Consider the following 144,179-nt stretch of genomic DNA (forward strand, 5'->3'; position numbering starts at 1 on the left):
CTCCAGTTAAGTCGGCGATGGCCCGTTCTCGCCGACTTAACAGGTGTTTTGTCGGGAGAACGGGCATTCTCCGACTTAACTACCCACGGCGATGCTGATTCCCGACAGAATCAGCCTTGCGCCGGCTGCGCGGCAGCACTTTTGTCGGGTTTCTTCTCTCATCCCCCGGGGATGAGAGAAGAATTCCTGACAGTTGAGGGTCAGTCGTCGCTGTATTGAATAGCGCCGGAAGCAAACTCCCAGCGCTATTCAACTGTTGCCGAATTGAATCGACCCCAATGTCAATAGATGTTCAGGAACTATAGACGTAGCATACACAATTAAATACGTTTTCATATAGCCTGTACAGATGGATAGCATAGAGCTATATGAAACATGTACATTCTTTTGTGTCCTGAACAACTAAGTAAAGTATATATTTGAGGTTACATTAAATAGTAGTTTTATCATTTACCAATGTCAGAGAAAAAGTACAATATAATGACTGGGGGAAATACACTTGGGCAGCTTTTGTAGTTGTACTTTGTGATAGACTATGGAATATATTTTTACAGGTATACTTAAAACATCATTATTTTTTTTAAGGTAGTGCCATTGCATTTTTTTTTTCATTATGTTCCAATACAAATAGCCTAGTCAACCACATCCAGAATAAAGGTGTCTTCCCACATGGAAAATTGTCCTACCAAGTTAACTGATTTTAATCAAATTGTCCTTCACTGGCCAGCTACAATGGCCAAGAATTATTCAAAGTCATTCTAATACTAATTTAAAAAAAATCCTGGCTAAACATTTAATGACCATTCTGTGTGTGCTTCTATTTTAACTTACTAATGAAGCCCCACGGAGCTTAGGGTCATGCCAAATAAATGGATCCATAAAATTATTTTGTTAATGTGTATAGACAAATCGTACACAGATTTTGTCTTTTAACAATAAGATGGAACATCTTTTGGCCAGAATCAGCATGTATATTTGGCATAGTACTTCTGCACTGGAGATTCATTCACTCCTTACACTACCTTCATCAAACGTTAACCATCTTTCATCCAGCTGGATAACCTGATGTAAAAGGAACCATTGGTTACCATGTGTAATGCAGAAGAAGAAATAAAAGAGAAGTTTGGTAAGCATCTGTTTTTCTCATAGGTTTATTTCATTACAAGATTGATAACACGCATTCCTTTTGGGATGCAGGATTAGGTTCTTTGAGGAAGACTAGGCTTAGAGCTCGCTTTGCATCTCTTATAAAAGTGTTTTATGCAACACGCATGGTGCTGTGAGCATGCTGGCTTTAGTATACAGAGGATTACAAATGAACAGTTGAAAATATTGGTTTTCTATTTAAATAACATTATTAATGTCTAATACAATGACAACTGATATCACATTGAAATCTTAGGAATACAAATGTTTTATTAGGATTTTCATAAATGAAATATGAGAACACATAACCTTGTTTTTCGTAACCTTCCATAGTAACAAGTTGATTTTAGCTATAGTCTAGGCGTAATAAAAAGTGATCACAGACTTGATAAACATTTTTCAAGATTTTTGAAGGCGTAATATAACATTATAAAAAATGGACAGAATTAGATGGCACACTGTATATATGTTCTTTAATCTACAACAAATAATGGTAACTTGTGTGATTAGCATACTGACGTTTTAATAGATTTACGAGTTTTAAATATAATGTCCATTTGCAAGCGAGCAGTGCATTACAAAGTTGTGCACCTGCTTTTGTTCTGCAAATTCCCAACTTCATGCCCCACCAAGCTATAATGTTCCTTTGTGTTTTGTCATATAGCCCTGCACATTGTGTACTGCACATTCCCATGTGAACCGAGTTACAAAAAGCCAGGCCATTAATATACTTTGCTGACCTTTCCCGTCTTTAAACTCTTCCTAGTAGTTATTATTAATCTTTATTATATAGTGTCAACATATTACACATCGCTTTATAGAAATCTATTTCAAAACTGCTCATTTGGCCATTATACTGGTAATAACTATATTAAATGAATGCATTGGGCAATTCAGCACAAGCAGCCATTCACAGATTAACTTGCTGCTGGGCTGTGCCTCCCAGCTAAGGATAAAATAGCCCCTGAAATATATTGTGCTGCCAACAACAAATGTACAATTAGTAGAAGACATCAAAAACGGATTACTAATAATTTATCTGTAAGAATATATGACCGAAGACTGAGTTTTTCTCAGTAAATAGGTGTAGATCTTATAGATTGGGATCTTAATGGCAGGTACAGTGAATGAGAGAATTATGCACATTTACTTTTGCTGCTATAAATGTTTGTTTTCCCTGGTAGATACAAACGGAACTGGCATCAAATCATAAATGTTGATTAACAAAAGTGCAAAATATACTTTGTCACATACAAAATAATTTATGTATTTTACAGTGTGTGGTGTAGTAAACATATATTTTCTATACACATGTCCTGGCTGTTGTATCTGATATTTTACTGCTTGACTAATATATTATTACATTTTATATATTGGGGCTATTATTCCACACTTAAAAGTTGTACCACTAGCTCTTCCTACTATTTCGGGCTTGTTTTCACTTTGGGATTTATACATTGTATATTGTTGCTAAGCATAAAAATAGTTTGCAAAATGTAATAGGGATCCATCCCCCATGACCACCAAAATAAATGGTTCAGAGCATGTATGCATCAGAACCATTTAGAAAAGAGGCAATTAATATCACTGATCCCTGTGACCAGCCTAATTAAACACCATTGCTCTATTCTCCTTGAATATGGGTCAGCGTTATGACCAAATATAGACCAAAAATGCAGTATATTATGTTTAGTTGTGGGGATCCTTATAATCAGTGATCCCTATTGCTACTTGTATATTTGAAACTTTATTCATAAATTCATCGACATGAAACCATGGATAAATCTCAGTGTGTACAAGCCCTGAGTGGTAGAGGCACAATGGAGTATAAACATTGATAATGTACTACACTATCCACATGTTGTAGCCAATTTGATATTAGACAATGTACAACTAAAAATAGCAGTATTTTCTATTTTACCGACTATATTTTATCTCAACTGGCTTTGTGATGCTAAAACATATGTATGAGTAAAAGGCCAATATTCGTTGTCAATTCCTATTAAAGGGAATCTCCTGTGGGACTAGACTATTCTAAGCCATAAAGGAGCCTCAGATGACATCAATGAATGCAACAGAGAATTGTTACTGTCAATATATTTTGTCACATAAAAAGTATTATACTGTTAGTTAGATCTGCTGTAATAACAGATCTACAATTAAAAGATAGACAGTCAATAGGTCAACCAAAAACTGGTCAACATGCAAAGAGTCAACAGGGTCAAAATGTCAACAGGGTCAAAATATCAACAATGGAAAAGTTAGACAGTAGAAAAGGTTGACAGGTACAAAAGGTCAACATGAATGGGGTGACACAAAAATGGTCAACACAAGTATTTTTGTCATTTTACATGTTTCACCATATCTGAGCCAAATTAGTGGAAACGTGTACCCTCGCAGTTTTGTTTTGTTCGCCATGCTTCGGGCAGCTTACTATTCCCAATTGTAGATGGTAAATGATGAAAAAGTAAAAAATAAAATAAAACTTTTGTTGATCATATGTGTGTGTAGACCACTGTCACATCAACCTTTTAAATCTGTTGACCTTAAGCACTGTCTTCCTTTTACTTGTTGATCTTTTGACCCGTCAACCTGTTGTATGCCGACCATTTGGGGTTGACCTATTGACTATCTTTTTTCTGTAGATCATTCAACCGGATACCCTCTGTTTTAACATTTCATGATAATTAATGTGTTTTGGTTCGGCCCCCATCCCTCCTGTGTTTCTACTTTTTGTATCTTCCCTTTCCTTCCTACCACTATTTATGCTACCTTGAAAACCTTGAATAAAATATATTTTTAAAAAAGAATTTTTAATTTTTTTTATTTTCTTTGGTCCGACTCATTTTGCTAGACACTGCTTCATGTGGAAAGTCAAAACAATCAGCATGTGATTTATTATATTATGTTTGGCATGTTAGCAAATAAAATCAACAAATCTTAATAAATGTACATATCTGTGGTGGTCAGCTACCTGCACCAATTGAACCCATTTGGTCTGGTGCTTTGGCTTCATAGACAAGCCATACAGTAAATATAGGACAGAATAAACACTACTGAGTAAGGCAATATTGCCGAGCACACGGTACCTTGGAAAGAATTTTACCATTTATAATGGGATCATAGAAATAAAGTCTACATTGTTAGATCATTGGCTGGTATTCTAAAGGCAGTTCCACACTGGACAATATTTTAAGTTATTGATAATTTTCACCCTTCTGAGCGACATCGTTTACAATATTGCCCAGTGTGGCTGGTGCAAATAATGAACAATCAGCGCTCGTGCCGGCTGTCATGGAGGTAGTATGTCGTCTGTCCCTGCAGTTCAATTCTGGCTATATTACTGACGACATGGTGCATATCATTCAATCGTTCATGAAATCACTCAGTGTGGCCGCTCTATCTTGTTCATTATCATTCATCCGGGAGTCGGGGAAGTTCAAGGGAAAACAATGAACGATATCGTTATTCATGTCGCCTAGTGTGGCACTGCCTTAACTACTCAGTTGCCATGGCAGGTAGATTTTGGCCATCAGTATAAATTTAAATATTCCAAGTAACAGTATCACCCAGTTGTTTGAAAGTATAAATTAATAAAAGGAAAAAATGTACATCTAGCAAATACCATTCTTGACTTCCTATTAATGTTATTGGGAGTGTTTGTGCTTTAATGGTAGTTTGCACAAATGTGGCATAAAGAATGAATAATTTACAGTAAAAATTTATATTTTAAAACTTTCGCCGCTGAGGGTTTTCCAACCCTTGTGCTGAGGTTTTTTTTTCCACGTTTCGGCTCGTCACATTCCCACATCAATATCAATGATTTGTTAATTTTTTTAATGTGGTATCCATACAAATTATATATTGTTATTTCCAGAAGTCTTTTTAATTTTCAGAAAATATCATTAGACTTTTTACTCATTCTAACATGTCAAAACAAATTTAAATGGGCTAAAAAGTGGGGGGTTTTAATTGAAATTTCACGAAAGGGAACCAAAAGAAAATGTTTCCATCTTATAAAAACCAAAAAGAAGTACACTGTAGTTCTTGTTTTAAACAGGATACTATGGGATAAATTTACTAAGATGGGAATTCTATTTAAGATGGGATGTTGCCTATTGCAACCAATCAGATTCTAAATGTCATTTATCTTCCTTCTAGAAAATTATTCCTGGAATCTGATTGGTTGCTATGGGCAACATCCCATCTTAAATAGACTCCCATCTTAGAAAATTTACCTCTATGTGTAGGATTTGACAAAAAAAAATGTGCACTTGAAACGAAAACGCATTTTATTAAAATTTTTGTTGACAATTTTAACACTTGTACCCATGATGCAGTACATCCCGCCTCTTCTCATGTACATACTAATCGCATATGTACTTACAAATGCAATTTATATTGCAAAGGACAGCTCTCCCGATAAGATCTGTCGTTTGCGATCACTGGAATTCCGGGTTTGATGCGGCAGGCATTGCGGGTGTTGGGAGGGATCCGAATGGATTCCTCTCTGAGGGAATTGCAAAAAGAAGCTGCTACCCACCAGCTCCAAGCTCTCGAATGCATGGCATTCTGGAGCTCGGTACATTTGGAAATGCGGTAAAAACTAAGAAAACTGGGTTTTGAGGGGTTTTATCGCATTTAACGCTTAAATACATCACTCCCTTACTATGTGTAGAAAGAATATAGTAGCCCACACTAAATGAGGGACTTTTTTTTATTTCATTTGACACAAGATGGGGTATATATGCGCTTTAGATGCCCCCATCTGTGGAATTACTTTTTGTGTGTACTGTTTCAGTTATTGTCTGGTGATCAACAGACAATAACTACTAAGGGGGGCACATCATTTGAATGAGGGGTCTCCCCTAATTCAAGACAGGGTGCCCCATGTGTGTGTGAGCCAAAATGGAGGAGATACCCTTCTTCCATCTATGGAAAACTATTTATTTTTCATAGCGCTGGGCGATATTGTCGGGGGATCTGATGATCACCACATAATAGCAGCTAAGAGGGCCACATCATTTGGAAGAGGGGACTCCCCTCTTTCACATGTTAGTAACTCCACATTTACAGGTGTAATTATGAGTGTGATAAGGCATGTAGTGTCTCTGACCCATATATGGAATACATACGTTTTCTGTAGCACAGGGTAATATTGTCTGGTGATCAGCAGACACCAGACAATAGCTACTAGTGGCACAAATAATTTGAAGTGGTAACTCTTGGTGCAGCTGTAACTATGGGGCTGATCCTATTTATGGAAAACCTAAAGGTAATTTGCCTGGTGATCACAAGCGAACATGATACAGTAAATACTAATGGGCCCCAATGTTTGAAGGAGGGGATCACCTTCTTTCTAACTAGTTGTAGCCAGGTAGGGGAAGATGTCTGGTCTTGTGATCACCAGACATTAACCGTTATGTGGGCACACCATTTGAAATACGGGACTCCCCTATTTCATATGAAGGTACAATATATTTCCATGTTATATGGGGGTAGGTAGAAAGACTTAAAGTTCCTCCCACCATTATTTTCATTCTGTTTTCAAAGCAGGGCTGCCGGTGCACGCAGCACATCTGAATTGAACACTGGCCGCTGCAATGAGTTTCCAGTGGTCTCCTGGACTAATGGGGACAAGATAAGTGATTGGGGGTGGGGGGTAGCACTACTCCAGCAGCTACAGAGGGTGAGTGGGGCTCATCTTCGCAGTCTAGCTTATACCGGGAGGACGAGCCCCACTTGTCCTCTGCAGCTTAGGGGTTAATATTGTTTTGCATATTGTTCTGCTACTCAATACTCAATGAGGTCAATCAAATTACATGCAGTTCCCCTGGGTGCGAGTTAGTGCAGCAACAGCGTCAGCTAGACTCATACAAAACTGCTCGAAGCAGCATAAAATTGTGCTAATTAAGCAAAATTGTGTGAATTCAGCATCAAATTGGGCTGCGATTCGTGCTAGATGTGGTGCTGTTGCTGGCGTTTTAATGCACCCTTCGATCGATATTGGATTGACCCCTTAATGTGTTTTTACATATTTATACCATTAATGAAAGTTACTCTGGGTGTAGAGCTGTAAGTCAATTCTAAATAATACAGTTTTTGTTTTTCAGCATGTTATCTAAACAACCCAGACCATGTACACCTATATATTATTGCTTTGTACTGTCCACTTAGCATTTGTGTCTGCTCAAAATTGAAAAAAGTTATCTTTAAACCAAGTCATCAAAGTTTACATTGGTAAAACACAATAGCTTAGATTATGAAAAAAAGCCAGTTAAATGAGTAAAGATTTCATGCCCATCTAACTTTTCCGTTGTGTCTATGATCCACCACTTACTTTTTATTTCACTCCCCATATAACTTTGTACTGTATAAGAGACACTGTATATATTAGAAAATATAAATCAATTTCTATTATTTGTTACTGTATCCAGTATCTATGATATATTGCTGTTCGTTCCCAATTGTAGTAGTCATTATTCATTTATATTTCATGTAAAGTCATTACATTAATTCCTGACTATGGAGTAGATGTAAAAATCCTTCTAAAGAGGACACAGTGAGACGTTGCTCATAGTAACCAATCACCTTCTAGCTATCATTTATCAAGTTATTTGTATAAAAAGATAGGAATAAACTGACTGGTTGCTAAGGGAAACTCTATCTGTCCTATTCAAAGGATTAATGCATCTCCCCCTTTAACCTTGTAAGTACAGGAGAATTTGGTTTCTCTCTGCATTGATACATATGGTAGGCTCTATAAATAAGTGTGTTTGATATCTGTGTCTAAGATCATTTATGTTTGGCTCCTTTTTCTAGCAACATGTACTTGTCCTGTCTCTGTAGACACCTGTGCTTGATTTCTGTCTCTGTGGACATGTATCCTTGGTTCCTATCTCTATAGACACCTGTGCTTGAGACCTGTCTTCATGGACGCATATCTCTGGCTCTTGTCTCGGCAGACATGTATACTTTTTCCTTTACAGACAAATATCCTTAGGTACTCTACTTAAGGACACATATCCCTGGTTCTTTTCTCTGTAAACATGTATACTTAGTTCCTTATAGACACATATTGTTGGGTCCTGTCTATGGACATGTACAGTATACCTAATCCCTGTCCGTATAGACTTGTATACGTGGTTTTGTGTCCACAGAAACATGGGGGCTTATGCAGAGTTTGGAGAAATTATTTTAAAAAAAGGAGCAAAAAAAGTGTAATTTGCTTCTGGAACAATCCTAGCTACAATGTGAGGGGTTCCAATTTTGTTTTTGCATGCAGAGAAAATACTGTCTGCTTTTGCATGTAGTGTACAAATACTGCTCAGCATTGCTTTTATGCTGAAATTTAGAAAGTTGAAGATAGGACACACCCTTTCCTAACTAAATCTATCTGCATATTATAAATCTGCCCCACCTGCAATGCAACATGGATTTGCTCCAACTCTGTATAAGCCCCATTGTCTCAGTATCTCTGTGGACACAAAGCTGCTATTGCTTTGTCTATGTATTATTGGGACTTACCTACATTATATAGACGGGATGCAGTTAGGTTGCCAGCAGTCGGGATCCTGGAAGGTCAGGACACCGAACAGGGGCTATTCTACTCGTGAGTGTCCACGACACCCATAGAGTGGGAATAGAACCTGTGGCGAGCGCCGCGAGCCACGGAGCCCGCAGTGTGGTGAGCGCAGCGAGCCAACAAGGGGACACTATGCACTTGCCATGCTGCCGGCATATGGGCGGCCGTGATGCCGTTGTCGGTATACTGATGGCCGGTATCCCGGCCGCCGGTATATCATACTGATACCTATAAAGACATATATCCATGTTGCCTGATTTTATTTTCACACTTATCATTGGTGTACATCTTTATGGACATGTATCTATTGGAGACATGTTTTTTACTCTTGTATATAGACGTATATACAGTAAGTCATTGGTTATTTATATTCAATGTCAGCCATGTTGGCTTATTTTCTGTAATTTTTCTTTTGTGTTCTTAAGTTCTCTTTGCCGAAACAATCTAGTTTTGGATAGACTGTTCCCCAATGTAGTGCTTTCTACATGAGACAAAATGAGAAAAACAGCAGAACTGATTTTAAAGAACAAAATCACCCCATAAAACTAAACAGTCTACTATTTTGGTATTATAAATAATTTCTTGTGCTTTAACATTTGTGTTGTTTATTTGATAGAATCTTGTGCTCTTTTACCATTTTACTGTACTTTGCACTTCGTGTTTCAACACTGAATTGATTACTACTAATACTGGCAAAAACCTGTGGTTTCATTTATCAATGAGTAATAAAACTCATTGTGAATGATAAAACTGTTTGCATATGATAAATGGTGTTCCAGCCAATCAGCCCCTGTCAAATGTTTGAAAGATGACAGTTGGGAGCTGATTGGCTGAAGCACCATTTATCATAAAAAATTTTTTTATCATTCACAAATAAGTTTTATCACTCGTTGATAAATGAGCCCCCTAGTCTATTTGCTGCTTCTGAGTTATTAACTTATGAAGTGAATGTCTCCAGTGATTCCGGAACACATTCTTGCAAAGCTTTTAGACGTAGGTTCATAGACATACAGTACAGTCATAAAGGCTTGAAAGGCATGTTTCTGTAGAAGGAATTTTTTTTTTTTTACTTTTTCAACCATCCAAAAATTGTACCCTACTACTCATTTTGTGCTATATATTTGGACATGACTATGTACATTGTGCTTGTTAACACAATTATATGGGCCTGAGGTTTTGCTCTTTCGTGTGATTTAGGAAACAAAGCAAATAGAATTCTAGCCTTTTGTACCTTGTATACTGTGTTTTTTCCAAGCGAATATTATATATATATATATATACTATTAAATGCATATTACAAGACAACTACATTGTTATGACAGATAAAATGCTACAGGAAGTGTATGGCTCCATATACTTGATGATCAATTACTATACTGTAGGTTAATGTTTAGGCACCCCTGGTCAAACTGCATGTTCACTAAGGGCCTGATTCAGAGCTAAACGCAATTTGGCCACGCTTCTCCAAAATAATTGGCAATGTCCGCCTGTATTCAGAGTTGCCCACGACACACTTATCCTACCTGCATCCAATTACACTCACTGTGCTGTAAGCGGAGAAGCGTGTGAGATGTGTACAACTCATAGTTCCTCAAAGCTGCGTATGCAGGCTCCGCAAAGCAGATGCGTTTAGCTCTGAATCATGCGTTACATGTCTAAGAGGAAAGAAATGAACACAACCTCTGCAGGGTCATGTAAACATGACTTGTTTCTGTACATTACTCGTTTAGCTCTCAATTATGCTTAGATGCTCATGCATGCACTGCATGTTTGGGATCTCCACACAGATGTTCTGAAATAGCATGCCTAAGAACTTTAAAAGCCATTTCAAAGCTTGAATCTATTGCCTCAAATTATTTCATGGATAATTTTATATACTGTATATGAAATTATTATGGATTGCTGTCATCCTGAAATATCCAACATCTTTTCGCTTCTTCACTAACTCTTGAGAATTTAGGGCAGTTATTCAGACCTGATCGCTCGCTAGCGTTTTTTGCAGCGCTGCAATCAGGTCAGAACTGCGAATGCATATGCACTGCAATGCGCATGTGCGTCACACGCCAACAAAGCGGATCATTGCTGTGTGATGGGTTTTACGAAGAATCCATTCGCACAGCCTATCGCAAGGAGATTGACAGGAAGAGGGAATTTGTGGGTGACAACTGACAGTTTTCAGGGAGTGGTTGGAAAAGCACAGGCGTGTCCAAGCATTTGCAGGGCGGGTGTCTGACGTCAATTCCGGTCCCGGACAGACTGAAGTGATCGCAGCGGCTGAGTAAGTCCTGGGCTACTCAGAAACGGGATCCGGTCTGAAGATCGACAGTGTCTAGGTCGACAATGTTTAGGTCGACCACTATAGGTCGACAGTCACTAGGTCGACATGGATGGAAGGTCGTCAGGGTTTCTAGGTCGACATGTGCTAGGTCGACAGGTCTAAAGGTCGACATGAGTTTTTCAGATTTTTTTATTTTTTTTGGATTTTTTCATACTTAACGATCCACGTGGACTACGATTGGAACGGTAAAGTGTGCCGAGCGAAGCGGTAGCGGAGCGAAGGCACTATGCCCGAAGCATGGCGAGCAAAGCGAGCCATGCGAGGGGACGCGGTGCACTAATTTGGGATCCCGGTCACTCTACAAAGACAACGACACCAAAAAAAAAAAAAAATCCTCATGTCGACCTTTAGACCTGTCGACCTAGCACATGTCGACCTTCCATCCATGTCGACCTAGTGACTGTCGACCTATAGTGGTCGACCTAAACATTGTCGACCTAGATACTGTCGATAAAACGAACCACACCCCTCAGAAACTGCACAAGATCTTTTTGTACCGCTCGGCTGCACATGCGATCGCACGCTTGCACAGCTAAAATACACTCCCCGGTGGGCGGCAACTATCCTTCTGCAGGTCTTCGTAATGATTGGTCACTGGCCATTCATCACTGGGTATGAGCAGTTCTGTCATAGCTTTTCTTTTCATAACTTTCTTTCACTTAAATAGTCGTTCTTTACTCAGATTTCTTAATGTCTCTACTTGAGGAAATGCCAACATGTTTATACCTTCTCAAACACGTAAAAATACCCATGGTTGTTAGTAAGCAGAATGTTCGAAGATACTTTTTATTTAGGCCTTATTTTAATGTTAGGCCTTATTTTAATGTATGGCCTAAAAATCAATCAAGTTTTTAAGAATTAAAAACATATTAATGAATCAATTGGAAAGGCTCCCAAATAGTTTAATTTCTTTTTTTTTATTTCAGTCTGTATCCCAATTTGTAGTTGTGCATTATAACCTGCATAAACATCTTATGTTTATGCGTTGGACCCTGTAGAGGTTGTTATTTCTTCTCATTTACACATTCACATTATGTCAAATTTAGCAACAAACAATATCATATAATCTTGCCAGGAATTGTACAGCTTTAAACACAGGGTTTTCTTTCATTTGACTTACCATGACCTCTTGTTAGCTTACAGAATGCAAAGAATCGTATAAGAATGATATCCTGGGCTACAATACATGTATGTATGTATGTATGTATGTATGTATGTATGTATTTATGTATGTATGTATGTATGTATGTATGTTTCTTGGTGTCTCTATTGTAGGTCAGTGATGTCCATGTTTCTTACAGGAAATTATGCATATAAGTTATAGATATATGTTGTGGGTGGCATTTCACTAAAACAATTACATCACACAATACTGTGTTTAAGGGGTCTGAAGGTAGGTAGGTGCCATAGCAAGCCATAGAGGGCCATGTCTGGAAAACACACTGCTGCTTTTACCTTTCTGGATATTGAGATTGAAAATAAATTCCACACAACATAATGGATAATAGTAGCTGTCTACTGGTGTGTGTGTGTGTGTGTGTGTGTGTGTGTGTGTGTGTGTGTGTGTGTGTGTGTGTGTGTGTGTGTGTGTGTGTATATATATATATATCTATCCTGTATTATGGAGGATGTGTTATTCAGAGTGTAAGTGGCATTATATGTTTATATATTTATTATATAGTTATATCTCCTATTTATACAGTCAACCTCTGTGTAGAATTGAAAAATGATTATGTACTTCTAATCTGTAAATTCCTGGGCTATTAAAATCCATGCTACACCACATTATGCTCATCCAATGATTACCACAGCCCCACACACATCTTCTCTTGAACTGCACTTCTTTTAGTTTACGATGTGAACCGTATAATGCTTCAGAATCCGGGTGTGGAGCAGGTACATTCATTTTTCAAATCCTCTCTAAAGTTGTAGTTTTTTTTACTCCCTTGTTTTTGGGACACCTCTGCCAGAACTGTACTTCTTTGCTGTGGAAGCTGTTGCTGTACTCTGTTGTGTTTGTGCTGCTTGCCACATCTCATTTTTGACCAGGGCACAATCACCAGCCATTTTCTCCCGATACATGACCCTTTCATAGGAACTGAGGGAATTCTACATTTACATTTTTCATCATACAGCTAATAGTCAGCCGTGATCTGGTAGGCGGATCATTTCTGTTATATCAGCATGATGAAGCAGAACAGATGTTTTCACAGTACCAATGTCTTTTTTTTAACTAAAATAAAATTGGAGAAAAACTGTATTCTTCTGTCAGATTTTACCTCCATTAAAAATAAAACGCATGACATTTGGACATACTGTAAAGCAAAACCTGCAGTTGCTGCCCAATGAATGTGCAAGGCGGTGTCTGTATGCCTGTGCAGTCACAGTGTTAGAATGCAGCAAGTGACATGAATCATCTCTTTAAAAGCAAAGAAACTCTGGCATAACTGTGCATATGAATGTATGAAATGGATGCACCAGTATTCTGATTGCTTACATGAGACTGCATTTCCCTTTTATTTTGTCTGCTCTCTTCTGCTTGCTGGACCTTTTGCCATCAATATTAAGACTCATGTTCCTCCTTTTCTCCAAATTTAGTAGCTCTTGGAAAAGTTCCTTCACATTGTAATTCATCTTGGCTGAAGTCTCCATGAAGGCACATTTCCATTCTTTGGCTAATGCCTCCACTTCTTTTGAATCCACTTCACGTTGTGTTTCGTCACACTTGTTTCCCACTAACATAACCGGAATACTCTCTATGTTCCCTTTGATTTGCAGAATCTGCTGATAGATTGGCTTCAGCTCCTCAATAGACTGTTTGCTGGTGACGGAGAACACCAGAATGAAGGCATGGCCCTTGGAAATGGAGAGTCGCTGCATGGCTGGAAACTGGTGGCTTCCGGTTGTGTCCGTAATCTGCAGGGTGCAGACACTTTTGTCACAGCTGATTACCTGTCGATATGTATCCTCAATGGTGGGAATATATGTGTCTCGAAATGTCCCCTTTACAAAACGTAGGACCAAAGAGCTCTTTCCAACACCTCCTGCGCCAAACACAACCACTCGATAATCGTTACTTTGTTCTGGCATTTTAATAGCTTGTTGAGTCCTAGAAAAAGAGGTAAAAAACACAATCACATATACTGCAATAGTAAAAGATAAGGAGATTTACGGTAGACTTACCATGGTTAAATCTTTCTGTGAGGTACACTGGATTCCACAGGGAATACATCGGGGGTGTACAGTTGGATCTTGATCCGATGCACCAACAGGCTAAAGCTTTGACTGTTCCCAGGATGCATTGCACCGCCTCCTCTATAACCCCGCCTCCAGGCACTGTGAGCTCAGTTTCGTTAACCAGTCCAATGCAGTAGCAGGTAAAAGAGACGGTAGATGCTAGTCACATAGAACCACATTTTCACAACAAGGAGAAGGGACTAGCGGCTAATGCCACACCAACCCAAAGAAGCTAAGTGCGTCAGGGTGGGCGCACTGTGGAATCCAGCGTACCTCGCAGAAAGAGATTTAACCATGGTAAATCTACCATAAATCTCCTTTTCTGCAGCGGCGTACACTGGGATTAACAGGGAATACATTGGGGATGTCCTAAAGCAGTCCCTCATGGGAGGGGATGCACCGTAGTGGGCACTAGAACCCGGTGTCCAAAGGAAGCATCCTGGGAGGCGGAAGCATCAAAGGCATAGAACCTGATGAACATGTTCACTGAGGACCATGTAGCCACCTTGCACAATTGTTCAGTGGACATGCCTCGGCGGGCCGCTCAAGTAGGTTCAACAGACCGAGTAGAATGGGCTTTAATAGCAGCAGGAGCTGGAAGACCAGCCTGTGCATAGGCTTGTGCAATCACCATTCTAATCCATCTGGCCAAGGTTTGCTTATTAGCAGGCAAGCCATGTTTGTGAAAACCAAAAAGTACAAAAAGGGTATCTGTACTCCTGAGGTAGGCAATCCTCTCTACGTAAATATGGAGAGCCCGTGCCACATCCAAAGACCGCTCTTTGGAGGACAAACCAGAAGAGATAAAGGTGGGAACCACAATCTCTTGGTTAAGATGAAAAGATGATACCACTTTAGGTAGATAACCAGGGCGAGTTCGAAGAACTGCCCGGTCCTGGTGAAAAATCAGAAAGGGTGGACAACAGGACAAAGCGCCTAGCAGAGACAATAGCCAGTAAAAACACGACCTTAAGCGTAAGGCATTTAAGGTCTACAGACTCAAGAGGTTCAAATGGAGACTCTTGTAGGGCATTTAAGACAACAGACAGATCCCATTGAGCCACAGGAGGGACATAGGTAGGCTGAATCCGTAAAAAGCCCTGAGTGAAAATATGAACGTCAAGAATAGATGCAATTTTCCTTTGAAACCACACTTACAAGGCAGATATATGAACCTTGAGGGAGGCCAGACGAAGGCCCAAATCTAGGCCTTGTTGCAGAAAAGCCAAAAGCCTAGAAGTTCTGAATGAATAGGCATCATAATTCTTATCAGCACACCATGTGAAGTAAGAGTACCAGACCCTATAATAAATCCGTGCAGAAGCCAGTTTGCGGGCCTTCAACATAGTTTGAATAACCGCCTCAGAGAATCCCTTGGCCCTCAGGAGTGAAGCTTCAAGAGCTACACCGTCAAAGCCAGCCTGGCTGGGTATGGATAGACACAAGGGCCCTGAATGAGGAGATCTGGGTGTTGAGGAAGTAGAAGAGGATGCTCTATTGATAGACCCTGCAGGTGAGAACCAATGCCGTCTGGGACATGCTGGAGCGACTAGAAGTAGTATTCCTCTTTCTTGCTTGAACTTCCGTAGTACCCTGGGCAGGAGTGACACTGGAAGGAACATGTATGGCAGCCGAAAGTTCCATGGAAATGCCAGTGCGTCCACGAACGCTGCTTGAGGATCCCTTGTCCTTGATCCGAGGATCGGAACCTTGTGATTGTGTTGAGACGCCATAAGGTCTACATCTGGTAGGCCCCTCTTGTCCACTAGGAGTTGAAAGACTTCTGGATGAAGACTCCACTCTCCGGTGTGAACGTCCTGATGATTGAGGAAATCTGCTTCCCAGTTGCGGACTCCGGGGATGAACATTGCCAATATTGCTGGCAGATGGCGTTCCGCCCAACGGAGGATTTTTGATATGGCTTTGAGTGCCAATGATTTATGTACGCCACCATGGTGGCGTTGTCTGATTGTACTTGAACAGGCCTATTCTATACTAGGGGCAGGGCCAGTGTCAACGCATTGAACACTGCCCGCAATTCCAGAATGTTTATCGGGAGGAGAGACTTCTCCCTGGTCCACCGACCCTAGAGAGAGTGGTGCTCCAACACCGCGCCCCAACCCCGCAGACTGGCATCCGTTGTCAGGAGGACCCAGTTGGAGATCCAGAAGGGACAGCCCCTGCTCAACTGTTGGTCCTGTAGCCACCAGCTTAGTGACAGACGAACCTCCGGAGTCAAGATCAATTTGAGACTTGATCTGATGAGGCAGGCCGTCCCACTTGGAAAGGATTAACCTCTGCAGAGGGTGGAAATGAAATTGAGCATACTCTACCATGTTGAAAGCCGACACCATGAGGACTAGTACGTGCATCACCGAGTGTATCGACACTCTTCGGAGAGAGAGGAAATATCTGATCCTGTCCTGAAGTTTTGGGATTTTCTCTGGAGGCAGAAACAATCATTGGTTGTGTGTGTCCAGTAGTGCCCCCAGGTGCACCATGCGCCGAGCAGTGACTAGCGAGGACTTTTTTCAATTGATGAGCCACCCGTGGGCTTGTAGGAATTGGACCGTCAGTTCCAATGACTGGGGAGAACCTCTTGGGAGTTTGCCAGGATCAGCAAGTCGTCCAGATACGGCAGGATCCTGATTCCCTGACGGCGGAGAAGAGCCGTCATCACGGCCATGACCTTCGTGAAGATCCGAGGGGCCGTGGCCAATGCAAAAGGCAGTGCCTGGAATTGATAATGTAGGTTGCCAATAGCAAACCGCAGATATTGCTGATGCGACATGGCAATAGGTATGTGCAGGTAAGCATCCTGTATGTCCAGGGATACCATATAGTCTTCGGGTTTCATGGTCAGCAATATAGAGCGCAGAGTTTCCATATGGAATTTGGATACTCTCACAAACTTGTTCAAGGGTTTGAGGTTCAGTATTGGCTGGAAAGACCCATTTGGCTTCGGAACTAGAAACAGGGTCGAATAGTATCCCCTGCCTCTCTGAGACAGAGGTACCGGCACTACCACTCCTGTATCCAGGAGGGATTGTACAACCAAGTGTAGAGCTTGCAGGTGTCCATTTTTCAAGGCTGATCAAAGTCCCTTTTTCAAGGCTGATACAGCCTTGAAAAAGGGACTTTAGTGTCCCGAAACGCGTCGGCACCTGCTTTCCAGTACTTTCCTGTGCTTCTGGACATCCTTGACTGTGAAAGGGACCACTGGGGAACACGCCTGACGGAGCCACATGATGGGTATTGTTCCCAGGAAATACCTTGCATTCATAACACCTGCAGCTTCAATTATCATCTTGGTAGGACTCTGTTTCCCATGTTGGGTTCTGTTTTTGTCTCACTTTTAATCATTGTGTAGTATTAAAATTCATATTTTATTCACATCAAGCCGGTACATTACATTTTATTGAGAAAATAGAAGTTTCCGCAAAAAGTGTAGCATTGGATTAGCACTAAGTGGGTGGAGTCACTTTACCAACTTTTGTGCATTTTTACCGTTTGGAGTTTGTAGGGACCTCCCAGTCTACCCCCAGGCCTGCATAAATCATTACAGCGCAACCATCCACCTCTATTCTTCCTTTTTTGTTCAGTTACAATCTTGTTCAGATCCTCCCCAAATAGGTTGTGTCCCTTAAAAGGGAGCACCTCCAAGGTCTTTTTGGAGTCCAGGTCCACCTTCAAGGACCTCAACCACATAATTCGACAAGCCAGGATAGAAGTAGTAGATGCCTTGGCCGCCATTACACCTGCATAAGAGGCCGTCTCCTGAATATAGTGGGAGGCTGTGGTAATATAAGACAGATATTGTCTGGCAGTGTCAGAAAAATCCTGAGGCAGCTCATCCTCAATTGCCTGAACCCATGCTTCAATTCCTTTCGCTGCCCAATAGGCTGCCATAGTGGGTCTATGTACCGCACCAGTAAGAGAGTAAAAAGGCTTCAGGCATCCCTCCACACGCTTATCCGTCGGTTCCTTCAGTGAAGTGACAGTGGTGACAGGCAGAGTAGATGACACCACAAGACGGGCGACATGAGAGTCCACCGGTGGTGGAGTTTCCCACTTGTTACTCAACTCCGCAGGGATAGGATAACTAGCTAGCATTTTTTAGACAAGGAAAATTTCTTTCCTGGCAATGACCAGGATTCCTGACGTATGTCAATTAAGTGGTCAGAATGTGGTAAGACTACCTTAGCAACCTTCTGACGTTTGAACTTATCATGCTTCTTAAACGCAGTAGTAGACTCAATGTCATCATCTATTTGAAGAATTAACTTAACAGCCTCCACTAGGTCAGGAACATCAACCTGGGTTGTAGATTCCTCATCAGAAGCAACTGTATCAGTGTCTGACGGATCAGTATATTCCCTATCCTCATCGGAAGAATTATATGAAATATTAGTGGATTGTGAGGAAGAAATGGCCCATTTAGACTTTTGTCTAACCAAGGATTGATTCAATTGGTGTAAATGGGTAGACAGAGTATCCACCCAGGGCGGATTAACTACAGGGACAATATGTGGCTGCAATGGCACTGGAGGTCCCACAGGGGGCATAAGACGTGTCACAAGTGTACTCGGCATACTTGAGAACGCTGCCCAAGGTGGGTCCTGATTGGCCACAGGTGCTGCAGGTTGACTAGGTGTATGGCACTCAGCGCCTGAACCAGCAGCTAAAACTTCCCCCTCAGGTAAATCCGTGGTGTCAGTACTGCAGGATGCAGAAGCGTCCGCCGATTTCCCGCCCTGTGTGGCAGACATTATAAGGAATGTAGCCTTAGGGGTTAATAGTACAATATAGCCAGACAAACTCAATACCTGCAAAAAACCCCTATGTTATGTGACAGTAAACACAGAACACAAAACAGAGGATTTAAGTGGTATGCGGTGACTGAAACACACAGTAAAAATACCAAATTGTATATTCTGTGTCACACTATCTATCTATATTCACCGGAAGTGTGGCGGAAGTGCCGCAATTCAACACATCTTTACAGTTTTGGACATTCCTAGCATCATTTGAGCCTTACAAACCACTCGGTTTTTATGTGTACATCCCTATGGTGTCCTCCCTTGCCTTAGGCCATGTTTCAACCAAGTGTCCTTGATTTCTTTTATGCTATATTTTTTCATTAGATCACATGATCAATTATGACATCACCAACCCTGAGCCAGTATACCAGGCATGTTATCTTTATTCTGTCCTACCCTTTGAAGACGTCTGTTGTGACGAAACGCGTTGGGATCCCTGTAGTGACTCCCTTGCCTATTTTTAAAGATAAGTCAGAACTCCTTACCTTTTACAAAGACCTTTTATGTTTATATATTTTTATCATTATTTTGAAGTACGTTTTATGTTGTGATCCACTTTTATGTGATATTAAAGCTCGTTTGTATTATTATATATTTTTTGGCTTTTAAAGCTAGAAATTTTAGCAATTGCATTTTAAACAACACAAGTCGCCGGTACCCTTATCCCCCCATTCTATACTTTTCCTAGCAGTACTGTACCAGTATTGCACCCTTAAGGGTTGGCAGACACCTTTTAACAAGGCTTCGTGTGTTTTTTTAGCAATTTTATTTTTCATGTTTTACTGAGAACCCACCTTACAAGTGGTGCTGTATCATTTCTTTATATATATATATATATATATATATATATATATATATATGGGACCCTGACGCACCTAGCCCCTAAGGGAACAGAATATAGTGATAGCAATGTGATACAGGAGAATGGAATCCCACACGACAGCTACAGGCACACTCAGTCACATGTACAATGCAGAAGTTATTACATATAAACAAAAAACTGCACTGGACTAGTAATTTACATAGAAATATGTATGAGTATAGATATAACAATGCACAGTAGATACTGGCTGTATATCACAGAATATTTGTACCAAATATTCAGATAGCAGTACACTTGTTCTTAACTCTGTCTAAAATGACATGTAGAATACTTAAGTGCTTGTAAATGCACAGCGCTGATGAGACAGGAGGCTTTACAGAGGAGACAGAGCTATGCAGTCCCGGAGATCAGCCCAGCTAGTAGTGAAGATGGCGCCAAAATCTCAGTCAGGGAGTGAGGGAGAGTGAAATGCAGCTCCAGGGCGGGAACACCAGCAGTAGATGGCGCCTGGAGCGGTGGGAGGGGCTACAGGTTAGCGCCTTATCTCCTATGCTGGTCCTCACCAACGGGTACTGTGGAGCCTATATCAAACGGATTTTTAGTAAATCCGACTTGTGCTCCCTTGCCCTGGTGGATATAGTGGGGTCCCTGTGCAGTACAGTGTCCACACCAGTGGCGCGGTCCATCTCCCTGATGAACAGCCACGCGATCTTGGAGAGCGTCAGCAGTGGTGTGCCTGATGACCGGTACGCCTCCGCTGCAAGTACCTGGGAACCCGGCCGCGGGAGTATGCAGCGCTGCTGGGGAGGTGATGGAGCCACAGCACAGAATGTCAGACTGACATAAATAGTGCTGCGGCCCTTGAAATCTTCTTAAAAAGCTCTTTTCAGGGCTGCCTAGCGCAGCCCCACCTGATAGTGACCTGTACTGCAGGCACCAACTTACACACTGAGCTCCAGTGCCTGGAGGCGGAGTTATAGAGGAGGCGGTGCAATGCATCCTGGGAACAGTCAAAGCTTTAGCCTGTTGGTGCCTCGAATCAAGATCCAACTCTACACCCCCGATGTATTCCCTGTGGAATCCCAGTGTACCCCGCTGCAGAAAATACTTTTTACTAATTTCAAAACATAATCATATAATAAACAGGCCTTCAAATTTCCACCACCTAAAGCCAAGATTTAAACACCAACTTCTTTTTAGACGTAATTCCCAAGGGGGGAGACAATTAACTCTAGTGTCAGCCTATTAAGCAGGATCTTGGAGTGGACTAGGGACTCAGGGAGTAAGCAATGGGTGAAAATAGACATTTATTCTACTGGCTTACACCTTAATTTTCTTCCTTGGTGCTCGACCGTGGAACAATCAGATCATACGTTAACCTTGTGGAGAAAATTCACGATAAAATGGGGTTGGACCTCCTTGATTTCCCTCTTGACTCTCATTGTTCATAACCACCGGTTCTTGGCTTCTTGGCAGGTATGTCAGGTAGAGCTACAGTATTACTTCTTGGAAATTGGCAGGTTTTACTAGATTACGTAATTTGACGTCTGAGGGCTCTTATAAATCTTCTGAGAGGTTATCAGAGGATTCAGACTTAACAAATGTAGATTATTGGTTTTATGTACAGATGTATCACTTTGTTTTATCCCTGGGTAGGCCCAATGTGTGGGATAGGGATAGCCATGTTCAAACAATTATGTACTCAACCTCAAACTCCCACGCGTATTATATCCAACATATATCAAAGGTTGTTAACGGCTCTCCTGCCCTCCACCCTATCATTTCAAGAACAATGGGAAAAAGAGTTTAACCATAAAGGGATTCAGGTAAATTGGGATAAGATCTACCAGCCAACTAATGCTTACTCGAATAGTATGGAATTGGTGGAGACTCAATATAAACTGATATTGAGTTGGTACCGATGCCCCACTATCATACATAAATACTGTCCTGGCATATCCCCTCTCTGCTGGAGGTGTAGCAAAGAACAAGACTCATTGTTGCACATTTGATGGGAGTACTCCTTAATCGCGCAATACTGGGATATTATAAAACTGTTGACAGGGATACTTGGTTTTCCTGTGCCCATGGCTATTTTCCCATTCAGATATACCTATCTCTAAATATAAAACGTCTCTACTCGGACACATGAACAGTGCAGCTACAGCGGTTTCACCTGTACGTTGGTGATCGACTTAATCTCTTACTATCTGGGATTGGTGTCAATTTATGTATTTCTATACAAAGATGGATGAAATATATTATTCTACTCCTAACAGACATGGGAAATACTCTGCTATTTGGCTCAGATTGTTGGAGTTTAAAGCTTCCGCTACATATAAGGCCCTGATTCCTACAGACCCTATTTGAATTGGATATGGCAAATATTGCTGACGATTCTCTTACCCTCGACATTTTTTTATTAAGTTATTTTTGGTCAAACCATTTTTTTTGTACGGTCTAATACTTTTTTACTTGTAGCTCCCTGCCAGGTGGATACACCTTCTCCTTTTCTTTTCCTCTTTTCTCTTTCCTCCTTCCTCGTTCAAGATTATGTTTTTGAAAAACTTCCTACTTCCTAATGTCATATGTTATAATACTTATGCAAATAATTCTTTATCGTGTCGCTTATTGGTGAACATTCACTACTACTATAATATTTGTATGCTTTTGTAAAATTCCGTATTCCATTGTCTACAAATGATATGTATACAGATTGTTGATTTTGAAAATGGTTTCTGAAAATAAAGAATTTATTAAAGAAAAAAAAATTCCACCACCGAATTACAGTTTGGCTGCTGCAGGAAGTCATCATAACCAGAAGACAACTCCTGACACTGATTTGTAGAGAGCGCCGGCCATTCACCAGTCACTGTAAGGAGTTTCAAAGAAGTATGCAGTTTGGCTAATTGTTATACATTGCCTGACTATCTTAGAACATTCACATATTAAGAGGGGTATACAATTAGCCCCAATGCATTTTTGGCCAATAAAAATGGACTTGCAATTTATGACCAATGACCATTATCTCGGTATCCAATTAGAGGCCATTTTTAATGTCCGAAAATGGAAAAGCGATCGCATGAAAACACATTGGATCCAGGATAAATTCCCGATCCTATGTGTTACATACCTCCCAACTTTGTGGCAAAAGAAAGCGGGTCAAGGGGGCGTGGCCTCTGTGAGCTGCTGGCCATGCCGCCAGAGCAGAGCAGCAAGTGACAGGAGCCTCCCAACTGCGGAACACTGTGGCCCGCGGGTGGGACAGTGGGACTGTCCCACGAAAATCGGGACAGATGGGAGGTAAGGTGTTATTGCAGTCCAGCAGCTGCTTATCAGGGATTATGTTTAACGTGTCTGAGGCACACAAAGCATAATACCTGATAAGTGCCGGCATCAGGGGATAAGGACGCTGAAAGTCTCTGCAGTCTTGCAGACTGGGGCCTGAGTATCCAGCCCAAGTGGGATTGTGAAAGCCAGTTAGGGCTCATTGTGCTAGGAAGCCATTTAGAGCCAGGAGGCTTGTGTCTATCCCTGGAGGAGCCAGAGGAGACCACCAACCTCAGGGGCTGAGCTAAATGTCACTAGGAAGAAGCCAGACCAGTGAGCCTGACTGTGAGTAGGCCAGAACCTGTGCACCTGCAAAGAAGCAGGCCAACTGTGACAATGTATATGTGAGCAGCTGTGCCAGCCAAAGCCTAGCCAGGCTGAAGCCTGTGATATACATGTGAGAGGCAGTACTAGAACGACTTTTGAGTCTTTATTTGCAGACTAGCTGCCCAAGGATAGACAGCGGGGAAGAAGTGAGTCAGTGCCCTGAATGATGGCTAGGTGTTATTTTGTTTGATTTATGCTGCCAGTAATGCACCATTTAATTTATTTATCTGAACAGTTGTCTTTGGATCCTGATTAAGCACTTAGACACTGCACCAACAAACCCGTCTACCGAGCTAATTACCCCATATCATCACAATACATTAAAATTAAGAATCAAATCTTCCTGCCTGCAGTTGTCCATGTGGAAATATTAATAAAGTAATGTAAACAGACAGCCACCACTTCATATTTAAGTTAACTACCACACCGCTGCCCATCCCCATTCTGACTCTCCAGACATAGGAAATGCAAGTAGACAATATGCCAAAATGTACATATGTATGGTATGCATATTGCCTTATGGAAAGGCATTCTTACGCATACTAACCCTGTCGAAGTCGGAAAATATTGCAATACACACACCACATGCAAACACCACACAGATGGCATCCATATATGTACTTAGTCTGGCGTGCGTGCAGCATACTCGCAAATTGCGTACAATCGCCTCCCACGGGAGTGCGCGTACGGGCGTGGTATAAGCAATTACAGAAAGATTCTTACTATTAATGCAGAGACATGCCACAGTACCCAGCCTGTGTTGAGTCACTGTTCACACACACACTAATCTAACTAAACATGCACATCCTTCCAACACAATGTCTTGGTATTCCAATGTTTGAACAGACCCCCTGGTCTGTGAAGAAAGATACACACAAACCAAACTGTCATTGTTTAATGGAAACCAGGACAATAGGAGACAAATATACTGTACAAAGAGCACAGGCCCTTGCTGATACAGATCACTAGCAGCTGACAACTTACATGGATCAGAGGTGTAACATTTATAGTCAAAACTCTTGGAATTATATATATATATATATATATATATATATTTGTGTGTATCTTGAGAATGGTTGGTCATTTCATGTGTAGGATCATGTTGCTTTGAGAGATCGCATGACAGGGTAACCTAATGAACATGGAAATATCTGTCACACATTGCATGTTTCCCAAACTTGGTGTACACATTGCACATAGACTCCCCTTTCCCCTCATGCAACTTTTACTTATTTGCAAGGCACAACAAGGGAATTATACACCTTTACAGTATGCGATGGGACAGTAACTGATCAGAGCATCATGCATGGTATCTACGTGTTCAGATAATTATGAGTAATAATCCGGTGTTGGTTTGGAGAAGATCGCATGTCGTTGCGAATAGTTATTCGCAAAGGCAGATTAAAGGTATATTTGTGTTTATTATGTACTTGGTATGCGGCTGGAATCCAGAGCTACACACCCCTGGATCAAGGCATCACCCATCTCTTCAAACCGACCAATGACCTCTCCTGTACTGTAAACGACCATCCCTCCAACCAATCAGTGGAGAGCATACAACCCCATTGTATTGTATTTTGGGCAAGGGTATATAAACCTTGCACCTGGGCCGGTCACTCGCTCTCTGCTTTTTAAAAGACTCATAGGTCGTCTTGCCAGACCGGATCCGGGTGGCGCAAGCGACAAAGCGTACGTATCATTGGGTGTGACTCTCTCTCTGTGATTGAATTGTATTGTGTTGTACCTGTTACAATCCTGAGCACTCATGTTTTGTTTTTGTTATAAATTACCTTTGCTTCAGTTTGTGGAACTACAGGTCACAGCTAGCTCCTGCATAGTTGTCTCCCAGTGCCTTTGCTTCTGCACTCAGCAACTGACTTCACAGGTGTCTGGATTCTGTAATTACAGCTCGTTACCTGGAAACTACTATTCAGCTTGTCAGCCTGCTCAGTCTGCACTGCAGCTGCATGTTATATCAATTACTGGGGGCCTATCTGGTGCTCACAACTGATTGGTCCAGCCTGTTCTTTTAAGCCTCTCAATCCCAAGAGGCTTTGCCAGTTATAACTACTCCATGTGGTTCCTGGTTCCTCTCTGGTCTCAGTTCATCTGTCCAGTGGGTATTGCCTTTTTCCAGTATTGAATTCCAGCTTCAACATCTTGCTGACGACTTCTTGCTGACATCTTGCTGACCCCTGGAGTGCCTGCTGCTGTTCCATCTCCACGGCCCCAGCGTACCATCTGGCCGTGTGCACCCTGCCACCTTCTCCAGTTCCTGTTTGTTCCTGTGTATCCCTGCGGTTGGTCATATACAAAACCTCTACCATAACTCCAGTCCAGTTCAGGTATCAAGTGACCCAGACAGGGGGCCGCGACCTGCACGTCGGAAGCCGCGAAGCCCATATCCCCTTGCGGGGTTCCCTGGTGAAAACCTTCCGGCGTGTTAGACTCCGCGCCTCTGTTCTGGGTAACGTCAACCACTTGGTACCTGATCCCGAATTCCGGATTCTGCACCAGTTCCTGACATTATAACTGGCCCACCACTTCCTGGGCATGGACCCGTCACAGCAAAATCCGGCTCAAATCTTGGCTGGTCAAAAACAAAATTTGACGCAGCAACTGCAAGATCTAAAGCTCCGAGTTTCCACCCAGGAAGAAACTAGCAGGTCATTGGTTGTAACCAGAGCTCCTGGGCCTGAACCAAAGCTGCATCTTCCAGATCGGTTTACAGGTGACCGGAAACAGTTCCAGAATTTCCGTGATAGCTGCAAGCTATATTTCAGACTGCGGCCATTATCGTCTGGTTCTGAGGCTCAGTGAGTAGGTATCATCATCTCCCTCCTGCAGGGGGAACCCCAGTCCTGGGCGTTCGGATTAAAAACGGAGAATCCCGCCTTGCACACAGTGGATGCCTTTTTTAGCGCCCTAGGAATTCTTTATGATGACCTGGACCGAGCAGCTTCTGCAGAGGCTCACTTACGAGCCCTGAGACAAGGGAAAAACACGGCCGAGGTATACTGCACTGAGTTTCGCAGATGGGCAGGTGATAGTGGTTGGAATGACCCAGCCCTCCGAAGTCAGTTCCGCTTAGGCCTCACTGAGCAAATTAAAGATTACCTTGTCCAGTATCCTACTCCTGAAACCCTGGACAAGCTCATGCAGTTAGCAATTCGAGTAGATCGTCGGATCAGGGAACGGAGGATGGAGAAAGGTGGAGGGTCACCATCTCCCTCAGCAGTAGCCTTGGAAGAAGCCGAAGATTCCAGTGAACCCATGCAGATTGGGGCCTTTCGTCTTTCTGCTCAGGAAAAATCTCGTAGACGATCGATGGGCCTATGCTTATATTGTGGAGCAAAGGGTCATTTTGCTAATGTTTGCACCCTGAAGTCGGGAAAAGACAAGACCCAGGGGTAAAAGGGGAGTTACTCCTGGGTCTGGCTGGAATCTCTCCAAAAAATTCAGTCTTGCTTCCAGTTCAAATTAGTCTACCTACTCAGCAAGTTGCAGTCAAGGCTTTTGTTGATTGTGGTGCAGCTGCCAACTTTATGGATATCTCTTTCGCCCGGTCCTGGAACATTCCTATACTAAAGACGAAGCCTTCTGTGACTATTTGTGGCCTTGACGGTAACCCCCTCCTCAGTGGGCAAGTGTCTCAGCAAACTCCTCCTGTTCATTTAACTACTGGTCTTCTGCATTCGGAGAAGATTATTTTCCTCCTTGTCAATTGCCCCATGGCCTCCATAGTCCTAGGGCTTCCATGGTTGAAATCCCATAATCCATCCATCTGCTGGAAGACAGGAGAACTCTTACAGTGGGGAACAAAATGTACAGGAAGATGTCTGTCCGTGCCAGTGTGATGCTCTCAAGTTATACCAGAGGGGCTACCGACTGCATATCATTCATTTGCGGATGTCTTCTCCAAGAAAGAGGCGGATACTCTTCCCCCCCATCGACCTTACGACTGTGCCATCAGTCTGGTATCCGAAGATAAATTACCTAAGGGTAGATTATATGCTCTTTCTTTGCCAGAAACTAAAGCCATGGAAGACTATATTCAGGAGAACCTAAGCAAAGGGTTTATTCGTCCCTCAAAATCACCAGTAGGAGCAGGATTCTTCTTTGTGGCAAAAAAGGACGGCTCCTTACGTCCATGCATTGATTATAGAGGACTCAACAAAATCACGGTTAAGAATTCTTATCCTTTGCCTTTGATTTCCGTGTTGTTTGATCAACTCCGGATGGCGGAAATCTTCTCTAAAATTGATCTTCGGGGGGCATATAACCTCATACGAATTAAGGCCGGTGACGAGTGGAAGACGGCCTTCAACACTCAGTCTGGGCATTATGAATACCTTGTTATGCCATTTGGATTGTCAAATGCTCCTGCCGTCTTCCAAGATTTTATCAATGATGTGCTCCGAGAATTCCTGGGAAAATTTGTTGTGGTCTACTTGGACGACATCCTGATATATTCACGGTCACTTGAGCAGCATCGAGTCCATGTCCAGATGGTGTTGCAAAAGCTCCGGGAGCACCATCTATATGCCAAGTTAGAAAAATGTGAATTCGAAGTGAAGGAAGTCGCTTTCTTAGGATACGTCATCTCTCCCAAGGGCTTCTCCATGGATCCCAGTAAGCTTCAAGCAATTCAAGATTGGGCACAACCTACTAACCTTAAAGCTATACAACGCTTTCTTGGGTTCGCTAATTATTACAGGAGATTTATTCGTTCATTTTCAGACATTGTTGCACCTATTGTTGCTTTGACCAAGAAAGGTGCGTATCCTTCACATTGGTCACCTTCAGCTCTACAAGCTTTTCTCAAGTTAAAAAAAGCCTTTATATCTGCACCTGTTCTTAGTCATCCAAATCCTGACCTGCCTTTTGTTATGGAAGTGGATGCTTCTGAAGTGGGAGTGGGAGCAGTCCTATCACAGAAAGATCCAGTGGATTCTAAACTTCACCCGTGCTCTTTTCTGTCCAGAAAGTTCTCTCCTGCCGAAGCCAACTATGATGTTGGAAATCGTGAACTGCTTGCTATCAAGTGGGCTCTAGAAGAATGGAGGCATTGGTTGGAAGGGGCGAGACACGTGATTACAATCCTCACTGACCATAAAAACTTATCCTATATTGAGTCAGCCAAGAGACTGAATCCAAGACAGGCACGGTGGGCATTATTCTTCACTAGATTCAACTATGTGATCTCCTATCGGCCAGGATCGAAGAATCTTAAAGCAGATGCCTTGTCACGAAGCTTCCTTCCAATTCAAAATTCATCCTGCTCTTCTGAACCAATTATTCCTGTTTCCAATATCCATGCTGGTCTTGCTCAAGATTTAGTCTCCCAGATTCAAGCCAAACAGTCTCTTGCACCCATGGGGACTCCTTCAAGACTCCTCTTTGTCCCTAAAGAGTACAGGAAAGCAGTTTTATCTGAATTTCATGTAAAAAGAGTCTCTGGGCATCCAGGGATTTTTAAGACTCTGGATTTATTGTCTCGCTCAGTTTGGTGGCCTTCTATGTATCAAGATGTTAGAGAGTTCATTCTTGCTTATGAGATCTGTGCTCAACATAAAACTCCTCGTAAAGCTCCCATGGGACATCTTACGCCTCTTACGGTTCCCTCAAGACCTTGGTCCCATATTTCTATGGACTTTGTGGTTGATCTTCCCAAGTCATCGGGGTACAATACCATTTGGGTTGTGGTAGACCGGTTCAGTAAGATGGCTCACTTTGTTCCTCTTCACAAGCTCCCCAGTGCCAGGGAATTGGCAACCTTGTTTATCCAACATATCTTTAAATTACATGGATTACCACAGGACATCGTCTCCGACAGTGGAACTCAGTTTATTGCTCAATTCTGGTGAGCTTTCTGTTCAGCCTTGGATATTAATCTTAGTCTGTCCTCTGGTTATCATCCGCAATCCAATGGACAGACTGAGTGAGTGAACCAGTCTCTTGAACAGTATCTCCGTTGTTATGTTTCCAAGTACCATAACGATTGGGTGGACCATCTGGCATTTGCTGAATTTGCATATGATAATTCCAGTCACTCTTCTTCATCCATGTCACCCTTCTTTTGTCTCTCTGGGTTCCATCCTAGGTCTAACGCTTTTGACATCCTGCAGCAACAGACTTCTTCCCTTGATCCTGTAGCTCGTCTGAGGAAAATTTGGAGGAGAGTACGTCTGGCACTCAACCAAGTCTCTGTTCGTTCCAAACAATTTGCTGACAGACGACGAAGACCTTGTACTCTTAAAGTGGGTGACATGGTGTGGCTGTCCACTTGAAATATAAAGTTACGCCAGCCCTCTCAAAAATTTGGGCCTAGGTTCATTGGTCCATTCCGGATTATTAGACAGATTAATCCAGTAGCCTTTCGACTCCTTTTACCAAAATCACTTAAGATCAATAACACTTTCCACTGTTCCTTGTTGAAACCAGCATTTGTGTCCCAGAGATTTAGAAGATCTCCTTCCAGAAGGCCTGCCGCTGTGTAAGTTCAAGGTCACAAGGAGTTTGTTGTGGAAAAGATTCTGGATTCCAAGTTCAGGAGGGGTCAAGTTCATTTCCTCGTGCATTGGAAGGGTTACGGTCCGGAAGAGAGAACCTGGGTACCAGAGCGGTTTCTTCATGCACCCAGACTTAAGAGGTCTTTCTTCTGTGAATTTCCGGATAAGCCTGGTTCTAGGGGTTCTTAACCCCTCTTCAAGGGGGGGGGGGGGGGGTACTGTTACAATCCTGAGCACTCATGTTTTGTTTTTGTTATAAATTACCTTTGCTTCAGTTTGTGGAACTACAGGTCACAGCTAGCTCCTGCATAGTTGTCTCCCAGTGCCTTTGCTCCTGCACTCAGCAACTGACTTCACAGGTGTCTGGATTCTGTAATTACAGCTCGTTACCTGGAAACTACTATTCAGCTTGTCAGCCTGCTCAGTCTGCACTGCAGCTGCATGTTATATCAATTACTGGGGGCCTGTCTGGTGCTCACAACTGCCTGTTCTTTTAAGCCTCTCAATCCCAAGAGGCTTTGCCAGTTATAACTACTCCATGTGGTGTTCTGCTTCCTCTCTGGTCTCAGTTCATCTGTCCAGTGGGTATTGCCTTTTTCCAGTATTGAATTTCAGCTTCAACATCTTGCTGACGACTTTAGTCTGCCGACTGCCGCTACCTCCTGTGTCACCCCTGGAGTGCCTGCTGCTGTTCCATCTCCACGGCCCCAGCGTACCATCTGGCCGTGTGCACCCTGCCACCTTCTCCAGTTCCTGTTTGTTCCTGTGTATCCTTGCAGTTGGTCATATACAACACCTCTACCATAACTCCAGTCCAGTTCAGGTATCAAGTGACCCAGACAGGGGGCCGCGACCTGCACGTCGGAAGCCGCAAAGCCCATATCCACTTGCGGGGTTCCCTGGTGAAAACCTTCCGCCTTGTTAGACTCCGCGCCTCTGTTCTGAGTAACGTCAACCACTTGGTACCTGATCCCGAATTCCGGATTCTGCACCAGTTCCTGACAGTACCATTATATTTTAACTTATCGTAACCCCCTTTTACAAATATATTATTACTTGTTGCTGCTTTGGACCACAACATACAATCAAATACTGGTGTCGCATTCAGTTTCTGTTGAGCGTTTGTATAGTATAATTGCCACACCTAGAGCTGCCTTGTGCTCTCAGCGTGTCGGTCTGTGTGTATGCACTGAGTGTAAGCTGCACGGCTATTCCGGCGTGTGTACGCTAACTGGGGACAGAGTATTTATTACAGCAGCCGCAGCGGCTTCAGTTACAGTGTGCAATAGGGGTTAGTGGCTGTTTTCCAAGAAGTCTATCGAACTTCTCAATTGGGGACATCGTCCGGCTCGTCTCATACCCGGCTTTTGCACAACAGTACAGGCACTTGCCAGCAGCAAGGGTGGATTAGCATTATTATATTGTGTTGAGCTATCTTGTGCTGCTGAACCGCGCCTGTACTGCATTGGTTAGGGATGCTGGCGTGAACCGCAAGGACAAAGAAAAAAAAAAAAGCCATTTAAAAGTTTGTTGTTTTTTCTTTTGCACATGTAACTTTGCGTAAAGGCGCACACAGTGTACCCATACTTTGCATCCATCCCACATATTGTTGCCATAGGTTATAACGGTCATTTATAGGTTTGTGTGAAACCGGATACATCTGTGTTGCTATATACATTTTGAAGTAACTGTGTTAATGATATAGTTGTAAGAACACAAAACGCAGCTCTGACCTAGTCGTTTAGGTTAAAACAGAGCAATTGTGGGGTGTGTTCGTGAGCGACAATAGTTTATATCGCTCACATTAATACTGTGTGATTTGTTTTAGTGCAGGCGCACTTTTGTACACGTGGCCCAGACAAAGTACGTGAGCACGCACAAGCGTGAAAAGGCACAAGCGGTTGCGTAATTACGCAAGTTGCGTAAGATCGCTAACGCCAAGGACAAACCACACAATAGTTCTATTTAAAGCGGAGTAGTAGATGTTTATCTACAAATAGCACATAACTATCCGGTTTCAAACGCAGATTAGAATAACATTGATAAAGTGTGTTACCTTTGGGGAAAGCTATCAGTTAACAGGAAAGGATATTTTTCTGATCAGAAAACTATAGAGTGTTAGTGTGGGCTGAAAAAGGTGTGAATGTATTGAACTCAGCTTGGTGAACTTGGTGAACTCGGTGAACTTGGTGAGCACGGTCTAGGTGAACACGTGCAACGGAGTGTGATAAAGCTTTGTGAAGTTGTTGTTTTAAAGGTTTTTTTTCTTGGTATTACACTCCGGCTGTTTTGGAGCACAGTGTGAAGACTCCAGTGATCCTACAACTTATAGATAGCAAGTGTCTATAAGCTGTACGATTGGACCGCACGGTTGTGTGAGCGATACGTGGCGCAACGTGATACGAAGTTTTGCATATTTGTGCGTAAATCTCGTCATCATACGCGTTGTGTAAAGCACATGCAAGCGTGATTTGTGTAAAAATTGTCTTTTAGGCAGATATTCACTGGGTACGGTAAGTTACTCCTAAAGGCCCAGGGGATATAGGCCGAAGTAGGGCCTGCACTGGCTACGCGTGTCTGCTAAATAGGGCGGATCCGTGGTACTCGGAGCAGAAGAAGTTAGTGGAAGAACTTTGAGGACTTCCACCGTTAGACTACTGTGTTTGGAGCATTTTAGGAAGTTTTCCCGTGTTAAAAGGGTCCACAATAGGAGCCAAGTGCACAACACAGGGACGTTCCTAAGTCAGGGTTCAGACAGCAGAATTGAGACCCAGGGGGTCAGCTCGGTTGGTAATGTGGGGGAAGTATGGTCCCCACACTGAGACCTTTTGTGATGAATGGACACGAATGACTGTGGGGGATAAAGCATCATTTCCTAGGATAGGTAGTTTTGATCCAGAGGTACTACACAATGTAAGGATTAGAATATGTCTGCTCAAATCCAGAAAGCAAAGGGTAAGGCATACAGATTGTTTAAACTTGTGGCAACAAGAGGGGGATGTGCAAAGGGAGCTTGCTCGCACAGCAAGTTCCAAACCAGGCAGAAGCGTGAATGCGACAGCACCACCACCACCATATGTTGATGGAGAGAAGAGTGTTACCACCAATGATACAAAGGTAGAGGTCAGGGAAATGCGCAGCAAATGTATTAAAACTAACGCTTGTACCTTGTTTTACCTTCTCCCCAAGATTACAGCAATGTAGAGAATGAGCCTAGCATGATTTCAGCCCTTGCCCTGGCTGCCACCATACACGACACAAGGGTGGGCATTGCCCAACCACCAAGGGCAGTGGCCACATCAGCCAGTGAGGGGGCAGATGAGATCGTGGCGACTGGTAAGTACGGTACCGTCCATTATGCAGAAACAGTGACTCCCAGTATTATAGAGACAAACAAGAAAGATGTGGTTGAGTTGCATCCAGTTAGGGTGATTGCAGTCCCTAACGGGAGAACTGACACTCAGGGGGTGAACCCAGTCAGGAACATTGCAATGTACTGTCCCTGGTCCCGTATGGAGCTGAGGTCAATTATGGCAGAATTTCCTGACCCCAGAAAGGATTTAGCCGGATGCCAGAAATATATAAAAGATTTAGGACTTTCCCAAGAATCCACAAACAAAGATTGGCGGACAGTGTTGCGAGCGAGTCTCCCCTCTAACATTGACATCCCAAAATGTATTACAGACTGCAACCTAGATGCAGAAGTGCCACTCACTGATGCTTACAATCAGGAGAATGTCAGGCAAATCAATATACAACTAGGTTTGTATTTCCCAGCCGTAGTTAGATGGAATAAGATTTTTTCCATAAGACAGAAAGAGAATGAACTGGCATCTGAATATTTCCACAGAGCTTTGATGGAAATGATTAAATTCACTGGGGTTGAGGATATTAGAGACAATGTCAACCACAGGGAAGTAGCTGTCTCTGTATTAATGGAGGGATTGAAGGAGGCACTGAAAACCAGGGTGCAAACTTCTATGCCAAACTGGAGGGGTATTACGGTGACTGCACTTAGGGAATCAGCACTGGAGCACGACCGTAATATCCAGAAAACCAGGGAGGCACAAGGGGAGCGGTTGATGGTGATGAGCATCCAAGCACTGGAAGGAGCACCAACTCGACCAAAACCCCAGGCCCCTGACACATGGAAAAAGTCAAGAGTTTGTTATCTGTGTAAAAGGGAAGGGCATTATGCCAGCAATTGTAACAGCAGACAAAAATTCAGACCCCCTAGACAAGAACACGAGCAAAGTAATTATACACATAGAGGAGATCAGGGATCATACAGGAGAGAGTACGAGCCGCATAGAGGGGAAACAAGGAGGTACCCACCACAGGAGGACTGGCAAACCTCCGAAGACTTACCGTTATCCCCCTCACATATCATAGCCGCCAACGCTCAAAGGGTGGGTCCACGGCCCCAATAGAGGTTAGGCCACACCTGTAGTCTGCAGCCTGTGAAGCTGATCGCTGGCCCTGGGAATGAACCTGAGGTCTTGGTCAAAGTAGCAGGAACAATACAACCATTTCTTGCAGATACAGGGGTGGCCAGATCTGTACTCAAAGCTCCAAACAATTTACTGACCACGGGCAAAACCATTTTGGCTATGGGAGTAACAGGAACGGTGCAACACTACCCTTTGAGTAGACCGGCAGAGATTACGATAGGGCCCCTGCAGACCAAACACTCTTTTCTGCTGGCTGCATCGGCTCTGACTAATCTGCTCGGCAGAGATTTATTGTGTAAAATGCGGTGTGTCATATATTGTACTCCTGAGGGTGTCTTCTTGGATATACCCGAGAATCACGTTCAAGAAGTGCAAGATATATTAGACACCCCTCAAAGGCTAATGTCGCACTCTGCTGTTATAGACAAGTGTCCATCAAAGGTAGAGGAAATGATCTCACAAATACCGGGTTCCCTTTGGACCAAAGATGGACAAGACACTGGATTGATGGCAAATGTAGCCCCAGTAGTAGTACAAGTAAAAGATGGTAGGATAGCTCCAAATATCCCTCAGTATCCTCTGAAGCCAGAGGTAGAATTAGGAGTGTACCCCGTCATAGAGCGGTTGCTACAACAGGGCATCCTAGTCAGGACGTCCAGCACAGCCAATAGTCCCATCTTCCCTGTGAAAAAGAGTGGGGGGAGGGGTTACCGGCTAGTGCAGGATTTAAGAGGGGTGAACAAAATAGTTGAGAGTCAATTCCCCGTAGTGCCCAATCCAGCTGTCATCTTGATGCAGATCCTCGCAACCTCTTCATACTTCACTGTCATTGATCTCTGTTCTGCCTTCTTTTCTGTCCCTCTCCACCCTGACAGTCAGTACCTTTTCGCCTTCTCTTACAGGGGAGTACAGTACACCTGGACTCGTCTCCCCCAAGGCTTCATTGACAGCCCAAGTATCTTCTCCCAAGCACTGCATGACTGTTTGCAATCCTTTCAACCTGAAAATGGCTCAGTGCTAATACAGTATGTTGATGACTTATTGTTGTGCTCTGACTCATTTGAAACGTCCTTGGCAGATACGAAGCAGCTGCTGCTTCACCTCTCCCAGACAGGACACAAGGTTTCAAAGGATAAATTACAGTTGTGCAGTAAAAGGGTGAGGTATTTGGGGCATTGCTTGACACAAGGACAACAACACCTCACTGCTGATAGGATAGAAGCGATTCGTAACATGACTCTGCCACAAACCCAGCAACAGATCCGCACTTTCCTAGGAATGTGTGGGTACTGCCAAAACTGGATCCCAGGGTTCTCCATACTGGCTTTACCTTTGCAAGAGATGGTCTCTTCAAACAAACCAGATCGGATTTCGCACACAGATGAGTCCAAACTGGCATTTGAGAGACTTAAACAGTGCCTATCACAGGCATCTGCATTAGGTATGCCAGATTATGGGAAACCCTTTGAATTGTATGGTACAGAGAGTGCTGGGTGTGCGGCAGGTGTTTTAGCACAGAAACATGGTGATGCCAGCAGATCAGTAGCATACTACAGTGCACAGTTGGACACTGTAGCACGGTCTCTCCCCACATGCTTGCGAAGTGTTGCAGCGATAGCTTTGCTAGTGAGTAAGAGCGAAGACGTAGTGTTAGGACACAACCTGACCGTCCATACACCTCATGCAGTATCAGCCTTACTGAACTCTGCCCAAACCAGACATGTCTCATCTGCGCGGTTTACAAAGTGGGAATTAGCACTAATGGCCCCTGTAAACATCACCATTAAGAGATGCAGCACACTAAATCCTGCAACTTATCTGCCAAGTGTGCCTGGACAGGCACAAAGGGTGGAGGATGAGAATGATGGTGAAGGAGGATTTAGTGCAGACACTGATACGCATGATTGTATGGAATATCTGAACCAGACTTTCACTGCGAGACCTGACATTAGTGACAACCCACTGGAAAACGTAGATTTTACCTTCTACACTGACGGTATTTGCCACAGACAGACGGACTCGGGAGACCTGTGCACTGGGTACGCAGTTGTAGACGACAGAAGTATCATAGAAGCTGAGCCCCTGGGCCCACCGCACTCAGCACAAGTTGCTGAGCTGGTCGCCCTAACCAGAGCGTGTGAATTGGCCAAGGGTAAGTCAGCTAATATATACACAGATTCTAGGTATGCCTTTGGAGTGGTACATGCTTTCGGGGCCCTATGGCGCCTCAGAAATTTCATGACAGCAGCTGGCACACCCGTGGTGCATGCGACCCACATCAAAAGATTGCTATCAGCAATACAAGACCCCGACAGAGTGGCTGTTATCAAGTGCAAAGCCCACACTTACAGTCAAGACCCAGTGTCACTTGGTAACAGCCGGACAGACGAAGCTGCCAAGGCAGCAGCAAGTTCAGCCACACTAACCAACATCACACCACTGATGACATTTAACACAATAAGCACACAACAACTCATTGAAATGCAAGATTTGTGTTCCCTGCAGAAGAAGTCCGTCTGGAAGGCGAAGGGATATGGAAGAGAGTCTTCGGGCCTCTGGACAGATGGGCACGGTAAGCCAGTGGCCCCCAAGGCATATCTTCCAGCCCTAGCGGAAGCAGCTCATGGCCTGACCCACTTGGGCAAGGAGGGTATGTGCAAACTGGTCAGGGCATACTGGAGTGCACCAGGGTTCTCATCTCATGCAGGTAGGAGGGCAATGGCTTGTATTACCTGCATGAGAAAGAATGTTGGGAAGACAATACCGACGGAACCATCCCATATCCCTTCTACGGACGGACCCTTCCAGGTAATACAAATAGACTTCATACAGTTACCACCCTGTAGGAATTTAAAATATGTATTAGTCTGTATTGATGTGTTTTCCAATTGGGTAGAAGCGTTCCCTTCTGCCACAAATACTGCTACGTTCACTGCAAAGAAAATTGTGCAGGAATTTATGTGTAGATATGGTATCCCTAGAATAATTGAAAGTGATAGGGGTACCCATTTTACAGGTGAAGTCTTTCAGGTCATGTGCAAACTGATGGGTATTAATAGCAAGCTACATACTCCGTACCGGCCACAGGCGAGCGCAAAGGTGGAGAGAATGAATAGCACTATTTAGAACAAGCTTAGCAAAGTGATGGTTGAAACTGGATTGTTGTGGCCAGAGGCATTGCCACTAGTGTTGTACAGCATCAGAACCACTCCCAGGTCACCACTTAACCTATCACCCTTTGAAGTTCTTTTTGGGCGACAACTTCACGTAATGATTGACCCCCAGGATGATTTGAAATGTAATAACGAAGTGACTGTGCAATATTTGGTTAGGATGAGCCAGCAGCTCAGAAATCAACAAAGAAATCTAAAGCTGGTGATTCCTGACCTACCAAATAGTAATTGTCATGACATTGAACCTGGGGATTATGTGATGATTTGAAATTTCTTACGCTCAGGTTGCCTCATAGACAGGTGGGAAGGACCATACCAAGTTTTGTTAACCAGCACAACAGCATTGAAGGTTGCCGAGAGAGACTTGGGTCCATTCGTCCCATTGCAAGAAGGTCGCTGACCCGGAGAAGACTCGTGACAAAGAGCAGGCGGAAGAGAACCTCGTATCACTAGAGTGCTTGTTCCGGGAAAGTTGAGAGGCAGGACTGTTGAAAGGCATCTGAGCACGGAGAGTAACGAGAGTTAGAACGGTTGTCGTACCATTTTCTTTTTTCACCTCCCCCTGCATTTTTCCTTTCTTTTCTCCTTCTTATTTTTCCTCCTTTCCCCTAACGAAATGGATCGGTTATAAGAGACTGCGTTTCGGGTTCTGTTAGTGACTTTGGTTTTAATAAGGACAACTTGTTTTTGTGAGGGTCCCAGAGAGGTGGAGCAAGGATTTGGAGTGAGTTCTGATGGAGAGTACGGGTTGGTAGGACCCCAGGATCAGCGTATCACTTTCACCAAGGCTAGCATCAGAAAAAGGAAATCCACAAACCGGAACCCATCTCATCAATCACCAAAAATGTCATTTTATTGTTGTATGTACCGTTACATGTCTTCTGTTCATCTCTGTAGGGCTAGGTTAGTGAAACACACATAGTCATTAGATAACAGGGACACATAATTGCTCACACATATGGATCCCCACGATGTATCATCAGATAAATGTGCTCCCCATTTATCATATAGCTCGGTGGAGTTTGTTGGACCATGTACAGACCCTTAATACGGGATGAGAAAGAATATAATGAATACTTCGCAAAGCCTAGAAGCTAGTGTTGCACGATGATACATCCCCCGCAGGCAGTTACTCATACATACACGTTTTTCCTATTACACTAGGCCATCCATTTCTCACCTATGACCTTTTCTCCCTCTTCCAAGGTACATACTCGCCCATTGTAATGTATAGCATGTAAATATTTTTTTTCTGTTATTAATATTAGTGGCAGTTATTGTTGACTGCCAAAGGGTGGACTGTCGAAGTCGGAAAATATTGCAATGCAAACACCACACAGATGGCATCCATATATGTACTTAGTCTGGTGTGCGTGCAGCATACTCGCAAATTGCGTACAATCGACACCCACGGGAGTGCACGTACGGGCGTGGTATGAGCAATTACAGAAAGATTCTTACTATTAATGCAGAGACATGCCACAGTGCCCAGCCTGTGTTGAGTCACTGTTCACACACACACTAATCTAACCAAACATGCACATCCTTCCAACACAACGTCTTGGTATTCCAATGTTTGAACAGACCCCCTGGTCTGTGAAGAAAGATACACACAAACCAAACTGTCATTGTTTAATGGAAACCAGGACAATAGGAGACAAATATACTATACAAAGAGCACAGGCCTTGCTGATACAGATCACTAGCAGCTGACAACTTACATGGATCAGAGGTGTAAACCTTGCACCTGGGCCGGTCACTCGCTCTCTGCTTTTTAAAAGACTCATAGGTCGTCTTGCCAGACGGCTGGGGACCGGATCCGGGTGGCGCAAGCGACAAAGCGTACGTATCATTGGGTGTGACTCTCTCTCTGTGATTGAATTATATTGTGTTGTACCATTATATTTTAACTTATTGTAACCCCCTTTTACAAATATATTATTACTTGTTGCTGCTTTGGACCACAACATACAATCAAATACTGGTGTCGCATTCAGTTTCTGTTGAGCGTTTGTATAGTATAATTGCCACACCTAGAGCTGCCTCGTGCTCTCAGCGTGTCGGTCTGTGTGTATGCACTGAGTGTAAGCTGCACGGCTATTCCGGCGTGTGTACGCTAACTGGGGGCAGAGTATTTATTACAGCAGCCGCAGCGGCTTCAGTTACAGTGTGCAATAGGGGTTAGTGGCTGTTTTCCAAGAAGTCTATCGAACTTCTCAACCCCTATAAATCAGCCCTGAAATCTCTAAATTCCTTGGAATGTACGTTACAAATATTGGGCCTAATATAGGGGGTCATTCCGAGTTGATCGCTTGCTAGCTACTTATAGCAGCCATGCAAACGCATTGTCGCCGCCCACCGGGGAGTGTATGTTCGCTTTGCAGAAGTGCGAACGCTTGTGCAGCAGAGCGCCTGCAAAATCATTTTGTGCAAAACAAGACCAGCCCTGTAGTTACTCTTCGTCTGCGTTGATTCTAACGACGGAGGGACGGCTTTTGACGTCACACACCCACCCAGCGTTCGCCCAGCCACGCCTGCCTTTTTCCCGACACACCTGCGTTTTTCTAAGCACTCCCTGAAAACAGTCGGTTGACACCCAGAAACGCCCACTTCATGTCAATCTTCCTGCGTTCGGCCGTGCGACTGAAAGCTCCGCTAGAACCTGTGCAAAACCACGATGCTCTTTGTACCCGTAAGTCACGCGTGCTCATTGCGGTGCATACACATGCACAGATTAGCCGTTTTTTTCACTGATCGATGCGCTGCGAACAACGGCAGCTAGCGATCAACTCGGAATGACCCCCATAGTGTTAACAAAATTACAACTTTGTTGTACACGCAAAAATATGTCCATACACTTAGACTTCTGTGACTGTATGTTGAGTAAATTTAGCATATAGATACTGTATATGTGCTGCAAAGGTCAATGGAAATGCAATAATATGCCCCCTTGAAGGTATACATTACACATAAGTCAAAATTGATGCATCTATAAGGGGAGAGGTTGGCATGTCCCCCTGCCCCTATTGCACTGATCTTAGGGGGTAATTCCAAGTTGATCGCAGCAGGAAATTTTTTAGCAGTTGGGCAAAACCATGTGCACTGCAGGGGGGGGCAGATATAACATTTGCAGAGAGAGTTAGATTTGGGTGGGTTATTTTGTTTTTGTGCAGGGTAAATACTGGCTGCTTTATTTTTACACTGCAATTTAGATTGCAGATTGAACTTACCACACCCAAATCTATCTCTCTCTGCACATGTTATATCTGCCTCCCCTGCAGTGCACATGGTTTTGCCCAACTGCTAACAAAGTTCCTGCTGCGATCAACTCAGAATTACCCCTTTACATGTGAGAGGCATAGGTTCTGCACAATTGCAGTGCAACTGATTTTACACAAGTTGCAATTTTACATGGCACAAATAGACTTACTGTGCATCCAAATCTAAAAAAGACCCATTGTATCATTCTTTTTTTACTACCTGACCATTACCCCCTCTCAAAAATGTTCTCTGTATTGTATGGAAGTCCCAAAAATCTCTCAGCTATCATAATTACTGTATGGATGTGTTGCTTTACACTATTTCTATAATGTGAGTGGGTTTGAGGGTGTTAATGTAATGTGAGGGGTAATTCTAGGCGTTATTTTAATGCAAATAATGTATTTATATGCTGATATTTGAATTTTGAAACACATGGACTGCTTATTTTTACACCTTCATTCCTCCTCATGTTAAAAGCTTTTCAGGTCTCCAAAAGGGAGGCTACAAAAGTGCAGGGAGATGGGAGTTGTGTTGTTATTGCAATATACTGTATATAATGTTTGAAGGTACTCAGTGGCGTAAGTTCGTCCCAGTTGCCCGGAGGCAAGATAAATATTGGTGCCCCCCCTAAATTTAGATTTTTATTTATATATATATATATATATATATATATATATACACACACACACACACACACACACACACACACACACACACACACACACGTACTTGAACACTTGCACACTTCCATAATGTTTCCAAGTAGGTGCTCCCTTAATTCTGTTCCTAATTAGTCCAGAGCAAAGAGAGTTCATTGAAAAAAGGGCACTCAGTGATTTCTTTCATAACAAACACATCTTATTTATTTTCACCAAAGCAGGGCTTCTCCAACAAGTCTCAAACCGGTGGCTCAGCTTAAAACATCCATAAAGTCACTTTTAGAAAAATATCACAGTACTCATTGGGCCTAAAATTCAGCGTAATGTTGATGTAATAAGGCAGAGTTATAACTTATCTATATATTGTATACAGGTTGTTCTGAAATAAAAATGTATATACTGTGGCCCTCATTCCGAGTTGTTCGCTCGCAAGGCGAATGTAGCAGAGTTACACACGCTAAGCCGCCGCCTACTGGGAGTGAATCTTAGCTTCTTAAAATTGCGACCGACGTACGCGCAATATTGCGATTACAAACGAGTTAGCAGTTTCAGAGTAGCTCCAGACTTACTCTGCCTGTGCGATCATTTCAGTGCTTGTCGTTCCTGGTTGACGTCACAAACACACCCAGCGTTCGCCCAGGCACTCCCACCGTTTCCCCGGCCACTCCTGCGTTTTTTCCGGAAACGGTAGCGTTTTCAGCCACACGCCCCTGAAACGCCGTGTATCCGCCCAGTAACACCCATTTCCTGTCAATCACATTACGATCGCCGGAGCGAAGAAAAAGCCGTGAGTAAAAATACTTTCTTCATAGTAAAGTTACTTGGCGCAGTCGCAGTGCGAACATTGCGCATGCGTACTAAGCGGATTTTCACTGCGATGCGATGAAAAATACCGAGCGAACAACTCGGAATGAGGGCCTGTATACATACATTTCATTGCTTTTCATTTTAAATCACACATCTCTTAGCAGTCATACCCAGGATTAGAAGCCATGACCTGTTACACTGACAGCAGACACTTTACTGATGGAGCTATTTGCTCCTGTATAGGAAACAGGAGCATTCTAACTACAGTATGTGAAGTTACTAATAATTGTCAGAGAAGTAACTTCATATAGTTAGAATTCTCATGCTTCCTATACAGGAGCAAATAGCTCCATCAGTAAGGTACCTGCTTCCAGTGTAAAAGGGCGTGGGTTCTAATCCTGGGTATGACAGTTGTAAAATGTGTATCTATAATAGAAAGGGTGTGACATGTAAGGTGCAGGGACCAGTGAGGAAGTCGGCCACTGAAGAGATAGCGGTGGCTATCAATTAACTTAATTTAATGGTGTCACAGAATGGGTGGAGAGGTGCCCCCCTTCAGAGCAGGAGCCCGGTGGCAGATGACTCCGTTGCCTCCCAGAGTTCTGCCTCTGAAGGTACTGCCTTACTTTATATTTAAGCATGGGTATTCATTTGTGATCTCTGAACCAAAGGGGTTGCTGGAAAGTGAGTATAGGCATCATGTGAGCAGTGTTGTAGTCTAACGGCCCGATAAAGAAGCACTGCGGTTACTACTCATGGGGCCTATGCCCTCATTCCGAGTTGATCGCTAACTGCCGTTGGTCGCTGCATAGCGATCAGTGAAAAAAACGGCTAATCTGCGCATGCGTATGCACTGCAATGCGCACGCACGTCGTACGGGTACAAAGTCCTTTGTGGTTTTGCACTGGTTCTAGCGACGATTCCAATCGCACAGCTGATCGCAAGGGGATTGACAGGAAGTGGGAGTTTCTGGGTGGCAACGGACCGTTTTCTGGGAGTGTCTGGAAAAACGCAGGCGTGGCCGGGCGTTTGCTGGGCAGGTATCTGACGTCATTACCGTGTCACTCGTCGCAGCAAACAACGCACAGAATAAGTAGCTACAGGGCTGGTCTTGTTCTGCACAAAATGTGTTTGCTGCCGCGCGGCTGCACAGGCGTTCGCACTTCTGCAAAGCGAAAATACACTCCCCCGTGGGCGGCGACTATGCGTTTGCACGGTTGCTAAAGTAGCTAGCGAGCGATCAACTCGGTATGAGGGCCCTAATTCAGGCCTGATCGTAGTAGCAAATTTGTTAGCAGATGGGCAAAACCATGGGGGTCATTCCGAGTTGTTCGCTCGTTGCCGATTTTAGCTATGCTGCGATTTTTTGCAAACTTAGCAGATTTGCTGTGGATTCTGCTGCGCTTTTCAGTCGCACTGCTGATCGGTAAATGATTGACTGGAAAGGGGCGTTTCTGGGTGGTAACTCAGCGTTTTCCCGGCATTTGCAAAAAAACGCAGGCGTGTCAGGGAAAAACGCGGGAGTGTCTGGAGAAACGGGGAAGTGGCTGGCCAGAGGGAGGCGGCCTAGCGTGTGCAATGCTGCTAAAAGCAGCTAGCGAGCGAACAACTCGGAATGAGGGCCCATATGCACTGCAAGGGGGGCAGATATAACGTGCAGAGAGAGTTAGATTTGGGTGGGGTGTATTCAAACTTAAATCTAAATTGCAGTGTAATACTAAAGCAGACAGTATTTACCCTGCACATGTACAATATAACCCACCCAAATCTCTCTCTGCACATGTTATATCTGCCACACCTGCAGTGCACATGGTTTTGCCCAACTGCTAACATATTTGCTGCAACGATCAGGTCTGAATTAGGCCCCATGTGCACTACAGGGGGGTAGATATAACATGTGCAGAGAGAGTTAGATTTGGGTGGGGTGTGTTCAAACCGAAATCTAAATCGCAGTGTAAAAATAAAGCAGCCAGTATTTACCCTGCACAGAAACAAAATAACCCACCCAAATCTAACGTTCTCTGCACATGTTATATCTGCCATACCTGCAGTGCACATGGTTTTGCCCAATTGCTATCAAACTTGCTGCTGCGATCAACTCAGAATTACCCCATGGTTTTGCCCAACTGCTAACAAATTTGCTGCTACGATCAGGTATGAATTAGGCCCCATGTCCACTGCAGGGGGGGGGGGGGGAGCATATATAACATGTGCAGAGAGAGTTAGATTTGGGTGGGGTGTGTCCAAACTGAAATCTAAATTGCAGTGTAAAAATAAAGCAGCCAGTATTTACCCTGCACAGAAACAATATAACCCACCCAAATCTAACTTTCTCTGCACATGTTATATCTGCCCCAGCATAGGGTTACTCAGAGGTTTGATGTGCGACCGATGTTCCAGCTTTTGTACATACGTGGCATATATGTGAGCAGCTGACAGTAGGCATCTGTAGAATTTCGCTATGGGAATGTAGCTGAAGTGATAAAAGTTGTGGAAGATCAGAAATGATCCAGGTGACAATCCAAATTCTGATGAAGTGGATAGAGCCAAGAGAACCATTGTCTAGCTGTGGAACAGCATGTTTATTCCTTAATTCACAGGAAAGTGTCAACATATGAAATATGGATATCCCTGCAGTCAGTGAGTGAAGATAAAGGTCTGATAAGGAGGATAAACCTGATGCGCACACTGTAAGGTTCCAAACTGACGGGGTAATTCAGAGTTGATCGCAGTAGCAAATTTGTTAGCAGTTGGGCAAAACCATGTGCACTGCAGGGGTGGCAGATATAACATGTGCAGAGAGAGTTAGATTTGGGTGGGTTATTTTGTTTCTGTGCAGGGTAAATACTGGCTGCTTTATTTTTACACTGCAATTTAGATTTCAGTTTGAACACACCCCACCCAAACGGTCTCCCCGTCGGCCGGTCCCGTGTACCCTCTGCCGGGCCGGCTTCGGAGCCTGGTGCATGTGATGGTTTTATTATTATTTTTCTAAAAAGGGGCGTGGTCACTTCTCCGTTATTAGGTCACACCTCTGTCTTTGCCAGGTCCGCGCCGGTCTGTCTGCTGCTCTGCCTGTCTCAGTCACTGGCTCCTGCAGTCTGAGCTGGAGGTAACTACTGTGGTAGTGTGTGTGTGTCTCAGTATGAGTGACAGTGTGTGTGTCTCAGTATGAGTGTGTGTGTGCCTCAGTGTGAGTGTCAGTGTGTGCCTCAGTGTGAGTGACAGTGTGTGTGTCTCAGTATGAGCGTGTGTGTGCCCCAGTGTGAGTGTCAGTGTGTGTGTGTCTCAGTATGAGTGTGTGTGTATGCCTCAGTGTGAGTGACAGTGTGTGTGTTTCAGTATGACTGTGTGCCTCAGTGTCAGTGTGTGTGCCTCAGTGTAAGTGACAGTGCGTGTGTGTTTCAGTATAAGTGTGTGCGCCTCAGTGTGAGTTTCATTGCGTGTGTCTCAGTATGAGTGTGTGTGCCTCAGTGTGAGTGTCAATGTGTGTGTGTGTGTGTCTCAGTATGAGTGTGTGGGCGGCCTGTACTACCAATGATTGCGGGTCATTGCCGGTCATCACAATTATTATTTTACCGCATTAAGTGTCAGTGTGTGTGTGTGTGTTTCGATATGAGTGTGTGCCTCAGTATCAGTGTGTGTGCCTCAGTGTGACAGTGTGTGTATGTTTCAGTATAAGTGTGTGTGCCTCAGTGTGTGTCAGTGTGTGTGTGTCTCATTATGAGTGTGTGTCTCAGTATGAGTGTGTGTGTGCCTCAGTACAGTGTGTGTGCTTGTCAGTGTGAGTGGTTGTGTGCCAGAGGGCTCATTGGGAAACAACCAGTACCTGTATTGCTATACTCTATACTCTGTTAGTTACAGACTATACTCACACTCTGTTAGTTACAGAAGTTCCCTGAATACATACTATATCACTAGAGGCCTGCAGTTTGTGAGAGCATAGGCAGATTCAGTAGCAACACCGAACACCACCACCCCTTTCCCCCTGCCGTTTAGGAGGAAAATTATATTTTTTGTTATTTTTAATACAGGAACAGGTGGCCTGGACTGGGGAGCAGGGTGTCCTATACCCCCCAGGCTGGGTGTCCTATACCCCCCAGGCTGCTTCGTCTCTTACACTCCGGCACCAGGGGGAGGGTTACGGTTAGATTCCTTTCCCAACCCCTGCAGGGTGCAGGGGGGGGGGGATATGAAGTTTTGCCTAGGGTGACGACAAACCTTGCACCGGCCCTGAACGAGGTGAAGATTGTGAGTGCTAAGCTGCTGCAGTTTCAAGAACACATAATGGTTGAGACAAATGCTGAGAGCTCTGTTTTACTCACAAAGGACGCTAAGCCCAAAAGGCCTGAGTACAAGTGCTTCATATGTCACAGGGTGGGACATATGGCCTTTGAGAGATTCAAGTGGTATTTAAAAGAAGTGTGGGGGGGGGGGGGGGGGGAAATAAGTCAGCTTGCAGGAAGAATTCTGGTATATGGTCTTGGAAGCCAGAAGGCATTTCAGTTGCAATCAAGAATGGTTTACATCTTCAAGCACGTAACCCTATGTCAGTCAGAGGGATGGGAGACAAAGTCCATACAGCCACGAAAGTTGGGACAATTATATCCCTTTCACACCACACAAATAACCCGGTATCGACCCGGCATAAAGCAGTGTTATTCCCGGGTTGAATACCGGGTCAGTGACAGCGTGAACGGGCTCCCGGGTCTATGCGACCCAGGACCCGTTCACTACATAGGGGAGAGGCGGCGCCTCCGCATATTGCTAGGTCGGGAAGCCGCCTGTCAGGGTCCAATGCCGGATCCCACCCGGGAAGGACCCGTTTCCAATTCCCGGGTGGGATCCGGCATTGGCAATGTGAAAGGGATTTTACTGTGCCCCTGAGACTCAAAGGTGAAACCATAGTCACAGACATTCATAGTGTTTTATTCATACCAGATTTGGAACCCATCCTTATTGCCATAAGTGTCCTAGAAAGAAAGGGATTCAAAGTCAAGTTTGCAGGGGTCAAGTATGTTGTATAGAACTAAAAGAGTAATAGCAAAAGCAACCCGATGCCAGAAACTATGTTGTAGCATAGGCGACTAGACCACCTGGGATATGACAATGTCCAGAAACTCCTTGATGGTATGGTGACACGAATAGCTGTAAACAATCCAGACAGCCAGCATAAGAGCAATATAAATGGTAAGCAAACCCATTGTCACCTTCCGTAGTCAGCAACGCTGGAAATGGTGCATACAGACGTTTGGTCCGATGGAGGTAGAATCGATAAATGGAACTGATTTTACACGAATGACACGTTTACTTCATTAAAGCTAAAAGTGAGGTAATAATGTAATATGCAAACTACAAGAGTTTGGTGGAGACTTAAACAGGTCAGAAACTGAAGATATATGAGATCTGACAATAGCAGGGAATATGAGAGTAAAAGTGTAGCCATCTTCTTGAAGAAATATGGCATAAAGCACCAGCTAACCATTGCATACATGCCGTAACAGAATGGTGTCAGCGAGCGGGCAAACCGCACAATTGTGGAGAGAGTGTGATCTATGTTGAGTGATGCAGGGCCTAGAATAGAGTTTTTAAGCAGAAGCAGTGATTACTTCAGTATATCTGAAAAGTTGTGCGCCCACAGTAGCTGTGAAAGGCAACATACCACTAGAGGAGTGGTCCGGAAGAAAGCCAAGCATCAGTTGTCTCCAAGTATTTGAGAGGAGAGCATATGCACACACCCCAAATAGAGAAGAGACGTAAACTGGATCCCAAGTCGTAGAGTATGGGACAGCACAAACAAAAAGCTTATAAAATCCGGGACACGGCGTTCCATGAAACAGCACCACCTAATGTGAATCTGGAACAAAAACTGCAACACAAGTTGCTGGATATGCCGACAGCTGGAAGAACGCCTGAAATAGAGACTGACAGTTTTGATATCCAATCACAGAGCAGTCATTCTGTGAGAAGAAATAAAGGAAAACCACCTAGGAGATATTAAGAGGAGTTTGCAAATATTGCAGACCCTCCAACATGACCCGCCCCACTAGGTACAAAATGCTCTGTTTCTGGACTTCCCTCTTAATTTATGATTTCCATCACCTGTGTTGAACTAGTTAAATGATAAGAAAGCTGTTTCTTCACAGGTGATGGCAATAATAAATTAAGAGGGAAGTCCAGAAACAGAGCATTTTGTACCTAGTGGGGCGGGTCATGTTGGAGGGTTTGATATTGCTTGCTGTGAACCGCAAAATATCGAAGAGGCAAAGTCAAACAATGACTGGGAGTTATAAAGAACTGGCATCGTTGGATAACAACGATCAATAAACTGTTGTTAACAAGCCGAGACACCACAAGACAGTCAAGAACAAGTGGGTCTTTTGTAAAAAGATAAATACAAACTGAACTATTGCCCATTATATAGCCCGCATTGTCACTGAAGGATTTCAAAAATCCAGGCTTGACTACAGGGGAAATCTTCTCAACTGTTGCAAAGTACCGTAGTCATTGCCATCTCTGTCATGCATGATTTACTGCTGTACCAAACAGACTCCGACTCAGCTTTCTTAAATTAAGCATTATTTGAAGAGCTATAAATGGCACCTTCTGAGCATTATAATGAGGACAAGTTCCATGAAGGAAAAGTGTGTCTGTTGAAAAAAAAAACTTTATGGTCTAAATCAGTGGTGGCCAACGCATGGCTCTTGAGCCACATGCGGCTCTTTCTTCATTCAAATGTGGCTCCCAACACTCAAAGTCACGTGACCAAAAGAGATCTGTAAACAGCTGCACTCCAACCAGACATGCAGCAGCACTACGTAGACTGAGAACTGAGGGAGCCAAATACACACGGTGGAGCTGGCTGGAGTGACACATGGGGGAACTGAAGTGTATTATGTGAATCTGGCTTTTCAATATATTTTATGCGGATCTGGCTTTTCAATATATTTTATGCGGATCTGGCTTTTTCAATTATTTGATGTAGAAGTGGCTCTTTCATTGTATTTTTTGTTGGATCTGGCTTTTTCAATGTATTTTATACCAGGGGCGTGGCCTAGCAGGCACAAGGTCACACCCCATTTTTGCAAGTGCGCCTTCGGCTCAAAGTCGGCTCTTTGATGTACCGAACAAGATTTCTTGGCTCTTTGTCTCTGACTGGTTGGCCACCCCTGGTCTAAATCATTGTGGTTATTGGTATATTTAGCTAGATGCTGTACTATTGGAGATGAACTTTGTGAGCTCAGAGACTTATCACTGTCTATACCACAAGACAAGAGAGCAAAAAAAATGTCATTACTGTTTTATGCATGGATGATTTGTTGCTAGCAGGTCAAGAGAAGCACATAGCAAGCGTCAAGCATCTGTTTGAACAAAAATTCTCATTAACAGACCTAGGACCTGCATATCACCTGTTAGGCTTGAGGATCTTACAAAACTTGATTAAAGGAACTGTGTATATACTAGTAATGTTAAAAATCAGCCCTCCTATTAGAAAGCTGCTGCAGCCTACACAATATTCAAACTCTGAAGACAAACGTGAAAATATAGCGCCGGAGCTCGCTGCAGTAGCCGGGAGACGCGCCGCTGTCACTGACTCCATGATCCCCAGCATTAGACTGCTAAGTAACAGCATTGTACAAGTACAGGCAGACTACGCTCTCCGTGCCTAAGAAGCCAGTCACTCTGCTAATAAGAGTGCTGGCTAATACTCACGATCTACTGCCATGCTGACCGAGTTCGGCACATGGCTAAGGGGAATCAATTGCAGCCTTCTGTAGCAGCATTGCACACCCAAAGGACTGATGTCCTTATAGCCAGGGATCCTGGCCCCAGCTTTTCCAGCTGTGACAGGATCCCTCCCAGTAGCTCCCACAGTGCAGACATGCAGGGGCAGTTAGCTGCATGTCTTTCCACTTGAATCTTTAAAAGATCCCTTGAAATCTGGAGCAGCCCAGAGAGACATCCGGCTCCCTCGGGCACACGTCTTAAACTGGTCTAGAGGGGGGGGGGACGACTAGAGATTGAGGAGCCAGTCACATATTTACATTTCTTAAAGACTACCATTATCTATACCCCCCACAATTTTAAGCCTTTTTAGTGTCCCCTAGTGCATGAAGGAGAAATAGAATATACAGACACTGCTACAAAATGTTTACACATATAAGAATCCATGCAGAAACTCCTATATGTGAAAAAAAAATACAACAAATGCCAAAATACATATAACGTATATAAAGACTGGATGTATATCACAGGGTACTTGTACTAAATAGCCCTGTAGTAATGCACTGTTTTTTAACTAACACTGTCAAAAGACATATAGAACACTTAAGTGTCCTGTAAAATGCACAGCGCTGATTATGCAGGCGCCTTTACAGAGGAGACTTTGCCCATGCAGTCCAGAATCAGCTCAGCATGTAGTGATGGCGCCCAAATGCTGACAGGGAGTGAGGGAGAGAGCGAGATGCAGCTCCAGGGCGGGAACATTTACTGTAAATGGCGCCCTGGGGTTGGGGGAGGGGCTACAGGTCAGAGCCTTATCCCCTTGCTGGACTTCACCACCGGGTACTGCGGGCCTCAATAAAACGGATTATAGGAGAATCCGACCTGTGCCCCTCCCTGGTGGTCTAGTGGGGTCCCTGTACCAACACAGTGTCGACGCCAGCGCACGCGGCCCATCTCCTAATAGCCGTGCCGGATCGCGATTTGCAGCGGGTCCCACCTGGGGGACCCTCTTACCTCCTCCCTTGATGCGGCCACGCGATCCCGGAGAGCTGCAGTGAGTGTGTGTGCCTGATGAGAAAAACTGGAGCCCTCCACTGTAAGTACCCGGCAACCAGGGCGCGGGAGTATACAGCGCCACCGGGGGAGGTGATGGAGCTGCAGCATGAGATGTAAAAATGACATCTAGCACTAAGAGTGCCTATGCTGCAGCCCTTGAAGTCTTCTATCTTCTTTTAACAGCTCTTTTCAGGGCTGCCTGTTAAGTGTCCTGCCTGCAGGGCACCAACTTACAAACTGAGCTCCTTTGCACAGAGGCGGGGTTATAGATGAGGCAGCGCTGAGCATCTTGGGAACAGTCAAAGCTTTTAGCCTGTTGGTGCCTCGGATCAAGATCCAACTCTACACCCCGATGTCATCCCTGTGGAACCCAGTGTACCCCGCTGCAGAAATACTAGTAATGTTATTAAGGCAAACATCTCTGGCAGCAAATAGGATACAGGTTGAGTATCCCTTATCCAGAATTCAAAATCCCACATTTTTGGGTCCCCTACTGAGATAATGACATATATATATATATATATTATATATAATGTGTTTATATAGATATATTATATAGATATATAACATATATATGTGTCATTATCTCAGTAGGGGAACAAAAAATGTGTGATTTGGAAATTTGGATAAGGGATACTCAACATTTTATCTTGTAAATTGCAAAATATAATGTTACTATTACTGTCAAGTGACTTTTACTGGTATATCCCTCGCAGTGACACTGTATTCCAATACTGACCAACTTGATAACTATTAACTGACATTGATACTTAACTGCAGCAATGCATTTGAACATGCTAGAAGGGTATGGGAAACAAAACCATTTAACATGAAAAACACACATCTGTATCACTAATATGAGGTACATTAACAAATTAAAAATGCAAAAAAAAAAAACATGAAAAAACACACAGAAAAGTAGGCTAATGGGTACAGATGACTTGTTTGATAACATGCAGAAAGTAGGAAGGAAGATATACCATTGGTAACCAGGATGTAGACTGAGCGCCATATACTGATGATAAAGGAGGTGCCCCAAATTTTATTATTATTATTATTATTATTATTACTACTACTACTACTACTAAACGGTTGATAATTACAATACAATTACAATTCATGTCATTCTACTTATTCGAACATCTAACACTATCAGCATATATACGCTGCTCAAAAAAATAAAGGGAACACTTAAACAACACAATGTAACTCCAAGTCAATCACACTTCTGTGAAATCAAACTGTCCACTTAGGAAGCAACACTGATTGACAATCAATTTCACATGCTGTTGTGCAAATGGAATAGACAACAGGTGGGAATTATAGGCAATTAGCAAGACACCCCCAATAAAGGAGTTGTTCTGCAGGTGGTGACCACTGACCACTTCTCAGCTCCTATGCTTTCTGGCTGATGTTTTCGTCACTTTTGGAAGCTGGTGGTGCTTTCACTCTAGTGGTAGCATGAGACGGAGTCTACAACCCACACAAGTGCCTCAGGTAGTGCAGCTCATCCAGGATGGCACATCAATGCGAGCTGTGACAAGAAGGTTTGCTGTGTCTGTCAGCGTAGTGTCCAGAGCATGGAGGCGCTACCAGGAGACAGGCCAGTACATCAGGAGACGTGGAGGAGGCCGTAGGAGGGCAACAACCCAGCAGCAGGACCGCTACCTCCGCCTTTGTGCAAGGAGCAACAGGAGGAGCACTGCCAGAGCCCTGCAAAATGACCTCCAGCAAGCCACAAATGTGCATGCATCTACTCCAACGATCAGAAACAGACTCCATGAGGGTGGTATGAGGGCCCGACGTCCACAGGTGGGGGTTGTGCTTACAGCCCAACACCATGCAGGACGTTTGGCATTTGCCAGAGAACATCAAGATTGGCAAATTCGCCACTGGTGCCCTGTGCTCTTCACAGATGAAAGCAGGTTCACACTGAGCACATGTGACAGACGTGACAGAGTCTGGAGATGCCAAGGAGAACGTTCTGCTGCCTGCAACATCCTCCAGCATGACCGGTTTGGCAGTGGGTCAGTAATGGTGTGGGGTGGCATTTCTTTGGGGGGCCGCACAGCCCTCCATGTGCTCGCCAGAAGTAGCCTGACTGCCATTAGGTACCGAGATGAGATCCTCAGACCCCTTGTGAGACCATATGCTGGGGCGGTTGGCCCTGGGTTCCTCCTAATGCAAGACAATGCTAGACCTCATGTGGCTGGAGTGTGTCAGCAGTTCCTGCAAGACGAAGGCATTGATGCTATGGACTGGCCCGCCCGTTCCCCAGACCTGAATCCATTTGAGCACATCTGGGACATCATCCACCAACGCCACGTTGCTCCACAGACTGTCCAGGAGTTGGTGGATGCTTTAGTCCAGGTCTGGGAGGAGATCCCTCAGGAGACCATCCGCCACCTCATCAAGAGTATGCCCAGGCGTTGTAGGGAGGTCATACAGGCACGTGGAGGCCACACAGACTACTGAGCCTCATTTTGACTTGTTTTAAGGACATTACATCAAAGTTGGATCAGCCTGTAGTGTGTTTTTCCACTTTCATTTTGAGTGTGACTCCAAATCCAGACCTCCATGGGTTAATAAATGTGATTTCCATTGATAATTTTTGTGTGATTTTGTTGTCAGCACATTCAACTATGTAAAGAACAAAGTATTTAATAAGAATATTTCATTCATTCAGATCTAGGATGTTATTTTAGTGTTCCCTTTATTTTTTTGAGCAGTGTATATAGACCTGCAGCTCTCAAACTGTAGGTTACAATCCTAAAGTAGGTTACAAGCACCAAGTGACTTGGGGGTCTATTTACTAAGTCTTGGATGGAGATAAAGTGGACGGAGATAAAGTACCAGCAAATCAGCTCCTTACTGTCATTTTTTTCAAACACAGCCTGTGGCATGGCAGTTAGGAGCTGGTTGGCTGGTACTTTATCTCCATCCAAGGCTTAGTAAATAGACCTCTCAGTCACAAAAGCAACTCAAAGAGATAATCAGTTCTGCACAAGTGCAGACTGTATTCCCTTTTTCCTGAACCTCTAACATAGACTAATATTATGTGCATGTACTTCACACCCACTTATTATGGATAGCGAACTGCAGGGTTTTACTTGGGGGATGAAACTGGGTAATATAGAGAAAAAAAAAGCAATAAGCGCTTTCAGTTGTGAATACAGAAGACACAACTGATGTGGGGATATCATTATAAAATCAATTGGGAAATAAAAATGTAAAGATGGGTAAAGGTACCATTTAATCAGGGCACTGTTGATTGGAGTGGAGATAACCGAAGTTCCGCCATAATGTGCCTGGTGCATTGCAGCACAGATTTATTATTACTGTTTGGAAAATCTACCCAAATTTTTAGTAAAATAATAATAAGAATTAACTTACCGATAATTCTATTTCTCGTAGTCCGTAGTGGATGCTGGGAACTCCGTAAGGACCATGGGGAATAGCGGCTCCGCAGGAGACTGGGCACAAAAGTAAAAGCTTTAGGACTACCTGGTGTGCACTGGCTCCTCCCCCTATGACCCTCCTCCAAGCCTCAGTTAGGAAACTGTGGGGGTAATTCCAAGTTGATCGCAGCAGGAATTAAGTTAGCAATTGGGCAAAACCATGTGCACTGCAGGGGAGACAGATATAACACTTTGTTGTACACGCAAAAATATGTCCATACACTTAGACTTCTGTGACTGTATGTTGAGTAAATTTAGCATATAGATACTGTATATGTGCTGCAAAGGTCAATGGAAATGCAATAATATGCCCCCTTGAAGGTATACATTACACATAAGTCAAAATTGATGCATCTATAAGGGGAGAGGTTGGCATGTCCCCCTGCCCCTATTGCACTGATCTTAGGGGGTAATTCCAAGTTGATCGCAGCAGGAAATTTTTTAGCAGTTGGGCAAAACCATGTGCACTGCAGGGGGGGGCAGATATAACATTTGCAGAGAGAGTTAGATTTGGGTGGGTTATTTTGTTTTTGTGCAGGGTAAATACTGGCTGCTTTATTTTTACACTGCAATTTAGATTGCAGATTGAACTTACCACACCCAAATCTATCTCTCTCTGCACATGTTATATCTGCCTCCCCTGCAGTGCACATGGTTTTGCCCAACTGCTAACAAAGTTCCTGCTGCGATCAACTCAGAATTACCCCTTTACATGTGAGAGGCATAGGTTCTGCACAATTGCAGTGCAACTGATTTTACACAAGTTGCAATTTTACATGGCACAAATAGACTTACTGTGCATCCAAATCTAAAAAAGACCCATTGTATCATTCTTTTTTTACTACCTGACCATTACCCCCTCTCAAAAATGTTCTCTGTATTGTATGGAAGTCCCAAAAATCTCTCAGCTATCATAATTACTGTATGGATGTGTTGCTTTACACTATTTCTATAATGTGAGTGGGTTTGAGGGTGTTAATGTAATGTGAGGGGTAATTCTAGGCGTTATTTTAATGCAAATAATGTATTTATATGCTGATATTTGAATTTTGAAACACATGGACTGCTTATTTTTACACCTTCATTCCTCCTCATGTTAAAAGCTTTTCAGGTCTCCAAAAGGGAGGCTACAAAAGTGCAGGGAGATGGGAGTTGTGTTGTTATTGCAATATACTGTATATAATGTTTGAAGGTACTCAGTGGCGTAAGTTCGTCCCAGTTGCCCGGAGGCAAGATAAATATTGGTGCCCCCCCTAAATTTAGATTTTTATTTATATATATATATATATATATATATATACACACACACACACACACACACACACACACACACACACACACACACACACGTACTTGAACACTTGCACACTTCCATAATGTTTCCAAGTAGGTGCTCCCTTAATTCTGTTCCTAATTAGTCCAGAGCAAAGAGAGTTCATTGAAAAAAGGGCACTCAGTGATTTCTTTCATAACAAACACATCTTATTTATTTTCACCAAAGCAGGGCTTCTCCAACAAGTCTCAAACCGGTGGCTCAGCTTAAAACATCCATAAAGTCACTTTTAGAAAAATATCACAGTACTCATTGGGCCTAAAATTCAGCGTAATGTTGATGTAATAAGGCAGAGTTATAACTTATCTATATATTGTATACAGGTTGTTCTGAAATAAAAATGTATATACTGTGGCCCTCATTCCGAGTTGTTCGCTCGCAAGGCGAATGTAGCAGAGTTACACACGCTAAGCCGCCGCCTACTGGGAGTGAATCTTAGCTTCTTAAAATTGCGACCGACGTACGCGCAATATTGCGATTACAAACGAGTTAGCAGTTTCAGAGTAGCTCCAGACTTACTCTGCCTGTGCGATCATTTCAGTGCTTGTCGTTCCTGGTTGACGTCACAAACACACCCAGCGTTCGCCCAGGCACTCCCACCGTTTCCCCGGCCACTCCTGCGTTTTTTCCGGAAACGGTAGCGTTTTCAGCCACACGCCCCTGAAACGCCGTGTATCCGCCCAGTAACACCCATTTCCTGTCAATCACATTACGATCGCCGGAGCGAAGAAAAAGCCGTGAGTAAAAATACTTTCTTCATAGTAAAGTTACTTGGCGCAGTCGCAGTGCGAACATTGCGCATGCGTACTAAGCGGATTTTCACTGCGATGCGATGAAAAATACCGAGCGAACAACTCGGAATGAGGGCCTGTATACATACATTTCATTGCTTTTCATTTTAAATCACACATCTCTTAGCAGTCATACCCAGGATTAGAAGCCATGACCTGTTACACTGACAGCAGACACTTTACTGATGGAGCTATTTGCTCCTGTATAGGAAACAGGAGCATTCTAACTACAGTATGTGAAGTTACTAATAATTGTCAGAGAAGTAACTTCATATAGTTAGAATTCTCATGCTTCCTATACAGGAGCAAATAGCTCCATCAGTAAGGTACCTGCTTCCAGTGTAAAAGGGCGTGGGTTCTAATCCTGGGTATGACAGTTGTAAAATGTGTATCTATAATAGAAAGGGTGTGACATGTAAGGTGCAGGGACCAGTGAGGAAGTCGGCCACTGAAGAGATAGCGGTGGCTATCAATTAACTTAATTTAATGGTGTCACAGAATGGGTGGAGAGGTGCCCCCCTTCAGAGCAGGAGCCCGGTGGCAGATGACTCCGTTGCCTCCCAGAGTTCTGCCTCTGAAGGTACTGCCTTACTTTATATTTAAGCATGGGTATTCATTTGTGATCTCTGAACCAAAGGGGTTGCTGGAAAGTGAGTATAGGCATGTGAGCAGTGTTGTAGTCTAACGGCCCGATAAAGAAGCACTGCGGTTACTACTCATGGGGCCTATGCCCTCATTCCGAGTTGATCGCTAACTGCCGTTGGTCGCTGCATAGCGATCAGTGAAAAAAACGGCTAATCTGCGCATGCGTATGCACTGCAATGCGCACGCACGTCGTACGGGTACAAAGTCCTTTGTGGTTTTGCACTGGTTCTAGCGACGATTCCAATCGCACAGCTGATCGCAAGGGGATTGACAGGAAGTGGGAGTTTCTGGGTGGCAACGGACCGTTTTCTGGGAGTGTCTGGAAAAACGCAGGCGTGGCCGGGCGTTTGCTGGGCAGGTATCTGACGTCATTACCGTGTCACTCGTCGCAGCAAACAACGCACAGAATAAGTAGCTACAGGGCTGGTCTTGTTCTGCACAAAATGTGTTTGCTGCCGCGCGGCTGCACAGGCGTTCGCACTTCTGCAAAGCGAAAATACACTCCCCCGTGGGCGGCGACTATGCGTTTGCACGGTTGCTAAAGTAGCTAGCGAGCGATCAACTCGGTATGAGGGCCCTAATTCAGGCCTGATCGTAGTAGCAAATTTGTTAGCAGATGGGCAAAACCATGGGGGTCATTCCGAGTTGTTCGCTCGTTGCCGATTTTAGCTATGCTGCGATTTTTTGCAAACTTAGCAGATTTGCTGTGGATTCTGCTGCGCTTTTCAGTCGCACTGCTGATCGGTAAATGATTGACTGGAAAGGGGCGTTTCTGGGTGGTAACTCAGCGTTTTCCCGGCATTTGCAAAAAAACGCAGGCGTGTCAGGGAAAAACGCGGGAGTGTCTGGAGAAACGGGGAAGTGGCTGGCCAGAGGGAGGCGGCCTAGCGTGTGCAATGCTGCTAAAAGCAGCTAGCGAGCGAACAACTCGGAATGAGGGCCCATATGCACTGCAAGGGGGGCAGATATAACGTGCAGAGAGAGTTAGATTTGGGTGGGGTGTATTCAAACTTAAATCTAAATTGCAGTGTAATACTAAAGCAGACAGTATTTACCCTGCACATGTACAATATAACCCACCCAAATCTCTCTCTGCACATGTTATATCTGCCACACCTGCAGTGCACATGGTTTTGCCCAACTGCTAACATATTTGCTGCAACGATCAGGTCTGAATTAGGCCCCATGTGCACTACAGGGGGGTAGATATAACATGTGCAGAGAGAGTTAGATTTGGGTGGGGTGTGTTCAAACCGAAATCTAAATCGCAGTGTAAAAATAAAGCAGCCAGTATTTACCCTGCACAGAAACAAAATAACCCACCCAAATCTAACGTTCTCTGCACATGTTATATCTGCCATACCTGCAGTGCACATGGTTTTGCCCAATTGCTATCAAACTTGCTGCTGCGATCAACTCAGAATTACCCCATGGTTTTGCCCAACTGCTAACAAATTTGCTGCTACGATCAGGTATGAATTAGGCCCCATGTCCACTGCAGGGGGGGGGGGGGGGAGCATATATAACATGTGCAGAGAGAGTTAGATTTGGGTGGGGTGTGTCCAAACTGAAATCTAAATTGCAGTGTAAAAATAAAGCAGCCAGTATTTACCCTGCACAGAAACAATATAACCCACCCAAATCTAACTTTCTCTGCACATGTTATATCTGCCCCAGCATAGGGTTACTCAGAGGTTTGATGTGCGACCGATGTTCCAGCTTTTGTACATACGTGGCATATATGTGAGCAGCTGACAGTAGGCATCTGTAGAATTTCGCTATGGGAATGTAGCTGAAGTGATAAAAGTTGTGGAAGATCAGAAATGATCCAGGTGACAATCCAAATTCTGATGAAGTGGATAGAGCCAAGAGAACCATTGTCTAGCTGTGGAACAGCATGTTTATTCCTTAATTCACAGGAAAGTGTCAACATATGAAATATGGATATCCCTGCAGTCAGTGAGTGAAGATAAAGGTCTGATAAGGAGGATAAACCTGATGCGCACACTGTAAGGTTCCAAACTGACGGGGTAATTCAGAGTTGATCGCAGTAGCAAATTTGTTAGCAGTTGGGCAAAACCATGTGCACTGCAGGGGTGGCAGATATAACATGTGCAGAGAGAGTTAGATTTGGGTGGGTTATTTTGTTTCTGTGCAGGGTAAATACTGGCTGCTTTATTTTTACACTGCAATTTAGATTTCAGTTTGAACACACCCCACCCAAACGGTCTCCCCGTCGGCCGGTCCCGTGTACCCTCTGCCGGGCCGGCTTCGGAGCCTGGTGCATGTGATGGTTTTATTATTATTTTTCTAAAAAGGGGCGTGGTCACTTCTCCGTTATTAGGTCACACCTCTGTCTTTGCCAGGTCCGCGCCGGTCTGTCTGCTGCTCTGCCTGTCTCAGTCACTGGCTCCTGCAGTCTGAGCTGGAGGTAACTACTGTGGTAGTGTGTGTGTGTCTCAGTATGAGTGACAGTGTGTGTGTCTCAGTATGAGTGTGTGTGTGCCTCAGTGTGAGTGTCAGTGTGTGCCTCAGTGTGAGTGACAGTGTGTGTGTCTCAGTATGAGCGTGTGTGTGCCCCAGTGTGAGTGTCAGTGTGTGTGTGTCTCAGTATGAGTGTGTGTGTATGCCTCAGTGTGAGTGACAGTGTGTGTGTTTCAGTATGACTGTGTGCCTCAGTGTCAGTGTGTGTGCCTCAGTGTAAGTGACAGTGCGTGTGTGTTTCAGTATAAGTGTGTGCGCCTCAGTGTGAGTTTCATTGCGTGTGTCTCAGTATGAGTGTGTGTGCCTCAGTGTGAGTGTCAATGTGTGTGTGTGTGTGTCTCAGTATGAGTGTGTGGGCGGCCTGTACTACCAATGATTGCGGGTCATTGCCGGTCATCACAATTATTATTTTACCGCATTAAGTGTCAGTGTGTGTGTGTGTGTTTCGATATGAGTGTGTGCCTCAGTATCAGTGTGTGTGCCTCAGTGTGACAGTGTGTGTATGTTTCAGTATAAGTGTGTGTGCCTCAGTGTGTGTCAGTGTGTGTGTGTCTCATTATGAGTGTGTGTCTCAGTATGAGTGTGTGTGTGCCTCAGTACAGTGTGTGTGCTTGTCAGTGTGAGTGGTTGTGTGCCAGAGGGCTCATTGGGAAACAACCAGTACCTGTATTGCTATACTCTATACTCTGTTAGTTACAGACTATACTCACACTCTGTTAGTTACAGAAGTTCCCTGAATACATACTATATCACTAGAGGCCTGCAGTTTGTGAGAGCATAGGCAGATTCAGTAGCAACACCGAACACCACCACCCCTTTCCCCCTGCCGTTTAGGAGGAAAATTATATTTTTTGTTATTTTTAATACAGGAACAGGTGGCCTGGACTGGGGAGCAGGGTGTCCTATACCCCCCAGGCTGGGTGTCCTATACCCCCCAGGCTGCTTCGTCTCTTACACTCCGGCACCAGGGGGAGGGTTACGGTTAGATTCCTTTCCCAACCCCTGCAGGGTGCAGGGGGGGGGGGATATGAAGTTTTGCCTAGGGTGACGACAAACCTTGCACCGGCCCTGAACGAGGTGAAGATTGTGAGTGCTAAGCTGCTGCAGTTTCAAGAACACATAATGGTTGAGACAAATGCTGAGAGCTCTGTTTTACTCACAAAGGACGCTAAGCCCAAAAGGCCTGAGTACAAGTGCTTCATATGTCACAGGGTGGGACATATGGCCTTTGAGAGATTCAAGTGGTATTTAAAAGAAGTGTGGGGGGGGGGGGGGGGGGGAAATAAGTCAGCTTGCAGGAAGAATTCTGGTATATGGTCTTGGAAGCCAGAAGGCATTTCAGTTGCAATCAAGAATGGTTTACATCTTCAAGCACGTAACCCTATGTCAGTCAGAGGGATGGGAGACAAAGTCCATACAGCCACGAAAGTTGGGACAATTATATCCCTTTCACACCACACAAATAACCCGGTATCGACCCGGCATAAAGCAGTGTTATTCCCGGGTTGAATACCGGGTCAGTGACAGCGTGAACGGGCTCCCGGGTCTATGCGACCCAGGACCCGTTCACTACATAGGGGAGAGGCGGCGCCTCCGCATATTGCTAGGTCGGGAAGCCGCCTGTCAGGGTCCAATGCCGGATCCCACCCGGGAAGGACCCGTTTCCAATTCCCGGGTGGGATCCGGCATTGGCAATGTGAAAGGGATTTTACTGTGCCCCTGAGACTCAAAGGTGAAACCATAGTCACAGACATTCATAGTGTTTTATTCATACCAGATTTGGAACCCATCCTTATTGCCATAAGTGTCCTAGAAAGAAAGGGATTCAAAGTCAAGTTTGCAGGGGTCAAGTATGTTGTATAGAACTAAAAGAGTAATAGCAAAAGCAACCCGATGCCAGAAACTATGTTGTAGCATAGGCGACTAGACCACCTGGGATATGACAATGTCCAGAAACTCCTTGATGGTATGGTGACACGAATAGCTGTAAACAATCCAGACAGCCAGCATAAGAGCAATATAAATGGTAAGCAAACCCATTGTCACCTTCCGTAGTCAGCAACGCTGGAAATGGTGCATACAGACGTTTGGTCCGATGGAGGTAGAATCGATAAATGGAACTGATTTTACACGAATGACACGTTTACTTCATTAAAGCTAAAAGTGAGGTAATAATGTAATATGCAAACTACAAGAGTTTGGTGGAGACTTAAACAGGTCAGAAACTGAAGATATATGAGATCTGACAATAGCAGGGAATATGAGAGTAAAAGTGTAGCCATCTTCTTGAAGAAATATGGCATAAAGCACCAGCTAACCATTGCATACATGCCGTAACAGAATGGTGTCAGCGAGCGGGCAAACCGCACAATTGTGGAGAGAGTGTGATCTATGTTGAGTGATGCAGGGCCTAGAATAGAGTTTTTAAGCAGAAGCAGTGATTACTTCAGTATATCTGAAAAGTTGTGCGCCCACAGTAGCTGTGAAAGGCAACATACCACTAGAGGAGTGGTCCGGAAGAAAGCCAAGCATCAGTTGTCTCCAAGTATTTGAGAGGAGAGCATATGCACACACCCCAAATAGAGAAGAGACGTAAACTGGATCCCAAGTCGTAGAGTATGGGACAGCACAAACAAAAAGCTTATAAAATCCGGGACACGGCGTTCCATGAAACAGCACCACCTAATGTGAATCTGGAACAAAAACTGCAACACAAGTTGCTGGATATGCCGACAGCTGGAAGAACGCCTGAAATAGAGACTGACAGTTTTGATATCCAATCACAGAGCAGTCATTCTGTGAGAAGAAATAAAGGAAAACCACCTAGGAGATATTAAGAGGAGTTTGCAAATATTGCAGACCCTCCAACATGACCCGCCCCACTAGGTACAAAATGCTCTGTTTCTGGACTTCCCTCTTAATTTATGATTTCCATCACCTGTGTTGAACTAGTTAAATGATAAGAAAGCTGTTTCTTCACAGGTGATGGCAATAATAAATTAAGAGGGAAGTCCAGAAACAGAGCATTTTGTACCTAGTGGGGCGGGTCATGTTGGAGGGTTTGATATTGCTTGCTGTGAACCGCAAAATATCGAAGAGGCAAAGTCAAACAATGACTGGGAGTTATAAAGAACTGGCATCGTTGGATAACAACGATCAATAAACTGTTGTTAACAAGCCGAGACACCACAAGACAGTCAAGAACAAGTGGGTCTTTTGTAAAAAGATAAATACAAACTGAACTATTGCCCATTATATAGCCCGCATTGTCACTGAAGGATTTCAAAAATCCAGGCTTGACTACAGGGGAAATCTTCTCAACTGTTGCAAAGTACCGTAGTCATTGCCATCTCTGTCATGCATGATTTACTGCTGTACCAAACAGACTCCGACTCAGCTTTCTTAAATTAAGCATTATTTGAAGAGCTATAAATGGCACCTTCTGAGCATTATAATGAGGACAAGTTCCATGAAGGAAAAGTGTGTCTGTTGAAAAAAAAAAACTTTATGGTCTAAATCAGTGGTGGCCAACGCATGGCTCTTGAGCCACATGCGGCTCTTTCTTCATTCAAATGTGGCTCCCAACACTCAAAGTCACGTGACCAAAAGAGATCTGTAAACAGCTGCACTCCAGCCAGACATGCAGCAGCACTACGTAGACTGAGAACTGAGGGAGCCAAATACACACGGTGGAGCTGGCTGGAGTGACACATGGGGGAACTGAAGTGTATTATGTGAATCTGGCTTTTCAATATATTTTATGCGGATCTGGCTTTTCAATATATTTTATGCGGATCTGGCTTTTTCAATTATTTGATGTAGAAGTGGCTCTTTCATTGTATTTTTTGTTGGATCTGGCTTTTTCAATGTATTTTATACCAGGGGCGTGGCCTAGCAGGCACAAGGTCACACCCCATTTTTGCAAGTGCGCCTTCGGCTCAAAGTCGGCTCTTTGATGTACCGAACAAGATTTCTTGGCTCTTTGTCTCTGACTGGTTGGCCACCCCTGGTCTAAATCATTGTGGTTATTGGTATATTTAGCTAGATGCTGTACTATTGGAGATGAACTTTGTGAGCTCAGAGACTTATCACTGTCTATACCACAAGACAAGAGAGCAAAAAAAATGTCATTACTGTTTTATGCATGGATGATTTGTTGCTAGCAGGTCAAGAGAAGCACATAGCAAGCGTCAAGCATCTGTTTGAACAAAAATTCTCATTAACAGACCTAGGACCTGCATATCACCTGTTAGGCTTGAGGATCTTACAAAACTTGATTAAAGGAACTGTGTATATACTAGTAATGTTAAAAATCAGCCCTCCTATTAGAAAGCTGCTGCAGCCTACACAATATTCAAACTCTGAAGACAAACGTGAAAATATAGCGCCGGAGCTCGCTGCAGTAGCCGGGAGACGCGCCGCTGTCACTGACTCCATGATCCCCAGCATTAGACTGCTAAGTAACAGCATTGTACAAGTACAGGCAGACTACGCTCTCCGTGCCTAAGAAGCCAGTCACTCTGCTAATAAGAGTGCTGGCTAATACTCACGATCTACTGCCATGCTGACCGAGTTCGGCACATGGCTAAGGGGAATCAATTGCAGCCTTCTGTAGCAGCATTGCACACCCAAAGGACTGATGTCCTTATAGCCAGGGATCCTGGCCCCAGCTTTTCCAGCTGTGACAGGATCCCTCCCAGTAGCTCCCACAGTGCAGACATGCAGGGGCAGTTAGCTGCATGTCTTTCCACTTGAATCTTTAAAAGATCCCTTGAAATCTGGAGCAGCCCAGAGAGACATCCGGCTCCCTCGGGCACACGTCTTAAACTGGTCTAGAGGGGGGGGGGACGACTAGAGATTGAGGAGCCAGTCACATATTTACATTTCTTAAAGACTACCATTATCTATACCCCCCACAATTTTAAGCCTTTTTAGTGTCCCCTAGTGCATGAAGGAGAAATAGAATATACAGACACTGCTACAAAATGTTTACACATATAAGAATCCATGCAGAAACTCCTATATGTGAAAAAAAAATACAACAAATGCCAAAATACATATAACGTATATAAAGACTGGATGTATATCACAGGGTACTTGTACTAAATAGCCCTGTAGTAATGCACTGTTTTTTAACTAACACTGTCAAAAGACATATAGAACACTTAAGTGTCCTGTAAAATGCACAGCGCTGATTATGCAGGCGCCTTTACAGAGGAGACTTTGCCCATGCAGTCCAGAATCAGCTCAGCATGTAGTGATGGCGCCCAAATGCTGACAGGGAGTGAGGGAGAGAGCGAGATGCAGCTCCAGGGCGGGAACATTTACTGTAAATGGCGCCCTGGGGTTGGGGGAGGGGCTACAGGTCAGAGCCTTATCCCCTTGCTGGACTTCACCACCGGGTACTGCGGGCCTCAATAAAACGGATTATAGGAGAATCCGACCTGTGCCCCTCCCTGGTGGTCTAGTGGGGTCCCTGTACCAACACAGTGTCGACGCCAGCGCACGCGGCCCATCTCCTAATAGCCGTGCCGGATCGCGATTTGCAGCGGGTCCCACCTGGGGGACCCTCTTACCTCCTCCCTTGATGCGGCCACGCGATCCCGGAGAGCTGCAGTGAGTGTGTGTGCCTGATGAGAAAAACTGGAGCCCTCCACTGTAAGTACCCGGCAACCAGGGCGCGGGAGTATACAGCGCCACCGGGGGAGGTGATGGAGCTGCAGCATGAGATGTAAAAATGACATCTAGCACTAAGAGTGCCTATGCTGCAGCCCTTGAAGTCTTCTATCTTCTTTTAACAGCTCTTTTCAGGGCTGCCTGTTAAGTGTCCTGCCTGCAGGGCACCAACTTACAAACTGAGCTCCTTTGCACAGAGGCGGGGTTATAGATGAGGCAGCGCTGAGCATCTTGGGAACAGTCAAAGCTTTTAGCCTGTTGGTGCCTCGGATCAAGATCCAACTCTACACCCCGATGTCATCCCTGTGGAACCCAGTGTACCCCGCTGCAGAAATACTAGTAATGTTATTAAGGCAAACATCTCTGGCAGCAAATAGGATACAGGTTGAGTATCCCTTATCCAGAATTCAAAATCCCACATTTTTGGGTCCCCTACTGAGATAATGACATATATATATATATATATATTATATATAATGTGTTTATATAGATATATTATATAGATATATAACATATATATGTGTCATTATCTCAGTAGGGGAACAAAAAATGTGTGATTTGGAAATTTGGATAAGGGATACTCAACATTTTATCTTGTAAATTGCAAAATATAATGTTACTATTACTGTCAAGTGACTTTTACTGGTATATCCCTCGCAGTGACACTGTATTCCAATACTGACCAACTTGATAACTATTAACTGACATTGATACTTAACTGCAGCAATGCATTTGAACATGCTAGAAGGGTATGGGAAACAAAACCATTTAACATGAAAAACACACATCTGTATCACTAATATGAGGTACATTAACAAATTAAAAATGCAAAAAAAAAAAACATGAAAAAACACACAGAAAAGTAGGCTAATGGGTACAGATGACTTGTTTGATAACATGCAGAAAGTAGGAAGGAAGATATACCATTGGTAACCAGGATGTAGACTGAGCGCCATATACTGATGATAAAGGAGGTGCCCCAAATTTTATTATTATTATTATTATTATTATTACTACTACTACTACTACTAAACGGTTGATAATTACAATACAATTACAATTCATGTCATTCTACTTATTCGAACATCTAACACTATCAGCATATATACGCTGCTCAAAAAAATAAAGGGAACACTTAAACAACACAATGTAACTCCAAGTCAATCACACTTCTGTGAAATCAAACTGTCCACTTAGGAAGCAACACTGATTGACAATCAATTTCACATGCTGTTGTGCAAATGGAATAGACAACAGGTGGGAATTATAGGCAATTAGCAAGACACCCCCAATAAAGGAGTTGTTCTGCAGGTGGTGACCACTGACCACTTCTCAGCTCCTATGCTTTCTGGCTGATGTTTTCGTCACTTTTGGAAGCTGGTGGTGCTTTCACTCTAGTGGTAGCATGAGACGGAGTCTACAACCCACACAAGTGCCTCAGGTAGTGCAGCTCATCCAGGATGGCACATCAATGCGAGCTGTGACAAGAAGGTTTGCTGTGTCTGTCAGCGTAGTGTCCAGAGCATGGAGGCGCTACCAGGAGACAGGCCAGTACATCAGGAGACGTGGAGGAGGCCGTAGGAGGGCAACAACCCAGCAGCAGGACCGCTACCTCCGCCTTTGTGCAAGGAGCAACAGGAGGAGCACTGCCAGAGCCCTGCAAAATGACCTCCAGCAAGCCACAAATGTGCATGCATCTACTCCAACGATCAGAAACAGACTCCATGAGGGTGGTATGAGGGCCCGACGTCCACAGGTGGGGGTTGTGCTTACAGCCCAACACCATGCAGGACGTTTGGCATTTGCCAGAGAACATCAAGATTGGCAAATTCGCCACTGGTGCCCTGTGCTCTTCACAGATGAAAGCAGGTTCACACTGAGCACATGTGACAGACGTGACAGAGTCTGGAGATGCCAAGGAGAACGTTCTGCTGCCTGCAACATCCTCCAGCATGACCGGTTTGGCAGTGGGTCAGTAATGGTGTGGGGTGGCATTTCTTTGGGGGGCCGCACAGCCCTCCATGTGCTCGCCAGAAGTAGCCTGACTGCCATTAGGTACCGAGATGAGATCCTCAGACCCCTTGTGAGACCATATGCTGGGGCGGTTGGCCCTGGGTTCCTCCTAATGCAAGACAATGCTAGACCTCATGTGGCTGGAGTGTGTCAGCAGTTCCTGCAAGACGAAGGCATTGATGCTATGGACTGGCCCGCCCGTTCCCCAGACCTGAATCCATTTGAGCACATCTGGGACATCATCCACCAACGCCACGTTGCTCCACAGACTGTCCAGGAGTTGGTGGATGCTTTAGTCCAGGTCTGGGAGGAGATCCCTCAGGAGACCATCCGCCACCTCATCAAGAGTATGCCCAGGCGTTGTAGGGAGGTCATACAGGCACGTGGAGGCCACACAGACTACTGAGCCTCATTTTGACTTGTTTTAAGGACATTACATCAAAGTTGGATCAGCCTGTAGTGTGTTTTTCCACTTTCATTTTGAGTGTGACTCCAAATCCAGACCTCCATGGGTTAATAAATGTGATTTCCATTGATAATTTTTGTGTGATTTTGTTGTCAGCACATTCAACTATGTAAAGAACAAAGTATTTAATAAGAATATTTCATTCATTCAGATCTAGGATGTTATTTTAGTGTTCCCTTTATTTTTTTGAGCAGTGTATATAGACCTGCAGCTCTCAAACTGTAGGTTACAATCCTAAAGTAGGTTACAAGCACCAAGTGACTTGGGGGTCTATTTACTAAGTCTTGGATGGAGATAAAGTGGACGGAGATAAAGTACCAGCAAATCAGCTCCTTACTGTCATTTTTTTCAAACACAGCCTGTGGCATGGCAGTTAGGAGCTGGTTGGCTGGTACTTTATCTCCATCCAAGGCTTAGTAAATAGACCTCTCAGTCACAAAAGCAACTCAAAGAGATAATCAGTTCTGCACAAGTGCAGACTGTATTCCCTTTTTCCTGAACCTCTAACATAGACTAATATTATGTGCATGTACTTCACACCCACTTATTATGGATAGCGAACTGCAGGGTTTTACTTGGGGGATGAAACTGGGTAATATAGAGAAAAAAAAAGCAATAAGCGCTTTCAGTTGTGAATACAGAAGACACAACTGATGTGGGGATATCATTATAAAATCAATTGGGAAATAAAAATGTAAAGATGGGTAAAGGTACCATTTAATCAGGGCACTGTTGATTGGAGTGGAGATAACCGAAGTTCCGCCATAATGTGCCTGGTGCATTGCAGCACAGATTTATTATTACTGTTTGGAAAATCTACCCAAATTTTTAGTAAAATAATAATAAGAATTAACTTACCGATAATTCTATTTCTCGTAGTCCGTAGTGGATGCTGGGAACTCCGTAAGGACCATGGGGAATAGCGGCTCCGCAGGAGACTGGGCACAAAAGTAAAAGCTTTAGGACTACCTGGTGTGCACTGGCTCCTCCCCCTATGACCCTCCTCCAAGCCTCAGTTAGGAAACTGTGGGGGTAATTCCAAGTTGATCGCAGCAGGAATTAAGTTAGCAATTGGGCAAAACCATGTGCACTGCAGGGGAGACAGATATAACACTTTGTTGTACACGCAAAAATATGTCCATACACTTAGACTTCTGTGACTGTATGTTGAGTAAATTTAGCATATAGATACTGTATATGTGCTGCAAAGGTCAATGGAAATGCAATAATATGCCCCCTTGAAGGTATACATTACACATAAGTCAAAATTGATGCATCTATAAGGGGAGAGGTTGGCATGTCCCCCTGCCCCTATTGCACTGATCTTAGGGGGTAATTCCAAGTTGATCGCAGCAGGAAATTTTTTAGCAGTTGGGCAAAACCATGTGCACTGCAGGGGGGGGCAGATATAACATTTGCAGAGAGAGTTAGATTTGGGTGGGTTATTTTGTTTTTGTGCAGGGTAAATACTGGCTGCTTTATTTTTACACTGCAATTTAGATTGCAGATTGAACTTACCACACCCAAATCTATCTCTCTCTGCACATGTTATATCTGCCTCCCCTGCAGTGCACATGGTTTTGCCCAACTGCTAACAAAGTTCCTGCTGCGATCAACTCAGAATTACCCCTTTACATGTGAGAGGCATAGGTTCTGCACAATTGCAGTGCAACTGATTTTACACAAGTTGCAATTTTACATGGCACAAATAGACTTACTGTGCATCCAAATCTAAAAAAGACCCATTGTATCATTCTTTTTTTACTACCTGACCATTACCCCCTCTCAAAAATGTTCTCTGTATTGTATGGAAGTCCCAAAAATCTCTCAGCTATCATAATTACTGTATGGATGTGTTGCTTTACACTATTTCTATAATGTGAGTGGGTTTGAGGGTGTTAATGTAATGTGAGGGGTAATTCTAGGCGTTATTTTAATGCAAATAATGTATTTATATGCTGATATTTGAATTTTGAAACACATGGACTGCTTATTTTTACACCTTCATTCCTCCTCATGTTAAAAGCTTTTCAGGTCTCCAAAAGGGAGGCTACAAAAGTGCAGGGAGATGGGAGTTGTGTTGTTATTGCAATATACTGTATATAATGTTTGAAGGTACTCAGTGGCGTAAGTTCGTCCCAGTTGCCCGGAGGCAAGATAAATATTGGTGCCCCCCCTAAATTTAGATTTTTATTTATATATATATATATATATATATATATATATATACACACACACACACACACACACACACACACACACACACACACACACACACACACGTACTTGAACACTTGCACACTTCCATAATGTTTCCAAGTAGGTGCTCCCTTAATTCTGTTCCTAATTAGTCCAGAGCAAAGAGAGTTCATTGAAAAAAGGGCACTCAGTGATTTCTTTCATAACAAACACATCTTATTTATTTTCACCAAAGCAGGGCTTCTCCAACAAGTCTCAAACCGGTGGCTCAGCTTAAAACATCCATAAAGTCACTTTTAGAAAAATATCACAGTACTCATTGGGCCTAAAATTCAGCGTAATGTTGATGTAATAAGGCAGAGTTATAACTTATCTATATATTGTATACAGGTTGTTCTGAAATAAAAATGTATATACTGTGGCCCTCATTCCGAGTTGTTCGCTCGCAAGGCGAATGTAGCAGAGTTACACACGCTAAGCCGCCGCCTACTGGGAGTGAATCTTAGCTTCTTAAAATTGCGACCGACGTACGCGCAATATTGCGATTACAAACGAGTTAGCAGTTTCAGAGTAGCTCCAGACTTACTCTGCCTGTGCGATCATTTCAGTGCTTGTCGTTCCTGGTTGACGTCACAAACACACCCAGCGTTCGCCCAGGCACTCCCACCGTTTCCCCGGCCACTCCTGCGTTTTTTCCGGAAACGGTAGCGTTTTCAGCCACACGCCCCTGAAACGCCGTGTATCCGCCCAGTAACACCCATTTCCTGTCAATCACATTACGATCGCCGGAGCGAAGAAAAAGCCGTGAGTAAAAATACTTTCTTCATAGTAAAGTTACTTGGCGCAGTCGCAGTGCGAACATTGCGCATGCGTACTAAGCGGATTTTCACTGCGATGCGATGAAAAATACCGAGCGAACAACTCGGAATGAGGGCCTGTATACATACATTTCATTGCTTTTCATTTTAAATCACACATCTCTTAGCAGTCATACCCAGGATTAGAAGCCATGACCTGTTACACTGACAGCAGACACTTTACTGATGGAGCTATTTGCTCCTGTATAGGAAACAGGAGCATTCTAACTACAGTATGTGAAGTTACTAATAATTGTCAGAGAAGTAACTTCATATAGTTAGAATTCTCATGCTTCCTATACAGGAGCAAATAGCTCCATCAGTAAGGTACCTGCTTCCAGTGTAAAAGGGCGTGGGTTCTAATCCTGGGTATGACAGTTGTAAAATGTGTATCTATAATAGAAAGGGTGTGACATGTAAGGTGCAGGGACCAGTGAGGAAGTCGGCCACTGAAGAGATAGCGGTGGCTATCAATTAACTTAATTTAATGGTGTCACAGAATGGGTGGAGAGGTGCCCCCCTTCAGAGCAGGAGCCCGGTGGCAGATGACTCCGTTGCCTCCCAGAGTTCTGCCTCTGAAGGTACTGCCTTACTTTATATTTAAGCATGGGTATTCATTTGTGATCTCTGAACCAAAGGGGTTGCTGGAAAGTGAGTATAGGCATGTGAGCAGTGTTGTAGTCTAACGGCCCGATAAAGAAGCACTGCGGTTACTACTCATGGGGCCTATGCCCTCATTCCGAGTTGATCGCTAACTGCCGTTGGTCGCTGCATAGCGATCAGTGAAAAAAACGGCTAATCTGCGCATGCGTATGCACTGCAATGCGCACGCACGTCGTACGGGTACAAAGTCCTTTGTGGTTTTGCACTGGTTCTAGCGACGATTCCAATCGCACAGCTGATCGCAAGGGGATTGACAGGAAGTGGGAGTTTCTGGGTGGCAACGGACCGTTTTCTGGGAGTGTCTGGAAAAACGCAGGCGTGGCCGGGCGTTTGCTGGGCAGGTATCTGACGTCATTACCGTGTCACTCGTCGCAGCAAACAACGCACAGAATAAGTAGCTACAGGGCTGGTCTTGTTCTGCACAAAATGTGTTTGCTGCCGCGCGGCTGCACAGGCGTTCGCACTTCTGCAAAGCGAAAATACACTCCCCCGTGGGCGGCGACTATGCGTTTGCACGGTTGCTAAAGTAGCTAGCGAGCGATCAACTCGGTATGAGGGCCCTAATTCAGGCCTGATCGTAGTAGCAAATTTGTTAGCAGATGGGCAAAACCATGGGGGTCATTCCGAGTTGTTCGCTCGTTGCCGATTTTAGCTATGCTGCGATTTTTTGCAAACTTAGCAGATTTGCTGTGGATTCTGCTGCGCTTTTCAGTCGCACTGCTGATCGGTAAATGATTGACTGGAAAGGGGCGTTTCTGGGTGGTAACTCAGCGTTTTCCCGGCATTTGCAAAAAAACGCAGGCGTGTCAGGGAAAAACGCGGGAGTGTCTGGAGAAACGGGGAAGTGGCTGGCCAGAGGGAGGCGGCCTAGCGTGTGCAATGCTGCTAAAAGCAGCTAGCGAGCGAACAACTCGGAATGAGGGCCCATATGCACTGCAAGGGGGGCAGATATAACGTGCAGAGAGAGTTAGATTTGGGTGGGGTGTATTCAAACTTAAATCTAAATTGCAGTGTAATACTAAAGCAGACAGTATTTACCCTGCACATGTACAATATAACCCACCCAAATCTCTCTCTGCACATGTTATATCTGCCACACCTGCAGTGCACATGGTTTTGCCCAACTGCTAACATATTTGCTGCAACGATCAGGTCTGAATTAGGCCCCATGTGCACTACAGGGGGGTAGATATAACATGTGCAGAGAGAGTTAGATTTGGGTGGGGTGTGTTCAAACCGAAATCTAAATCGCAGTGTAAAAATAAAGCAGCCAGTATTTACCCTGCACAGAAACAAAATAACCCACCCAAATCTAACGTTCTCTGCACATGTTATATCTGCCATACCTGCAGTGCACATGGTTTTGCCCAATTGCTATCAAACTTGCTGCTGCGATCAACTCAGAATTACCCCATGGTTTTGCCCAACTGCTAACAAATTTGCTGCTACGATCAGGTATGAATTAGGCCCCATGTCCACTGCAGGGGGGGGGGGGGGGAGCATATATAACATGTGCAGAGAGAGTTAGATTTGGGTGGGGTGTGTCCAAACTGAAATCTAAATTGCAGTGTAAAAATAAAGCAGCCAGTATTTACCCTGCACAGAAACAATATAACCCACCCAAATCTAACTTTCTCTGCACATGTTATATCTGCCCCAGCATAGGGTTACTCAGAGGTTTGATGTGCGACCGATGTTCCAGCTTTTGTACATACGTGGCATATATGTGAGCAGCTGACAGTAGGCATCTGTAGAATTTCGCTATGGGAATGTAGCTGAAGTGATAAAAGTTGTGGAAGATCAGAAATGATCCAGGTGACAATCCAAATTCTGATGAAGTGGATAGAGCCAAGAGAACCATTGTCTAGCTGTGGAACAGCATGTTTATTCCTTAATTCACAGGAAAGTGTCAACATATGAAATATGGATATCCCTGCAGTCAGTGAGTGAAGATAAAGGTCTGATAAGGAGGATAAACCTGATGCGCACACTGTAAGGTTCCAAACTGACGGGGTAATTCAGAGTTGATCGCAGTAGCAAATTTGTTAGCAGTTGGGCAAAACCATGTGCACTGCAGGGGTGGCAGATATAACATGTGCAGAGAGAGTTAGATTTGGGTGGGTTATTTTGTTTCTGTGCAGGGTAAATACTGGCTGCTTTATTTTTACACTGCAATTTAGATTTCAGTTTGAACACACCCCACCCAAACGGTCTCCCCGTCGGCCGGTCCCGTGTACCCTCTGCCGGGCCGGCTTCGGAGCCTGGTGCATGTGATGGTTTTATTATTATTTTTCTAAAAAGGGGCGTGGTCACTTCTCCGTTATTAGGTCACACCTCTGTCTTTGCCAGGTCCGCGCCGGTCTGTCTGCTGCTCTGCCTGTCTCAGTCACTGGCTCCTGCAGTCTGAGCTGGAGGTAACTACTGTGGTAGTGTGTGTGTGTCTCAGTATGAGTGACAGTGTGTGTGTCTCAGTATGAGTGTGTGTGTGCCTCAGTGTGAGTGTCAGTGTGTGCCTCAGTGTGAGTGACAGTGTGTGTGTCTCAGTATGAGCGTGTGTGTGCCCCAGTGTGAGTGTCAGTGTGTGTGTGTCTCAGTATGAGTGTGTGTGTATGCCTCAGTGTGAGTGACAGTGTGTGTGTTTCAGTATGACTGTGTGCCTCAGTGTCAGTGTGTGTGCCTCAGTGTAAGTGACAGTGCGTGTGTGTTTCAGTATAAGTGTGTGCGCCTCAGTGTGAGTTTCATTGCGTGTGTCTCAGTATGAGTGTGTGTGCCTCAGTGTGAGTGTCAATGTGTGTGTGTGTGTGTCTCAGTATGAGTGTGTGGGCGGCCTGTACTACCAATGATTGCGGGTCATTGCCGGTCATCACAATTATTATTTTACCGCATTAAGTGTCAGTGTGTGTGTGTGTGTTTCGATATGAGTGTGTGCCTCAGTATCAGTGTGTGTGCCTCAGTGTGACAGTGTGTGTATGTTTCAGTATAAGTGTGTGTGCCTCAGTGTGTGTCAGTGTGTGTGTGTCTCATTATGAGTGTGTGTCTCAGTATGAGTGTGTGTGTGCCTCAGTACAGTGTGTGTGCTTGTCAGTGTGAGTGGTTGTGTGCCAGAGGGCTCATTGGGAAACAACCAGTACCTGTATTGCTATACTCTATACTCTGTTAGTTACAGACTATACTCACACTCTGTTAGTTACAGAAGTTCCCTGAATACATACTATATCACTAGAGGCCTGCAGTTTGTGAGAGCATAGGCAGATTCAGTAGCAACACCGAACACCACCACCCCTTTCCCCCTGCCGTTTAGGAGGAAAATTATATTTTTTGTTATTTTTAATACAGGAACAGGTGGCCTGGACTGGGGAGCAGGGTGTCCTATACCCCCCAGGCTGGGTGTCCTATACCCCCCAGGCTGCTTCGTCTCTTACACTCCGGCACCAGGGGGAGGGTTACGGTTAGATTCCTTTCCCAACCCCTGCAGGGTGCAGGGGGGGGGGGATATGAAGTTTTGCCTAGGGTGACGACAAACCTTGCACCGGCCCTGAACGAGGTGAAGATTGTGAGTGCTAAGCTGCTGCAGTTTCAAGAACACATAATGGTTGAGACAAATGCTGAGAGCTCTGTTTTACTCACAAAGGACGCTAAGCCCAAAAGGCCTGAGTACAAGTGCTTCATATGTCACAGGGTGGGACATATGGCCTTTGAGAGATTCAAGTGGTATTTAAAAGAAGTGTGGGGGGGGGGGGGGGGGGAAATAAGTCAGCTTGCAGGAAGAATTCTGGTATATGGTCTTGGAAGCCAGAAGGCATTTCAGTTGCAATCAAGAATGGTTTACATCTTCAAGCACGTAACCCTATGTCAGTCAGAGGGATGGGAGACAAAGTCCATACAGCCACGAAAGTTGGGACAATTATATCCCTTTCACACCACACAAATAACCCGGTATCGACCCGGCATAAAGCAGTGTTATTCCCGGGTTGAATACCGGGTCAGTGACAGCGTGAACGGGCTCCCGGGTCTATGCGACCCAGGACCCGTTCACTACATAGGGGAGAGGCGGCGCCTCCGCATATTGCTAGGTCGGGAAGCCGCCTGTCAGGGTCCAATGCCGGATCCCACCCGGGAAGGACCCGTTTCCAATTCCCGGGTGGGATCCGGCATTGGCAATGTGAAAGGGATTTTACTGTGCCCCTGAGACTCAAAGGTGAAACCATAGTCACAGACATTCATAGTGTTTTATTCATACCAGATTTGGAACCCATCCTTATTGCCATAAGTGTCCTAGAAAGAAAGGGATTCAAAGTCAAGTTTGCAGGGGTCAAGTATGTTGTATAGAACTAAAAGAGTAATAGCAAAAGCAACCCGATGCCAGAAACTATGTTGTAGCATAGGCGACTAGACCACCTGGGATATGACAATGTCCAGAAACTCCTTGATGGTATGGTGACACGAATAGCTGTAAACAATCCAGACAGCCAGCATAAGAGCAATATAAATGGTAAGCAAACCCATTGTCACCTTCCGTAGTCAGCAACGCTGGAAATGGTGCATACAGACGTTTGGTCCGATGGAGGTAGAATCGATAAATGGAACTGATTTTACACGAATGACACGTTTACTTCATTAAAGCTAAAAGTGAGGTAATAATGTAATATGCAAACTACAAGAGTTTGGTGGAGACTTAAACAGGTCAGAAACTGAAGATATATGAGATCTGACAATAGCAGGGAATATGAGAGTAAAAGTGTAGCCATCTTCTTGAAGAAATATGGCATAAAGCACCAGCTAACCATTGCATACATGCCGTAACAGAATGGTGTCAGCGAGCGGGCAAACCGCACAATTGTGGAGAGAGTGTGATCTATGTTGAGTGATGCAGGGCCTAGAATAGAGTTTTTAAGCAGAAGCAGTGATTACTTCAGTATATCTGAAAAGTTGTGCGCCCACAGTAGCTGTGAAAGGCAACATACCACTAGAGGAGTGGTCCGGAAGAAAGCCAAGCATCAGTTGTCTCCAAGTATTTGAGAGGAGAGCATATGCACACACCCCAAATAGAGAAGAGACGTAAACTGGATCCCAAGTCGTAGAGTATGGGACAGCACAAACAAAAAGCTTATAAAATCCGGGACACGGCGTTCCATGAAACAGCACCACCTAATGTGAATCTGGAACAAAAACTGCAACACAAGTTGCTGGATATGCCGACAGCTGGAAGAACGCCTGAAATAGAGACTGACAGTTTTGATATCCAATCACAGAGCAGTCATTCTGTGAGAAGAAATAAAGGAAAACCACCTAGGAGATATTAAGAGGAGTTTGCAAATATTGCAGACCCTCCAACATGACCCGCCCCACTAGGTACAAAATGCTCTGTTTCTGGACTTCCCTCTTAATTTATGATTTCCATCACCTGTGTTGAACTAGTTAAATGATAAGAAAGCTGTTTCTTCACAGGTGATGGCAATAATAAATTAAGAGGGAAGTCCAGAAACAGAGCATTTTGTACCTAGTGGGGCGGGTCATGTTGGAGGGTTTGATATTGCTTGCTGTGAACCGCAAAATATCGAAGAGGCAAAGTCAAACAATGACTGGGAGTTATAAAGAACTGGCATCGTTGGATAACAACGATCAATAAACTGTTGTTAACAAGCCGAGACACCACAAGACAGTCAAGAACAAGTGGGTCTTTTGTAAAAAGATAAATACAAACTGAACTATTGCCCATTATATAGCCCGCATTGTCACTGAAGGATTTCAAAAATCCAGGCTTGACTACAGGGGAAATCTTCTCAACTGTTGCAAAGTACCGTAGTCATTGCCATCTCTGTCATGCATGATTTACTGCTGTACCAAACAGACTCCGACTCAGCTTTCTTAAATTAAGCATTATTTGAAGAGCTATAAATGGCACCTTCTGAGCATTATAATGAGGACAAGTTCCATGAAGGAAAAGTGTGTCTGTTGAAAAAAAAAACTTTATGGTCTAAATCAGTGGTGGCCAACGCATGGCTCTTGAGCCACATGCGGCTCTTTCTTCATTCAAATGTGGCTCCCAACACTCAAAGTCACGTGACCAAAAGAGATCTGTAAACAGCTGCACTCCAGCCAGACATGCAGCAGCACTACGTAGACTGAGAACTGAGGGAGCCAAATACACACGGTGGAGCTGGCTGGAGTGACACATGGGGGAACTGAAGTGTATTATGTGAATCTGGCTTTTCAATATATTTTATGCGGATCTGGCTTTTCAATATATTTTATGCGGATCTGGCTTTTTCAATTATTTGATGTAGAAGTGGCTCTTTCATTGTATTTTTTGTTGGATCTGGCTTTTTCAATGTATTTTATACCAGGGGCGTGGCCTAGCAGGCACAAGGTCACACCCCATTTTTGCAAGTGCGCCTTCGGCTCAAAGTCGGCTCTTTGATGTACCGAACAAGATTTCTTGGCTCTTTGTCTCTGACTGGTTGGCCACCCCTGGTCTAAATCATTGTGGTTATTGGTATATTTAGCTAGATGCTGTACTATTGGAGATGAACTTTGTGAGCTCAGAGACTTATCACTGTCTATACCACAAGACAAGAGAGCAAAAAAAATGTCATTACTGTTTTATGCATGGATGATTTGTTGCTAGCAGGTCAAGAGAAGCACATAGCAAGCGTCAAGCATCTGTTTGAACAAAAATTCTCATTAACAGACCTAGGACCTGCATATCACCTGTTAGGCTTGAGGATCTTACAAAACTTGATTAAAGGAACTGTGTATATACTAGTAATGTTAAAAATCAGCCCTCCTATTAGAAAGCTGCTGCAGCCTACACAATATTCAAACTCTGAAGACAAACGTGAAAATATAGCGCCGGAGCTCGCTGCAGTAGCCGGGAGACGCGCCGCTGTCACTGACTCCATGATCCCCAGCATTAGACTGCTAAGTAACAGCATTGTACAAGTACAGGCAGACTACGCTCTCCGTGCCTAAGAAGCCAGTCACTCTGCTAATAAGAGTGCTGGCTAATACTCACGATCTACTGCCATGCTGACCGAGTTCGGCACATGGCTAAGGGGAATCAATTGCAGCCTTCTGTAGCAGCATTGCACACCCAAAGGACTGATGTCCTTATAGCCAGGGATCCTGGCCCCAGCTTTTCCAGCTGTGACAGGATCCCTCCCAGTAGCTCCCACAGTGCAGACATGCAGGGGCAGTTAGCTGCATGTCTTTCCACTTGAATCTTTAAAAGATCCCTTGAAATCTGGAGCAGCCCAGAGAGACATCCGGCTCCCTCGGGCACACGTCTTAAACTGGTCTAGAGGGGGGGGGGACGACTAGAGATTGAGGAGCCAGTCACATATTTACATTTCTTAAAGACTACCATTATCTATACCCCCCACAATTTTAAGCCTTTTTAGTGTCCCCTAGTGCATGAAGGAGAAATAGAATATACAGACACTGCTACAAAATGTTTACACATATAAGAATCCATGCAGAAACTCCTATATGTGAAAAAAAAATACAACAAATGCCAAAATACATATAACGTATATAAAGACTGGATGTATATCACAGGGTACTTGTACTAAATAGCCCTGTAGTAATGCACTGTTTTTTAACTAACACTGTCAAAAGACATATAGAACACTTAAGTGTCCTGTAAAATGCACAGCGCTGATTATGCAGGCGCCTTTACAGAGGAGACTTTGCCCATGCAGTCCAGAATCAGCTCAGCATGTAGTGATGGCGCCCAAATGCTGACAGGGAGTGAGGGAGAGAGCGAGATGCAGCTCCAGGGCGGGAACATTTACTGTAAATGGCGCCCTGGGGTTGGGGGAGGGGCTACAGGTCAGAGCCTTATCCCCTTGCTGGACTTCACCACCGGGTACTGCGGGCCTCAATAAAACGGATTATAGGAGAATCCGACCTGTGCCCCTCCCTGGTGGTCTAGTGGGGTCCCTGTACCAACACAGTGTCGACGCCAGCGCACGCGGCCCATCTCCTAATAGCCGTGCCGGATCGCGATTTGCAGCAGGTCCCACCTGGGGGACCCTCTTACCTCCTCCCTTGATGCGGCCACGCGATCCCGGAGAGCTGCAGTGAGTGTGTGTGCCTGATGAGAAAAACTGGAGCCCTCCACTGTAAGTACCCGGCAACCAGGGCGCGGGAGTATACAGCGCCACCGGGGGAGGTGATGGAGCTGCAGCATGAGATGTAAAAATGACATCTAGCACTAAGAGTGCCTATGCTGCAGCCCTTGAAGTCTTCTATCTTCTTTTAACAGCTCTTTTCAGGGCTGCCTGTTAAGTGTCCTGCCTGCAGGGCACCAACTTACAAACTGAGCTCCTTTGCACAGAGGCGGGGTTATAGATGAGGCAGCGCTGAGCATCTTGGGAACAGTCAAAGCTTTTAGCCTGTTGGTGCCTCGGATCAAGATCCAACTCTACACCCCGATGTCATCCCTGTGGAACCCAGTGTACCCCGCTGCAGAAATACTAGTAATGTTATTAAGGCAAACATCTCTGGCAGCAAATAGGATACAGGTTGAGTATCCCTTATCCAGAATTCAAAATCCCACATTTTTGGGTCCCCTACTGAGATAATGACATATATATATATATATTATATATAATGTGTTTATATAGATATATTATATAGATATATAACATATATATGTGTCATTATCTCAGTAGGGGAACAAAAAATGTGTGATTTGGAAATTTGGATAAGGGATACTCAACATTTTATCTTGTAAATTGCAAAATATAATGTTACTATTACTGTCAAGTGACTTTTACTGGTATATCCCTCGCAGTGACACTGTATTCCAATACTGACCAACTTGATAACTATTAACTGACATTGATACTTAACTGCAGCAATGCATTTGAACATGCTAGAAGGGTATGGGAAACAAAACCATTTAACATGAAAAACACACATCTGTATCACTAATATGAGGTACATTAACAAATTAAAAATGCAAAAAAAAAAAACATGAAAAAACACACAGAAAAGTAGGCTAATGGGTACAGATGACTTGTTTGATAACATGCAGAAAGTAGGAAGGAAGATATACCATTGGTAACCAGGATGTAGACTGAGCGCCATATACTGATGATAAAGGAGGTGCCCCAAATTTTATTATTATTATTATTATTATTATTACTACTACTACTACTACTAAACGGTTGATAATTACAATACAATTACAATTCATGTCATTCTACTTATTCGAACATCTAACACTATCAGCATATATACGCTGCTCAAAAAAATAAAGGGAACACTTAAACAACACAATGTAACTCCAAGTCAATCACACTTCTGTGAAATCAAACTGTCCACTTAGGAAGCAACACTGATTGACAATCAATTTCACATGCTGTTGTGCAAATGGAATAGACAACAGGTGGGAATTATAGGCAATTAGCAAGACACCCCCAATAAAGGAGTTGTTCTGCAGGTGGTGACCACTGACCACTTCTCAGCTCCTATGCTTTCTGGCTGATGTTTTCGTCACTTTTGGAAGCTGGTGGTGCTTTCACTCTAGTGGTAGCATGAGACGGAGTCTACAACCCACACAAGTGCCTCAGGTAGTGCAGCTCATCCAGGATGGCACATCAATGCGAGCTGTGACAAGAAGGTTTGCTGTGTCTGTCAGCGTAGTGTCCAGAGCATGGAGGCGCTACCAGGAGACAGGCCAGTACATCAGGAGACGTGGAGGAGGCCGTAGGAGGGCAACAACCCAGCAGCAGGACCGCTACCTCCGCCTTTGTGCAAGGAGCAACAGGAGGAGCACTGCCAGAGCCCTGCAAAATGACCTCCAGCAAGCCACAAATGTGCATGCATCTACTCCAACGATCAGAAACAGACTCCATGAGGGTGGTATGAGGGCCCGACGTCCACAGGTGGGGGTTGTGCTTACAGCCCAACACCATGCAGGACGTTTGGCATTTGCCAGAGAACATCAAGATTGGCAAATTCGCCACTGGTGCCCTGTGCTCTTCACAGATGAAAGCAGGTTCACACTGAGCACATGTGACAGACGTGACAGAGTCTGGAGATGCCAAGGAGAACGTTCTGCTGCCTGCAACATCCTCCAGCATGACCGGTTTGGCAGTGGGTCAGTAATGGTGTGGGGTGGCATTTCTTTGGGGGGCCGCACAGCCCTCCATGTGCTCGCCAGAAGTAGCCTGACTGCCATTAGGTACCGAGATGAGATCCTCAGACCCCTTGTGAGACCATATGCTGGGGCGGTTGGCCCTGGGTTCCTCCTAATGCAAGACAATGCTAGACCTCATGTGGCTGGAGTGTGTCAGCAGTTCCTGCAAGACGAAGGCATTGATGCTATGGACTGGCCCGCCCGTTCCCCAGACCTGAATCCATTTGAGCACATCTGGGACATCATCCACCAACGCCACGTTGCTCCACAGACTGTCCAGGAGTTGGTGGATGCTTTAGTCCAGGTCTGGGAGGAGATCCCTCAGGAGACCATCCGCCACCTCATCAAGAGTATGCCCAGGCGTTGTAGGGAGGTCATACAGGCACGTGGAGGCCACACAGACTACTGAGCCTCATTTTGACTTGTTTTAAGGACATTACATCAAAGTTGGATCAGCCTGTAGTGTGTTTTTCCACTTTCATTTTGAGTGTGACTCCAAATCCAGACCTCCATGGGTTAATAAATGTGATTTCCATTGATAATTTTTGTGTGATTTTGTTGTCAGCACATTCAACTATGTAAAGAACAAAGTATTTAATAAGAATATTTCATTCATTCAGATCTAGGATGTTATTTTAGTGTTCCCTTTATTTTTTTGAGCAGTGTATATAGACCTGCAGCTCTCAAACTGTAGGTTACAATCCTAAAGTAGGTTACAAGCACCAAGTGACTTGGGGGTCTATTTACTAAGTCTTGGATGGAGATAAAGTGGACGGAGATAAAGTACCAGCAAATCAGCTCCTTACTGTCATTTTTTTCAAACACAGCCTGTGGCATGGCAGTTAGGAGCTGGTTGGCTGGTACTTTATCTCCATCCAAGGCTTAGTAAATAGACCTCTCAGTCACAAAAGCAACTCAAAGAGATAATCAGTTCTGCACAAGTGCAGACTGTATTCCCTTTTTCCTGAACCTCTAACATAGACTAATATTATGTGCATGTACTTCACACCCACTTATTATGGATAGCGAACTGCAGGGTTTTACTTGGGGGATGAAACTGGGTAATATAGAGAAAAAAAAAGCAATAAGCACTTTCAGTTGTGAATACAGAAGACACAACTGATGTGGGGATATCATTATAAAATCAATTGGGAAATAAAAATGTAAAGATGGGTAAAGGTACCATTTAATCAGGGCACTGTTGATTGGAGTGGAGATAACCGAAGTTCCGCCATAATGTGCCTGGTGCATTGCAGCACAGATTTATTATTACTGTTTGGAAAATCTACCCAAATTTTTAGTAAAATAATAATAAGAATTAACTTACCGATAATTCTATTTCTCGTAGTCCGTAGTGGATGCTGGGAACTCCGTAAGGACCATGGGGAATAGCGGCTCCGCAGGAGACTGGGCACAAAAGTAAAAGCTTTAGGACTACCTGGTGTGCACTGGCTCCTCCCCCTATGACCCTCCTCCAAGCCTCAGTTAGGAAACTGTGGGGGTAATTCCAAGTTGATCGCAGCAGGAATTAAGTTAGCAATTGGGCAAAACCATGTGCACTGCAGGGGAGACAGATATAACATGTGCAGAGAGAGTTAGATTTGGGTGTGGTGTGTTCAATCTGCAATCTAATTTGCAGTGTAAAAATAAAGCAGCCAGTATTTACCCTGCACAGAAAAATAAAATAACCCACCCAAATCTAACTCTCTATGCACATGTTATATCTGCCTCCCCTGCAGTGCACATGGTTTTGCCCAATTGCTAACTAAATTCCTGCTGCGATCAACTTGGAATTACCCCCAGTGTCCGGACGAGCGTACACAATAAGGAAGGATTTTGAATCCCGGGTAAGACTCATACCAGCCACACCAATCACACCGTACAACCTGTGATCTGAACCCAGTTAACAGCATGATAACAGAGGAGCCTCTGAAAAGATGGCTCACAACAATAATAACCTGATTTTTGTAACAATAACTATGTACAAGTATTGCAGACAATCCGCACTTGGGATGGGCGCCCAGCCTCCACTACGGACTACGAGAAATAGAATTATCGGTAAGTAAATTCTTATTTTCTCTGACGTCCTAGTGGATGCTGGGAACTCCGTAAGGACCATGGGGATTATACCAAAGCTCCCAAACGGGCGGGAGAGTGCGGATGACTCTGCAGCACCGAATGAGAGAACTCAAGGTCCTCCTCAGCCAGGGTATCAAATTTGTAGAATTTAGCAAACGTGTTTGCCCCTGACCAAGTAGCTGCTCGGCAAAGTTGTAAAGCCGAGACCCCTCGGGCAGCCGCCCAAGATGAGCCCACCTTCCTTGTGGAATGGGCTTTTACAGATTTTGGCTGTGGCAGGCCTGCCACGGAATGTGCAAGCTGAATTGTACTACAAATCCAACGAGCAATAGTCTGCTTAGAAGCAGGAGCACCCAGCTTGTTGGGTGCATACAGGATAAACAGCGAGTCAGATTTCCTGACTCCAGCCGTCCTGGAAACATATATTTTCAGGGCCCTGACTACGTCCAGCAACTTGGAGTCCTCCAAGTCCCTAGTAGCAGCAGGTACCACAATAGGCTGGTTCAAGTGAAACGCTGAAACCACCTTAGGGAGAAATTGAGGACGAGTCCTCAATTCTGCCCTGTCCGTATGAAAAATTAGGTAAGGGCTTTTATAGGATAAAGCCGCCAATTCTGAGACACGCCTGGCTGAAGCCAGGGCTAACAGCATTACCACTTTCCAAGTGAGCTATTTTAAGTCCACAGTGGAGAGTGGTTCAAACCAATGTGATTTTAGGAACCCCAAAACTACATTGAGATCCCAAGGTGCCACTGGAGGCACAAAAGGAGGCTGTATATGCAGTACCCCCTTGACAAACGTCTGAACTTCAGGAACTGAAGCCAGTTCTTTCTGGAAGAAAATCGACAGGGCCGAAATTTGAACCTTAATGGACCCTAATTTTAGGCCCATAGACAGTCCTGTTTGCAGGAAATGCAGGAAACGACCCAGTTGAAATTCCTCTGTAGGGGCCTTCCTGGCCTCGCACCACGCAACATATTTACGCCAAATACGGTGATAATGCTGTACGGTGATATCCTTCCTGGCTTTGATCAGGGTAGGGATGACTTCATCCGGAATGCCTTTTTCCTTCAGGATCCGGCGTTCAACCGCCATGCCGTCAAACGCAGCCGCGGTAAGTCTTGGAACAGACAGGGTCCCTGCTGGAGCAGGTCCTTTCTTAGAGGTAGAGGCCACGGGTCCTCTGTGAGCATCTCTTGAAGTTCCGGGTACCAAGTCCTTCTTGGCCAATCCGGAGCCACGAGTATAGTCCTTACTCCTCTCCTTCTGATGATTCTCAGTACCTTGGGTATGAGAGGCAGAGGAGGGAACACATACACTGACTGGTACACCCACGGTGTTACCAGAGCGTCCACAGCTATTGCCTGAGGGTCCCTTGACCTGGCGCAATACCTGTCTAGTTTTTTGTTGAGGCGGGACGCCATCATGTCCACCTTTGGTTTTTCCCAACGGGTCACAATCATGTGGAAGACTTCTGGGTGAAGTCCCCACTCCCCCGGGTGGAGGTCGTGTCTGCTGAGGAAGCCTGCTTCCCAGTTGTCCACTCCCGGAATGAACACTGCTGACAGTGCTATCACATGATTTTCCGCCCAGCGAAGAATCCTTGCAACTTCTGTCATTGCCCTCCTGCTTCTTGTGCCGCCCTGTCTGTTTACGTGGGCGACTGCCGTGATGTTGTCTGACTGGATCAGCACCGGCTGACCTTGAAGCAGAGGTCTTGCTAGGCTTAGAGCATTGTAGATGGCCCTTAGCTCCAGGATATTTATGTGAAGTAATGTCTCCAGGCTTGACCACAAGCCCTGGAAATTTCTTCCCTGTGTGACTGCTCCCCAGCCTCTCAGGCTGGCATCCGTGGTCACCAGGACCCAGTCCTGAATGCCGAATCTGCGGCCCTCTAGAAGATGAGCACTCTGCAACCACCACAGGAGAGACACCCTTGTCCTTGGTGACAAGATTATCCGCTGATGCATCTGAAGATGCGACCCGGACCATTTGTCTAGCAGATCCCACTGGAAGGTTCTTGCGTGGAATCTGCCGAATGGGATTGCTTCGTAAGAAGCCACCATCTTTCCCAGGACCCTTGTGCATTGATGCACTGAGACTTGGCCTGGTTTTAGGAGATTTCTGACTAGTTCGGATAACTCCCTGGCTTTCTCCTCCGGGAGAAACACCTTTTTCTGGACTGTGTCCAGGATCATCCCTAGGAATAGAAGTCGTGTCGTCGGGATCAGCTGTGATTTTGGAATATTGAGAATCCAACCGTGCTGGCGCAGCACTATCTGAGATAGTGCTACTCCGACTTCCAACTGTTCCCTGGATCTTGCCCTTATCAGGAGATCGTCCAAGTAAGGGATAACTAAAACTCCCTTCCTTCGAAGGAGTATCATCATTTCGGCCATTACCTTGGTAAAGACCCGGGGTGCCGTGGACAATCCAAACGGCAGCGTCTGAAACTGATAGTGACAGTTCTGTACCACAAACCTGAGGTACCCTTGGTGAGAAGGGTAAATTGGGACATGTAGGTAAGCATCTTTGATGTCCAGAGACACCATATAGTCCCCTTCTTCCAGGTTTGCAATCACTGCTCTGAGTGACTCCATCTTGAATTTGAACCTTTGTATGTAAGTGTTCAAGGATTTTAGGTTTAAAATTGGTCTCACCGAGCCGTCCGGCTTCGGTACCACAAATAGTGTGGAATAGTACCCCTTTCCCTGTTGTAGGAGGGGTACCTTGATTATCACCTGCTGGGAATACAGCTTGTGAATGGCTTCCAATACTGCCTCCCTGTCTGAGGGAGACGTCGGTAAAGCAGACTTTAGAAAACGGCGAATTCCAATTTGTACCCCTGAGACACCACCTGAAGGATCCAGGGGTCCACTTGCGAGTGGGCCCACTGCGCACTGAACTTCTTGAGACGGGCCCCCACCGTGCCTGAGTCCGCTTGTAAAGCCCCAGCGTCATGCTGAGGACTTTGCGGAGGCGGGGGAGGGCTTTTGTTCCTGGGAACTGGCTGTTTGTTGCAGCCTTTTTCCTCTCCCTCTGCCACGGGGCAGAAATGAGGCGCCTTTTGCCCGCTTGCCCTTATGGGGCCGAAAGGACTGCGCCTGATAATACGGCGTCTTCTTAGGTTGAGAAGCTACCTGGGGTAAAAATGTGGATTTTCCAGCAGTTGCCGTGGCTACCAGGTCTGATAGACCTACCCCAAATAACTCCTCCCCCTTATAAGGCAATACTTCCATGTGCCTTTTAGAATCCGCATCACCTGACCACTGCCGCGTCCATAAACCTCTTCTTGCAGAAATGGACAGCGCGCTAACTCTTGATGCCAGTCGGCAAATATCCCTCTGTGCATCACGCATATATAGAAATGCTTCCTTCAAATGCTCTATAGTCAGTAATAAACTGTCCCTATCTAGGGTATCAATATTTTCAGTCAGGGAATCTGACCATGCCAGGCCCGCACTGCACATCCAGGCTGAGGCGATTGCTGGTCGCAGTATAACACCCGTGTGAGAGTATATACATTTTAGGATATTCTCCAGCTTTCTATCGGCAGGTTCCTTTAGGGCGGCCGTATCAGGAGAGGGTAGTGCTACCTGTTTAGACAAGCGTGTGAGCGCTTTATCCACCCTAGGGGGTGTTTCCCAACGTGCCCTATCCTCTGGCGGGAAAGGGTACGATGCCAATAACCTTTTAGGAATTATCAGTTTTTTATCGGGGGAAACCCACGCCTCATCACACACTTCATTTAATTCCTCGGATACAGGAAAAACTACAGGCAGTTTTTTCTCACCAAACATAATACCCTTTTTAGTGGTACTTGTATTATCAGAGATATGCAATACATTTTTCATTGCTTCAATCATGTAACGTGTGGCCCTAGTGGAAGTCACGTTTGTCTCCTCATCATCGACACTGGAGTCAGTATCCGTGTCTGTGTCTGCCATTTGAGGTAACGGGCGTTTTAAAGCCCCTGATGGCGTTTGAGACCCCTGGACAGGCACAAGCTGAGTAGGCGGCTGTCTCATGTCGTCAACTGTCTGTCGTAAGGAGCTGACACTGTCACGCAATTCCTTCCATAAGCTCATCCACTCAGGTGTCGACTCCCTAGGGGGTGACAACTGTATAATAGGCAATTGCTCCGCCTCCATCTCATTTTCCTCCTCAAACATGTCGACACAATCGTACCGACACACCGCACACACACAGGGAATGCTCTGATAGAGGACAGGACCCCACTAGCCCTTTGGGGAGACAGAGGGAGAGTATGCCAGCACACACCAGAGCGCTATATATAGACAGGAATACCACTATAAAATGTGCTTTTCCCTTTATAGCTGCTGTTAGTATCAAAACTGCGCCAAATTAGTGCCCCCCTCTCTTTTTTACCCTTTTCTGTAGTGCAGGACTGCAGGGGAGAGTCAGGGAGACGTCCTTCCAGCGGAGCTGTGATGGAAAATGGCGCCCGTGTAATGAGGAGATAGGCTCCGCCCCTTCTCGGCGGCCTTTTCTCCCGCTTTTTTGGTGAGTTCTGGCAGGGGTTAAAATACATCCATATAGCCCTGGGGGTTATATGTGTTGTATTTATGCCAGCCAAGGTGTTTTACATTGCTGCTCAGGGCGCCCCCCCCTAGCGCCCTGCACCCTCAGTGACCGGAGTGTGAAGTGTGCCTGAGTAACAATGGCGCACAGCTGCAGTGCTGTGCGCTACCTTGTTGAAGACTGATGTCTTCTGCCGCCGATTTTTCCGGACCTCTTCTCACTTCTGGCTCTGTAAGGGGGCCGGCGGCGCGGCTCTGGGACCGAGCTCCGAGGCTGGGCCTGTGTTCGGTCCCTCTGAAGCTAATGGTGTCCAGTAGCCTAAGAAGCCCAATCCACTCTGCACGCAGGTGAGTTCGCTTCTACTCCCCTTAGTCCCTCGATGCAGTGAGCCTGTTGCCAGCAGGTCTCACTGAAAATAAAAACCTAAAACTAAACTTTCACTAAGAAGCTCAGGAGAGCCCCTAGTGTGCACCCTTCTCGGCCGGGCACAAAAATCTAACTGAGGCTTGGAGGAGGGTCATAGGGGGAGGAGCCAGTGCACACCAGGTAGTCCTAAAGCTTTTACTTTTGTGCCCAGTCTCCTGCGGAGCCGCTATTCCCCATGGTCCTTACGGAGTTCCCAGCATCCACTAGGACGTCAGAGAAATATACGTTCTAGTTGTGGGTCAAGGCTAGAATGTTCTATTGGTTTGTTTATTTATTTATGTCAGATAAATATATTACAGATTAAAGACATAAAATGTGGATCACATTTATGCTGGAGACATATTTCAGAGATGTTAAATATGGGATTAGATAGGATCCGTTTGTTTTTTCTTAGTCCAAGTAAGAACTATTGCTTATGTGGCAGTTCACTACACGCGAACATTATATTATCGCAAACCATCTGCGTAATAGTAGATGATAATCCGCTCCTGATTTCACCTGGGTATGGGTCATTAGATCCACCACTCTTAGGTCGACAGTCATTAGGTTGACCACTATTGGTCGACATGCATTAGGTCATTATGGTCACTAGGTCGCCATGGTCATTAGGTTGACATGAACAAGGTCGACATGGAAAAAGGTCGACGTGAGGTTTTTTCACTTTTTTTGGTGTCGTTTTCTTCGTAAAGTGACGGGGAATCCCAATTAGTGCACCGTGTTTCCTCGCTCGGCACAGGTTACTATTCCCAATCGTAGTCCAAGTGGATCGTAAAGTATGAAAAAGTTCAAAAAAATGGGAAAAAAAGCGAAAAACTCATGTCGGCCTTTTTCCATGTCGACCTAGTGACCATGTCGACCTAATGCATGTTGACCTAAGCGTGGCTGACCTAATGACCGTATCCCATTTCACCTATGGTAGAAGTAAATAATGTACAGCTTTTGCAGCGCCCCCACTAAAGCAAATAGGGGGTACCCTCTACCCACATCCCTTACACTAATGCCAAGGGCCAGCTTGGTTAAAAAAAGTGCTTGTTTTACATGCTGCAGCACTGCAGGCAAAACACACACACTGCAAAGTCGGGATGCGGTCAAGATCCCGACGGACGGGATCCCGGCGGTTGGAATCCCGACACCGGGATCCCGACCGGCACAATCCCGAAATATTCTCCCTCTGTGGGTGTCCACGACACCCACAGATGGAGAATAAATTAGTGTGCCGAGCGTAGCGAGGCACCGTGCCCGCAGCGTGGCGAGCGCAGCGAGCCAGCAAGGGGCTGCGTTGCGCTCGCCCCCCTGTCGGGATTGTGCCGGTCGGGATCCCGGTGTCGGTATTCTGACTGCCGGGATCCCATCCGGCGGGATCTTGTACTGTTCCGCAAAGTCACCCTTAGCTTTTAAAATAAGAATTTACTTACCGATAATTCTATTTCTCGTAGTCCGTAGTGGATGCTGGGGACTCCGTCAGGACCATGGGGATTAGCGGCTCCGCAGGAGACAGGGCACAAAATTAAAAGTTTGACCACTAGGTGGTGTGCACTGGCTCCTCCCCCTATGACCCTCCTCCAAGCCTCAGTTAGGATACTGTGCCCGGACGAGCGTACACAATAAGGAAGGATTTTGAATCCCGGGTAAGACTCATACCAGCCACACCAATCACACTGTACAACTTGAGATCTGAACCCAGTTAACAGCATGATAACAGAGGAGCCTCTGAAAAGATGGCTTCCAACAATAATAACCCGATTTTTGTAACAATAACTATGTACAAGTATTGCAGACAATCCGCACTTGGGATGGGCGCCCAGCATCCACTACGGACTACGAGAAATAGAATTATCGGTAAGTAAATTCTTATTTTCTCTGACGTCCTAAGTGGATGCTGGGGACTCCGTCAGGACCATGGGGATTATACCAAAGCTCCCAAACGGGCGGGAGAGTGCGGATGACTCTGCAGCACCGAATGAGAGAACTCCAGGTCCTCCTTAGCCAGGGTATCAAATTTGTAGAATTTTACAAACGTGTTCTCCCCTGACCACGTAGCTGCTCGGCAGCGTTGTAATGCCGAGACCCCTCGGGCAGCCGCCCAAGGTGAGCCCACCTTCCTTGTGGAGTGGGCATTTACAGATTTTGGCTGTGGCAGGCCTGCCACAGAATGCGCAAGTTGAATTGTGCTACAAATCCAACGAGCAATCGTCTGCTTAGACGCAGGAACACCCAGCTTGTTGGGTGCATACAGTAAAAACAGCGAGTCAGACTTTCTGACTCCAGCCGTCCTTGAAATATATATATATATTTTTAAGGCTCTGACAACGTCGAACAACTTGGAGTCCTCCAAGTCGCTAGAAGCCGCAGGCACCACAATAGGTTGGTTCAGGTGAAACGCTGATACCACCTTAGGGAGAAACTGAGGACGCGTCCGCAGTTCTGCCCTGTCCCAATGGAAAATCAGATATGGCTTTTGTACGAAAAAGCCGCCAATTCTGACACTCTCCTGGCCGAAGCCAGGGCCAGTAGCATGGTCACTTTCCATGTAAGATATTTCAAATCCACCGATTTGAGTGGCTCAAACCAATGGGATTTGAGGAATCCCAAAACTACATTGAGATCCCACAGTGCCACTGGAGGCACAACCGGGGCTGTATATGTAGTACTCCTTTGACAAAAGCTTGGACTTCAGGAACTGAAGCCAATTCTTTCTGGAAGAAAATCGACAGGGCCGAAATTTGAACCTTAATGGACCCCAATTTGAGGCCCATAGACAATCCTGTTTGCAGGAAATGTAGGAATCGACCCAGTTGAAATTCCTCCGTCGGAGCCCTCTCCTTCAGGATCCGGCGTTCAACCGCCATGCCGTCAAACGCAGCCGCGGTAAGTCTAGAGGTAGAGTGCACGGATCCTCCGTGCGCATCTCTTGAAGTTCCAGGTACCAAGTCTTTCTTGGCAAATCCGGAGCCACGAGTATCGTTCTTACTCCCCTTCGCCTTATAATTCTCAGTACCTTGGGTATGAGAGGCAGAGGGGGGAACACATACATTGACTGGTACACCCATAGTGTTACCAACGCGTCCACAGCTATTGCCTGAGGGTCTCTTGACCTGGCGCAATACCTGTCCAGTTTTTTGTTGAGGCGGGATGCCATCATGTCCACCTTTGGTTTTTCCCAACGGTTCACAATCATGTGGAAGACTTCTGGATGAAGTCCCCACTCTCCCGGGTGGTGATCGTGTCTGCTGAGGAAGTCTGCTTCCCAGTTGTCCACTCCCGGAATGAACACTGCTGACAGTGCTATCACATGATTTTCTGCCCAGTGAAAAATCCTTGCAGCTTCTGCCATTGCCCTCCTGCTTCTTGTGTCGCCCTGTCAGTTTACGTGGGCGACTGCCGTGGTGTTGCCCTACTGGATCAACACCGGCTGACCCTGAAGCAGAGGTCTTGCCAGGCTTAGAGCATTGTAAATTGCCCTTAGCTCCAGTATATTTATGTGAAGTGAAGTCTCCAGGCTTGACCACACTCCCTGGAAATTTCTTCCCTGTGTGACTGCTCCCCAGCCTCTCAGGCTGGCATTCGTGGTCACCAGGACCCAGTCCTGAATGCCGAATCTGCGGCCCTCCAAAAAGGTGAGCACTCTGCAACCACCACAGAAGAGACCCCCTTGTCCTTGGAGACGGGGCTATCCGCTGATGCATCTGAAGATGCGATCCGGACCATTTGTCCAGCAGATCCCACTGAAAGGTTCTTGCGTGGAATCTGCCGAATGGAATCGCTTCGTAAGAAGCCACCATTTACCCAGGACTCTTGTGCATTGATGCACTGACACTTTTCCTGGTTTTAGGAGGTTCCTGACTAGCTCGGATAACTCCCTGGCTTTCTCCTCCGGGAGAAAAACCTTTTTCTGAACTGTGTCCAGAATCATCCCTAGGAACAGCAGACGTGTCGTCGGGCTCAGCTGGGATTTTGGAAAATTTAGAATCCACCCGTGCTGTTGCAGCACTACTTGGGTTAGTGCTACACCGGCCTCTAACTGTTCTCTGGATCTTGCCCTTATCAGGAGATCGTCCAAGTAAGGGATAATTAATACGCCTTTTCTTCGAAGAAGAATCATCATTTCGGCCATTACCTTGGTAAAGACCCGGGGTGCCGTGGACAATCCAAACGGCAACGTCTGAAACTGATAGTGACAGTTTTGTACCACGAACCTGAGGTACCCTTGGTTTGAAGGGCAAATTGGGACATGGAGGTAAGCATCCTTGATGTCCAAGGACACCATAAAGTCCCCTTCTTCCAGATTCGCTATCACTGCTCTGAGTGATTTCATCTTGAACTTGAACCTTTGTATGTAAGTGTTCAAAAGATTTCAGACTTAGAATAGGTCTCACCGAGCCGTCCGCCTTCGGTACCACAAACAGCGTGGAATAATACCCCTTTCCTTGTTGTAGTAGGGGTACCTTGACTATTACTTGCTGGGAATACAGCTTGTGAATAGCTTCCAACACCGTCTCCCTGTCGGAGGGAGATGTTGGTAAAGCAGACTTCAGGAATCTGCGAGGAAGAGACGTCTCGAATTCCAATCTGTACTCCTGTGATACTACCTGCAGGATCCAGGGGTCGACTTGCGAGTGAGCCCACTGCGCGCTGAAATTCTTGAGACGACCCCCCCACCGGACCTGAGTCCGCTTGTAAGGCCCCAGCGACATGCTGAGGACTTTTCAGAAGCGGGGGAGTGCTTCTGCTCCTGGGAAGGAGCTGCTTGCTGCAGTCTCTTACCCTTTCCTTTGCCTCAGGCAGATATGAATGGCCTTTTGCCCGCTTGTTCTTATGAGAACGAAAGGACTGAGGCTGAAAAGACGGTGTCTTTTTCTGTTGGGAGGTGACCTGAGGTAAAAAAGGTGGATTTTCCGGCTGTTGCCGTGGCCACCAAGTCCGATAGACCGACCCCAAATAATTCCTCCCCTTTATACGGCAAACTTCCATATGCCGCTTGGAATCCGCATCACCTGACCACTGTCGCGTCCATAAACTTCTTCTGGCAGAAATGGACAGCGCACTTACCCTTGATGCCAGAGTGCAAATATCCCTCTGTGCATCTCGCATATAAAGAAAATGCATCCTTTAAATGCTTTATAGTCAATAAAATATTGTCGCTATTCAGGGTATCAATATTTCCAGTCAGAGATTCCGACCAAACCCCCCCAGCACTGCACATCCATGCTGGGGCGATTGCTGGTCGCAGTATAACATCAGTATGTGTGTATATACTTTTTAGAGTATTTTCCAGCCTCCTATCAGCTGGATCTTTGAGGGCGGACGTATCAGGAGACGGTAACGCCACTTGTTTTGATAAGCGTGTGAGCGCCTTATCTACCCTAGAGGGTGTTTCCCAGCGCGCCCTAACCTCTGGCGGGAAAGGGTATAATGCCAATAACTTCTCTGAAATTAGCAACTTCCTATCGGGGGTAACCCACGCTTCATCACACACTTCAATCAATTCATCTGATTCAGGAAAAACTACAGGTAGTTTTTTCACACCCCACATAATACCCATTTTTGTGGTACTTGTAGTATCAGAAATATGTAACGCCTCCTTCATTGCCGTGATTATGTAACGTGTGGCCCTACTGGAAAATACGTTTGTTTCTTCACCGTCGACACTGGAGTCAGTGTCCGTGTCTGTGTCTGTCGACCGACTGAGGTAATGGGCGTTTTAAAGCCCCTGACGGTGTTTGAGACGCCTGGACAGGTACTAATTGGTTTGCCGGCCGTCTCATATCGTCAACCGACCTTGTAGCGTGTTGACACTATCACGTAATTCCATAAATAAAGCCATCCATTCCGGTGTCGACTCCCTAGGGGGTGACATCCCATTACAGGCAATTGCTCCGCCTCCACACCAACATCGTCCTCATACCTGTCGACACACACGTACCGACACACAGCACACACACAGGGAATGCTCTGATAGAGGACAGGACCCCACTAGCCCTTTGGGGAGACAGAGGGAGAGTTTGCCAGCACACACCAAAGCGCTATAATTATACAGGGACAACCTTATAGTAAGTGTTTTCCCTTATAGCAGCTTAATATATAATAATATCGCCAAAAAATGCCCCCCCTCTCTGTTTTAACCCTGTTTCTGTAGTGCAGTGCAGGGGAGAGCCTGGGAGCCTTCCCACCAGCGGATCTGTGTGGGAAAAATGGCGCTGTGTGCTGAGGAGATAGGCCCCGCCCCCTTCACGGCGGGCTCTTCTCCCGGTTTTTTCTGTAATCCTGGCAGGGGTTAAATACATCCATATAGCCCAGGGGCTATATGTGATGTATTTTTAGCCAGTAAAGGTAATTACATTGCTGCCCAGGGCGCCCCCCCCCCCCAGCGCCCTGCACCCTCAGTGACCGCGGTGTGAAGTGTGCTGAGAGCAATGGCGCACAGCTGCAGTGCTGTGCGCTACCTTAAGAAGACTGGGAAGTCTTCAGCCGCCGATTTCTGGACCTCTTCTCTCTTCAGCATCTGTAAGGGGGCCGGCGGCGCGGCTCCGGTGACCCATCCAGGCTGTACCTGTGATCGTCCCTCTGGAGCTAGTGTCCAGTAGCCTAAGAAGCCAATCCATCCTGCACGCAGGTGAGTTCGCTTCTTCTCCCCTAAGTCCCTCGATGCAGTGAGCCTGTTGCCAGCAGGACTCACTGAAAATAAAAAACCTAACAAACTTTTATTCTAAGCAGCTCTTTAGGAGAGCCACCTAGATTGCACCCTTCTCGGCCGGGCACAAAAATCTAACTGAGGCTTGGAGGAGGGTCATAGGGGGAGGAGCCAGTGCACACCACCTAGTGGTCAAACTTTTAATTTTGTGCCCTGTCTCCTGCGGAGCCGCTAATCCCCATGGTCCTGACGGAGTCCCCAGCATCCACTTAGGACGTCAGAGAAAAGTCTTTATGGAAAGCTTAAATAAAACTCTTCTTACAAAACTAAGGACGGACTTACCTGTAGTCACCCAATGCTGCAAGCTGACTCTTGCCTTTGTGCATTTGCTACATGTGGTGACCAAATTTCATTGATGAAAATTTTATTAAAATTGGAGTTGTCTTTTAAAATATTAACAAACATGGTGTCTTTTATAATATAATATTGTCGTGTTTTAATTTGGAAATTATAACATAATGGATTATGTGCCCTTTTTGCCAATAAGCTTTTCTATTAGGCCTGTGAATTTCTAGGTGTCTAGTTGTACTCTGATTGATGAAAATGCACAATAAGAAAAAGTCGCTTTGATCCATAAGCTGTTTCCTATGCAGTCTGGTCGTAAAAACCACCAATAAAACATTACAAGAATAGATAGAGTGTGATGTGGCAAAATAATAGCAAATCATCTCCAATGCCATCTAACCGCAATTGTAGTAGAGTACAGTAACCTTCAATGGCCTCTTTCCCACCTGGCCCTATCATAGTCATTCTGCTGCCTGAGATGGTAATTAAAATTGTACTATTTTAACCCCTTACTCAAATTAAAGAGGTTGTGCAGCATGGCAGAATTAGCTGAATGCATCACTGCTGCAGTGAGTCTTAAACTTGGATGACTCACTGAATTTCAACATGGCATACACCAGCCGGCCCAAGTGCCACTGGCTCAGGCACTATCATAGAACATACACCACATTATATTGTGATTGCCTGAAATGTCTACCAAATGTACAATAGTAGAGCCTAGCCAAACTTAGGGGTCTATTTACTAAGCCTTGCATGGAGATAAAGTGGATGGAGATAAAGTACCAGCCAATCAGTGTCTAACTGCCATGTAACAGGCTCAGCTTGAAAATTGACAGTTAGGAGCTGATTGGCTGGTACTTTATCTTTATCTCCATCCAAGGCTTAATAAATAGACCCCATAAGCTCTACTATGATTGGCAGACAGTCAAGGAAACTGAGATGCCCAGCCAATCACGACAGAGCACTGACACTGTCCACTGCATGTCAACAGGGTACCCGAAAAGTACCCTCGCGGGCTCGCTTTGCTCGCCATGCTTCGGGCTTGGTGGCTCGTTACGCTCTGCTCGCCACCTGATTACTAAAGGTAATAGTTGGTGGCGTGGATAGTAGAGGAACTATCCCGCTGGCCTAGCTCCTCCCCCTTGTGTTGTGCCTCCTCCCCCTGACGTAAAAGGTCCCTTAGGCCACTTGAATCTGGCATCTACCATGAGTTTAGTGAGTCCTCAAACAGGACTAAATTAACAGGAAAAACTTACTATTATCTATTTATTTTTGGGTTGGCCCATAAAAATAAGAATTTACTTACCGATAATTCTATTTCTCATAGTCCGTAGTGGATGCTGGGACTTCCGTAAGGACCATGGGGAATAGCGGCTCCGCAGGAGACTGGGCACAAAAAGTAAAAGCTTTAGACTAGCTGGTGTGCACTGGCTCCTCCCCCTATGACCCTCCTCCAAGCCTCAGTTAGGATACTGTGCCCGGACGAGCGTACATAATAAGGAAGGATTTTGAATCCCGGGTAAGACTCATACCAGCCACACCAATCACATTGTACAACCTGTGATCTGAACCCAGTTAACAGTATGATAAACGTAGGAGCCTCTGAAAAGATGGCTCACAACAATAAACAACCCGATTTTTTTGTAACAATAACTATATACAAGTATTGCAGACAATCCGCACTTGGGATGGGCGCCCAGCATCCACTACGGACTATGAGAAATAGAATTATCGGTAAGTAAATTCTTATTTTCTCTGACGTCCTAGTGGATGCTGGGACTTCCGTAAGGACCATGGGGATTATACCAAAGCTCCCAAACGGGCGGGAGAGTGCGGATGACTCTGCAGCACCGAATGAGAGAACTCCAGGTCCTCCTCAGCCAGGGTATCGAATTTGTAAAATTTTGCAAACGTGTTTGCCCCTGACCAAGTAGCTGCTCGGCAAAGTTGTACAGCCGAGACCCCTCGGGCAGCCGCCCAAGATGAGCCCACTTTCCTTGTGGAATGGGCTTTAACAGATTTTGGCTGTGGCAGTCCTGCCACAGAATGTGCAAGCTGAATTGTACTACAAATCCAACGAGCAATCGTCTGCTTAGAAGCAGGAGCACCCAGCTTGTTGGGTGCATACAGGATAAACAGCGAATCAGATTTTCTGACTCCAGCCGTCCTGGAAACATATATTTTCAGGGCCCTGACTACGTCCAACAACTTGGAGTCCTCCAAGTCCCTAGTAGCCGCAGGCACCACAATAGGTTGGTTCATGTGAAACGCTGAAACCACCTTAGGGAGAAATTGAGGACGAGTCCTCAATTCTGCCCTGTCTGAATGAAAAATTAGGTAAGGGCTTTTATATGACAAAGCCGCCAATTCTGAGACACGCCTGGCTGACGCCAGAGCTAACAGCATGACCACCTTCCATGTGAGATATTTTAATTCCACAGTGGTGAGTGGTTCAAACCAATGTGATTTTAGGAACCCTAAAACTACATTGAGATCCCAAGGTGCCACTGGTGGCACAAAAGGAGGCTGTATATGCAGTACCCCCTTGACAAACGTCTGAACTTCAGGCACTGAAGCCAGTTCTTTCTGGAAGAAGATCGACAGGGCCGAAATTTGAACCTTAATGGATCCTAATTTTAGGCCCATAGACAGTCCTGCTTGCAGGAAATGCAGGAAACGACCCAGTTGAAATTCCTCTGTGGGGGCCTTCTTGGCCTCACACCACGCAACATATTTTCGCCAAATGCGGTGATAATGTTTCGCGGTTACATCCTTCCTGGCTTTGATCAGGGTAGGGATGACTTCATCTGGAATGCCTTTTTCCATCAGGATCCGGCGTTCAACCGCCATGCCGTCAAACGCAGCCGCGGTAAGTCTTGGAACAGACAAGGTCCCTGCTGGAGCAGGTCCTTTCTTAGAGGTAGAGGCCACGGGTCCTCCGTGAGCATCTCTTGCAGTTCCGGGTACCAAGTTCTTCTTGGCCAATCCGGAGCCACGAGTATAGTCTTTACTCCTCTCCTTCTTATGATTCTCAGTACTTTTGGTATGAGAGGCAGAGGAGGGAACACATACACCGACTGGTACACCCACGGTGTTACCAGAGCGTCCACCGCTATTGCCTGAGGGTCCCTTGACCTGGCGCAATATCTGTCCAGTTTTTTGTTGAGACGGGACGCCATCATGTCCACCTTTGGTTTTTCCCAACGGTTTACAATCACTTGAAAGACTTCTGGGTGAAGTCCCCACTCCCCCGGGTGGAGGTCGTGTCTGCTGAGGAAGTCTGCTTCCCAGTTGTCCACTCCCGGAATGAACACTGCTGACAGTGCCACCACATGATTTTCCGCCCAGCGAAGAATCCTTGCAGCTTCTGCCATTGCCCTCCTGCTTCTTGTGCCGCCCTGTCTGTTGACGTGGGCGACTGCCGTGATGTTGTCCGATTGGATCAATACCGACTGACCCTGATGCAGAGGCCTTGCTTGACTTAGGGCATTGTAAATGGCCCTTAGTTCCAGGATATTTATGTGAAGAGACGTTTCCATGCTTGACCACAAGCCCTGGAAATTTCTTCCCTGTGTGACTGCTCCCCAGCCTCTCAGGCTGGCATCGGTGGTCACCAGCATCCAATCCTGAATGCCGAATCTGCGGCCCTCTAGAAGATGAGCACTCTGTAACCACCACAGGATAGACACCCTTGTCCTTGGAGATAGGGTTATCCGCTGATGCATCTGAAGATGCGATCCGGACCATTTGTCCAGCAGATCCCACTGAAAAGTTCTTGCATGGAATCTTCCGAATGGAATCGCTTCGTAAGAAGCCACCATTTTTCCCAGGACTCTCGTGCATTGATGCACTGACACTTGGCCTGGTTTTAGGAGTTTCCTGACTAGCTCGGATAACTCCCTGGCCTTCTCCTCCGGGAGAAACACCTTTTTCTGGACTGTGTCCAGAATCATCCCCAGGAACAGTAGACGTGTTGTTGGAATCAGCTGTGATTTTGGGATATTTAGGATCCACCCGTGCTGACGTAGTACTACCTGAGATAGTGCTACTCCGACCTCTAACTGTTCCCTGGACCTTGCCCTTATCAGGAGATCGTCCAAGTAAGGGATAATTAAGACGCCTTTTCTTCGAAGAAGAATCATCATTTCGGCCATTACCTTGGTAAAGACCCGTGGTGCCGTGGACAATCCAAACGGCAGCGTCTGAAACTGATAATGACAGTTTTGTACCACAAACCTGAGGTACCCTTGGTGAGAAGGGTAGATTTGGACATGGAGATAAGCATCTTTGATGTCTAGAGATACCATATAGTCCCCTTCTTTCAGGTTCGCTATCACTGCTCTGAGTGACTCCATCTTGAATTTGAACCTTTTTATGTAAGTGTTCAAGGATTTTAGATTTAAAATTGGTCTCACCGAGCCGTCCGGCTTCGGTACCACAAACAGCGTGGAATAATACCCCTTTCCCTGTTGTAGGAGGGGTACCTTGATTATCACCTGCTGGGAATACAGCTTGTGAATAGCTTCCACTACCGCCTCCCTGTCGGAGGGAGACGTTGGTAGAGCAGACTTCAGGAACCGGCGAGGGGGAGACGTCTCGAATTCCAATTTGTACCCCTGTGATACTACCTGCAGGATCCAGGGGTCCACTTGCGAGTGAGCCCACTGCGCGCTGAAATTCTTGAGACGGCCCCCCACTGTGCCTGAGTCCGCTTGTAGAGCCCCAGCGTCATGCTGAAGACTTGGCAGAAGCGGGGGAGGGCTTCTGCTCCTGGGAAGAGGCTGCCTGGTGCAGTCTTTTTCCCCTTCCTCTGCCCCGGGGCAGAAATGAGTGGCCTTTTGCCCGCTTGCCCTTATGGGAACGAAAGGACTGAGTTTGAAAAGACGGTGTCTTTTTCTGCTGAGAGGTGACCTGGGGTAAAAAGGTGGATTTTCCAGCCGTTGCCGTGGCCACCAGGTCCGATAGACCGACCCCAAATAACTCCTCCCCTTTATACGGCAATACTTCCATATGTCGTTTGGAATCCGCATCACCTGACCACTGTCGCGTCCATAACGCTCTTCTGGCAGAAATGGACATCGCACTCACTCTAGATGCCAGGGTGCAAATATCCCTCTGTGCATCTCGCATATATAGTAATGCATCCTTTAAATGCTCTATAGTTAATAATATACTGTCCCTATCCAGGGTATCAATATTTTCAGTCAGGGAATCCGACCAAGCCACTCCAGCGCTGCACATCCAGGCTGAGGCGATTGCTGGTCGCAGTATAACACCAGTATGTGTGTATATACCTTTTAGGATATTTTCCAGCCTTCTATCAGCTGGTTCCTTAAGGGCGGCCGTATCGGGAGACGGTAACGCCACTTGTTTTGATAAGCATGTGAGCGCCTTATCTACCCTAGGAGGTGTTTCCCAATGTGCCCTAACCTCTGGCGGGAAAGGGTATAGTGCCAATAATTTATTAGAAATCAGCAGTTTTTTATCGGGGGAAAACCACGCTTTATCACACACCTCATTTAATTCATCTGATTCAGGAAAAACTACTGGTAGTTTTTTCACACCCCACATAATACCCTTTTTTGTGGTACTTGTAGTGTCAGCAATATTCAATGCCTCCTTTATTGCCGTGATCATGTAACGTGTGGCCCTACTGGACATTACGTTTGTCTCCTCACCGTCGACACTGGATTCAGTATCCGTGTCTGGGTCTGTGTCGACCATCTGAGGTAACGGGCGTTTTAGCGCCCCTGACGGTGTCTGAGACGCCTGAACAGGTACTAATTGATTTGCCGGCTGTCTCATGTCGTCAACAGTTTTTTGCAAAGTGCTGACACTGTCACGTAAATCTTTAAATACGACCATCCAGTCAGGTGTCGACTCCCTAGGGGGTGACATCACTAACACAGGCAATTGCTCTGCTTCCACATCATTTTCCTCCTCATACATGTCGACACAATCGTACCGACACCCAGCACACACACAGGGAATGCTCTGAAAGAGGACAGGACCCCACGAGCCCTTTGGGGAGACAGAGGGAGAGTTTGCCAGCACACACCAGAGCGCTATATATATACAGGGATAACCTTATGTAAGTGTTTCTCCCTTTATAGCTGCTGTTTTATATTAGCTGCCAATAGTGCCCCCCCTCTCTTGTTTTACCCTGATTCTTGTAGCAGGACTGCAGGGGAGAGTCAGGGAGCCGTCCTTCCAGCGGAGCTGTGAAAGAAAATGGCGCTTGTGTGCTGAGGAGAAAGGCTCCGCCCCCTTCACGGCGGCCTTTTCTCCCGCTTTTTTCAGGAAAACTGGCAGGGGTTAAATGCATCCATATAGCCCAGGAGCTATATGTGATGCATTTCTTTAGCCATATAAGGTTTTTATAGTGTTTTATTGCGTCTCAGGGCGCTCCCCCCCAGCGCCCTGCACCCTCAGTGACCGGAGTGTGAAGTGTGCTGAGAGCAATGGCGCACAGCTGCAGTGCTGTGCGCTACCTTATCTGAAGACAGGAACGTCTTCTGCCGCCGATTTCTCCGGACCTCTTCGCTCTTCTGGCTCTGTAAGGGGGCCGGCGGCGCGGCTCCGGGACCCATCCAGGCTGAACCTGTGATCGTCCCTCTGGAGCTAATGTCCAGTAGCCAAGAAGCCCAATCCACTCTGCACGCAGGTGAGTTCGCTTCTTCTCCCCTTAGTCCCACGATGCAGTGAGCCTGTTGCCAGCAGGACTCACTGAAAATAAAAAACCTATTTAAAGTTTTACTTCTAAGCAGCTCAGGAGAGCCACCTAGCATGCACCCTTCTCGTTCGGGCACAAAAATCTAACTGAGGCTTGGAGGAGGGTCAAAGGGGGAGGAGCCAGTGCACACCAGCTAGTCTAAAGCTTTTACTTTTTGTGCCCAGTCTCCTGCGGAGCCGCTATTCCCCATGGTCCTTACGGAAGTCCCAGCATCCACTAGGACGTCAGAGAAATATTTTTGCACCTGGGCTTAGTTCTGCTCCTGAGAAATTGCTTGACCTCCAACAAGGTAGAAACAGAGTTTTGCAATAAGACAGCTAGCATCATTTAATGTGTTTACTGCAATGTCAAGTCTCTTATACCCTCCTGCCTGAAATATCTGCCTTAGTTTACTTCGTCTTCTACAGTATGTAGGCATGTCCCCCTGGACATTATGACAGCATTGAGGCAGTATAAAGTCTCATCAGTGAAGTCACACATCTCACCAATGCATTTTCTCTGTAGAACAAAGTAATAGTAATGTGTGCAAAGCATGCCTGATGTGGTATGCCTGAATAACATCTTTTGATTTTTGACAGAAAAGACTAGATGGCATATCTGGCAAATTAGAATGAAACTGCTACATCTGTCATTCTGGTCTAAGTACCCAATAGGAAATGTAGCAGAGCCTAGTATAATGCATGTGCGTTTGTCATGTGAGTCATCGAGGTCTTCCTATGTGATGCGTTCCTGTTGTGTGGGAGAGACCTCAGTAATGGGCACTGCACTGACTGATTGCAGCACAAGCCAGCTCTGCCTCTATCCTATCTGAAGTAGCAAGTCACGACTGAGCAACTGTAGCAATCTATAGCTCAATAGCATGTATCAGGGGCTCTTCCCTCAGAGTAAGTGACAAGAAATGCAATACCAATGCCTCTGTGAGCATCTCTAGCCACTGCCAGGGGCAGGAGGGAGGGTAAGGCGGTGAGGTCCCAGTATCATGTCAGACATCTGCATAACACGGCTTCTCATGGTAAGAACTTTCAGTGCAAGTTTCATTCTAAAAAGGCAGCAGTGTATGTACATAGCGGCGGCTGTGTAATATGCTGTATCAGGAGAAATGGACCAATGTACTGACCTACCTACACACTGATCAGCGGCTCATGCTAGCAAGAGTGAAATTGCTCATGGTCTCACGTTGCACTGCAGACAGCATGAGGATGGAGAAATGCCTGTGCACAATGTCACCACTCACAGTGTGAGTGCAATGTCCTTCTCATAGGTCCAGCACACAGGGTTCTGCCTGTCCCACATGGTCAGTGCAGCCTGAACTTCCCACCAGCTGAAGGTTAGCGCTGGTCATCCATTGGACCAGGTCCACAAAGCAGTGCCAAGCTCTAGGGCACTATTACCGCCCACAGGCATAGCCTTGGCCCAGGTGAGGTAGATGAGAGTTCTGCATGGATAATATCCTATCAAATAAAAATATCTATCCAATACAATGCTATACATATTTTGATGTCTACGATGTGAACGATGTTGCTAAAATTAGAAACTAGAAATCGTTGCAATTATGAAGTCGCTGCAAATAAATAAATAAAAAAAAAAATATATATATATATATATATATATATATATATATAATCGGTGTATGTGTTATTTCTGTATTTCCTCATACCTTCCCCCTGCTCAGGCATATTGTCCTCAGACAGTACAGAGCCTGCTGCAATGTATGCCACCCTCCCTCTGCTCTTCTCATTACAATGCTGACTGATTTGCTGCAGGATTCCTTGCGGTCCCCATTCGGGGGATGCCAGCACTGTAGCAAATGATAGAGAACAAGCAGCCAGAATGGGAATAGTGGTCAGCTCTCACCTTGTCTCTCTGGTGTCGCCTTGCTGCCTTATCACAGCATTGTGTGCAGCGCTGCGGCTGGGCTCAGCTCTCTCTCAGTAACACCCCGGGATGGTCACAGCTCCAGCAGACACATCCAGATCTTCTGCCCTCTAAACCACCACACGCAGCAGTCTCCTGTTCCCCCTCATGCCCCGGTGTGCGGAGCTGCAGCACTCAGTGATTAATCACTCAGGGACATGGTGGTGTAATGATCTGTTAGCAGCAGCAGATGCAGCACTCCTCCGGGTGACTCCTCAGCATTCTGCAGGAACCCGTGGGCTGCATAGAGGTATCAGAGGGAGGGAGATGCTGCTGCTGCTGCTATCTGTGTGCGTGTGTGTGTGCGTGTGCAGCTAGCCTGGGTGATCAAAGCTCAACTCGGTTAGGTTACATTATAAACATGTTTTTTTCACGATTGACCTCTATATAGTCCATCATAGCCACTTAAATATAAAGGTCTCGTAATGGAAAATAAGCAGGAACAAGTCACACATCTCACTGACTTATACATAATGATGATCAGGAAATATGGGGCCAGCAAAAGAAAACAGAATTACATCTGTGTCTGAACATAATGGCAAATACCAGTTGTTTTCCCTTTGTTGTTGCAAGCATCAGCTGAACCACAGTAGTGCTTTGGTCTTCTGGAAGCCCCAAGGGGAAATGACAGTGTGCTGCTGCTGCTGTATGTGGTAAGAGGCTACGGCAGCGAAGGGAGGTTTATTCCATATTTTGACGCAGCAATGCCTCCCACACTGGGCAGTAGGACACAGCATCCAATTTCGGCTTCTTCTATTATTGACGTTTACCAGAAGTGATGTACACAAAGCTGTGAAGTAGGAGGCTGGGATTACACAGACAAGAGTACTACCAGACCCTCTCTTATGGGGAGAGGTGCATTAGCTTGTATTATAGAACACACCAAATCTAGCTGATGATTCCTCTATTCCCAAATGGCTATGAGAATCCTTTTAAAGCTGCAATTACAGAACTGCTTCTTGTCTGAGCATACAGAGAAGGGATTCAGGCCTGTCCAGTCTCTTCTGCCTGTGAAATCCATGCAAGGGTTTTCCTAAAGGCCCATTGGGTGGACATCTCTAATATATGCCATCTACTCATAACTCCAGTCACCCGATATTCACGAGCAGGGCACTTCAATTACTTTTCCATCAGGCTTCGAAATTCTTCTATGCTATTTGAGAGTTTGCTAAGAATGTGCAAATTGCTGCATAGATAGATGACGGCTGTCGGAACCCCGGGCAGTTGGAATACCAACGCTGGAATCCCGACACTAGTCAAAATTTCAACAGCAGAATCCCGACAGGGTCAGGAGAACGATGCTGATGTAAGAGGCACGGGGGTGTGGCCCCGCGAAAACAACACCCTTACCAAGCCCACGTACCTTCCTCCACCTTCAGTCCGTCGAGGCAACTTAGACAATACTGGAACACGCCCCAGACACGGACAAGAACTTTCTGGGGTGACCTGAAAAGAATGGGGGGGACACTACGCAGGGGTGGCCTCTACTGGGCTCAGTGAATTGTCATCATTGGCACTTGTGGCCTCAGACTGGGTGCTGCCGTAGTGGTGTGCTGCACCAGGCGCGACTCTGAACGAAAACACCCAAAAGGGAGGTGGGGAAAAGGGGTAACATACACACACAGAACACACACGAAACACAATTCTGCTCACCAGCTATACCATCTGTTTCCCGCCAGGCGACTGGCCCTTCTTCTTCGTTCCTGTAATAGAACACACAATGCAGCCCACGAGACGTGGCGCTGCTTACGCGATACAACGGAGAGACACTTATGCAGAGATTATGACACAATGCAGTAATACTGTTTCAACCTTGTGATATTCACCAGCGCGTAACTTCTGACACCCTACCTTTAATGGGGGCCTGGCTTTGGGGAAAACTTGAGTACATACCACAGTCTACCTTCAATAGGGCCTGACTGTATCCCCTAAACCTAGGGGTATAGCGGCCTAGCGCCAGATAGAGAGATACCACGGCCTAGCGCCGACTTATCCAACCTGCGGCCTAGTGCCAGATCAAGAGATACCACGGCCTAGCGCCGATTTACCACTCCGGCGGTTAATCGCTCCATGCCAGACTACTGGGCCTTGTGCCCTTGCCTATACCAACCCTATCGTCCACACAATAGCTTTGGGCTTCCTGCCCACTGTGCCCCAGCCTATTGTTGCCGTTGGGGCCAAATCCTACCCCTGAAGGCCTAGTGCCCTGACAACTCACACAATTCTATTAGGCCTAAAGCCCGTATCGCTACCCGGGCCTAGTGCCCGCCTACTGCACAATTATATTGGGCCTAATGCCCTCTTATGTCCCCCAGGCCTAGTGCCCGCCTACTGTGCCTCAGGCCTAGTGCCTACTACTATGCCCGTGGTCCTGGTGCCCAAACCCTGGTGGTATAGGTGGGGGTGGGGGGGGGACTGGACTTACCCGTCCTCAAGGCTGTGGCCGGACCAGGTCTGGTCCTGCCCGCCCACCGCGCAGTGATCACCGGAGGCGGGATGGCTCCCACCACCTCCGGGCTTCCTGGAGTCTTCATACAAAGAAAAAGGTTGCAGGTACACAATTCAAACATTACCAATTTCTCTGACGTCCTAGTGGATGCTGGGAACTCCGTAAGGACCATGGGGAATAGATGGGCTCCGCAGGAGACTGGGCACTCTAAAAAAAGATTAGGTACTATCTGGTGTGCACTGGCTCCTCCCTCTATGCCCATCCTCCAGTTAGAATCTGTGCCCGGCCAGAACTGGGTGCTCCTAGTGGGCTCTCCTGAGCTTACTAGAAAAGAAAGTATTTTTAGGTTTTTTATTTTCAGTGAGTTTCTGCTGGCAACAGACTCACTGCTACGTGGGACTAAGGGGAGAGAAGCAAACCTACCTGCTTGCAGCTAGCTTGTGCTTCTTAGGCTACTGGACACCATTAGCTCCAGAGGGTTCGAACACAGGCACCTGTCCTCGATCGTCCGTTCCCGGAGCCGCGCCGCCGTCCCCCTCGCAGAGCCAGAAGAACAGAAGCTGGAAGACGTCAAAATCGGCGGCTGAAGACTCCTGTCTTCATTAAGGTAGCGCACAGCACCGCAGCTGTGCGCCATTTCTCCCAGCACACTTACACACTCCGGTCACTGTAGGGTGCAGGGCGCTGGGGAGGGGGGGGGGGGGGGGGGGCGCCCTGGGCTGCAATTGAGATACCTTTGGCACAAAATCATACATATATACAGTCTAGCACTGTATATATGTAAACCCCCCCGCCATTATTATACACTGAAAGCGGGACAGAAGCCCGCCACTGAGGGGGCGGGGCCTTCTTCCTCAACACACCAGCGCCATTTTCCCAAGCACACTCCCAGGCTCTCCCCTGCAGTATCCAGGTACAAGACGGGTTAAAAAGAGAGGGGGGGCACATAAATTTAGGCGCAAATCGATACAGACAAGCACTAAATCCCTGTGTTATATAGCGCTGTGGTGTGTGCTGGCATACTCTCTCTCTGTCTCCCCAAAGGACTTTGTGGGGTCCTGTCCTCAGTCTGAGCATTCCCTGTGTGTGTGCGGTGTGTCGGTACGGCTGTGTCGACATGTTTGATGAGGAAGGTTACGTGGAGGCGGAGCAAGGGCAGATAAGTGTGGTATCGCCGCCGTCGGGGCCGACACCAGATTGGATGGATATGTGGAAGGTCTTAAATGACAATGTAAACTCCTTACATAAAAGGTTTGATGACGCTGCAGCCTTGGGACAGCCGGGGTCTCAGCCCGTCCCTGCCCAGGCGACTCAGAAACCGTCTGGGGCTCATAAACGCCCTCTAGCTCAGATGCCGGAGTCCGACTCCAGTGTCGACGATGATGAGGCACATTTACAGTCTAAAATGACTAAGGCCATCCGATACATGATTATTGCAATGAAAGATGTATTACACATTTCTGAGAGTAACCCGGTTAATACCAAAAGGGTTTATATGTTTTGGGAGAAAAAGCAGCCAGTGACTTTTCCCTCATCTGATGAATTAAATGAATTGTGTGAAGAAGCGTGGAGTTCCCCTGATGGCGTACCCTTTCCGGCCAACGGACAGGTTACGTTGGGAAACATCCCCTAGGGTGGACAAGGCCCTGACAAGCTTATCTAAAAGGGTGGCCCTGCCGTCTCAGGATACGGCCGCCCTAAAGGAGCCTGCGGATAGAAAGCAGGAAGCTATCCTGAAGTCGGTGTATACACACTCTGGTACTCTACTGAGACCTGCTATTGCTTCAGCCTGGATGTGTAGTGCTGTAGCAGCGTGGGCAGATACTCTGTTAGACGACATAGATTCCCTCGACAGAGATACTATTTTGCTAACCCTGGGCCATATCAAAGACGTCGTCTTATATATGCGAGATGCTCAGAGGGACATTTGCCTGCTGGGATCTAGAATTAATGCTATGTCAATTTCTGCCAGGAGGGTCTTATGGACTCGGCAATGGACAGGAGATGCTGATTCTAAAAAACACATGGAGGTTTTGCCTTATAAGGGTGAGGAATTGTTTGGGGACAGTCTGTCGGACCTCGTGTCTACAGCGACAGCTGGAAAGTCCACTTTCTTGCCTCAGGTTTCCTCACAGCCTAAGAAAGCACCGTATTATCAAATGCAGTCCTTTCGTTCCCAAAAAGGCAAGAGAGTCAGGGGTGCATCCTTTCTTGCCAGAGGCAGGGGTAGAGGTAAGAAGCTGCACCATGCAGCCAGTTCCCAGGAACAAAAGTCCTCCCCTGCTTCCACTAAGTCCACCGCATGACGTTGGGGCTCCACAGGCGGAGCCAGGTGCGGTGGGGGCGCATCTCCGAAACTTCAGCAGCCAGTGGGTTCGCTCACAGGTGGATCTCTGGGCTATACAAATTGTATCTCAGGGATACAAACTGGAATTCGAAGCGACTCCCCCCCGCCGTTACCTCAAATCAGCCTTGCCAGTTTCCCCCATGGAACAGGGAAGGGGCTACTATTCCACAATGTTTGTGGTACCAAAACCGGACGGTTCGGTGTGACCCATTCTGAATTTAAAGTCCTTGAACACTTATATAAAGAAATTCAAGTTCAAAATGGAATCGCTCAGAGCGGTGATTGCAAGCCTGGAAGAGGGGGATTTTATGGTGTCGCTGGACATCAAAGATGCTTACTTGCATGTCCCCATTTACCCACCTCACCAGGAGTACCTCAGATTTGTGGTACAGGACTGTCATTACCAATTCCAGACGTTGCCGTTTGGCCTGTCCACGGCACCGAGAATATTTACCAAGTTAATGGCCGAAATGATGATACTCCTTCGGCAGAAGGGAGTTATAATTATCCCGTACTTGGACGATCTCCTCATAAAGGCGAGGTCCAGGGAGCAGTTGTTGATCAGCGTAACACTCTCTTAGGAAGTGTTACTACAGCACGGTTGGATTCTAAATGTTCCAAAGTCGTAGCTGATTCCTACGACGCGTCTGCTTTTCCGGGGCATGATTCTGGACACAGAACAGAAGAAGGTGTTTCTCCCAGTGGAGAAGGCCCAGGAATTAGCATCTCTGGTCAGGGACCTCCTGAAACCAAAACAGGTATCGGTGCATCACTGCACGCAAGTCCTGGGAAAGATGGTGGCTTCATACGAAGCCATTCCCTTCGGCAGGTTCCATGCGAGGATCTTTCAGTGGGATCTGTTGGACAAGTGGTCCGGATCGCATCTTCAGATGTATCGGCTGATCACCCTGTCCCCAAGGGCCAGGGTGTCTCTTCTGTGGTGGCTGCAGAGTGCTCACCTTCTCGAGGGCCGCAGGTTCGGCATACAGGACTGGGTCCTGGTGACCACGGATGCAAGCCTCCGAGGGTGGGGGGCAGTCACTCAGAGAAGAAACTTCCAAGGGCTGTGGTCAAGTCTGGAGACTTCTCTACACATAAATATACTGGAACTAAGGGCCATTTACAACGCCCTGAGTCAAGCAGAGCCTTTGCTTCAAAACCGGCCAGTGCTGATTCAGTCAGACAACATCACGGCGGTCGCCCATGTAAACCGCCAGGGAGGCACAAAAAGCAGGATGGCAATGGCGGAAGCCACAAGGATTCTTCGATGGGCGGAGAATCACGTGCAAGCACTATCAGCAGTGTTCATTCCGGGAGTGGACAACTGGGAAGCAGACTTCCTCAGCAGACACGACCTCCACACGGGAGAGTGGGGACTTCATCAAGAAGTTTTCCAACTGATTGCAAACCGATGGGAACTGCCACAGGTGGACATGATGGTGTCCCGCCTCAACAAAAAGCTAAAACGTTATTGCGCCAGGTCAAGGGACCCTCAGGCGATAGCTGTGGACGCCCTAGTGACACCGTGGGTGTACCAGTCGGTATATGTGTTTCCTCCTCTTCCTCTCATACCAAAGGTGCTGAGAATAGTAAGAAAGAGAGGAATAAGAACAATACTCATTGTTCCGGACTGGCCAAGAAGGACTTGGTACCCGGAACTGCAACTTGGGCCCTGTCTGTTCCAAGACTTACCGCGGCTGCGTTTGACGGCATGGCGGTTGAACGCCGGATCCTAGCGGAAAAAGGCATTCCAGATGAAGTTATTCCTACGCTGATAAAAGCTAGGAAAGATGTGACAGCAAAACATTATCACCGTATATGGCGGAAGTATGTTGCTTGGTGTGAGGCCAGGAAGGCCCCTACGGAGGAATTCCAGCTGGGTCGATTCCTGCACTTCCTACAGTCAGGGGTGACTATGGGCCTAAAATTGGGGTCCATAAAGGTCCAGATTTCGGCCCTATCCATTTTCTTTCAAAGAGAACTGGCTTCACTGCCTGAGGTTCAGACTTTTGTAAAGGGAGTGCTGCATATCCAGCCCCCTTTTGTGCCACCAGTGGCACCCTGGGATCTTAACGTTGTGTTGGATTTCCTGAAATCACACTGGTTTGAGCCACTTAAAACCGTGGAACTAAAATATCTCACGTGGAAAGTGGTCATGCTGTTGGCCTTGGCATCGGCTAGGCGGGTGTCGGAATTGGCGGCTTTGTCATGTAAAAGCCCATATCTGATCTTCCATATGGACAGGGCAGAATTGAGGACTCGTCCCCAATTTCTCCCAAAGATATATGTTTCCAGAACGGCTGGAGTCAGGAAGACTGACTCGCTGTTTATCTTGCATGCACCCAACAAGCTGGGTGCTCCTGCTTCAAAGCAAACTATTGCTCGCTGGATCTGTAGCACGATTCAGCAGGCTCATTCTGCGGCTGGATTGCCGCATCCAAAATTGGTAAAAGCCCATTCCACGAGGAAGGTGGGCTCTTCTTGGGCGGCTGCCCGAGGGGTCTCGGCATTACAGCTTTGCCGAGCTGCTACTTGGTCGGGTTCAAACACATTTGCAAAGTTCTACAAGTTTGATACCCTGGCTGAGGAGGACCTTGTGTTTGCTCATTCGGTGCTGCAGAGTCATCCGCACTCTCCTGCCCGTTTGGGAGCTTTGGTATAATCCCCATGGTCCTTACGGAGTTCCCAGCATCCACTAGGACGTCAGAGAAAATAAGAATTTACTCACCGGTAATTCTATTTCTCGTAGTCCGTAGTGGATGCTGGGCGCCCGTCCCAAGTGCGGACTCTCTGCAATACCTGTATATAGTTATTGCTTAACTAAGGGTTATTGTTATGTGCCATCCGTTTAGTGAGGCTCAGTTGTTGTTCATACTGTTAACTGGGTAAGGTTATCAGGGCCGAAACTAGGATTTTTGTCACCCGGGGCAAGGTAGTCATTTGACCCCCCCCCCCCCCCCCCCCCCGCAAAAAAAAAAAATATTTTACAATAAATAAAAATAATAAAATAAAATAGAAAAAATAAAAAATAAATGAATAAAAATATTATATATATATATATATATATATATATATATATATCTCTTTCAGAACTTTTTTACCTGAGAAACTGCCTTTTCTAACATAAATTTCATATCCAGGAAAAAGTGTCCCCATTTTGCACAGTACGACAGGCAAGTGTCCCCATTCCCCATTTTACACATTGCGGCAGACAGGTGTCCCCATTTTACACATTGCGGCAGGAGAAAGTGTCCCCATTTTACACATTGCGGCAGGAAAAAGTGTCCCCATTTTACACATTGCGGCAGGCACAGGTCCCCATTTTACACAGTACGCTGGCAAGTGTCCCCATTTTACACATAGCGGCAGGCACAGGTCCCCATTTTACACAGTACGCTGGCAAGTGTCCCCATTTTACACATAGCGGCAGGCACAGGTCCCCATTTTACACAGTACGCTGGCAAGTGTCCCCATTTTACACATTGCGGCAGACAGGTGTCCCCATTTTACACATTGCGGCAGGAAAAAGTGTCCCCATTTTACACATTGCGGCAGGAAAAAGTGTCCCCATTTTACACATTGCGGCAGGCACAGGTCCCCATTTTACACAGTACGCTGGCAAGTGTCCCCATTTTACACATAGCGGCAGGCACAGGTCCCCATTTTACACAGTACGCTGGCAAGTGTCCCTATTTTACACATTGCGGCAGGCACAGGTCCCCATTTTACACAGTACGCTGGCAAGTGTCCCCATTTTACACATTGCGGCAGGCACAGGTCCCCATTTTACACAGTACGCTGGCAAGTGTCCCCATTTTACACATAGCGGCAGGCACAGGTCCCCATTTTACACAGTACGCTGGCAAGTGTCCCCATTTTACACATTGCGGCAGGCACAGGTCCCCATTTTACACAGTACGCTGGCAAGTGTCCCCATTTTACACATAGCGGCAGGCACAGGTCCCCATTTTACACAGTACGCTGGCAAGTGTCCCCATTTTACACATAGCGGCAGGCACAGGTCCCCATTTTACACATAGCGGCAGGCACAGGTCCCCATTTTACACATAGCGGCAGGCACAGGTCCCCATTTTACACATTGCGGCAGGTGGTGGAGGGAGAGAGAGAGAGAGGAAGGGAGAGGGGCTGACTTACATTTGAAGCGGTTCTCGCCGCTCTTCAGCCGCCTCTCCCTCCTCGTCTGCGCGGCTCCGGGCTCCCCCTTCTCCCTCCTCCGGCGGGGTTTCGTGGAATGACGCGTTTGCGCCGTGACGTCATTCCGCGAAACCCCGCCCCCCGAGCTGGGCACTCGGGAGAAGGGGGTTTTTAAAAGTAAGTGCCGCGGCGGGTGTTAGGGGGTCTCGGCGCCCCCTCCAATCTGGCGCCCAGGTCGCCTGCCCCCCTAGCCCCCCCCTAGTTTCGGCCCTGAGGTTATCATAAGTTGTACGGTGTGATTGGTGTGGCTGGTATGAGCCTTACCCTGGATTCAAAATTTCCTTTCCTTGTAATGTCAGCTCTTCCGGGCACAGTTTCCCTAACTGAGGTCTGAAGGAGGGGCATAGAGGGAGGAGCCAGTGCACACCAGATAGTACCTAATCTTTTTTTAGAGTGCCCAGTCTCCTGCGGAGCCCGTCTATTCCCCATGGTCCTTACGGAGTTCCCAGCATCCACTACGGACTACGAGAAATAGAATTACCGGTGAGTAAATTCTTATTTTATTAATAATAATCATTGCAATAAAATTTTGCATTTTGAGCTAGGTTCTTCGCATAGTTATGGCCATAAGTAACGGCTTGCCCACCGCGTCCAGGTGGCCTCATTAGTCGGGCAAGTCCCTAACATTTTGGGGGGTACAAATCCTGGGTGCGGAACCCCCCAAAATGAAGGCCAGAACCCCCTTCTGCCTGGTGGTAGCACCCACGCCCACATGTCCTATATATTGGTTTTAATTAGGTTCCTGACATTTCTTAGACTGCATGCAGAGCAAGGTGCGTCCTGCACAAATGTATATTAGATTATCAGATGGGGGTGCATTTCCGGGGTGTGGGTCCCCCTGGACAGTTGTGGCTGTTTTGCCTCAGGAGCAACACATATTAACACTTATTTTCATATTTACTTTCCTCCCTATCGTGTGTTTTGTTTCAATGTAATTCATTTCCTACCTTCACTTTTCACTACTTTACCTCTCACTACTTTATCTCTCACTTCATTACCTCTCACTAATTTACCCCTGCTCTTTTCAGCAGCCTCTCTCACTAACCTATTTTCACTGTATATTTTTTCACTTTTGTGTTGCCCTGGGGTCACTCAGCTGCTTCATTTTGGGGGTTCCGCACCCAGGATATGTAACCCCCAAAATGTTAGGGACTTGCCCGACTAATGGGGTCACCTGGAAGCGGTGGGCAAGCCGTTACTTATGGCCATAACTATGTGAAGAACCTCGCTCAAAATGCAAAATTTTATTGCAATGATTATTATTAATAAATTGGTAATGTTTGAATTGTGCACCTGCAACCTTTTTCTTTGTATGCAGTTCTACTGAAAGGTCTCCACAGGGTCGCACCTCTCATTACCGGTGTGCACCCCAGGACCCTTCCCCTGTATTCCTGGAGTCTTCACCTGGGCAGCGGTGGCTGGTGAAAGCTCTTTTCCGTCGCCCACCGCTGTCCCAGGGCTTCCGACATCTTCACCAACAGACGTCGGCCCTTTGAACTTCACCCGGCGGGCAGTGGCGTGTAACAGCTCTTTCACAACTGCCGCCGCCCTCCAGGATTTTTTGGCGCCTTCTTCAGTCTTCAGGAGCTCTTCTCTGCTCTCTCCCGGCCAATGAACCAAGCTTCGGCGCCCAAAGCGGTCTAATATAAGCCAGTGCCAGGGGGCGGGGCTATGATGGGATTGGCTCACCGCCGCCACTCCTGATTGGCCGCCAGCTCTCGAGCCGTCGGCCTCACAGCTGGCACCAAATTAAAAATGCCGGCGCTGTGATTGGCGGGGCCTGAATCCAGGCAGATGCAGGTCCACCGCCATTACACATGTGGAGCGGCGGTAGCAATTCACTGCCACCCCCACCGAACTCCGCAGCCAGTGTGGGCCAGGCCTGGTCCAGGTCCCCAGTGCTGTCGGGTGCCATTGCTGGACCTCGCCTCATGGGACAGTGCCAGGATCTCTCCGGATCCCGGCCCATCCCGGGCAAGGAGGCACAGGGCACATAATAGCAGCGCCAGTGACCGCACCTGTACACTGGCCCTTGCTACATTGGCATCCCGAACGTATGTCCAGCGGGTTAGAGCTGGGGGGAGGGGGGTTTGTTTAGGCGCTTCCCGAGGGGGTTAGGGTTGGGCTGCAGGGGGTGGGGGGGTCTTAGGGTTAGGCTGCGGTAAGGGGGGGTTAGGCACCACCAGGGGTAGATTAGGTTTAGGCACTAAAGGGGGATGGGGGGTTGTTAGGGTTAGGCACCACCTGTGGATGTCAGGTTTAGGCACTAAAGGAGGGGGGGTTAGGGTTAGGCACCACTGGAGGGAGGTTAGGTTTAGTAATGGGGGAGGGTTAGGCTGTGGGGAAAGGGGTGTTAGGTGTAGACACCACCTTGGGGAGGTTAGGGTTAGGCACTAAGGGGGTAGGTTAGGGTTAGGCTCACCCCAGTCAGGATTTGACACTTTGGGATTCCCAAAACGATATTGTCACTGCCGGTATCCTGTCCTGTGGTCAGTCATACTGATCCCAGAGAGATACTCTACACAACACGGAGGCAGAACTCAGGAGAAGAACTCAGAGGAATTATTAATTCTAAAAACTCTTTAGAGATGTTCTGTTTAGCAAAGCGTGTTGAATTGTTTATTTTTTTCTTTTAACTTTTTGGTATGTTTTATCAGTGATCACTAAGGGAGTACTAGGGGTGCACTGAAGGGGCATGACCATCTGCCACAAAGTGGGTGTACGCAGTGAACAGAGGCAATAAAAAGCCAGAGTAAAAGGTTGTCCTAATTAATAAATAGACCCCCTGTTACAGGTTCAGTATGATTTACCGACTGACACAGTACCAACGGTCATAATCCTGACAGCCATTGACCGACAGTCAAAATACTGACGCGGTCAAAATACCGACATTCATTATGCTGACATGTTCAAAATTTAATATAAATCTTGATGGAGCTTAATAGATTGACACACCACAAGACAGGAATAAGCAAAGCCACAGGCCAACAAAAGGGGAGATACACAGGGAAAAAAGAAATCCCCAAGAGACCGTGATAAAATAAACTGCACAAAGAACAGCAGCCTGAACCCCTGCAAGGACAGCATAGAGACTTCTCCACATGTCACTATAATGCCATCAGACTCCTCCACATGCCACTATTATGCCATCAGACTCCTCCACATGCCACTATAATGCCATCAGACTCATTCACATGCCACTATTATGCCATCAGACTCATTCACATGCCACTATTATGCCATTGTTACGCACACCAGTGCTAACAGGAGTATACCGGTGTATAAACAGAGAGGGAAGCGAAGCAAACGAACTCACAGACAGTATAACATAACAAACACAGGAGGTGATGGAATAACTAATAAACACAAAGTGAATGGAGAAGCCCAAAGGCTCAGGAATTGGGTGTCTCCCTAGTGTCAGGAATGCTCAGATGGAATAGAGCGGACAATGAAGCGAGGTGTAGTGATTTAACATGTGGAGCACCTGAAATGATGTTGCTAAGAGCAACAGAAAAAACCCCAAAGGGTTACCAACGGGTGTGGGAATAAACTCCTTGGTCAGAGATAGAAATATAGACACAAGGAGAGTATCCACAATCCTAACCCCCACTTGCAGGGCACAGGTTCAGTTTACTGCCACTAAACTGACACCTGGACGCCCTGCACAGTGAGGGAGGATTAAGCAAGCAGGTCTGAGAGTACAGCTGCAAACCTGCTGGGTTCACAGAATAGCAAAAGAACCCCAGCAGGTCAAACAACTGACTCCAGTCTTACTGCTAGGTCCGGATTGGCAGAATGAAGTACCGAATCCCAAGGCCTATTCGCAGTAAGCAACAAGTAAATACAAAGTCACACAGTACTAGCTAACTCTCTGGAACTGACTAACAAACAAAGATTCAGCAGCATTTGCCTAGCCTGAGAGGATGGTTTATATAGCAGGTGCTGTCCATGCCCCACTCAGACCTCACAGACTGTGAGCACAAAACCAGCGCCGGATTCCCTGCCGTGCACAGAGCCTGTAACCACTACACAGTAAAAACCCGGACCGGAGTATCAGCTGCGCTCAGGTTACTTCGCTAACACTTGCCTCCCGGTTGCCATGGCGACGTGGCAGCACAGAGCAGGAGATCCTAACAGCCATCAGACTTCTCCATGTACCACTAAGCGATCAGACTCCCCCACATGCCACTTTTATGCCATCAGACTCCTCTACATGCCACTTTTATGCCATCAGACTGCTCCACATGCCACTATAATGCCACCAGACTCCTCTACATGCCACTATTATCACATCAGGCTCCTCCATGTACCACTAAGCGATCAGACTCCTCCACATGCCACTTTTATGCCATCAGACTCCTCCACATGCCACTTTTATGTCATCAGACTGCTCCACATGCCACTATAATGCCATCAGACTCATTCATATACCACTATTATGCCATCAGACTCCTCCACATGCCACTATTATGCCATCAGACTCTTCCACGTGCCACTTTTATGCCATCAGACTCCCCCATGTACCACTAAGCGATCAGACTCCTCCACATGCCACTTTTATGCCATCAGACTCCTCCACATTTAGTTGCACTGATTCGAATAGACATGATGATTAATTTCACACACATTCTCAACTGCTAAATAATGCCTGATTCTGAGTAGGGTGAAGCCACGGTTATGCTTTTGCTGCAGTTGATTTGCTGACTTTATGAAGATGCCACTACAAAGCTCTCCCTGGTGTACCTCTGTGCGTCCAAGTGTGCAAGGACTGAGATGCCCACTTTCATTGTCCATAGACACTGAAAAACTGCTCGATGCGTCTTTAGATGCAACATTGTCACACCATCAATATGGCAGGTGCAGATTATCCACCTGAGTATGGCCTCCTATGTGAATTCTTCTGTTGTCATGACAGCAACTACTGTACTATCAGCAACACATCCACATAACTCCCATAAGACACTTTTCTATTAGTCTGTTTAACTACCCCTCTGTTACCCCCAGGAGCGCCCCATTTATACTACCTTGCATCTAAATTTGTAATGCAGCTCTGTATAATTATTATTTATTAACAGTTTCTTATATAGTGCAGCAAATTTCATTGCGCTTTTCAATTGGAAATAACAATGGTATAACAAAACTGGGTAATAACAAACAGTCATAGAGGTAGGAAGGCCCTGCTCGCAAGCATATAATCTATAGGGAAATAGGCATGAATACACAAGGATAGGAACTATATATTGCAGAGTCGTCCACCAGATTCCAAAGGTTCCTGGTGGGCTGTTTGATATGGTCACACAGCAATGATGAATCGGGGTCGAGAGGAAGGAAACGTGAAGAATGAGAAGACATGTGAGGATATGTGTGCACTGTGCAGAGTGGATGCAATTTGATAGGAAGGTTTATGAAAGTTATGTGGGTGGGTCTGGAATTTGATAAGCTTGCCTGAAGAGGTGAGTTTTCAGGGAATGCTTGAAGGTTTGGAGACTAGAGGAGAGTCTTATTGTGCATGGTAGGGCATTCCACAGAGTGGGGGAAGCCCGAAGAAAGTCCTGCAATCATGAGTGGGAGCGAGTAATGAGTGTGGATGAGAGACGCAGATCTTGTGAAAAGCGAAAGAGGTCGGGTTGGGAGATATTTTGAGATAAGCAAAGTGATGTATGTTGTTGTAGTTTGGTTAATGGCCTTGTGTGTGAGTAAAAGCATTTTATATTGAATACGGTAGAATACAGGTAACCAATGGAGGGACTGACAGAGTGGATCTGCAGACGATGAACATCTAGTGAGGAAGATTAGCCTCGCAGCTGTATTCAGAATGGATTGTAGTGGTGAGAGTCTCGTTTTGGGAAGACCAGTTAGGAGACTATTGCAATAATCAATGCAGGAGATAATGAGAGCATGGTTTATAGTTTTAGCAGTGTCTTGTGTAAGAAGGCATGGATGTATTTTGGATATGTTTTTTTGATGCATGTAACATGATTTTGAGACAGATTGAATGTGGGCAATAAAGGACAGATCAGAGTCAAGGATGACACCTAGGCAACGAGCTTATGGGGTAGGGTTGATTGTCGAGTTTTCAACAGTGATAGAGCTATCAGGTTGGTACCTACTATTGGCCGGTGGAAATATAATTAACTCTGGTTTTGAAATATTAAGTTTGAGGTGGCGAGATGTCATCCAAGATGAAATGGCAGAAAGGCATTCAGTGACACGGCCCAGTACAGATAGGGACAAATCAGGGGAGAATAGGTAGATTTGAGTATCATCTGCATACAGATGATACTGAAATCCAAAAGAGCCGATTAGTTTACCAAGAGATAAGGTATAGATTGAGAAAAGCAGAGGACCCAAGACTGAGCCTTGCGGTACTCCAACTGAAAGAGGTAGCGAAGAGGAGGTAGATTCAGAGAAGCGAACACTGAAGGAGCGATTAGATAGGTAGGATAGGAAACAAGAAAGGACTGTGTCTTTAAGACCTAGGGATTGTAGTGTTTGTATGAGAAGAAAGTGGTCAATAGTGTCAAATGCAGCAGATAGATCTAGAAGATTAAGTAGTGAGTAATGGCCTTTAGACTTCGTAGTGACCAAATCATTAACCACTTTAGTCAGTGCTGTCTCTGTGGAGTGTTGGGAACGGAAGCCTGACTGAAGTGGGTCCAATAAGTTGTGTGAGTTAAGAAAGTGTGTGAGTCGAGTGTAGGCAAGTCTCTCAAGTAGCTTAGAGAGACAAGGGAGCTGAGAGATAGGACGGAAGTTTGAGAGAGAGTTAGGGTCAGAATTTAGTTTTTTTGAAAATGGGAGTAATCACTGCATGCTTGAACAGTGAAGGAAAAATACCAGTAGAGAGAGATTACAGATGTTAGTTAAGGTAGGGATGAGCACCGGAGACAGAGCTTTACTTATCTGTGAGAGTAAAGGATCAAGAGGAGAGGTAGTGGAGAAGCAGGATGAGAAGAGTGATGATACTTCATCTTCATTTGTGGGATCAAATGAAGAGAGAATGCCAGAGGGTTCAGGTAAAGAACTGAGCAGCTCACTGGCTGACGAAGAGCATACCATTTAATCTCGGATTTTATCAATCTTCTCCTTGAAGTAGGAAGCAAGATCTTGTGCCTCAATAGTGGCTGGTGGGGTAGGTGAGGGAGGATTCAGAAGTGATTTAAATGTATTAAAGAGTCATTTGGGGTTAGAGGCTTGAGCAGAGATAAGAGTTTGGAAATATGTTTGTTTGGCAGTGTCCAGGGCATTTCTGTAAGAGTGGTAGACAGTCTTATATGTGAGAAAGTCACTTGAAATTCGAGATTTATGCCACTGACTTTCAAGTTTACGTGTGAGTTTTTGTAGATGTCTTGTTAATTTAGAGTGCCATGGTTGACATCTACACCTACGTGGAGTGCGATGGGTAGCTGGAGCCACTTCATCAAGGGCTAGTTCTAGAGTCTGGTTCAGGTGTGATACAGCCATCTCAGGAGAGATCAATGCAGAAATAGGTGAAAGCAGTTGTTGGAGTGAGGTGGAAAGTTCTTGAAGATTAATTGTGTTAATATTTCTGTGGGTTTGAGGAGGATTGGAGGACTTCAGCAACACAGAGTTTGAATTAACAGAGGAGAGAATGCAGGTGATAAGGTTGTGATCAGAGAGGGGGAAAGGAATGTTAGTGAGTTCAGAAACAGAGCATAGTCTGGTGAAAACTAGATCAAGGCAGTGGCCCTCCTGATGAGTAGAGGAGTCAGTCCATTGGGCGAGGCCAAGAGAGGAGGTTAGAGAGAGTAGTTTGGAGGTGTGAGCAGCAGATTTTGTACAATCAATAGAAAATAGGATTTTGGTTACCTACCGGTAAATCCTTTTCTCGTAGTCCATAGAGGATGCTGGGGTCCACATTAGTACCATGGGGTATAGACGGGTCCACCAGGAGCCATTGGCACTTTAAGAGTTTGAGAGTGTGGGCTTGCTCCTCCCTTTATGCCCCTCCTACCAGACTCAGTCTAGAAACTGTGCTCGAGGAGACGGACATCTTCGAGAGAAGGATTATATACAGATAGTGGTGAGATTCACACCAGCTCACACATACAAGGCAAACAAAAGCTAACTTGCTTGAAACTCAGCAACCGCTGAAACATTACTTACCAAGTAACAATGCAGAATGCAACTAAAACGAAGTTGTACTGAACCAAATAACGATAGCAGGAAAACGAAGCGCTGGGCAGTGATAATGTCGATATTATCTTAGACCGCAAAGCTATACCTCTAAATACACTTTTACCGTTGAGCCCCTATGGCCGCTAGACTACATGCACGTGCTACGCACTTTGTACGCTATTTGCGTACAGAGTCCTGCACGTGGTACGCACTTGGCGTACACACGCTGCGCTGAGTGTACGGAGTACACACAGCGAGTGCACACGCAGTTGATAACCTTTAAACCTTGTTAATGATACAAGCTATAATGATATGCTTACACTTTAAACCCTTAACAGTAAAGTACTGTAATGAAGTAATACCTTTAAACCTTAAGTAGCACTGGCGATACAAAGTACCCGCAGTGCGTACACCTTATCAATGCTATACACCTTATACAGATAAATCTACTTTAAAAGCCCATGCAGGAAAGTGAAAACACAACACTGATTTGTAGTTGCAACCACAGGGTTCTAAGGCCTCAGTGGATTAATTCCAAAAGGTAAAAACAATACAAATCATACACTACAGGCTAACAAGTAAATCTAAACAGAATAATGGCTACAGAGAATATACATACGTGAGAATGTTCGCAAGCGCAACCCGAGTCGGTCCTCCGCTGGTCATACAGATAGCGTTTAGAGTCTTCTGACCGGCCAGGCAACAATGGTCCTTTTATACACAACATGCATACACAATACAATGGTCACTGTAATCTCATTGTCCATTGGACACAGGGATGTGTCTCTACATTACAGAAAAGGTCATAGGTGGATTTGAATAGGTGGGCGATGTCTTTCCCCAACTGCTCTTGTGGGTGGTATCCTCTGGATTCCCGCCGCATACATAAAATACAGTAAATACAGTTAATGTTCATATTCTACTTTTGTACATAACTATACGCAGGAACAAGCGATCTTTCTCTAACTAACACCGGAATGTTACCCTCAAAATACCCTACAGCTGGATACTAGACATCACCTTCCAACCTTTATCTGACCCTTCCTATCATGCAAAGGCGAATCGCTGACATGGTCTAGGGGAACTATATCTAAAATGTACGCTATTTGGGTTAAATATGCAATGTTCTAATAACACGCTACACGCTCACAAACTCTACCGTAAATTAGCATACCATGCGCTAAGGCGCATGGCCGTGAAAGCTCCGTTACGCAAATTGCGGATATGCGCACGCACGGCAGAGCGAGTGCACGCACAGCGGGCATGTGCATGGGGTTAGTACAAGGCATATGCATTACAATATTTTTCGACTTTGACAGTCCACCCTTTGGCAGTCAACAATAACTGCCACTATCTAAACATTAAACAGAAAAATATACAATACAATATCTATAAAATAATTGGATGGTAGGAGGAGAGGAGTAGGCGGGAAATGTATGGCCTAGTGGGATAGTAAAAGCATGTATGTATGTATGTATGTATGAAATCCATGTCTGAGGGGCATGTATCATCATGCCGTACATGTTCTAGATAAGCTTCGAGGTATTGCGAAGTATACATTAAATCCTTCTTATCCCGTATTAAGGGTCTCTAAGTGGGCCAACAAACACTACCGAGCTCTTTTTCGGCTTCTTGTTCCAACAAATGGGGTGCACATTTAGTTGATGATACATGGAGGGGGAACATATGTGAATGCTAATATGTGGATATCACCTGTCGACTATGTGTGATACTACCTGAAGGTTGTAGAGATGAAGATAAGACACGTATCACAAATACAATCACAACATTTGTGCAATCATTCTTGGGTGTTGGTTGAAGTCTTGTCCGGATGGGTGTATTCTTGCTGTGGGTGTTAATCAAAGTCTTTAGAGTGTCCATAAAAGTCTTTAGAGTGTCCATAAAAGAGTCTCTTCCGAATGGATGTATAATTCATCAACTCCTCTTCCAAATGGATGTATTTTTGCTTGAGGGAAAAACAAAGGAGAAACGGGTGAAAGAAACGGATCGTGGAATCATGTCTTATCACAACATTGGGGTAAATTTACTAAGAATCGTATTTTCCCGTTTGAGGTCAAAGTTCAATCACGAATGACATCGAAAGTGTAAATATGCAACTTTTTGAATTGATTACGACTAATTTACTAAACTGCCGTATTCTGCATTTTCGGGTTTTCCGATGTCGATGTCATTCGTTTTTTTTGGCAGTGTTTTACGTGAGTGACTTGTAAAACACTGCCGACTTTAATACAATGAATCTCGGCCGGATCTGAGAGATCCGTGCTGGGCTTCATTGTTCACCTTGTTAAAAAAAAAAAAATTGTTTAAACTTTAAAAAAAAATTGCGTGGGGTCCCCCCTCCTAAGCATAACCAGCCTCGGGCTCTTTGAGCCGACCCTGGTTGCAGAAATATGGGGGAAAAATGAACAGGGGTTCCCCCATATTTAAACAACCAGCATCGGGCTCTGCGCCTGGTCCTGGTTCCAAAAATACGGGGGACAAAAAGCGTAGGGGTCCCCCGTATTTTTGAAACCAGCACCGGGCTCCACTAGCTGGACAGATAATGCCACAGCCGGGGGTCACTTTTATACAGTGCCCTGCGGCCGTGGCATCAAATATCCAACTAGTCACCCCTGGCCGTGGTACCCTGGGGGAGTGGGGACCCCTTCAATCAAGGGGTCCCCCCCCTAGCCACCCAAGGGCCAGGGGTGAAGCCCGAGGCTGTCCCCCCCATCCAATGGGCTGCGGATGGGGGGCTGATAGCCTTTGTTGAAAGTGTTTGATATTGTTTTTAGTAGCAGTACTACAAGGCCCAGCAAGCCTCCCCCGCAAGCTGGTACTTGGAGAACCACAAGTACCAGCATGCAGAGGAAAAACGGGCCAGCTGGTACCTGTAGTACTACTACTAAAAAAAAATACCCCAATAAAGACATCACACACACACCTTGATAGTATAACTTTATTACATCCATCCACACCACCATATACACATACTTACCTTATGTTCCCACGCAGGTCGGTCCTCTTCTCCAGTAGAATCCATGGTGTACCTGTTTAAAAAATTATACTCACATAATCCAGGGTAGAAGGCTCCTCGGATAATCCTTTTGTAATCCACGTACTTGAAAAAATAAAAAAACGGATACCCGACCTCGCACTGAAAGGGGACCCATGTTTTCACATGGGACCCCTTTCCCCGAATGCCAGAAACCCCCTCTGACTTACGTCTAAGTGGGTTTCTTCAGCCAATCAGGGAGCGCCACGTTGTGGCACCCTCCTGATCGGCTGTGTGCTCCTGTACTGACTGACAGGCGGCACACGGCAGTGTTACAATGTAGCGCCTATGCGCTCCATTGTAACTAATGGTGGGAACTTTGTGCTCAGCGGTTGACCGAAAGTGACCTCACCGCTGAGCACAAAGTTCCCACCATTGGTTACAATGGCGCGCATAGGCGCTACATTGTAACACTGCTGTGTGCCGCCTGTCAGTCAGTACAGGAGCACACAGCCGATCAGGAGGGTGCCACAACGTGGCGCTCCCTGATTGGCTGAAGAAACCAACTAAGACATAAGTCAGAGGGGGTTACTGGCATTCAGGGAAAGGGGTCCCATGTGAAAACATGGGGCCCCTTTCAGTGCGAGGTCGGGTATCCGTTTTTTTATTTTTTCAAGTATGTGGATTACAAAAGGATTATCCGAGGAGCCTTCTACCCTGGATTATGTGAGTATAATTTTTTAAACAGGTACACCATGGATTCTACTGGAGAAGAGGACCGACCTGCGTGGGAACATAAGGTAAGTATGTGTATATGGTGGTGTGGATGGATGTAATAAAGTTATACTATCAAGGTGTGTGTGTGATGTCTTTATTGGGGTATTTTTTTAGTAGTAGTACTACAGGTACCAGCGGGCCCGTTTTTCCTCCGCATGCTGGTACTTGTGGTTCTCCAAGTACCAGCTTGCGGGGGAGGCTTGCTGGGCCTTGTAGTACTGCTACTAAAAACAACATCAAACACTTTCAACAAAGGCTATCAGCCCCCCATCCGCAGCCCATTGGATGGGGGGGGACAGCCTCGGGCTTCACCCCTGGCCCTTGGGTGGCTGGGGGACCCCTTGATTGAAGGGGTCCCCACTCCCCCAGGGTACCCCGGCCAGGGGTGACTAGTTGGATATTTGATGCCACGGCCGCAGGGCACTGTATAAAAGTGACCCCCGGCTGTGGCATTATCTGTCCAGCTAGTGGAGCCCGGTGCTGGTTTCAAAAATACGGGGGACCCCTACGCTTTTTGTCCCCCGTATTTTTGGAACCAGGACCAGGCACAGAGCCCGATGCTGGTTGTTTAAATATGGGGGAACCCCTGTCCATTTTTTCCCCATATTTCTGCAACCAGGGTCGGCTCAAAGAGCCCGAGGCTGGTTATGCTTAGGAGGGGGGACCCCACGCAAATTTTTTTTAAATAAATTAACACTTTTCCACCCCTTCCCACTGATATACATGCACGGATCTCATGGATCCGTGCATGCCTATCCAATCACGGCTCAAAAAAGCAGGTCTGTTTTTTTTTAGCACTTTTTTACGATTTGTAATTTTTCACGGCAGTGTTTGGCTATTTTGAGATTTGCACTTTTTAGTAAATGACCGAGTTCTACTAATTTGCTGGCGTATTTGACCGATGGTGTATTCATTCGTATTTTTTTTTCAGGACTTCAAAAAAAATACGAATGCCCTCATCACTGCCGTGATTTGAGTTTAGTAAATTACCGAGATGACACTTTGAAGAAAAAACGGCATCTCGGTCAAAATCGGGAGCTTAGTAAATATACCCCATTGTCTCAATTGATGAGTCATAAATTAAATCAGTTGTTGTAACAATGCCCCCGCTCCTCAAACTCATCACTTTGGTACTGCGCTTGCGCCGCGTTAAAAATCGAACACATCTAAATATCAAACCAATCATTATGACAACTCCCAGGATACAAAGGAGAAACTTTCCTACACTCATGATAACATTTTGAGCCCATTCTCCTAAACCTGAGAACCAATTGCGTGGGTTCAACCATGAGACCCAGCCGGTCAGTTCATTACTCACAGCAGTAAGGGTAAGGTTGTGTCTCCTTCGGAACTCCCATTTCAACTGCAAGATATCGTCCATCTTTTGATCTATGAGCTCGGTTGGGTCATCAGTGCTGTTTGTAATGTACGTGCAGCACTTTACACCATACTGAGTTGCTAAGGTGACACAGTACCCGCCTGTCACCGCTGTGATATAATTGAGAACCATCTTGTGCTGTATCAGTTCCATTTTGTAAGCTTGCAACTCCCTCCCTGTATACCTGAAGGTATTATCATACATCTCGGTGATATTATCTATCAGGTTCGCTAGCGCATGAATATACCTAAAATTTATAATTCCTCTGGCGGTACGGGTGATATCTAACGCGAGTAGGAATTGAATCCCGGTGGATTCGTGGATCAAATCAGAGGCTGCGTGCTCTGTCCTATCTATAAGGTGTCTCTTAACGATGTGTTCATAGTGAGTGTGAGTGTAAGGAGCTTGAGCATTGCGGTGAATGTCTTTCATCTTATTATGGGTTATGGTCATAACTTCTGGCAACACTCTTCCAATGTAACACAATCCCTCTGAGTTTGGGGCAAGCCACTTATACGCCTTCCTCCCGCATATGAAATATGCGTCATCGGGGAGAACATATGGGACAGAATATGACATTACCATATTGCAAACCTTCCAAGTGAAAAATCCTATCCCTAACTCTCTCATCTGTTCAGTACACGTATCAGGCTGTATGATATGCGCACAGTACCCTGGAGATACTTCTCCAACCCGCATGGTCCTACTTCCTAGGGTATACCTATACCGAAAATACCTCCCACCGTCGGCTATTTGGCGTATAAGTTCAGTGTCTACGGGCATTCTATCGGCTCTGTGTGAAAATGCCATGGTTTGGTTATTCCATGTCACTTCCCAATTTCCCGGCTTTCGGGGATTGGAAATGTTGAAACATACTAAGGATCTATCCACATGATATTGGTGGAGCTTCAAACTAGGGGGCCTAGAAATATTAAATTTCTTGTCCACCGGTCTCCCACCGCTTAATTCAAGTACCTCATCTATTGTTAAGGGATACGGTACTAGTCCTGACTTGCTCTGACCTTGAGGTACTTGTGAGCACACCCAGCATTCTGTTTGGTTTAAAACCTTACCCACTAATGAGTGATAGTCACTCAATGGATGACGATCCATGTTGATATTAAGGCTGGACTGACATCTCTGGATGCACCCGTCCTCAACTATGTTTTCACAGTTTCTACAAATACAATTTTCCTCAGCCAATAACCCTTCACAGTGCCTCCTAGTTTTTTGACTACCAGATCGTTTTCTGATACTCGCCTTTGCTCGGTGAATGTGTTGCTCTTGGAATTCTACAAATCCGTCCTTGCCATCAGAACCCATTCCAGATCCTTTCTCGACCTCTCTGGTACTCTCACCGAAACAGACTGCTCTGGTCAACAACATGGTCAACAGGAAAACCCGGAATGCAGTCTCTTGGGGTAAGTACATCTTGCTAAGGGGAGAGAAAAAGGAGCAAGGAAGGGGGGAAAGGAGGGTAATGGGAGATGGAGAAAATAATAAAAAGGAAAAATAAATTTTGGTGCGACAACCGCTTCTGGTCTTGTAGTTCTCTGTGCTCAGGTGCCGTGACAACAGTCCTGCCTCTTAACCTTCCCGGAACAGACACTCCAGTGATATGATTTCCTCCACACTCTGCTCTTTGTCACGAGCTTTCTCTGGGTCAGCGACCTTCTTACAGTGGGACGAGTGGAACCAAGTCTCTCTCTCGGCAACCTTCAATGCTGTCGTGCTGGTTAGTAAGACTTGGCACGGTCCTTCCCACCGGTCAATAAAGCAACTTGAGCGTAGAAAATTTCGAATCATTACATAATCCCCAGGTTCAATGTCATGACAGTTACTGTCTGGTAGGTCAGGAATCACCAGCTTTAGATTGCTGTTTTGATTCCTCAACTGTTTGCTCATCTTAACCAAATATTTCACAGTCACTTCATTATTGCATTTCAAATCATCCTGGGGGTCAATCATTACATGGGGTTGTCGACCAAAAAGAATCTCAAAGGGTGATAGGTTAAGGGGGGACCTGGGAGTGGTTCTGATGCTGTACAATACAAGTGGCAAAACTTCTGGCCACAACAATCCAGTTTCAGCCATCACTTTGCTCAGCTTGTTCTTAATAGTGCTGTTTACTCTTTCCACTTTCGCACTCGCCTGTGGGCGGTACGGAGTATGCAGCTTACTATTAATTCCCATTAATTTGCACATAACCTGAAAGACTTCACCTGTAAAATGGGTACCCCTATCACTTTCAATTATCCTAGGGATACCATATCTGCACACAAATTCCTGCACAATTTTCTTTGCAGTAAACGTAGCAGTATTTGTGGCAGCCGGGAATGCTTCTACCCAATTTGAAAACACATCAATACAAACCAACACATATTTTACATTTCTGCAGGGTGGCAACTGTGTGAAATCAATTTGTATTACCTGAAAAGGGCCGTCTGTTGGCGGGATATGGGATGGTTCTGTTGGTATTGACTTTCCAATATTCTTCCTCAAGCAGGTAAGACATGTCATTGCTCTCTTACCCGCATGAGAAAAGAATCCTGGCGCACACCAGTAGGCTCTTAGCAGCTTACACATACCCTCTTTGCCTAGATGAGTCAGACCATGTGCCGCCTCAGCTAAACTTGGAAGGTATGCTCTGGGGGCTACTGGCTTACCCTGTCCATCTGTCCAGAGTCCTGAGGACTCCTGGCCATATCCTTTTGACCTCCAGACTGCCTTTTCCTGTGGAGAACACAAATTTTGCATTTCACTTAATTTTTGTGTGTTGACGGTATTGAATACCATCAGTTGTGTGATGTCTGTCTGCATGGGGGTGCTGGCTGCTGATTTAGCAGCTTCATCTGCCCAGCTGTTACCAAGTGACACTGGGTCTTGGTCTTAAGTGTGGGCTTTGCACTTGATAACAGCCACTCTGTCAGGTTCCTGTATCGCTGTTAGAAGTCTTTTGATGTGGGTCGCATGCGCCACGGGTGTCCCAGCTGCCGTCATGAAATTTCTGAGGCGCCATAGGGCCCCAAAATCATGCACTACTCCAAAGGCATACCTAGAATCTGTGTAAATATTGGCTGACTTACCCTTAGCTAATTCACACGCTCTGGTTAGGGCGACCAGCTCAGCAACTTGTGCTGAGTGCGGTGGGCCCAGGGGTTCAGCTTCTATGATACCTTTGTCATCTACGACTGCGTATCCAGTACACAAGTCTCCCGAATCCGTCTGTCTGTGGCAACTACCGTCAGTGTAAAAAGTAAAATCTACGCCTTCCAGTGGGTTGTCACTAATGTCAGGTCTTGCAGTGAAAGTTTGGTTCAGATATTCCATACAATCATGTGTGTCAGTGTTTGTACTAAATCCTCCTTCACCATCACTCTCATCCTCCACCCTTTGTGCCTGTCCAGGCACACCTGGGAGATACGTTGCAGGATTTAGTGCGCTGCATCTCTTTATGGTGATGTTTACAGGGGCCATTAATGCTAATTCCCACCTTGTAAACCGTGCTGATGAGACATGTCTGGTTTGGGCAGAATTCAGTAAGGCTGATACTGCATGAGGTGTATGGATGGTCAGGTTGTGTCCTAACACTACATCTTCACTTTTACTGACTAGCAATGCTATCGCTGCAACACTTCGCAACCATGTGGGGAGAGACCGTGCTACGGTGTCCAACTGTGCACTGTAGTAAGCTACCGGCCTGCTGGCATCACCATGTTTCTGGGTTAGAACACCTGCCGCACACCCAGCACTCTCTGTACGGTACAATTCAAAGGGTTTCCCATAATCTGGCATACCTAATGCAGGTGCCTGTGATAGGCACTGTTTGAGTCTCTCAAATGCCAGTTCGGACTCATCTGTGTGCGAAATCCGATCTGGTTTGTTTGAAGAGACCATCTCTTGCAAAGGTAAAGCCAGTATGGAGAACCCTGGGATCCAGTTTCGGCAGTACCCACACATTCCTAGGAAAGTGCGGATCTGTTGCTGGGTTTGTGGCAGAGTCATGTCACGAATCGCCTGTATTCTATCAGCGGTGAGGTGTCTCAGTCCTTGTGTTAAGCAATGCCCCAAATATTTTACCTTGGTCTGGCACAACTGTAACTTATCCTTTGAAACCTTGTGTCCCATATTAGAAAGGTGAAACAGAAGCTGTTTCATGTCTTTCAAGGACTATTCGAGTGAATCAGAACACAGCAGTAAGTCATCTACATACTGTATTAATACTGATCCGCTCTCAGGTTGAAAGGATTGTAAACAGTCATGCAAAGCCTGGGAGAAAATACTTGGGCTGTCAATGAAACCTTGGGGTAAGCGAGTCCAGGTGTACTGTACTCCTCTGTATGTAAATGCAAACAAGTATTGGCTGTCAGGGTGTAGAGGGGCCGAAAAGAAAGCGGAACAGAGGTCAATGACAGTGAAAAATTTCGCAGTAGGAGGAATTTGCATGAGGATGACAGCTGGATTTGGCACTACGGGGAATTGGCTCTCAACTATCTTGTTTATCCCCCTTAGATCCTGCACTAGCCTGTAACCCCTCCCTCCACTCTTTTTCACAGGGAAGATGGGACTATTGGCAGTGCTGGACGTCCTAACTAGGATGCCCTGTTGTAGCAAGCGCTCTATGACTGGGTACACTCCTAATTCCACCTCTGGCTTCAGAGGATTCTGTGGGATTTTTGGAGCTATCCCACCATCTTTTACTTGAACTACTACAGGAGCTACGTTTGCCATCAATCCAGTGTCTTGACCATCTTTGGTCCAGAGGGATTCCGGTATCTGGGAGATCATTTCCTCTACCTTGGATGGACACCTGTCTATAACAGCAGAGTGTGACATTAACCTTTGTGGAGTGTCTAACATATCCTGCACTTCCTGAACGTGATTCTCGGGTATATCTAAGAAGACACCCTCAGGAGTACAATACATGACACACCTCATCTTACACAATAAATCTCTCCCTAGTAGATTAGTCGGAGCCGATGCAGCTAGCAAAAAGAATTGCTTGGTCTGCAAAGGCCCTATCGTAATCTCTGCTGGTCTACTTAAAGGGTAGTGTTGCACTACTCCTGTTACCCCCATTGCTGAAATTGTTTTACCCGTTGTTTTCATACCTACCGTTGAATTTAACACTGACCTGGCCGCCCCTGTATCTACAAGGAAAGGTAGTGATCTACCAGCTACGTCAACTGTAACCTCGGGTTCATTTCCAAGGCTAGCAATCAACTTTACTGGCTGCAAACTACAGGTGTGGCCTAACCCCTATTGTATGTTGTGACCCTCCCGCAGTGCGCTGGCAGCTACAATATGTGAGGGGGGTAGCTGAGAATTTCCAGAGGTCTGCCAGTCCTTCCTAGGTGGGTACCTCCTTGTTTCCCCTGCATGTGGCTCGTAATTCCACCTATGCGGTCCCTGATCCCAATTACGTGTGTCATACTGTGAGTCATGTTCTGGTCTAGGGGGTCGATATACCTTATGTGGGTCTTTAAAATTACAGTTCCGTGCGTAATGTCCTTCCCTCTGACATTTATAACATTTTACCACATACGACTTACCATCAGGGGTCTGGGGTTTAGGCTGATGTGGCTTCGTTGTCAGGGCTTTAATACTTACTGTCATCAGCTTATCCCCCTGTGACTCCCTGTGCCTAATGATGTTCCGATCATGCTCAATAGCGGAATCTCTTAATGCAGCCACCGAGATACCTCTCCAATTTGGTTGAGTGGTTTGTTCCCTTGTTCTCAACGTTTCTTTTAAACCGTCCATTAATACGGACACAGCTACCTCCCTATGATGTACATTTTCCTTAATATCCTCGACCCCAGTGTATCTAGCCATTTCCTGCAGTGCTCGATGGAAATATTCAGAAGCAGCTTCACCTTCTTTTTGTCTAATGGAGAAGATTTTATTCCACTTGACAACAGTTGGGAAATATACTCCTAATTGCAGATTGATCTGTCGTACATTCTCCTGAGTGTATTCATCAGTGAGAGGTACCTCTGCGTCTAATTTACAGTCAGCAATGAATTTCACAGTGTCAATATTAGAGGGCAAACATGCCCGTAGCACTGTCCGCCAATCTTTGTTTGTGGGTTCGGTGGCGTTACCTAGTTCTCTAATAAACCTCTGACATGCGGCTAGATCCTTCCTGGGATCGGGAAATTCAGACATAATTGTTCTCATTTCTGTCCGGGACCAGGGACAATGCATAGCAATGTTCCTGATGGGAGTGATTCCCTGAGTGTCAGTCTTCCCATTGGGGACTGCGATCACCCTGACAGGATTTAGTTCAATTACATCATTCTGGGTTGCTTCTACAATGTGAGGTGCAATTGACTCTGCATAATGTACTGTACCGTACTTACCTGTGGACACGACCTCACCTGTCCCTCTGCTAGGGGCCTTTGCTACTGCTCTTACTGGTTGGGCTGTGCCCACTTGTGTGTCTTGTATGGTGGCTGCTAGAGAGAGTGCCGATATCGTGCTGGGCTCGTCTTCTTGGTCGCAGTCCTGAGGGAAGTTTAAGATGGGATACAACTTGCACGGGTTAGCATTAATACATTTATCAAGTTCACTCTTATCATATATTAGTATGCCATTCTCTGTAGCCACTTTCTCTCCTGTAATGTACGGTGGTGGTGGTGCAGTTGCTATCAGTTTCCTGCTTGGGTTGGAACCAGCTGTTTGAGCTAATCCCCTTTGCATATCACCCTCCTGTTGCCATAAATGTAAACAATCATTATGTCTAATCCTTTGTTTTCTGGATCTTATTAGACATATCCTTCTTCTTAAATTTTGCAACACCTCTGGACTAAAACTGCCTACCTTAGGGAATGGTTCCCTATCTTCCGCAGTCATACGTTCCCATTCATTGCATAAAACCTCTGCGTGTGATCCATATTTCTCACACATTATGTACCTCGCCGACCCTTTGGGCCGCGGAATACCAACCTGAACCCTGGTTTATCGTCCCTTACTTGAGCAACTGGCCCCCATTCTTTGCAGGTACTGCCTTCTCAGCTAATTCCTACAAAAACCAAAATACTCAGTGGTAAGGCGACGGTGAAAGTTCTCAGAGCGTTCTCACCCACTCATGCCCACGTTGGCCAATACACCTAAGTACTGTCCTCAGCACCGGTCGTACCCAACCTTTGGCCCTATGTAACCTCTATTTTCTGAGAGTGTGTGGGAGTGACTAACCCTTCCCAATAAATATTGGTCGTTGGAGAATTCCTGAGTGACCAGCGAAACTACCTTAAAATAAAAAAACTGTTACACAAATCACATTGCGTGTGCAACAATTAGCGTCTATGATCCCGCGAGTTTACGCAAATGGCGTAATGGGTATCAAGTTGAACTAACTATTGCACAAACTAACGCGCGGTACAATCGCACGGCATATAAGTAACTGTTAATTAGCCGCTATACGACCAATGGAATCGTTTTTCAGGCTGCGAAACCTCAGCCGGAGCTTTTCAGAACAGGCCTATATGGGTACTACGCTAACCCCCGGGGCTGCGCTCTCACCGCTGACCTTTCAGGCCACGGTATTCAGAGCTTCGCTTGACTTTGTCAGCGGATTTCTGACTTCGCTGACCTCTTGGTCTGCTGTTATACTAATTGCTCCTTTATACCTTAATCAATGTTAACGTGAGCAAGCCACTCCCACGCCACCAAGTGTCCACTCACCTGATGTGGTCTCCTACGGGATCCCGAATTCTCTGGGTCCACAAAACCTTTATTGTTTGCACACTCACGCTCGTTCACTCATATACACTTTGATTTTTCTGTACAGAAAATTAACTTTCATTCAGATAAAACAGCCTAGTCCCAGAGGTGACACAGTAAGAGAAGGTTCTTTTAAGCTAAATATTGGAAACTGAACAAATTTGTGCTATTATCGCGTTGCTACCGTCTCGCCTAAACTGAAACAATGCTATTGTGTGATTTGTATTTAGTGGGCGTACCTGTACGCACGTTGCGTAAACACGCCACGTGTAGGCCTTTACGTTGCGTACGCAGTCCCGAACGGTGTCCGAGACACGTGTACAAAGGCCGTACGTCCGCAGTACTACAAATCCCACACTTCTATAAATGTAAGCGATATTTAACTATAATCACTTACTTAACACACACATAGTTTCCACTGTATAAACCTTTACAACTAGGCCAGGCTGCATGTGCGTTTTACACTTACTCCCTTAAATATTAACTCTATATGTTAACTAAATAGCAACAAATTTTCCAGTGCAGGTCAAAATAAATCTAGTAATCAGTGATTATGGCAATGGTGTGAGCAGATATGCAAAGTACAAAACACCGGTGTGTGCGTGTGTTGCGTGCGCATTTGGCGCCAAAACAGAAATTTACAGATTTTAAAAAGAAAAAAAATAGCTTTTGCGTTCTTACCTTACGGATCCCTCCAGCATCCCTTCAAACCATGCAGGGCAGACGCTTATCTAATCAGCACTTATTATATCCCCCGACCAAGAGAAGGTTTACAGGGGGATACCCTTCCGCCCTTTGCTGATAGATAAAGTCTGCGAAAACTCTGCTAGGCTGCGGGTATGAGAAGGAACCGGACGAGTCCCCAATTGATAATGTCGATATTATCTTAGACCGCAAAGCTATACCTCTAAATACACTTTTACCGTTGAGCCGCTATGGCTGCTAGACTACATGCACATGCTACACACTTTGTACGCTATTTGCGTACAGAGTCCTGCACGTGGTACGCACTTGGCGTACACACGCTGCGCTGAGTGTATGGAGTACACACAGCGAGCGCACACACAGTTGATAACCTTTAAACCTTGTTAATGATACAAGCTATAATGATATGCTTACACTTTAAACCCTTAACAGTAAAGTACTGTAATGATGTAATACCTTTAAACCTTAAGTAGCGCTGGCGATACAAAGTACCCGCAGTGCGTACACCTTATCAATGCTATACACCTTATACAGATAAATCTACTTTAAAAGCCCATGCAGGAAAGTGAAAACACAACACTGATTTGTAGTTGCAACCACAGGGTTCTAAGGCCTCAGTGGATTAATTCCAAAAGGTAAAAACAATACAAATCATACACTACAGGCTAACAAGTAAATCTAAACAGAATAATGGCTACAGAGAATATACATACGTGAGAATGATCGCAAGCGCAACCCGAGTCGGTCCTCCGCTGGTCATACAGATAGCGTTTAGAGTCTTCTGACCGGCCAGGCAACAATGGTCCTTTTATACACAACATGCATACACAACACAATGGTCACTGTAATCTCATTGTCCATTGGACACAGGGATGTGTCTCTACATTACAGAAAAGGTCATAGGTGGATTTGAATAGGTGGGCGATGTCTTTCCCCAACTGCTCTTGTGGGTGGTATCCTCTGGATTCCCGCCGCATACATAAAATACAGTAAATACAGTTAATGTTCATATTCTACTTTTGTACATAACTATACGCAGGAACAAGCGATCTTTCTCTAACTAACACCGGAATGTTACCCTCAAAATACCCTACAGCTGGATACTAGACATCACCTTCCAACCTTTATCTGACCCTTCCTATCATGCAAAGGCGAATCCCTCTGTCCAGGAACTGTTTAAACTATCAATACTCGCTGACATGGTCTAGGGGAACTATATCTAAAATGTACGCTATTTGAGTTAAATATGCAATGTTCTAATAACACGCTACACGCTCACAAACTCTACCGTAAATGCGCATACCACGCACTAAGGCGCATGGCCGTGAAAGCTCCGTTACGCAAATTGCGGATATGCGCACGCACGGCAGAGCGAGTGCACGCACAGTGGGCATGTGCATGGGGTTAGTACAAGGCATATGCATTACAATATTTTTCGACTTTGACAGCAGGCGCCCAGCATCCTCTACGGACTATGAGAAAAGGATTTACCGGTAGGTAACCAAAATCCTATTTTCTCTTACATCCTAGAGGATGCTGGGGTCCACATTAGTACCATGGGGATGTACCAAAGCTCCCAGAACAGGAGGGAGAGCGCGGAGGCTCCTGCAGAACCGATAGACCAAACTTCAGGACCTCAGAGGCCAAAGTATCAAACTTGTAGAACTTTGCAAACGTGTTTGACCCAGACCAAGTTGCTGATCGGCAAAATTGTAACAGAGACACCCCGGGCAGCCGTCCAGGAAGACCCCACCTTACGAGTAGAGTGGGCCTTAACAGATGTAGGACACGGCAATCCCGCCGTAGAATACGCATGCTGGATAGTGAACCTGATCCAGCGAGAGATTGTCTGCTTAGAAGCAGGACACCCCATTTTCTTGGGATCATACAGGACAAACAGCGAGTCCGATTTTCTGTGACGAGCAGTCCTCCTCACATAGATTTTTAGAGCCCTTACAACATCTAAGGACTTTGATGAAATTGAGGAGTCAGTCGCAACTGGCACCACAATAGTTTGGTTGATATGATATGCCGACATAACCTTCGGAAGAAACTGCTGACGTGTCCGAAGCTCAGCTCTATCTTCACGGAAGATCAAGTATGGGCTTTTACATAACAAAGACCCCAACTCTGACACACGTCTAGCAGAAGCTAAGGCCAACAAAGTGACAGCATTCCACGTGAGAAACTTGACCTCAACCTCCTGTAGACGCTCAAACCAGTCCGACTGGAGGAACTGCAACACCATGTTAAGAACACAGGGCATCGTAGGCGGTATAAAGGGAGGTTGGATGTGCAGAACTCCCTTCAAAAAAGTCTGAACCTCAGGGAGGGCAGCCAACTGTTTCTGAAAGAAAATGGATAGGACCAAAATCTGGACCTTTATGGATCCCAACCTCAGGCCCATATCCACACCTGCTTGCAGGAAGAGGAGAAAATGTCCCAGTTGAAACTCCTCCGTAGGAAACTTCTTGGACTCACATCAAGATAATTTTTTTTTTCCAAATACGATGGTAATGCTTAGATATAACCCCTTTCCTAGCCTGTATCAGGGTAGGAATAACCTTGTTCGGAATGCCCTTCCGACCTAGTATCTGGCGTTCAATCTCCATGCCGTCAAACGCAGCCTCGGCAAGTCTTGATAGGCGAACGGCCCCTGCTGCAGCAGGTCCTCCCGAAGAGGAAGAGGCCTCGGCTCTTCTAGTAGTAGATCCAGAAGATCCGCGTACCAAGACCTTCTTGGCCAGTCTGGAGCAATGAGGATCGCTTGAACCCTTGTTCTCCTTATGAGCTTTAGCACTCTTGGAATGAGTGGGAGTGGTGGAAACACGTATACCGACTGGAAAACCCACGGAGTCACTAGGGCGTCCACCGCCACTGCTTGCGGGTCCCTCGACCTGGAACAAATATCGCCGAAGCTTCTTGTTGAGACGAGAGGCCATCATGTCGATTTGAGGTACACCACAAAGATCTGTTACCTCCTTGAACACCTCCAGATGGAGACCCCACTCTCCTGGATGGAGATCGTGTCTGCTGAGGAAGTCCGCTTCCCAGTTGTCTACTCCCGGAATGAAGATTGCTGACAGCGCCAACGCGTGTTTTTCTGCCAAGAGGCTGATTCTTGTTACCTCTGACATTGCAGCTCTGCTCTTCGTCCCACCCTGTCGGTTGATGTAAGCCACTGTCGTTACATTGTCCGACTGCACTTGAATGGCCCGATTTCTTAGAAGATGGGCCACTTGGAGAAGACCGTTGTAGACGGCTCTTAGTTCTAGAATGTTTATCTGCAGGCCGCTTCCAGACTTGACCACCTTTCTTGGAAGGACTCCCCTTGAGTGACTGCGCCCCAGCCCCGGAGACTTGCATCCGTGGGTAGAAGGATACAGTCCTGAATCCCAAACCTGCGGCCCTCCAGAAGGTGAGGTAGTTGCAACCACCAGAGGAGTGAAATCCTGGCCTTTGGTGATAGACATATACTTTGGTGCATATGTAGATGGGATTCCGACCACTTGTCCAGGAGATCCAGTTGGAAGGACCGAGCATGAAACCTCCCGTACTGTAGAGCCTCATAAGAGGCCACCATCTTTCCCAGAAGGCAAATGCACTGATGAACAGACACCCGGGCTGGCTTCAGGACATCCCGGACCATTGTTTGTATCACCAACGCTTTTCCTCTGGAAGAAACACCCTCTGCACTTCCGTGTCGAGGATCATTCCCAGAAAGGACAACCACCTGGTTGGTTCCAAATTTGATTTTGGAAGATTCAGGATCCAACCGTGTTCCCCGAGCAGGTGGGTCGTGAGAAGGATGGACTGTAACAGCTTCTCCTTGGACGATGCCTTTATCAGCAGATCGTCCAGATATGGAATTATGTTCACCCCCAGTCCTGCGGAGAACCATCATTTCCACCATCACCTTGGTGAATACCCTCGGTGCTGTGGAGAGGCTAAAATGGCAGAGCCTGGAACTGATATTGACAGTCCAACAGTGCGAATCGGAGATAAACCTGATGCAGCGGCCAAATCGGAATGTGGAGGTACGCATCCTTGATATCCAGGGATACCAGGAATTCCCCCTCTTCCAGACCTGATATCACTGCCCTTAGGGACTCCATTTTGAACTTGAACTCCTTCAGAAAGGGATATAGTGATTTTAGGTTCAGAATGGGCCTGACCGAACCATCCGGTTTCAGTACCACAAAAAGGTTTGAATAGTAACCTTTGTTTTGCATATGAGGAGGGACCGGTACAATAACTTGTGCCTCCACCAACTTCTGGACAGCTGCCTGCAGGACAGCTGTCTGCCAGCAAAGCTGGCAAGCCTGATTTGAAGAATCGGTGAGGAGGGAGATCTTGAAATTCCAGCCTGTATCCCTGGGACACGATATCTTGCACCCAGGGATCCAGGCCGGACGACACCCAGACGTGACAGAAATGCCTGAGTCTCGTCCCCACCTCTGGGGCGTGCAGTCCACCGTCATGCGGAGGACTTCGGCGTACCCGAAGCAGATTTCTGTTCCTGGGAACCCGCAGCAGCAGGTTTCTTGGATTTGGACCTCCCTCCCCTAAAGAAGGTGTTGGATGGTCTGGCCTTTTGTGGCATGGCAGCCCGAAAGGGCTGTGATGCAGTTGAAGAAAAGGGTTTCTTCGTAGCAGGTGCAGCTGAGGGAAGAAAAGGTGACTTACCCGCTGTAGCCGTGGAGATCCACGCATCTAACGCTTCCCCAAAGAGAGCCTGACCAGTGTAGGGTAGGGTCTCCACACTTCTCCTGGATTCCACGTCGGCAGACCACTGTCGCAGCCACATTCCTCGACGAGCTGAGACAGACATGGAAGAAATTCCTGCAGCCATGGAACCCAGGTCTTTCATGGATTCTACCAGAAATCCTGTTGAATCCTGAATGTTACGCAAAAACAATTCAACATCAGATTTATCCATAGTATCCAAATCTTCAAGTAACGTGCCTGACCACTTTACTATAGCTTTGGCAATCCAAGCACTGGCAATAGTGGGACGTAGTATAGCCCCTGAAGCTGTGTACATGGATTTGAGCGTATTATCAATTTTACGATCAGCTGGCTCTTTCAAGGCGGTGGATCCTGGAACAGGTAAAACCACCTTTTTTGAGAGTCTGGATACAGAGGCGTCAACAATTGGTGGGTTTTCCCATTTTTTCCTATCCTCCACAGAGAAAGGAAACGCCACCTGGACCCTTTTAGGGATCTGGAATTTCTTCTCAGGGTTTTCCCAAGCTTTTAAAAAAATACCATTTAATTCTTTTGACGCAGGGAAGGTTAGCGAGGCTTTCTTATTTTCAGTTAAGTAAGCCTCCTCAACCTGCTCAGGTGTTGTATCAGAAATATTCAACACATCCTTAATGGCCTCTATCATCAACTACACCCCTTTTGCAAGAGATGCTGCCCCCCTCAACACATCCCCATCACCGTCCTCAGTGTCAGAATCGGTATCCGTGTCATCTTGCATAATCTGGGCAAGAGCACCTTTTTGGGAATATACAGCGGGGGGCCCTGAGGTAACAGAACTGGGCCAGACTGCTATAGAGTTCTGTAAAGCCTGAGTTGCAGATTCATTCTGTGCAACCTTACTAGAAATCTGAGAAATCATTTTTGCGTTTGTATTTCCTATTCTAAGCTGGAAATAGGATGTTTTGGGGTGGGAACTGGCTGGCGATCACACAGAACCACCCTGTTTTGGTTGAATGTCGTCCGCATGTAGTAAAACTCCATGCGTAAGGGGAAGGGAAGTCTATTTCTGACGAATCTCTTACACAGAGCATGGGCCTGGTGCTAATGATGGCTGTTGCGGCAGCTGGCGTAAATCCAATGGACAGCACAGCTTTCCATTACATGTACACATACTTCCAAATTAGCCTTATGTAACCTTGCATTAGCGTAAGGTAGTAAATCGTGCCTCCGCAGCTGTCCGCAACTACAGCCACTTTGCATGTGACTCAGAATCAGCCCCTTAGCCTTCAGTTTGCTGGCCAAGAAGGTGTCAGCTTTATTTATTGGTTTTCACAATGTTTTTTGCCTTAGTCACTTCAGAGTCTTCTCCGTTTTCCCTATATAAGTGACAGTTAGCTGTAGAGCTTGCTCAGCTGTACTGGGAACACTCCTGAAAGGGTTCAATTAAAAAATTTGTTTCAAAGATTGAATTGTGTGGTTAGGGGGGAAACAGTGATAGAATATTATTTCTTACCATGGATGACATATCTAATGATCACTCCCCTGATTACCAATTTAGGTGTATCCCAAAGATTTGGGGGTACACTGCGTCCCAGTGTGAACCCCAAAATGTTAGGAACTTGCTCGATAGAGGTGACCTCGACGTGGTGAGCAAGCCCATATCATTGGCCAATTATATGCTAACAACCTCTTATTATATTATATATTCTAATTTACAGTAATGATTGTATAGTCATAGTGCATCTGCACCCATTTCTTCCCCTGTATTACCATAAAATCTCAGCAGATAGCACCTTTCATTACAACCACTAGGGTGTGCAGTCTAGACCCATTTTCTCTGTATAGTCTATACCACAGGTTCTCAAACTCGGTCCTCAGAACCCCAAACAGTGCATGTTTTGCAGGTAACCCAGCAGGAGCACAGTTGTATTAATTTCTCACTGACACATTTTAAAAGGTCAATCAGAGCTCACGAACGGGCACTTCATTAAACAGACACGCCGCTGCCGCCGGAGACCCAGGAGGGACACACAGGAGAGGCGCGCGCTGTGCCCTCCATGTCCCTCCTTCACAAAACTCACAGCACAGCAGCGGGGGAGCCCGGAGGGGAGGGATGGGGGTGTACTGGCACTGGGGGAGCATATTTGGCACTGGGGGGGCAGCATATTTGACACTGGGGGGGCATATTTGGCACTTGGGGGAGTATATATGGCTACGGGGGAGCATATTTGGCACTGGGGGGCATATCTGGCACTGGGGGGTATATGTGTACCTGGCACTGGGGGGGGGAGGCATAGTTGGCACTGGGGGTATATGTGTACCTGGCACTGGGGGGGGCATATTTGCCACTGGGGGGGCATATTTGCCACTGGGGGGGTACATGTGTACTGGCACTGGGGGGGCATAGTTGGCACTGGGAGTATATGTGTACCTGGCACTGGGGAGGGGGGCATAAATGGCACTGGGGGCATATGTGTACCTGGCACTGTGGGGGAATATCTGGCACTGGGAGCACAGCCCTAGCAACAAGCATTACCCCCTGGTTACAAGCACAACACCCAGCTCATGAAATCCCTGGCAACAAGCATTACCCCCTAGCAACGAGCATGACACACAATGCATGAAACCCCTGGCAACGAATATTACCACCTGGCAACAAGCTTGAAACCCAGCACATGATACTTCTGGCAACAAGCATAACACCTACCGCATGAAACCCCTGGCAATGAGCATGACACCCTGAGCATGAAAACCCCTGGCACCGTGCATAGAACCAAGAGCATGAACCCCCTGGCAACGAGCAGGTAATTTAAAAGTAATTAGAAACCTTACTGTAATGTGTAATGGGCATTGCGGTGTGTGGCATAATGTATCACGGACATTGCGGTGTGTGTCATAATGTATCACGGACATTGCGATGTGTGTCATAATTTATCACGGACATTGCTGTGTGTGTCATAATGTGTCAAAGGCATTACAGTATGTGGCATACTATATCACGGGCATTGTGGTATGTGGTATAATGTCTCAGGGGCATTGCAGTGTGTGGCATAATGTATAACGGGCATTGCGGTGTGTGGCATAGGGTATAACGGGCATTGCGGTATGTGTCACAGGCATTACGGTGTGTGGTATACTATATCATGGGCATTGTAGTATGTGGTATAATGTATCACGGACATTGCAGTGTGTGGCATAATGTATCACGGACATTGCGGTGTGTGTCATAATTTGTCACAGGCATTGTATGTGCTATAATGTATCAGGGGCATTGCAGTGTGTAGCATAATGTATAACGGGCATTGCGCTGCGTGGGATAATGTGTCACAGGCATTACGGTGTGTGGCATATTGTGTCATGGGCATTATTGTGTGTGGCATAATGTCTAAGGGCCATTGCAGTATGTGGCATAATGTATACTGGGCATTACTATACGGAGGAAAAATGACAAATAATGTAAGGGGCATGAATCAGGATTATTTTTTCTTTCCTGTGGTGGCCAACGTCTGGGCATGCAGGTTGCAAACTGGGGTAAAAGATAGTCTTCTCCTGCATTGCCACGCCCCTTTATGCAAAGACACGCTGACTTCAGCAAGGCCACGCCCTTTTATTTGCGGCACCCGCGCAGATTCACCACTTTACTAGTGCCAATTATGGGGGGCGGGGGGCGCCACAGAATTTTTTGGCTTGGGGGAGAAAAATTTCTAGTTACACCACTGACTCCGGGGCATCACACCCTAACACTTATAGTCACAATTTTTTCACTACCTCCTATGTGTGTCATTTTATCCATGTATTTTTTGCACCCACTTTATATCTCATTTTTAAAAAACTTTCTACACTCAGTAACTACCTATGCTTCTCCTATACTTTATTACACCTCATGATTTTCCACTAGTGTGATGCCTTGGGGGGGTTCGTGGCTGGGCTGATTTGGGGGTGCCCTGCATCCCAGTGTGAACCCCAATGTGTTAGGGACTTGCTCGATAGAGATGACCTCGACTCGGTGAGCAAGCCCATATCATTGGCCAATTATATGCTAACAACCTCTTAATATATTATTATATATTCTAATTTACAGGAATGATTG

General features: G+C 45.7%; 1 protein-coding gene across 1 annotated transcript; it reads right to left on the reverse strand.

Annotated features, from left to right (window-relative positions):
- Positions 1-11,479: 11,479 nt before the first annotated feature.
- On the reverse strand, positions 11,480-104,936 carry DIRAS1 (DIRAS family GTPase 1). Its single transcript, XM_063914285.1, has 2 exons — positions 104,593-104,936; positions 11,480-14,178 (listed from the first exon to the last, which is right to left on the reverse strand). The coding sequence occupies exon 2, from the start codon at positions 14,157-14,159 to the stop codon at positions 13,563-13,565; it is 597 nt and encodes a 198-aa protein (XP_063770355.1). The 5' UTR covers positions 14,160-14,178; positions 104,593-104,936; the 3' UTR covers positions 11,480-13,562.
- Between the last annotated feature and the right edge of the window lie 39,243 nt (positions 104,937-144,179).

This window comes from Pseudophryne corroboree, chromosome 1 (assembly GCF_028390025.1).
Source record: "Pseudophryne corroboree isolate aPseCor3 chromosome 1, aPseCor3.hap2, whole genome shotgun sequence".
Taxonomy (NCBI): Eukaryota; Metazoa; Chordata; class Amphibia; order Anura; family Myobatrachidae; genus Pseudophryne; species Pseudophryne corroboree.

Bases quoted from the DNA above. Each gene is read 5' to 3' on its own strand.
- DIRAS1 (XM_063914285.1), bottom strand. From the start codon at position 14,159: ATGCCAGAACAAAGTAACGATTATCGAGTGGTTGTGTTTGGCGCAGGA.